The sequence below is a fragment of the Myotis nattereri genome (assembly GCF_964212035.1).
Source record: "Myotis nattereri genome assembly, chromosome: 1".
Lineage (NCBI taxonomy): Eukaryota > Metazoa > Chordata > Mammalia > Chiroptera > Vespertilionidae > Myotis > Myotis nattereri.
Genome location: NC_138075.1, coordinates 7,367,384 through 7,488,663, shown reverse-complemented (window position 1 = coordinate 7,488,663; position 121,280 = coordinate 7,367,384). Strand labels below are relative to the sequence as shown.

At 54.8% G+C, this 121,280-nt stretch overlaps 1 long non-coding RNA gene across 1 annotated transcript; it reads right to left on the bottom strand.

Moving 5' to 3' along the window:
* Positions 1–53,713: 53,713 nt before the first annotated feature.
* LOC308524592 lies at positions 53,714–111,968 on the bottom strand. Its single transcript, XR_013996416.1, has 3 exons — positions 111,883–111,968; positions 62,599–62,700; positions 53,714–53,795 (listed from the first exon to the last, which is right to left on the bottom strand). It is a non-coding gene; the product is annotated as an uncharacterized lncRNA (long non-coding RNA).
* Between the last annotated feature and the right edge of the window lie 9,312 nt (positions 111,969–121,280).

Genomic DNA, 121,280 nt, shown 5'->3' with positions numbered 1-121,280 from the left:
CAGCTGGGTGCGCCCTTCTTCGGCATGGCCCCAGGGAGACAGCGGGAGGGCTGTGTTGTAGAGAAGCGCACATACTGACTGGACGTCAGACTGCGGGGCCTGGGCAAGCTGCTGCCTCCTCGCCCAGCCTCAGAGCCCTGACCTACAAGACGGAAACAGTGTCAGGAGCCACCTCCTGGGTCACTGTGCCCACAGGAAGTGCCCAGGGGGAGCTGGCGGCCAGGGTGCCTGGAGGGGGATGAACGAGGGGGCAGGTCTTTCCCAAAGCCCCCCAGGGGGCACCGCCCTGGGCCCGCCTGAGAGTCCTCTCCCAGGCTAAGGTGCAGGGGTGCCGAGGAGGCCCAGGCAGGGCCCGAGAGCCTTGGGAAGGCTTCCCAGTGGACATGACCTTGGGGATGGGCCTTGGCGGTTACAAATGAGTTTGCCAAATGCAGGGGAGGGGGAGGCCTTCCCAGCAGCAAGACAATCTTGAGCCAGGAAGGCCAGGGTGCCAACGTGCCCGGCTATTTTGGGAGCCTTGTCAGAGACCCACAGAGCGAGGGGAGCAGCTGCCTCAGAGGCTGAAGGTCAGAGGGGTGCCCAGCCGGGGTCCCGAATGCCAGGCCCTGGGCAGCGTGGAGAGGCCCCTCGGACAGCCTCTGAGAAGGGGAAGGCCAAGGGCAGAGCTTTCAAAAGCTCCAGCGATGGCTCTGCAGCCATGGAGGAGGACAGGGTGTGGGGACAGCGGTGAGGCCCCCGCTAGGTCCAGCTGAGAGGTGGGGAGGGTGGAAATGGGTCTGGGCCTGGGAGCCAGGGGGCCTGGCGCTTGGAGGAGGGCTGGAGGCGGAGGCCCAGAGTTGGAAGGTGGGGAGCCTCCAGCCGCTAGCCCCCCACTTGCTCCCCCTTGCAGGGTGGGGCCCCTACACTAGGCAATGGCTCCGCTGCCCCGCCCCTCCCAGCTAATAAAGGGAGAAATAGGGCTGGAGAAGGTCTGCATTTTGCTGACGTTCGGGCATGGCTGGGGGCTGATCCAGGACGTGGCGAGGACCTGGAAGCTTCCAGAAGGCTTGACTCTCCTCCCTGCCCATCCAGCTGGTCACCGTGCCAACCCCTCGCGTCCCCCTGAAGGTCAGGACAAGGGCCCTGCCCCGCCACCGCCCCACTGGCGGCGAGCCCGCTGCGCCCCCTGCCGGCCTGGCGCGGAGGAGGCGGGGCCGGGGCCAGGCCTGGCACTGTTCTCCAGGACAGGCCCCTGCGTTCGGATGGCTAAAAAGAATGGTACGTGTGGCAAAGAGATAAGAGGGGAGGCGTTATTAATGAGAACAGGTGAGGGGGAGATATTCATGATCGTTTTCAGCCTAATGAACCCTGGCGAAGGCCCTCTCCCGGGTGATCAATCCCTCCACCCGTGTCCGCCCAGCCATGGAGCCACCGCGTGTCATAACTCATGTCGCCGGGATCACGCTGCTCAGCCCGCGCTTCCTCAATGCAGCCCGCCGGGGAGGACGGAGCGAGGCTGATAACACATTTTGGAAACACAGAATGTCATGCCTCATTGCACCAGCATTAAGACGACAATGCGCCAGGCTATTTCCTGCTGATGGCCCATCCCTACCGGCCTCGGCGGCGACAACGGAGGCCAGAGTGGAGCCCGAGAGCCCCGGGGCCACCCACCGTGGGATTGGAGGGTACGTGAGGCCCAGGACTTGTCAGGCCTGGCCAATGGCGACCTCAGGGTCGAGGGGGACATGGTGTCACCGATCCTGTGAGCAGGGGAAGGAGCCCCAGGGCCCCGTGGAGCTGTTCTCCCCCCACCAGGCCCCCATGGCGGCCACCGCGTCCAGTTACTGCTCCTGCTGCCCGTTCCCAGCAGCTCAGCCAGGTGGCTAGATGTGCTCACCCCTCCTGGGAGCCCGCACAGACAGCTGCGTGAGACAGAATCCAGACGGCAGGGCCTGCTCAATAAAACTTCCCATCACACTGCTGCAAAGTCCAGCCAAACGGCTCCCCTGGCGTCACGAGGCACAAGGGCTGGCCACCCTGGCTGGAGGGGCACAGGAGGGGCGCCCAGGCCGGTCCTGATGCACCCGGAATGTCCGGGAAGGGAAGAGAAGCCCACTGCCTGGTCCCCCCCACCCCACACTGGTCTGGCATCCCCCCTGTACTCCCCCCAGATGTGCAGGATTCTCCCACCTCTATCCAGCTCCCCAGTGTCCCAGATTTTTTACTTTCTTTGCACAAAAGTGAGCATATTTCCAGCATATTTCTGTTGCCAACATGCAAGGATTTGGGGTACACAAGGGTCATTTTATGCCCCCTGTGGCCCCCTTGACTAGCATGAGGAAAGAGACCGTTTCAGCCCTCCCAGCCCTGTGGCTCTCAGGCCCTCAGCAGCCGCCAGCAGGAGGGACAGACATTCCAGGAAGGAGCAGCTGGGAGGGGTAAGAGGCCCGGCAGGACCTCCTCCCAGCCTAGGGCAGGTGGAGCCACCCAGAGGCCTGGGCCAGTAACTGACGCCCGCTCTCACCTGGGAGGCTCTGGGCCAGGTGACCAGGTGAGGGCAGAGAAGGGGGATGAGCCTGGGCCCTGCCAGGGGCACTCAGCTGGGCCTCAGGCTGCTCAGTGTATGCAGGCACCTCCGCTCCCTCCGTTTGCCCCTCTGGACCAAAGCTCCCTGAGGGCTGGGAGGAGGAATCCAAACATCCCCTGCCTCCCTGTTGTACCTGCAACAAGACGAACCTTTGAGCAGGGGCCGGAGGGGTCCTGCAAGGACACTCATCTTGTATTGGGCTTTGACGCCTGACTCGGCTGTGCTAAATGAACGTAACTTGGAATCGTTTTTTCTTTCCAAAAGTAACACATGCTGTTTAAAAACAACGTTAGAAAAGGCTGAACGTTAAGAGCAGAAACAATCATGGTTCGTCTACATAGAAAACACTGACAAGACGCATTTCCTTCCAGTCTTTCTTCTGTGCATTGTTTCCTGGTTTGTTCTGGAAGCCAGAGCCCTGACTTCATCTGCAATCTGGTTTCCCATCCGCTCCCATACAGAAACGTTTCCTCCTGTTTGTGTACATTCGGCACACGGGAGTAGCCACAGCTACTCCCCTTCGTTCATTAAGTGGTTTGCACTGCAGTTGGAGGGTGGTTTTCATTCAGAACATTTAGGTTTGGCAATAGCACCGCTTCCAGGAGCAGCAGTTCTTCAGGTGTCATTGTGTCTAATGGTGTTCTCCTATTTCAGACGAATTGCTTTCAATCGTTTTCAAAAGCAGGATCTCTGTCTCTAAGATGACAGACTCCTTCAAAGGAAAAAATAAGGCGTTTGGGGCCTGGTACAAGTAGCACACATTTATTTCAGAAAACGTAGGAGATGGAGACACGTACAAAGAGGAAAACATAGGTCGCCAATAACCTGGTGACTGTGTGCGTGCGACTCAGATGGGAGTGTGTGCGCGCATGCGCGGACGCATTTAGGAAGAGAGAAGATTGTGTCCAAGGCCCGAGGGAAGGCTGGGGCTCTGGGCACCCAGGTCCCCGCCTGGACCCTGCCCTCCCTCTCTCCAGGCCCCAAGGCCTCTGCCTCTCCTCCAGCCTGCCGGTGCCTCTTGGTTTGGGGCGGCGGCTGGAGGGACCAACACCAGCCAGGAAAGCCTCGATCGACTGGGGAACTACAGGTGAACTCAGCTCGGCCGCCTCCGTGACTCCAACGCCCCCGGAGCGCCCGCCTCCCGGCTCTCCCCGTCCAGGGCTGGAAGCATCCTGGCCACTCTCCCCTCATAGCCCACACCCGAGCCAGCAGCAAGTCCTGTGGGTTTTATTTTCAAAATGTGTCCAGAACCAATCGCATTTTCCTTCTCTATGCCACCACCTGCCTGGCCCGCATCATGGTGACAAGCTCCCAGCTGCTCTTCCAGCTTCTCGCCTGCAGGGCAAGGCTGTGAGCGCCAGACCCCGTGCCTCATGACCAGGCCGTTCACCAGGGCCCGTAGGATCTGGCTCTTCCCCACCTGCCACCTGACAGCCCTTCTGCCACCCCTCCCTCCCCTCCGGCCACATCAGGCCCCTTGCATTGCGCGGGCACCTGGAGGGCCCCTGCCCCGGCTCTAGCACAGGCTGTGCCCGCTTCGGAGCATCCTTTGCCCAGCTCCCCACACAGCTCACACCTTCACCTCCTCTGGCTGCAAACCCACCTTCTCTGCGACCCATCACCTTCCCCACTTTGTTTGTCCCCAGGTACTTCTTTTTTTTTTTTTAATATATTTTATTGATTTTTTACAGAGAGGAAGGGAGAGAGATAGAGAGTTAGAAACATCGATGAGAGAGAAACATCGATCAGCTGCCTCCTGCACATCTCCTTCCTACTGGGGATGTGCCCGCAACCCAGGTACATGTCCTTGACCAGAATCGAACCTGGGACATTTCAGTCCGCAGGCCGACGCTCTATCCAAGGGCCAAACCGGTTTCGGCCCCAGGTACTTCTAGTTGATCAAATGATCGACTTCTTTAGCACTTGACTGCCAACCAGCCTCTTAGCTCATTAGATGCCCACAAGCACCCCATCAGCGGGCAGGGCAGGGGGTGGCTCCTGCTGCCCAGGAAGGAGAGAGGGACCTAATTTGTCAAGGTACCCACAGGTGCACGTCCATAGCTCTCTTGGTCCCCATCTGGCATCAGAGGAAAGAGATTCCCACCCTGATCTCCTTGTCTCCTGCCCCAGAACCCAGGATTCTGGAAGGCCAGCGCAGCCACACCTCCGTCAGCTCTGCAAATAGTGTTTCGAAGCTTCCTCCTCCCCTCTCCCCCGGGGAAGGGCCAAGGATGGTGTGGGCCCCTGAGCACCAGGGACTGACGGGAAGCTGGCAGACACTCGGGTGCCCTGGGGTCCCGTCTTGGCCCCTTTAAACAGACTCAACCCCCTGTGTGTGTCCTCACTGTGGTGCGGAACGCCCTGCCTCAGGCATCGGCTCAGACCAGACGCTGACGTTCCTCCACACCAGCCACTTCCGTCCGCGCTCATCTCCAGTCCCCCTCACGGTTTCGAGCTCCTCAGCCGGGGTCACTGCTCATTTGGATCCAGACTGGCTGAGCCTGAAGTGGCACCACCTGCCCTCCAGCTCACACACACCTGGGCTCCAGGTAGGATGTGTGCTTGGCAACCCTGCCCGCTTTGTCCCTTGGAACTGCACCTCAGAAGAGGGCCCCCCACTGCAGGGGGCACCCCATGGAGCAAGTGCCACAATGTTGGCATCAGCTGTCTGCTGGAATTCGTGTCTACCCTTCATCCTCCACCCCTTTCCTGATGGCACCCCCCACTTGCCACCCCTTCCCTGGTGGCATCCCCCACCCGCCACCCCTTCCCTGGTGGCATCCTCCACCCGCCACCCCTTCCCTGGTGGCATCCCCCACCCGCCACCCCTTCCCTGGTGGCATCTGGCTCTGGGAAATCATCGGATCTATCTCTTGGAGACGTGTACAAATTCCTTTCCCGCCGTCAACCCAGCACCAGACACACCCTGATGGTGGCGGCCCCCCAGGGCCACCGGCAGGGTCACCTAGTGCGCACGCGCTCACATCATACCAGGCAGCGTGCTGCGGGCTGTACCTGCACTGGAGCCTTTCATCTCTCAAATGCCCGGCGGTACACGTGTCCCATGACGAAAGGCTCAGAGTCACGGGCCTTGCCCCAGGGCACACGGCTGCCCAACGGAGAGCCAGGGCGGAAGCTGCAGCTACAGGGGAGTTCATCTGTCACTGGCCCCTTCCTTCACAGTCACCCTGCCCCAGGGGCCTGGTCTCCTGGGGTCTCAGGAGCAGCCGCTCTCCCCTCCCCGGCCTCACAGCCTGCTCCTCCACCCCGGCCCGCCCAGCGGTGACACCGAGAGAAATCAACCCAGAAATAGGCAGACAGGGTGCGAGCCTGGGCGCAGAGTTGGAGGGGCAGGGGTCGGCCGGGCTGGGAGAGCCGGTGTGAGTTCAAGTCCCCTGCTGGCTGGGCCTTGCGCTCTGGGCCCCGTCCCTCCTCTGCACACGCTAGCACACGATCTTCCTCACCCAGGCTTCAGAGAAAGTTTGGTGGACGGCAGGGCCCACCCTGCGGTGACTCATGGCAGTCAGAGACCAGATCCCTAAAGCTGGGACCACGAAAGTCCCGTCACGGCCAACACGGGCCCCCGGACAGACAGACGGCCTTTATCCAGCCTCCCCGACACCTGGTCCCGCCCGCCCACCAGCAGGAGATGGCCGGCGCCCGCACAGCGGTGCCCCTTGTTCCGGGCCCTGGCGGCCTCGGCCGTGTTGATCTTGGAGGCGGGCAGGCGCTCACGGGTTCCAGCCGAGGTGTTCCTCGGCCGCCTTATGGAAATTATTTTATGGTCCGTGTAGGTGTTGGGCAACTCCCATCCTGCAAACATTTCCAGGCTAAAAATACTGTGGCCAAGCTCCTCGGAGGGCTCTGGGGCCCAGGGTAACGGTGCGGTGCGAGCCTCAAGCCACAGACTCGGGCATTTTTCTATAGCTCCGCTCTGCCGAGGACCCGCCCTCACCCAGTGTTCCTCCCCCAACCCGTCTCCGGGGCTGGGAGCCGGCGGGGGGGGGGGGGGGCGGCAGACATAGCCCGCAGCCACTGGGGGGCCATATCTCAAAGACCCACAGCATCCATACCCCACCCACCTGCCCCCAGCCCTCCGTCACTTCTGCAAAAGAGCCTCAAAAGCCTATTTGGAAACTCAAAAGTCAAGAATTAGCCTCGAAACAGCACCACAGGTCCTGCCGGAAAAGTTAAACCTACAGTTACCATGTGATCCAGCAATTCCACTCTGGGTGTGGGCCCAAAAGAACTGAATTCTACACAATGGAATTCTACGCTGCGGTAAAAAAGAAGGAACTCTTACCATTTGCCACAGCGTGGATGGAACTGGAGAGCATCGTGCTAAGCGAAATAAGCCAGCCGGAGAAAGGTAAATATCACATGATCTCCCTCATTTGTGGAATAGAATGAACCACATAAACTGATGAACAAAATGAGAGCCAGAGGCAGAGAAGCATCGAACAGGCTGTACCACCTATGAGGGAAGGTGGCGGGTGAGGGGGTAAGAGATCAACCAAAGGACTTGTGTGCATACATATGAGCAAAACCAATGGACACAGACAGTAGGGGGTGAGGGCTTATGCTTGGGGGAGGGGTTGGGGAGGAGAGAGGTCAATGGGGGGGGGGAAGAGGAGACTCGTGTAATACTTTAAACAATAAAGAATTAAAAAAAAAAAAGAACTGAAAGCAGGGACTGAATAGATATGTGTACCCTTGTGCTCATAGTGGCATCATTCGCAAAAGCCAAAAGGTGAAAGCCCCCACATGACCATCAATGGGTGACGGACGGATGGACCGAGTGTGGTCTGTTCACACGGTGGAGCACTATTCAGCCTTAAAAAGGGAGGAGATCGCGTCTCGGCCTTTGGGCCAAGATGACGTGTAGAAAGGAAGGAGATGCTGACGCTTGCTACAACATGGATGAGCCCGAGGCGTTGCGTGAAATAAGCCAGTCCCAAAAGGACAAACACGTGATTCTACCTCTACAAGGGACCTAAGTCGTCTTGTGGGCATTGTGGCTCAGTGGGCGCTGGGCCGGCTGCTGTTGGGAAGGGGACAGGGTTCTGGAAGTGGCAGCAGCGGTGACGGCACAGCGGCACACAGGTGCTCGGTGCCCTGAACAGGACACGTGGAAACGGTGAGGTTGGGACATTTTATGTCATGTGTATTTTACTAGAATTTTTAAATCACTGAAAAATTTTAATTTCTTTCCTTCCTCTTCCCTGCTGTATCTTCTAGTGTCTGAGCTGTGAACGCAGAGGCTGTGGGACAGTGGTACCCAACCCAGGTGACGCTGTGCCCTCCAGGGGACACCTGGAGATGTCCTGGTTGTCATAACTGGGGGTGGGAGGGATGCCGCTGTCACCAGTGGGCGGAGGCCAGGGTTGCTGCTCGGCGCCCCCCACGCAGCGCAGCCCCCACAGCGAAGAGCGATCTGGCCCCAAACGTCGACAGAACCGAGGCTGGGAAACAGGCTGCGCTGGGGAGGGGCCACGCAGAGCTAAAAACAAGACATCAGAGCCGCAGCAACATCTCGATTATTTCCTCTTCTGTGTCCTGCTGGAGAAACAAAATATTTTCGAAGGAAAAACATTCTGTTCTCATTCCTGCGCCGGCTCAGCAGCCTGCCGTGGGGAGGGGGCATGCACGCTCCCGCTGGGCTCTGCTGGCCCGTACCCAGCGGGCTGGGAGCTCCATGGGCCAGTACCTGTCTGTCTGGGTTCATACTGCGGCCCCGTCCCAAAACACACCCAGGTAATGAACACTCAGAACCCCGTGATCCATGGAGACCCCGTGACCCATGGAGGGGAGCCCAGGAGGGACACCACATCCAGGTTCAGGGAGCACAGCTGCCCCCACCCCACCCCCAGCCCAAAGGCCATCAACAGCTTGGATGAGAGAAACAGGATTAGCAGTCTCTGCAGAGCACCCCCCGCCCCCAGGTCCTTCTCATCGTGTATACCAGTGTGAGGCTTTGTTTCTTACAACCACACCTTGTGTAAAGCAATTTGTGAGAACTTTGTGGACCCACTTAACTGAGAGGTCTGCGGACAGATGTGAGGGTGTCAGGCATGGCTGGATCCAGGAGCTCTCTCTATCTGACCACCTTTCCTTTCTGCTCAACCCTGCTCTCCCTTGGGCCCTGGATGGCCTCACTTCTTGAAGCACATGGCCACCTCTAGAATGTCCTGGAACAGAGACAGGGCAGCCCCCTCCCACTTATATTGTCGCCAGAGCTCATGACCCCCCAGGGCACGACAGCTCAGCTCTCTCCTGGAGCACACAGCCATCCCAACCTGGACTCTGATGGGCCCCCGGGTCACTGCTGTGGGATCCATGAGTGGCAGGGAGAGCTTCCCGAGAGAAAAGATGCTGGCAAACAAAGCCACACCATCCCGACCACCCTAGGGCCAGAGCTGGCTAGCTCAGCACAACGGGGTCCAGCATGAGGGTCTTTTTGTCCCAAATAGTGCTGTGGCTGTAACCATTGTCCGGCTCCAGGCCACGCCCTCTGGTATCTCACACGGCCGGGACCCTCTTCCTTCTGGCGGCTGGGATGCTTAGCACGCACCCCATGGCCTGAGCTGGCCTCGGGGTGCCGCTCGTGCTGCTCCCTCCGTCTGCTGTCTCCCCGCAGCCCAGCCTCCTCCTAAGGTAACTTGCGGTGCGGGCACCCCTTCACCAGCCACTTTAAGGCCGGTCTGGAGCAGAGTAAGAAGCAAGGCCATCAACAGTGACACTGGTGTGACAGCGGGATGTCCCCTCAACTCCTAGGGCGTCAGCACAGACGAAGGCCTGAACCCTCCTGACAGCCCGAGGGGTTCTTGCAGGCACCTGGGCTCAGGGCATTCATCGAGGGACCTTTTCCAGGGTCGAGGATGGGCCTGAAGGACAAGAGTCGCTCAAGGCAATGCTCAGACCCATAACCCATAAGCCACCCAGGCCACTTCGGGATCTGAGCAAATAATGAACGAAGAAACGTGGCCTCCGTTTCCCACTTCAAGTCGGCACAGAGTCTGATCGCTGGTCAGAGGCCCCCACTCAGAGCTTTTCCTGGCTCAAATCCGGGTCCTTCCACTCCAACCCTGGAACCTTAGGCAAGTGCACCCATTTCCTGTGGCTGTTGTAGCAACGCAGCACAGCTTGGTGGCTGAAACAACGGAAATGTATTCTTTCACCGTCTGGAGGCCAGAGGTCCACAGTCCAGGTGTCGGCAGAGCCTGGCTCCCTCCAAAGGCTTAGGACAGGGTCCTTCCTGGCTTCTCCCAGCTCCTGGTGACCCCAGGCATCCTTGGCTTGTGGCCACATCACTCCCATCCCTACCTCCTCTTCACATGACCTCCTCCTCTAGGAGTCATTGTAAGGACCCTTGTGAGAGACCACATGTGCAAAGGGACGATGGCCAGAGCATGAAAACAAAACTCGGACCCACGGCCTGACACCTGCCCAGGAGACCAGCCCCTTCCCTACAGTAACCAGCCTGGGGCGCCGCGCGGGAGTCGGACCTGCAGGCGGCCAGAGGGCTGTCCTAGGGATAATGCAGGAAGCGGACAATGACTCTGTAACAATTTACCCCAAATGGCCAGGACTTGACTAATGACTCACAGTGGCCTTAATTTTTGTCCCCACTTCCAACTTGGCACCAACCAGAGAAAGCACACTATGTCCCCTAGAGAACCGCACAGGACACCCGCTTCCTGTGAGCCGCCTCCCCTTCCTCAGGTCCAGGCCCCACCAGGCCACCCCCCATCGCCCCCTTTTTCCTCCCTGAAGCCCTCCATCTGCCTCCTGTGAGGCGCTGCCAGCGGAGGTGGCTGACACCCTGCTGGGCCAGCTCTGAATGCCTAGCCTTGGCCTTGGCTTTCTCATCCGGTGGGTCTCCGTTTATTTCCACACTGGCCCTTGGATTTGGGGCCCACTGGTGATCTCATCTCACGACACTTTTCCCAGATACGGTCACACTCCCGGGCTCTGGGGGTTAGGACACGGACACATCTTTGCCTCCGCTCCCTTGGCTGTAAGTGGGAGATGATCACAGGGCCCGCCCCGCTCGCTGCCATGACGGTCCCGTGACTGTCTCCATGGAAAGCCTGAGAATGGGACCTGGCCGGGGACAGAGCGCTCCACATGAGCCGTCATTATCCACAAAGTGGGGACACGCGCCTCCAGCAGGGAAGATAACAAAAAACAAATTAGAAGGCATGAGCTTTCTTTTGAGTGTGGAAATGCTCTAAAATTAGATTGTGGGGATGGCTGTGCAACTTTACAAATTTGCTAAACACTGTTGAATGAGACACTTAAAACGGGGCGATCGTTATGATATACAAATTCTGTCTCAACGAAGCTGTTAAAAATCAAAGTAGGCCGCCCGGGACTGAAATGGCTCTCGGCAGGACCCCAGGTCCTCTGAACCTCCAGAGCCCACGGGAAGAGGCACCGGCAGGGGCAGCTGGGGAGGAGGGAGGCCGTGAAATTTTGCCTTTCTAAGGGGCTGACTCACAAACCCAGCAACGCCGGTGCCATCTTGCTTCTCCGTGTTACCCGATCATGTGCTCGGAGGACGGAGGAATGGCTAGCTGGGCGCTTCTGTGGGACTGGGGGACCGGCGATAGGTGTCTGAGGATGAAGGTGTGATAGCTCCAACCGGAAGCCAGTCACCTTGTCATACCCTGAGGCCTGCACAGCTCACAATGCTTCTGAGAAATGAGCTTGTCATTTGGGGATCCAGTGTCTTTCGGTCTTGGGGTTCTCCCCCAAACCACTGGCTCCCACAATCTCCTCCATTCCTGCCAGCTGCCCTCATGCCAGCTCTGCCACTGAGCAGCTGTGCAGCCTCGGGCAGCTGCATAATCTGTGCCTCATTTTCCCCAAGTAGGAAATGGGAGTAATTGTTAACAGGCATCTGTCTGGAGCCCGAGGTGCTCCTTTTCCTGTTTCATGCCCTCCCCCGCCACCTCTGCAGGCCTCCACCTGCTCAGAGGAGGGGGACGCTCTGCCCATCGGGAAGGAGCGGAAGTGTCTCTGTCCCCATCACTGACTGTCTCCTGGACTCACACACTCCTTCCTGTGTGAGGGGCAGGCCTTCGCCCCTGGCGATGAGACACATACATGACACAGGAGCCCAAGACGGGATTTGGAGACCCTGCAAACATCCCTGGTTTATCTTTGAAAGTGCTCTGAGTCTGCAGTGGTGCTTCCACAGGGAACAGGATTGTGGTTGCAAACAGGGAATGGAGAGTGCACGTCTGAAAGCGGGAAAATTAGCATGCACGTGATGAGGACTTTGAGTCTCATGTGGCCCTGACGCCTTCTCCTCAGATGCCATACCTCTCCTGTCCCACGCAGGTAAGGCAAGACACTGAACCTCTTGGGAACTTGGTCTTCTCATCTGTGAAATGGGGGTGACAAGAAATAGGCCCCAAATAATTCAGTGGTTCTCAACCTTCCTAATGCCACGACCCTTTAATACAGTTCCTCATGTTGTGGTGACCCCCAACCATAAAATTATTTTCGTTGCTACTTCATAACTGCAATTTTGCTACTGTTATGAATCATAATGTAAATATCTGATATGCAGGATGTATTTTCAGGGGTCACGACCCACAGGTTGAGAACCGCTGCCAGACATATATCACTTCACAACAGCCAAAAGGTTGAAACAACCTAACTGTCCACCAACAGGTGAATGGATAAACAAATGTGGTCTATCTATGCAATGGAGTATTACTCAGGCATGAAAAGGAACAAAGTTCTGATACATGCTACCACATGGGTGGAACTTGAAAACATGCTGTTTCAAACATGCTGCCAAGGGCCCATCACAGACAGCACCTGACATTGGCCTGCACCAGAGTCTCTCCCAAGAGGCCCAGAATCAACACACCCAGTGGCCAGTTTCAACAACATTAGAGCAGGATCCAATAAGCTTCACAAGTGGCATAACCAAAGGAAGATATCAAACCCTCTGAGACAAATTCCACTTTGTGTAGTCAGCACCTGCACAGCAGCTCGCAAGCCCTGGAAAGCAATGAGCCTCACAGTCAGCAAACGTCAGATCCCATGTGTGAATAGGCCAATAGCAATCAAGACTCAATTACAACAGAAGGGACCACATAATCCACATAAGGGACATTCCTAGAGCACCCAGCTCAGGAGATCAAGGAGACTGCACCGCTGGACCCCACAGGACACCTACTACCTAAGGCCACCCCATGAAGACTTGGAGTCATAGCAAATCTATCTATTACATAGAAACAAACACAAAGAAGCAGCCAACACAGGAAGATAGAGAAACAGGCCCCAAATGAAAAAAACAAACAAACAAATACAACAAAACTGGAGAATTATCTTTAAAAAAGAGCTAAATGAAATGGAAGCAAACAATTTATCAAAGTATTGGTTCAATAGCATGAAAAAGGACATAAGAAAAAAAAACAACAGTCAGAAATGAAGACTACAATATCTGAAATGAAGAATAAACTGGAAGGAATAAACAGTAGGTTGGATGAAGTAGAGGATCAAATCAGCAATTTGGAAGACAAGGTAGAAAAAATGCCCAATCAGAGCAGGAAAATTCCCCAAAAGGATAGTTTAAGTGTCCTTTGGGACAATATGAAGTATATAGCATCCACATCATAGGGGTACCAGAAGGAGAAGAGAGGGAGAGAGAGAGAGAGAAAGAGAGAGGAGAGAGAGAAAGAGAGAGAGAGAGAGAGCAGGGGATCAATAGCCTATTTGAAGAAATAATGACCAAAATTTCCCAAACCTGGTGAAGGAAAATGACACACCAGTCCAGGAAGCACAGAGCACCCAAACAAGATAAACACAAAGAGACCCATACCAAGTCACATCATGATGAAAACGGCAAAGGTTAAAGATAAAGAGAAAAATCTTAAAAGCTGCAAGAGAAATATAGTGTTACCTACAAGGGAGCTCCCATAGACTGTCAGCTGATTTCTCAACAGAAACATTTTAGGCCAGAAGGAATTGGCATGAAATATTCAAAATGATGAAAAGCAAGCACCTACAACCAAGACTACTCTACTCAGCAAGGCTGTTACTTAAAATGGAAGGAGCTTCCCAGGCAAGAAAAAGCTAAGGGAGTTTGTTACTACCAAACCAGTATTACAAGAAATGTTAAAGAGCCTGAAAGAAGAAGAAAAAGAAGAAGAAGAAGAAGAAGAAGAAGAAGAAGAAGAAGAAGAAGAAGAAGAAGAATTAAAAGAATAAAATGACAATAAATATGTACCCACCAAAAATCACTTTAAATGTAAATGGCTTAATTGCTCCAACCAAAAGATATAGGGTAGCTGAATGGATAAGAAAACAAGACCCATGTATATGCTGCCTACAAAAGACCCACATCAGAAAAAAAGATACACATAGACTAAAAGTGAAGGGATGAGAAAAGATATTTCATGCAAATGGAAAGAAAAAAAAAGCTGGGGTAGCAATACTTATATCTGATAAAATAAGAAACTTTAAAACAAAGGCTATAGTAAGAGATAAAGGACACTACATAATGATAAAGGGAGCAATCTAAGAAGAGGATCTAACCCAGTGATGGCAAACCTATGACACGCGTGTCAGAGGTGACACGTGAACTCATTTTTTTGGTTGATTTTTCTTTGTTAAATGTCATTTAAATACATAAAATAAATATCAAAAATATAAGTCTTTGTTTTACTATGGTTGCAAAGATCAAAAAATTTCTATACATGACACGGCACCAGAGTTAAGTTAGGGTTTTTCAAAATGCTGACACGCCGAGCTCAAAAGGTTCGCCATCACTGATCTAACCCTTGTAAATATTTATGCACCTAAATATATAAAGCAAATCTTGATGGACATACAGGGAGAGACTGACAGTAGTACAGTAATAGTAGGGGATTTTAACACCCCATTGACATCAGTGGATAGATCTTCCAGACAGAAAATCAACAAGGTGGCCTTAAATGACACATTAGATCAGATGGATTTATGTCTTCAGAGCATAAATTAAACAGCAGAATATACCTTCCTTTTAAGTACACATGGAACATTTTCTAGGATTGACCACCTGTTAGGATACAGACAAGTCTCAGTAAATTTCAGAATGCTGAAATCATATCAAGCATCTTCTCTGACCATAATGGTATGAAATTAGAAATCAATCATAACAAAAAAACCCTGAAAAACACACACAAAGACATGGAGGCTAAGTAACATTTTACTAAACAATGAATGGGTTAACGATGAGACCAATACTTTGAAACAAATGAAAATAAGAACAATCCAAAATCTATGGGACACAGTAAAAGCAGTCCTAAGAGGGAAATATGTATATATATATATATTTATATATATATATACACACACACACACACACATACACACACAGTGGGGCCTTGACTTATGAGTGTCCCGACTAACGAGTTTTTCGAGATACAAGGAGTCTCTCTGCCGATTTTTTGCTTTGAGTTGCGAGCTAAAATTCGGGTTATGAGCCAGCTTCAGATACCCCACCGCTAGTTGTCACAGTGAACGCCACAACATCAGCCCAGCATCACGTGTCTCACTCGTTCACTTTTGATTTGACATACGAGTAATTTGAGTTATGAGCTAGCTCCGTTACGGAACAAATTAAACTTGTAAGTCAAGGCCCCATTATATATATATATATCCTATCTACACTAATAAAAGAGAAAAATGGTAATTGGCGTACGGCACTACCCTTTTCATTGGCTAATCAGGGCTATATGCAAATTAACTGCCAACTAAGATGGCAGTTAACTGCCAACAAAGATGGCGGCTAATTTGCATATGTAGGCACAATGCAGGGAGGCGAAAGGGAAAGCAGGAAGAAGCCCCCTGCCACTGACAGTGATCGGAAACCCAGGGGGGAGCTAAGAGGTGGGGGGCAGGGCAAAGGCGGCCCTGGGGCCGCCTTTGTCCTGCCCCCCAGCCATGATTGGAGAATCAGGCGCCTTTGCCGCCCTGGCCAGGGATAGCAGGAAGTAGGGGTGGAGCCAGCGATGGGAGCTGGGCACGGTCGAAGCTGGCAGTCCTGGGAGCTAGGGGTCCCTTGCCTGGGCCTAAAGCGGAGCCCATGATCGCGGGGCCGCTGTAGCTGCTGGTCCCCGCCGCCCGAGCCGGACGCCTCAGACAGAGGTGTCCTGCAGGGGCAGGGGCAGAGCCCGCACGATTGCGGTGCCCCCCACTGCCACTGCGGGATCCCCGCTGCCCGGGCCGGACGCCTTGGCCAGAGGCGTTAGGTCTGGGCAGGGGCGGAGCCTGCAACCGTGGGGAGCTAGGGGTCCCCTGCCCAGGCCTAATGTCTCGGCCAGAGGTGTTAGGCCTTGGCAGGGGCAGAGCAGGAGATCGCGGGGAGCTGGGAGTCCCCTGCCCAGGCCTAATGCCTCGGCCAGAGGCGTTAGGCCTGGACAGGGGCGGAGCCTGCAACCGCGGGGAGCTGGGGATCCTCTGCCCAGGCCTGACACCTCTGCCGGAGGCCTCAGGCCTGGTCAAGGGGCCGATCCGGTGATTGGTGATCGGAGGGTGATGAGAGTCAACTCCTCTGGCCGAGGCATCAGGCCTGGGCGGGGGGCTGGGGGTCCCCTGCCCAGGCCTGATGCCTGGGCCAGAGGCATCAGGCCTGGGTGGGGGGCGGAGCCGGGGATTGGAGGGATATGATGGTCCCCTTGCCCAGGCCTGAAGCCTGGGTCAGAGGCGTCAGGCTTGTGCGGGGGCTGGAGCAAGCAATCAGAGGGAGATGGAGGTCCCCTGCCCAGGCATGATTCCTGGGCCAGAGGCCTCAGGCCTGGGCAGGGGTCAGAGCCAGTGATGGGGGGAGATGGGGGTCCCCTGTCCAAGCCTGACACCTCTGGCGGAGGCGTCAGGCCTGGGCAAGGGGCAGATCAGGCGATCGGAGGGTGATGGGGGTCTACGCCTCTGGCCAAGGCATCAGGCCTGGGCAAGGGGCAGAGCCAGCAATCGGAGGGGTCTGGGGGTCCCCTGCCCAGGCCTGACGCCTGGGCCAGAGGCATCAGGCCTGGGCTGGGGGCAGAACCAGTGATGGGGGGAAATGAGGGTCCCCTGCCCAGGCCTGACACCTCTGTCAGAGGTGTCAGGCCTGGGCAAGGGGCCGATCCTGCGATTGGAGGGTGATGGGGGTCAATGCCTGAGGGCTCCCAGTATGTGAGAGGGGGCAGGCTGGGCTGAGGGACACCCCCCCACACACACCCAGTGCACGAATTTCGTGCACCGGGCCCCTAGTATATATTATATAGGCTATATATATATATAGGATATATATATATCCTATATAATACAAGCGTAATATACAAATCGACCGAATGGCCAAACAGCAGAACAACCATACTGGATACCATCCGGGACCATGCTATGACACCCACTGGTGCCAGGCCAGCCAAGGCACATGCAGTGCGATTGGTCCGGGCCCAGACATTGCCCCATGATCACCCTGCAGAGGGTGCTGCCCAGGTCCTGGGTGTGGGCGGGAAGCCGGTGCTGGCAGCTGGCATGAATCTCGTGCACTGGGCCTCTAATAAATAAATAAATAAATAAATATATATATATATATATATATATATATGTGTGTGTGTGTGTGTGTGTGTGTGTGTGTGTGTGTATGAAACTGATTTCAGAGAGGAAGGGAGAGGAAGAGAGATAGAACCATCAATGATGAGAGAGAATCATTGATTGGCTGCCTCCTGCACACCCCTACTGGGGATCAAACCCACAACCTGGGCATGTGCTCTGTCCAGGAATCGAACCCAGGACCCTTCAGTCCGCAGGCCAACTCTCTATCCACTGAGCAAAACTGCCTAGGGCCATGGTCAGCAAACCGCGGCTCGCGAGCCACATAAGGCTCTTTGGCCCCTTGAGTGTGTTTCTTCCACAAAACACCACGTGCGGGTGCGCACGTACAGTGCGATTGAAACTTTGTGGCCTATGCGTAGAAGTCGGTATTTTGTGGAAGAGCAGGTATTTTGTGGAAGAGCCACACTCAAGGGGCCAAAGAGCCGCATATGGCTCGCGAGCTGCAGTTTGCCGACCAAGGGCCTAGGGCAGCCGTTTGAAATGAATAAAACTGAAAAACAAAAAAAAGACCGTACCCTTTTATGTAATGATGTTTACTTTGAATTTATATTAGTTCACACAAACACTCCATCCATGCTTTTGTTCCGGCCCTCCGGTCCAGTTTAAGAACCCATTGTGGCCCTCGAGTCAAAAAGTTTGCCCACCCCTGGCCTAGGGCATAGGAGGGAAATTCATAGCATTACAGGCCTACCTTCAAGGAACAAGAAAAAAATCTCAAATAAATACTCTAACTTTCCACTTAAAGGAACTGGTAAAACAACAAACAAAGCCCAAAGTGAGTAGAAGGGAGGAAATAATAAAGATAAGAGCAGAAATAATCAAAATAGAATCTAAAAAAATACAAAAGATGAATGAAACCAAGAGCTGGTTTTGAAAAGATAAACAAGATTGACTAACCTTTAACTAGACTCATCAAGATAAAAAAAGAGAGGACCCAAATAAATAAAATCAGAAATGAAAGAGGAAAAGAAACAACTGACACCAAAGATATACAAACGATTGTAAGAAAATATGAACAACTATATGACAATAAATTAGATAATCTGGACAAAATGGATAAATTCCTAGAAACATACAATCTTCCAAAACTGAATCAGGAAGAATCAGAGAAACTGAATAGACAAATTACAACGAACGAAACTGAAGCAGTAATTTAAAACTTCCCAACAAACAAAGGTCCTAGACTGAAAGGCTTCAGAGGTGAATTTTACCAAACACTTGAAGAACTGACACCTCTCCTTCTCAAACTAGTCCAAAAATTCAAAATGAGGGAAGACTTTCAAGCTCATTTTACAAGACCAGCATTATCCTAATCCCAAAACCAGATAAAGACACTACAAAGAAAGAAAATTATAGGCCAATGTCCTTAATGAACATAGATGCTAAAATGCTTGACAGAATATTAGCAAACTGGATCCAGTACTACATTAAAGAGATCATATACCATGATCAAGTGGGATTTATCCCAGGGATGCAAGGCTGGTACAATATCTACAAATCAATAGACGTGATAAACCACATTAACAAAACGAAGGATAAAAACGACATGATCATATCAATAGATGCAGAAAAAGCATTTGATAAAATCCAGCACCTCTTCATGATAAAAACTCTCAGCAAAGTGGGAATAAAGAGGACATACCTCAACATAATAAAGACCATAAATGGCAAATCCACATCCAACATCACACTCAATGGACAAAACCTACAAGTGCTTCCCTTAAGATGAGAAACAAAACAGGATGCCCACTTTCATCACTCTTATTCAACACAGTCCTGGAAGTCCTAGGCACAGCAATGAGACGAGAAGAAGAAATAAGAGTCATCCAAATTGGAAAGGAAGAAGTAACACTGTCATTATTTGCAGGTGACATGAAACTGTATATAGAGAACCCTAAAGAGTCCAGCAAAAGACGACTAGAAATGATAAACGAATTCAGGAAAGTAACAGGATACAAAATAGATATCCAGAAATCAGTTGCATTTTTATATACCAACTAGAGGCCCAGTGCACGAAATTCGTGCACTCGGGGGTGCCGGGAGCCGGTCCATGCTTGCTGTTTCAAGGGACCTGGCATATATGGCATACTGTTCTTAATATGTTTGCTCACCTTCTTGGCACTATGTGTTTTAACCAAGGTCTCTGAGAAAGGTTGTTTCCCCAGGTAGGGATTTTCCCCTGAAGTTAGGGAGGGAATAAAACCTCTTAACTAAGTGCCAGGCGGGTAATTAATCACTTTAACTACGTACAATCATGCTTAAGCTACATAATCTTTACTCCCTGGAATGGAGATAAGAAACGCCCTAACCTTTGAAATAGAGATTGATAGGATTGGAATCAACTGGTATAAATACAGATGTAAGAAGACAGAACGAAGAGAGACAGAACCTAGGCACAGAACCTACACAGAATGTTCTCTAGAGACAGAAGAACTTCGCTGGAGAGAACATGGCAAAAGATCCTGGACTGAACCTGACTACAGAAATTGGCAAGAGAACCTGACTAGAACCTGGTGACTGAACCTGGCTGGAGAACCTGGACAGAACCTGGCTGGAGAACCTAGCGAGGGAACATGGCTACAGAACCTGGCTGGAGAACCTGGAGAACCTAGCAAGAGAACATGGACACAGAACCTGGCTGGAGATCCTAACCAGAACCTCTCTGGAGATCCTAACCAGAACTTCGCTGGAGACCCTGACAAGAAAACCCGGCTATGATGATCACCTGAACACTGCCTCTGTGTCATTCCTTCTTCGCCGACTCTGTCTACGCCTTTGGGAACCCCTGCACCTGCTGGGGTTGGACCCCGGCACAGGGGGAGGGGGTCTCTCAGCCCGGCCTGCACCCTCTTGCAGTCCAGGAGCCCTCGGGGATGTCTGACTGATGGCTTAGGCCCGCTCCCCAGGGAGAGGCTCCTGCCACCTCCGCTGTGCTCGCCAGCCATGAGCCTGGCTCAGGGCTTCTGGCTGAAAGATGCTGCCCCTGTGGGAGCACACTGACCAGTCTGCCCCTTGTGGTCAGTGCGCATAATAGCGACCGGTCATTCTGCCGTTTGGTCGATTTGCATGTTAGCCTTTTATTATATAGGATAATGAACTATCAGAAAGTGAAACTAGTCCTAGCCAGTTTGGCTCAGTGGATAGAGCATCAGTCTGCAGACTGAAGGTCCTGGGTTCAATTCCAGTCAACATGTCCAAGTTGTGGGCTCAATCCCCAGTAGGAGGCATGCGGGAGGCAGCTGATCAATGATTCTCTCTCATCACTGATGTTTCTATCTCTCTATCCCTCTCCCTTCCTCTCTGAAATCAATAAAAATACATTTTTTGAAAAAGAAAGGGAAACTAAGAAAACAACCCATTCACAATCGCTTCAAAAAGAATAAAATACCTGGGAATAAGTTTAACCGAGGATGTAAAAGACCTGTGCTCAGAAAATTATAAGACACTGAAGAAAGACATTAAAGAAGGAAGAAATAAGTGGGAGCATATACTATGTTCATGGGTAGGAAGAATTAACCTTGATAAAAACCCAAAGCAACCTATAGATCCAATGCAATTCCTATCAAGATTAACAATGGCATATTTCACAGAACTAGAACAAATATTCCTAAAATTTATGTGGCATAATAAAAGACTCAGAATAGCCTCGGCAATCTTGAGAACGAAGAACAAAGTTGGAGGAATCATGCTATCTGATATCAGACTATACTACTAGGTATAGTAATCAAAACAGCATGGTACTGGCATAAAAACAGTCACATAGATCAATGGAACAGAATAGAGAGCCCAGAAATAAACCCAGACCTTTATAGTCAATTAATATTTGATAAAGCAGTCAAAAACATCCAATGGGGTAAAGACAGTCTATTCAGTGAATGGTTTGGGGGAAATTGGACAGATATGTGCAAAAAAAAATTAAACTAGACCACCTTCTCACACCATACATAAGAATACACTCAAAATGGACTAAAGACTTAAATGTTACACTCAAAACCATAAGAATCCTATAAGAAAACATAAGCAGTAAAATCTTGGCCATTTCTTGTAGCAGTATTTTTTATGATATAGCTCCTTGGTCAAGGGAAACAAAAGAAAAAATAAACAAATGGGCCTACTTCAAATTAAAAAGTCTTTTGCACAGCAAAGGAAACCATCAACAAAATGAAAAGACAACCCACTGAATGGGAGAACATATTTGCCAATGATACAGCTTATAGGGGGTTAATATCCAAATTTATAAAGAAGTTATAAAACTCAACACCAAAAAAAACAAATAATCCAATGACCTCAGCGATCCCACTTCTGGGTATTTAGCCGAAGGAACCCGAAACACCAGTTCTAAAGAACATATGCACCCCTGTGTTCATGGCAGCGTTATTTACAATAGCCTAGATATGGAAACAGCCCAAGTGCCCATCCATAGATGAGTGGATGAAAAAGCTGTGGTACATTTACACAATGGAATACTACTTGGCCATAAAAAAGAAGGAAATCTTACTCTTTGTGACAGCATGGATGGACCTGGAGAGCATTATGCTAAGTGAAATAAGCCAGACAGAGAAAGACAAGTAGCATATGATTTCACTCATACGTGGACTCTAGTGAACAAAATGTACCAACAAGCAAAACAGAGACAGACTGACAGTTGTTGGAGTGGGGGGCTCAGAGGCTGGGTGGTGGGCACCAGAGGGATTGAGCAAAAAAGAGAGAGAAACTAAAAAGGAAAAGAAAACCCGCTTAGTGAAAGAAGCCAGGCACAAAAGAGCACATTTTATGATTGCGTTTCTATGAAATGTCCAGAACAGGCAACTCCACAGAGACGGTAAGTAGATGAGTGGTTGTCAGGGGGTAGGGAGTGCAGGGAGTAACTGTTTAATGGCTATTGGTTTTCCTCAGCGGGGCGGGGCGGGGGGGGGTATACAAATGTCTAGAAACTAGTAGAGATGATGTCGCACAACCCTGTGAATATGCTAAATGCCACTGAATAGTCCATTTAAAAATGAACTATAGCTCTTTTTTAAAAAATATATATTTTATTGATTTTTTACAGAGAGGAGAGGGATAGAGAGTTAGAAACATCGATGAGAGAGAAACATCGATCAGCTGCCTCCTGCACACTCCCCACTGGGGATGTGCCTGCAACCAAGGTTCATGCCCTTGACCGGAATCGAACCTGGGACCCTTGATTCCGTAGGCCGATGCTCTATCCACTGAGCCAAACCGGTTAGGGCATATAGCTCATTTTATGTGCATCTCACCTCAATGAAAGAAATCATGGCCCCTAGCGGACGGGATGCTGATGAGAAGTTCACCCCTGCATGGAGGCGCCTGGAACCAAGCGCAACCAACACGGTCCCGTGAGCCGCAGCCGCCTGAGGCTGAGTGCTCTTGGTTTCTGGTTAAAAATAGGGATTTCATCCTTGTGACGGGAACCCAACTACTCGGTGAAACCTGGGCGGTTTCTCCAACAAGACACTGCAAGAACCCAGCCCCTGGCAGCGACATTTACAAGCTGGTCATGCACCGTCGGCACCAGAGGGTGTTGCTGTGAACAGGAGCCAGCGCCAGGCCGGGATCAGTCCGGCGGAGCGCACAGGCCCAGCGCAACCTGGGCAGATCAGAGCGGCTGCCTGCAAGGCCCTTTCCGCCGTCTCCTGGGAAGATGGGGCAACGCGGGGATTTTCCGGGAAGCCCTGAGCGGCGGACGTGGCCGCATGTGTGAGGAAGGGGTGGCCGGGCGAGAAAGGTGCCCGCGCTGAACTCCGCCTGACTCTGACCCAGCGGGTCCAGGTGTGGCCTGGCTCCGGTGCCTCGGGCCTTTCTCGGAGTCTCTGGGTGTTGGGCTTCTGGCTGTGTTTATAAAGCCGTGTGGGCCTGAGAGATGCTGGATCGGCCTTTCAGTGGCGTGAGCTTCTGAGAGCATGTGGTGGTGCTGGACAGTGAGGAGATGGACTCCCCGCTGGCCTCGCTCCTCCGGGATCTGTCAGCGGCCACATGGCAGCCTCTGTTGGGAAGGGTGGGCAGGAGACCAGTTTTGTTGACAGTTTAGGTCAGTGGTTCTCAACCTTGGCTGCACATTAGAATCACCTGGGAATCTTTTTTAAAATCCTGATTTCTGGGCCTCATCCTCCGGAAATTCTGTATCTTCGTGATGGGGTGGGGCCACAACATTAGTGACAAAGAAACAGAATTTCCGGAGCATGAGGCCCAGAAATCAGGATTGTAGAAAGATTCCCAGGTGATTCTAATGTGCAGCCACGGTTGAGAACCACTGGTTTAGATCCTTCATCGAGCTCTCAACCTGGGCATGTGACTCAACTGGGAATCGAACCGTGACCTCCTGGTTCATAGGTCAAAGCTCAACCACTGAGCCATGCCAGTCGAGCATAGAACCCTCATCTTTTAGAAAAAAAAACCAAAAACAAAACAAAAAACAGAAAGAAATGGCAAGTAGGGTTGAAAGTCAAGGTTGGGGGTGGGAGGAGCAGGGCCGGGAAGGGCTCCCTGCCTTTCCGACTCAGGGTCGAGTGGCTATTTTTAGTCAGAGAGAGGGAGGGGAGATACTTTAGAACGAAGGTCAAAACACGGATACGATGAATGAATTCACCTTTCATCTTAGTGATAAAGAGCGGCTCACGCAGCCGGGGACGCGCCGGCCAGACTCTCAAGGCTGCGGAGTCCGGTCCAGCGGCTCCAGAGGGACCGCTGCCTCCGCCACACACTCATTCATGTGTTTGCATTTGGTCTGGAGAGGGGAGGTGTGGATGGGGACACACACGTCCAACCACAGTAGAAAGATCAAGTCTCAGAAGTTTTCAATCAAGTCAGCGACGTTCTCGCCGTTGTCCTGGCCACCTCCGGGCAGATGTGACTGAGCTGGGGGCAGACAGGCGGGGCCACCTGAGGCTGGCAGCCTGCTCTCCATCCCTTTTCATCCTGCAGGGGCTTCAGGCAGGTGGAGGAAGTGACCCCAGGGCAGCCAGATAGATGAGAAGCGGGCGAGAGAGATGAGACGTGGGAACACAGTCGGAGGCCAGTGAGCCAGGGCCGAACAGTGTCTGCCCCCCGCCCCCCCGGGGGGTTTGGCTCCGAGCCTCCCAGACAGAACAAAAGAGACGCATGTTGTTCCACACGCAGCTCAGCCCGTCCCCATCCTGCTCGCTGACAGGGCCACGGGGCCAGTCTCTGATCACAGCACCTGCTGCCTTTGGTGCTGTCTGTCGCCGCCTTCTCGCCGGCTGGGCGAGGGCAGGGGCCGTGTCTCAGTTCTCCCTGAGCAACCAGGGCCTGGGTGTTCAGTTAGGGTTTGATGAATGAATGAATGAATGAATGAATGAATGAATGAATGAATGAGAAGATGAACGAAAAAACAAACACCAGTGGCTAAGAGAACTGACTTCTCTCCATCCTCAGGCTGAGGGGCAAGCTGGGAAGAAGAAAGCCCCTTGCCCCCACCCAGGGCCACCTGCGCAGAGCTCAGCTCTGTCACCCACCCCTTGTCAGAGTGTGTGGGGACACCTCCAGCCTGTTTGTTCACTCATCAAAGCCACACACATCTGTAGGTCACCATCCCCCCGGGGTCTGAACCATTCACCGGCTGTGTGACCTGGGCCAGGTTACCAAACCTCTTGTGCCTTCATTTCCCCAGCGGTAAAATGGGGAGAATAGCAGTGCCTTCCTCAGAGGGACCCTGGGGGGATTCAGGGGATTAGAGACCAGTGAAGGCGCACATGGAAAGCATAAGGCTGGTGCTGGTTTTATTATTATTATTATTATTATTATTATTATTATTATTATGACTTTGAGCTGGGTGCACGGGGGAGGCAAAGAGACATAGGCCCTCCCTCCACAGGCTCCTAGAGCCCGTCCAAAGCCACGTTCCCATTCTTAGCCTCTCACTCCAGGCCCCGCTCCCAGTCACATGTATGTCTCTGGCCTCGTCTCCCGTCCGGGCCCTGGACCTGCTGTGTCTACACGCATGTCCGTGTGGGGCTGGTGGCAGCCGCTGACGGTGGGAGATCGCGGTCGCTGCTGCCCTCTGGATGCTGCATGTCCGGTACCCAGACACCCCTCCCTCCCGCCCCAGGAGGCTTCTCTGCCTGGATGCCCCTGTCCTGGGACCTCACAGCATGGCCACCAGGAGCGTGGACACTGAGGCAGCCTCCTTCTCCTGCCCTCCCCGTCCCGAGACCGCTCGGGGCCGTGTGTGTGTGCGTGCGTGTGTGCGTGTGCGTGCGTGTGTGCATGTGTGCGTGCGTGTGTGCGTGTGCATGTGCGTGTGTGCGTGTGTGTGCGTGTGTGTGTAGACAGGGCAGAATGGAGGCCCGAGAGGCGCAGGGCGGATGGTCTCCTGAGAGGCATTCAGAAGGGGCAGAGGAGGACACAGGGGTGGGAGGCGGGAGGAGGCGGAGAGGGCGCAGGGGCAGGTGGGGTGAGCGCCTCCCGCGGGCCCTGGCCCGAGCTCCACGAGGCACGCGCGCTGGGTAAATGTTTGTTAAGTGGATCGAGCTGAATTGTATCAACAGAGAGAGCAGGGCCCGCGGCCTGGAAGTTTCCATGCTTGCCGTGCTGGCTCATCTCGACGGGGCCCTGGAACACAGCAGTGGCACCCCACTGCCCCAAGGGCACCAGAACAGGCCACCTGCCCCACCAGGACGCCCGCTCCGCCCCACACGCTCATGCCAGACCTGCCCCTCCTCCCTGCACCAGAGACAGGCCTGAGGAGCAGCAGCAGCCCAGGACCCCGGGGGAGGGGAGCGGCCGGGAGGCACTCCCACCTGGGCCATGGGGTGGATGGGGGCTGATGCTGTTGGAGCAAGGTTGGGGGACAGGGAAAGGGAATGGTCAATGGAAAGTTCCAGAAGGGAAGCATGGGGCAGGGGCTGGTGCGGCCTGGGCATGGAGAGTGAAGAGTTGACTGAGCCAGTGTCCATTACGAGGGGCAGAGGCAGAGGCAGGGCAAGTCGGATGGGCCAGCGTCCAGTCACGTGGGAGAAGATGAACTGTCCTAATGCAGTGGTCGGCAAAATGCAGCTCAGCAAACCGCGGCTCGAGAGCCACATGCGGCTCTTTGGCCCCTTGAGTGTGGCTCTTCCACAAAAATACTGGCTCTTCCACAAAATACCGACTTCCGCGCATGGGCCATGAAGTTTCAATCACACTGTACGTGTGCGCCCGCACGTGGTATTTTGTGGAAGAGCCACACTCAAGGGGCCAAAGAGCCGCATGTGGCTCGCGAGCTTCGGTTTGCCGACCACGGGGCTAATGGAACAGGCATGACTGAGTGTCTCCAGATGCAGCGGAGAGGCTGACCCCATGATAAGGGCCGAAGGAGTGGAGGCAGCTCTCGGAGGGACGGACACTTCGTTCATTCACTCACTCACTCGGTCACTCACTGCCTACTTCCTGAGCGCCCACGTGTTCCAGGCAAGGTCTAGTGCAGCAGCCGTGCGACCACGCAGACACCCCTGGCCCAATCCCTTTTGTTCTGTGGGTCTTACACTTTGCCGGTGAAGACAGACAGCCAACAAGATAAACAAGCCAAGCTGTAGTTAGCGGAAGTGCCAGGGGGAGGCACAGTTTCGGACACGGTGGGGAGGGAAGCCGCAGGCCATCTGGGGACCAGCATGGAGGCAGGTGCAAAGGCTCTGGGGCACAGGTTGGCCTGGAGGGTGGTGGCTGCAGGGGAGTGTGGGAGGTGAAGAGCCTTTGGGCAGCTTTGGGCAGAGGAAAGGCCTGTGTGCTTTGCACATGCGTAGGGTTCCTCTGCTGCGGGGTTGAGATTGGGGAGGGGCAGGGCGGAAGCAGGGGGATAAGGTAGGAGATTCCACAGTCATCTGGGGGCTCTGGTGGGAGCTTGGGCCAGCCCAGCACAGCTGCTGCGGAGGTCCGGAGGCTGGAACCTGGCTGGCTTCAGAAAGCAGGCCCTGCAGGCCCCCCTGGTGGGCTGCATGTGGGTGTGAGAGGAAGAGAGGCATCCCAGAGGGCCCCCCACTTCTGGCCCGATGGCTGGAAAACCCGAGACAGTTCTGGCTGCACTTGGATGCGGCGGGTTTACGATGCCCATTTACGATGCCGTTCTGCATCCCGGTGGCGATGTTGAGTGGGCATTTAGAAAGCAGGGTCTGCGGTCCAGGGGGGAGGCCCTGGCTGCAGGTGGACCTTCAGGGAGCGAGTGGGGTTTATGGCTCCACGTGGGGCTCCGGGCAGGGCTGAGCAGCCCCGGTGTGATGAGTGTACCGGGGAGACAAAGGCATCAGGACACAATGGGGTCCAAGCTGCTGCAGAACATCCAGGCTGGACCCCTTGCCTCGCCGTCGGAACCAAACAGCCTCTGTTACCTTCCTGGTCACCGAGGGAGAGAGCCCCGTGAGAAGCATGATGATAGAGTTCAAAGAATTGATTGCTTCTTCTGGTGGAGTTATCGAAGTTAATGAATTCTAAGCAGATCTATTTTTGAAAGGATGCATTTGAGTCTATCCATATGGCGACCATCCTTCCCAAACCCGGGGCCAGGGACACTGCCTGACACACGGGCTGATGGATGGCCGGGGGATGCGACAGCATATCCGCAGTCCGGCTGTCTCGCCTCGGTCCCTCATTTATTCCCCCCGCACGCCGGCAGGATATTAAGAACTCACAGTCTCCTGTTATCTCCACGCGTGTCCGCACTTGTAATGGGTTGACTTCAGTAAACCTATTTGGAGGCTGTTATCTCTGGCTTGTGTTTCGGTGGCGAGGAGGGGGGGCTCTAGGAAAGTAATACAGTAGTTAGAGTGCGTTTTTCAATTTTCTGCCCATCATACTGTGCCGGAGAGAAAGCTTTGCGGGGAGGCGCGGCGGCTGCAGAGGCTGGCGTGGCGAGGAGGAGAGCCCGCCCGGGCCACGTGCCAGGCTCCGCGCCACCGCTCCATCATCATCCCAGTGAGCCCTAATGGAGCACTTAAAGGTGCCAGGCCCCGTGCCAAGCGTCTTCTACAAGCCACCTTGTCAAGACCTCCCCGATTCCCTGGGAAACAGGGGCCAGGGTTATCACCGCTTTGCAGGCGCAGCAGCCACATCCCAGAGAGGCAGAGCGGCTTGTCCAAGGACACACAGCGTGTGATAAAGAGGAGCCATCACAGCAGGCCTTTGTCCAGAGCTCGCTCTGTGCCCGTCCCAAGGGCGTGGCACGCCAATCCAACTTCTCAGCCTTGGGAGAAGTGGGTGCAAAGAACCAGGGGGTAATCGGCTACACCTGTGATTCCCACATGTAGGTGGGGAAACCGAGGCACAGAATGCCCCCCCCCCCCGGTGTTCCCACAGTCCTGCAGTGCATAATGGCATCGCTTGCAGCAGCCTGAGTTTGGGGTGTGGGAAGTCCCACTCTGGCCTTGACCGTCTCTGTGACTCCCTTCCACTCTCCCCTGGGGCTTCAGTCACCTGAGCAGCTGCCTAAGGGGAGTTTCAATGCTTTGCCCCAGGCAAGTGGGCAGCGTTTGCCCTGCCCAGGGCTGCCCCCATCTGTGCTACAGATGGACAGTACACTGGGAGAATGTGTCTGATGAAAAAGGAATGCATTTGGAAACAGCCTAAGTGCCCATCAGTAGATAAGTGGATAAAAATAACAAAAACGGTGGTACATCTACACAATGGAGTACTACACAGCAATGAAAAAGAAAGCACTCTTACCATTTGCAACAGCATGGATGGATCTGGAGAGCATTATGCTGAGCGAAATAAGCCAGTTGGAGAAAGGTAAGTATCTCGCTCATATGTGGAATCTAATGAACCAAATAAGCTGATGATCAAAAATAGACCCAGAGACATAGAAGCATGAACAGACTGTTGAACCTCAGAGGGAAGGCAGGGGAGTGTGGGTGGGAAGAGATCAACCAATGACCTTCTATGCATATGTGCATGACCCGGGGACACAGACAGCGGGGTGGTGAGGGCCTGGGAGTGGGGGTGGGAGCGGGCTGGGGGAGGCTAATGGGGGAAAAGGGAGGACCTATGTCATACTTTCAACAATAAAGATTTTTGAAAGAACAAGAGAGAGAGAGAGAGAGAGAGAGAGAGAGAGAGAGAGAGAGGAAGGAAGGAAGCTGGGGACTGGAGGTGGGTGTGGGCACTTTAAAGTGGGGGTCGGGGGCATGGAGCCCTGGGGATGAGCTGCTCCATCCAGACTCTCCCCTTTGAACGCGTTCCCTCACCTTCTCCTTGATTTATGTGAGTTCCACTGGGTCAGCTTCGGAGGCCCATCCACCCCCGGCCCAGGCCACCTTCTGCTCGCCACCTCCCCTCCCCAGGTGCCTCCTCCAGACCTGCCTGCCTCCTGCACTGTGTTCAGATCTGATCTCTCACTCCCCATCTCCCACAGACAAACATCAGCGTTATCCCAGCCCTCGCCCACCTCTCACTCAGGGTGGGCACCTCAGTTGGGATGGTTGACTGTGGCCAAGGGCCTGGTTGTGCATACAGCAGCTGTGTGACCTCTGATGAATTACCTAACCTCTCTGTGCATCTTGGTTACCTGTCTGTAAAATGGGGAGATGACCTTCATACAGTAGCCCCAATATTCGGGGGGGAAAGGCACCTCCTCTTTGCAGCCCCCATCCCCAGGACGGGTGACGTGTCAGGACCCTTCCTTGTTCTGCAGACTCACGGGCTGGGCCTGGGTGCATTTGTGCAATGGGTGCCTCCTCTGGGGACCTGTCCTCCCAGGTGCTGTCCCTGCTGTCCCGAGGGGGTTAGTGACCTGCTGAGGTCACGTGGCTGGTGAGAGCTAAGCCCAGACCCCCACAGTTCGAGCCGCGGCAGCTGCAGGTGCGTCGACAAAAGACGTTTTTATGATCATAAACAGAGCTGTATCAGAGTCGCCTTCTAGACAGAAGGAAAGGTCTAGAACAGGGAATAAAATATCCATCGCTTAGTTTTTAAGATTCACTGAACCTTCCCACTTGCAGCAGAAACAGCTTACTTTCAAATTAGTCAACCAGTGTGTGAGTCATTTCTTTGCAAGCTCCTGTGCGGGGAATACTAATGTGAGCTGCCCTGCGGCGGGGGGGGGGGGGGGGGGGGGGTGGTCCCGGCACAGGCGCCTACGGGGGCCCCGCAGGAGCGGGGCAGGGGGCACCTGCGCAGAGAGCACCCCCAGGGATGCAGCCCCACCCCCATGTGCCTTCGGGGCCTTAAGGAAGCAAATGCCTGCTTTTGTCACCCTCCCTGCGGGTGCCCAGCAGCCGCCAGCCTCAGCCTTGCTGCAGCAAGAGGGTAACGAATCCGGGAGGCAGGGGCTGAGGCGGCGCCCACATAAGTCATGCCCACGCTGATGGGAGGAGGCGAGGCCCGGAGCCAGGCTGCTGCACACTTACCCCAGAGACCTCGGATCTGCGGCAGAGGGGGTGGGGTGCCCAAATGACTCAGACGGAAGCCGGTGACAGCATGAGGGGCAGAGGGGAGAATGGCCTCGTGAGCTGCACCCTGTCCCACTCCATGGCCTGCAGAGGCACCTCTAAGCCTGCACATCCATCCACATGCTCATTCATTCGTTCGTTCATTCATTCATTTGTTCACTTGTCAGTCCTTCGTTACTGCTGCTCTGAACTGAACCCATTTAGACCCGGGTGAGGATAGGGAAGCAGAGAGTTCACCCCAACGTGGATGAGAAGTTCTCTGAGGAGGCAGGCAGGGAAGGCTTCCTGGAGGAGAGGACAGCAAGCTGAGCCTCAGGGGGTATCGAGGGAGCCGGGTGGTGGGGGTAGGGAGGGGGAACGAACAGGCCTGAATGTATAGGCAACGTGAGGCGTTGTTGGTACAGATGGAGGGGCAGGGCCAGGTCAAGAGCCCACGGACGGAGGCCTGGGGGCTGTCCCCCAAGGCTGCTGGGGCCCAGGAGCTGTGTGTAGGGCAGAAGCCTGGGCAGAGTGGAGGTCTAGGCAGCTTGCCCAGGTGTAGGCATAACCCGTGGACACAGACACTTGAAGCCCTGGGAGAGGAAGTGGCTTCAACAGGGGCCGTGGCTGCGGGGATGGCGAGGCTGAGGCGAGGCCTCCCTGGAGGCCCAGCTGCTGGTGTTGCTCGACTCAGAGGGGGAGGCCGGGGTGTTGCCAGGTGATGTCGGGGCTCCAGGCCTGGAGATGGGGCGATAGAGCAAAGGCTGCGGTTCCCGGGGATGTCTGGAGCTTGTTTCCGGGGGACCTGGCCACACCGAGGTCCCAGGACAGCCCCGGAAATCTCTCCCCGTGACGGGCACCTGCCCGAGAGAGACCCTTACCTCCTCACATTGATGAAGTGCTCAGGAGTGGCTGCTCCTGGCAGGCCCTGACTGATCCAGGTCTGAGTCCCCTCCTCCCCCGCTCCCCTCCCTGCTCAGCCGTCCTCAGAGGCACAGCTGCCACTGTCACCTCCCAGGGCTGGGGTCTCCACGCAGGGAGCCCCGGGAGCCCCCTGAGACCATGCTTGCAGCCCATCGGGTGCAGCTTCCCACCTGGGGCCCTGAAGACAGGGAGCTCCTTGCCTCCCCCCCCCCGCGCCCCCCCCCGCGCCCCCCCCCCCCCCCCGGCGCCTCATCCCAGCAGCCTCTCCAGAGGCCCCAGCAAAGGTCCTGGCTCCGCCAAAACCGGTTTGGCTCAGTGGATAGAGCGTCGGCCTGCGGACTGAAAGGTCCCAGGTTCGATTCCGGTCAAGGGCATGTACCTGGGTTGCAGGCATATCCCCAGTGGGAGATGTGCAGGAGGCAGTGATCGATGTTTCTCTCTCATCGATGTTTCTAACTCTCTATCCCTCTCCCTTCCTCTCTGTAAAAAATCAATAAAATATATTTAAAAAAAAAAAAAAAAAAAAAAAGGTCCTGGCTCCCTTGTGCTTCCAATGGCTAATCCATCTCTCTTAGGTCCTGCACGTCAGACCCAGAAGGGAGGCTCGAGAGAGAGCGCCCGCCTGAGCCCCCTGTGCTCCACGGCCCAGGGCGGTGACTGCTCCAAGGTGTCCAGGGAGAAGGGGAGGCCTGGGCCCCAGGACCAGGAGGAAGTAGCTGCCAGCTTGAGGCTCCTGCGTACCCCAAGAGGAACACCCCCCGCCTCCTGGAAGGAGCTTACAGACGTGGGGAGGAGGGAAGCTGTGGGGGAGGCAGGTGTCATTAGCGTGGGGGAGAGAGTGGGTGTCGTCAGTTGGGGGGGGGGTCCCAACACTCCAGAGTGGCACCCAGACCCCTCCAGCTGGCCAGCTCTTCCCTGTACTGTGGTTCCCTGCTCCTGCCACCACCCTCCTCCCCCCCACATGCCTGATGGGGCTGTGGCAACGAGGGGTGGGGGGGAGCGGAGGAGGGCAACAGGGTTTGGTCCCTCGAGGCTCTGGGAGGGTCCGGGAGGGAGCAGAGGATGCTGGCAGGAGTGGAAATTATGAGCCAACCCCGCAAGTCTGAGCACGGACTGCCTGCAGATTTCTTAGATATTTTCACCTTAAAAAAAATTTTTTTTTAAGAGCATTAAGCATGGAAGTCAATTTTGACAAGAGAAGCACCGCGTGACCCCGCACCCCAGCCACCGCCCGGCTCGCCGCCTCGGTGCCCACTGCGGCCCAGGCACAGCCACCTCTGGCCTCCGCTTTCTCGTCTCGTCATGTTTCATTAGCCGTCTCCGTCTTCTAATTGGAAAAAAGTGCGGGCACAGGCGTGCACACATGCATGCACACACATGCACACATGCATGCACACACGCACACACATGCACATGCACGCGCACACGCGCGCGCGCACAGGCCTAATCCCCGGGCTCCCGAGCTGGAGAGGGGCCGCTGCCATATTTCACCGACAGGCTGACTAACCCACTCATTCTCCGGAGACATCCTTTCTGTGGCAGGGTCACCGGGGGTGGCGTTTTCGCCAGGGGGCTCGGGCACCACCCTGCTCTGATTTCCCCTTCTCTGTGGGACCCTGGGATCAGCCCCTCCCTCCTGCTCCCCCTGGCTGCTGAGCCCCTGTCATTAGATGCAAAGGTTGAACCCCGCTTGGCAGCAGCCAGCGCTCAAGGCAGGGAGGCCTGCGTGCAAACACCTTGCTGTTTCTCCCGGGCGGTTCTCCTAGGAGCACAGCTCCAGGAACAGGGCGGCTCGGCTAAAGGACAGCCACACGCTCGTGCTCTTCCCATGAATTATCGGCTCCCTTTCAAGCGAGCTGTAGGGCTGTCGAGCCCCCCACCGCACTCATGATTTCAGCACAGCGGCTCCGGCTCCGGGGGCGTCATTAACAGTATCTATTCAGCTTATGCATTAGGTACAAAATGATCTGATGTGAATCTCAGTGCTATCACTTTCCCAGAAAATAGATTGCAGGGGTTTTTTTTTCTTTTCTCTCTGGTGCGGTATTTTCACAGCTATTTTGATTAGATAGAACCCTATGAAATTGCCTAGATTCTATCAGTTCTGCCCTCCCGACATGGCGATTTCATATGCTTCACCCCGGCACTGAAGATTTGAGTGGCAGGCTGCAACAGGCCATCAGGAGAGCAAAGACCAAATGGTCCTTTCTTCTTCCTCCCTGGCAAGACATGACATTCAATTTTAGGAAATTAATTCCATCCCTGACCTGCTTGTTCCCTACAGGCTTCTGTCAACGGAACAGGGAGCCGGGGGGGTCTCCGAGGCGTCTGCTATCGCAGGGGCCAAGAGGCTCAGTGAGGCCCATGCATCCCATAATTGTCTGTTCTCCCCAGCCTGGCGGCGGGGGCCTTGGGGGGTGGGGGGACAGGGCGGGTAGACACCGTCAGAGCTTCCTTCAGTTTTCCAGCTGCAAGGATGTCCCCGAGATCCCTACCTTCTTTTTTAAAATATATTTTTTTATTGATTTCAGAGAGGAAGAGAGAGATAGAAACATCCATGATGAGAGAGAATCATGGATGGACAGCCTCCTGCACGCCCCCCACTTTGGATTGAGCCCACAACCTTTCTCTCTGAAATCAATAAAAAAGAGGAAGGAAGAGGGAGAGAGATAGAAACATCAATGATGAGAGAGAATCATTGATGGGCTGCCTCCTGCATGCCCCCTACTGGGAATTGAGTCCGAAACCTGGGCATATGCGCTTGACCGGAATTGAACCTGGGACCTTTCAGTCTGTAGGATGGCGCTCTATCCGCTGAGCCAAACCGGCTAGGGCAGTAATATTATTTTATCTAATAAAAGAGTAATGTGCAAATTAACCATCACTCCGCGACAAAGATGGCGGCGCCCATAGCAGCCAGGGCAGGACGCTGGCAGCGTCACCCCAGCAACATGAGCCCAGTAGGCATTGCTGTGGCGACCCGGAGCAGGCAAGCGCCCAGCAGGGCCTGCTTGCCCATCGCCATGGTGTGGAGCAGGCAGGCCCCGCAGAGAGCAGAGAACCACGGGGAGCAGGCCTAAGCCGTCCGTAGGACATCCCCTGGGGGCTCCTGGATTGGAGAGGCTGCAGGTCGGGCTGAGGGACCTCCCTCCCACCCTCCCCCCTCCCCGTGCACGAATTTCGTGCACCAGGCCTCTAGTATTTAATAAACAAACAAATAAATAAATAAAATATGGATGTAGCTGGGAGCAGAGTTCAACCTCTCTCACACAGACCCCTGACTCTGATCTTGGAGAGAGGTGTCTGGAGGAGAAACTGAGGCACAGTGGGCAGCGAGATGCCGAGATAGGAGGAGAGGGCTCTGGTTCCCCCAGCTCCGTCCCTCGGGTAGCTGGCGCAGTCCCCAGGCCTATCTCTGAGGCCAGCAACAGGAAGGGCCTTTGCTGGGGACAGGACTCTCCAGGAGTCCAGGCAACCAGCAACACACTGAGACCTGCACAGGCCCCTCCCTCCGCAGTCCAGCCCTTGGACCCTTAACCAAGATTTGGGGGACACGGGCTTTCTGTCCTCCTCTCACAGAGCCGGAGTCCCCTTTTACAGATGGGGACACTGAGAGGCTGGCGGGCCCTCCTGGAGGCTGGGCCAGCACCCCCCTAGCCACTCCGGGGCACAGAGGGAGGACAAGGCTCCCAGCCTCTCGGTGTACTGAGCACGGGGACAGCTGCCAAGAGACTCAGGTAATTGATCGTTCCTCTGACCTCCGGCACTTTTAATGTGATTGATCACGCACTTAGAGAAGGGCCAGATCCACGCGCGCCAAGGGACGGGCCGTAAATCAGCACTCGGAGGAGGCCGCCCCAGCCAGGAATGCCACGTCTCCAGCAGAAATGCTGAGGAGGCCTCCCGGGGGCCCGTCCCCCCTGCAGGTGCGGGAGAACTCTGGGCGCGCTCCCACTCTGCAGGGGGTGGCGGCATTGCCCCCTCCATGGCCCCAGCGCTGATGGGGCTCGGGACTCAGAGTCCCTCACAGATCATCCCTGGCAGTGGATGAGGGGTGGTGGGGCGTGGGGGGGCGAGGGCAATTTCCAGCCTCAGGTGCTTCTCAGAGGCCAGGTTTGGGGATGGGGGCATCCTCTCCCTCCTCACACAGTGTTGCCACTGTGCCCTCACCCAGGACTTCGGCCCCAACCACCCACCCCAGGTGGCTAAATCTGCTGGGTGCCCTCCTCACCCTCCCTGGGCAGCCGGTTGCCTCCCTTTCACTGGGCGTTGGCACCCACTGCTCAGCTCCTGGCCTCTCTGGGCACCTCCTGGACTTACTTCCCAGGCCTGCCTCTTGCCCTTGGCCTGGCCTCCCAAGGAAGGGTCAGCCTGGATGCCCAGCTCTTCTTCCCGTGCCCCCTCCTCCGCCCTCTCCCAGCCTTGGCTTCTGGGATCAGGAGCCCATCCTGGGATCAGGGCCAAACCCCATGTATTGCCTCCTTCGCCCCCAGATAATCTCTAGTCTGGAAAGTTCTGCCTCAATGACGCCCCTTCCACCCACCCACTCCGGCACCCCCCTGGCATTCCCAATACCAGCCCCTGCCGCCCCAGCCTCTTCTTCAAGGAGCTGCCTGGGGCTCTCTGGCACAAGCCTACTTCCTCAGCACAGCCTCCGGGCCCGCCGGACCTGCCCTTTCCCTTGTTCCGAGGACAGCGAGGCAGACATGGAGCAAGTGTTTCTCCTCCGAGGTCCCCAGGCACAGCCTGTGACAACCGGAGGGGCCGGGACCTGTCTATACCTCTGTGTCTCTGACGGAGGACTGGGAAGGGTATGCTGGGCAGAAGGAACAGCATGTGCGAAGGCCTGCACTCAGCTAGAGAGAGAGGGCTGGGCAGCCGGGGGGCCCGGGCTGAGGGCCTCTGTGAGTCAGGGCAGCAGGGCAGCCTTTATCTGGAGGCTGCAGGGGACGTGGCCGAGTCTGACTCTGGAGGAAAGATGCCGAGTGGAGGCAGGAAGTGGCCCCTGGCCAAGACCGCCTGTGCCCGGTCTCAGTGCCTTCCGCTTTCCCCCAAGGCTCCTGGCCAAGGCTGTTCAGGCCACTGTGCACTTTTTTACAAGCCTGGAGGTTTGTAAAAATTATTAGTTGGTGGAAACGGGAGGGCTGCTGGCCAGCCCTCTGCGGTGGCGGTGGCTGCCCGCCCACAGGACGCCCGCACAGCCTCTGGCAGCAGCGGGGCGGGAGGGGGAGGGGAGCCTCGGGCTCTGGGATGGAGGCGGGGCCATAGCCTCACCCCCACCGAGTGCCCAGGACCACCGAGAGCCCCCGGATGGGGAACAGGCGGGTGCCAGTGCGGAAAGGAGACCACTCCAAAGCCGCAGGTCCCTTCCCGCAGATAAGCTGGCCTGGTTTGTGGACACGAGTTCGAATCCCAGGCCAGCGGGTGCCTAGCCACGTGGCTGGGGACAGTAAGTGAGACCCAACACCCAGCCACCCTGGGCTCTGAGCTGGGCCCTTCCATGAACTAAGTCACTTTGAACAGGCCCAGGAGGGTGGCGCCATCATCCCCTCCTGCATGGAGCCACCTCCCCGACAAGAGAAGGCAAGAGAAGGCGATGGTGGCACCCGCTGCCTCGAGTGGAGCACGAGAAGCGGCACAGGGAAGGGGCACGGCAGCTGGCGCACATTAGCCGCGCGGTGGACGTGCGCTATCTCTCCTTTCCCACCACAAACCCTCCTGGAGCCGGAGGCCCCTCCAGCTCGCCGGGGAGTTCCCTCAGCAGAAAGGAATGTGCAGCCACGGCAATCTCTGGACACACCCAGGGTTTGCAGAGCGAGCTGGACGGGTCAGCCGTGCAGGACCCCGGCCCCCAGGCCCCAGGCGCGGCTGATTTGCTGGAACAGCTCGCAGGACGTGGGGCCCTGGTCCCCTCCCTCTGTGCTCACCCCTCCACCCGTAATCACGACCATCTGAGGGCCCTGGGCCTCACCTTCTCTGGCTTAGCTGAGAGGTTCTCAGGGAGGGAGGGGGGAGGGAAGGGGGGATGGAGGCCCGTGTGCTCAGTGGACAGGCAGCGTCGGGAGGTCTGGCTCTCCTCCCAGCCCTGCCGTTGCTGCCTTGTGTAACTCTGAGCAGGGCCCGCCCCCTGGGCCTCACTTTCCCCAAGCCAATGTGCCATCCTCCTGCTTCAGCACCATCACCCCCGGAATGGCCAGCATCACCCTGTAGGACTCCCGTGTGCTGAGCTGTCAGAAAAAGACACTGGGGGCCGAGGTGTCAATTAACAGGAGCATGCTGCTCCTGGCTGGGGAGGTGAGAGTCTGAGACTGGGCTAAGCTGACGGCTGGTCCCTCCTCAGAGGAGGGCGTCGAAGTGCGTTGTGCAAGAAGCAGACCAAAGCAGCCGAGACTTAAAAGACCCGGGAGGTCAGGCTGCCACCTCCAGATGCCCTGGGCCCCAGAGCAGTTCTAGAAAGCTCGTGGCTAACAATGAGAACCCTCCGTAAAGGAACGGGCCTCCAGCGAGGTAGTGAGCTCTCTAGCCCTAGAGGCAAGCAAGGCTCTTTGCGAATCCTGGGGTTCTGTGTGCGCCCCTCCAGGCTGGAAGGAGCGGTCTGACCCTTTCACCTCGTGGCTCGTGAGGCCTGTGCTGTTCTTGGCAAAGGGGACATTCATGCTCCTGGCCATGGAAGTGCCTGGTACAGATACCTTGTTGGGCCACATGGCCGGCTCCAAACGCCACTTCCTTAGTCTCCGGCCTGAGAATGCAGGGGCCACACCAGGGGCTGTCAGAGTGAGCCCTCCCCACCTCCTTTTCTGGCACGGGTGTGGGCTTGCCCGCCTGTGGCTGCCACCTCCAGGAACCGTGGCTGGGCAGGAAAGGCCCACCTTCCCTGTACAGATGGGACACAGCACCCTACCGGGCCTACGTGGCGAGGCCTGGGCAGAGAGGACCAGAGCCCCGCGGGCCTGAGCCCCCAGCCCAGGGCCCCTGCTCCCCGGGCCCCGCCCCCGCCCAGCTGCCGGGGCCTAATCCAGGCCTGTGGGAAGGCGCCCAGGGCTGGCGTGGAGGCGGTGGGGACTGGAGGCCCCCGATGCCTCTGGGATGCCTTGATGCTACAGATGCGGCTCTGGGCGGGTTTGACAAACTTGCTAAATTGCAATTCTCCGTGGCTTAGAGATCTGGGACCCAGCCAGAACCTGCATTAAACTCAGCAGCTGCGGGCTCTGAGAGCCAAGGGGTGGAGAGCTGGCTGGGCAGGGGGCTCGGGGCCCGGGGGCCTCCGGACCCTCCACCCTGAGGCCCAGCAGCTGCGGGTTCTGAGAGCCAAGGGGTGGGGGCTTGGCTGGGCAGGGGGCTCGGGGCCCGGGGGCCTCCAGACCTCCACCCTGAGGCCCAACAACAGGGAGGTGCTGTTCTTCGGAGGTGCTGCCCAGAGCCACACGGGAGGGAGGGCCCCATAGACCCAGCCAAAGAAGGACTTCTTTCCAGAAAATAAACTTTCCCAGGATTCTGCAGACCAGAGTGGGGTGGGAGCAGTGTGTACTCACCCTGTGTGGGGAGCAGGCTAGAGTCACGTACGGTGCTGGGATTTGAACTGGCTCCCCCAGCAGGGGCTGCGCTACTCCCCGCCCCCCGCCACACACACACACACACACACACACACACACTCACACACACACACTCACACACACACACTCTGGGCCAGGCTGCCTACAAGCACATTCCTCAAAGCTGGACACAGACACCTCCTCGATGTTGCCTCGTGGGCCCAGTTCTAGGGTGAGGGGTTCCCTCAAATGGCAGGTCAAGAAGGGTTCTGAGCATGAGATTCTGGCTCCGAGAACACCCCGCTCAGGCTCTATGCCAGCCTGAAGGCACCCAAGATTCCCAAAGACCCGTAAACCCCAATTCCAGGCTGAGGGGCCAGACCCGGCTGACCTCAGGAGAGTTAATCCCCCTAAAAAAGAGGGTGGGTGAGGAAGTCCAGGTACGTGCTGGGCGCATAGTAGGCCTGCTGCAGGGGGAGGATTCTGGGCCGGGGTCTCTCCCCTAGCGAAGCAGCAGATGTCTCTGGCACAGGAGCCTTGAGCAGAATTCTGTGCTCCAGACAATAAATTTCCACACACGTACACAGAGAGCCGCGTCTCCGCTTCCGGCTGCCTCGTCTCCTGGAATAGCTGCCTTTTAATTACATGGAAAGGTCACCAGAAAAAAAGGAAAGAAATGAAAAGCCAGTGTCACTAGAAACTTCTTCTCTATGCCTAGAACTTTACAACAAAGCAGCCGACAGCCAAGGGGAGGGCAGAGGCGGGTGCCCCACTGGGCAGGGGGGCAGGTGCCCATGCCTCCTAGTCTCCACTCCAAAGATGGGTTGGCAGGTCTTGGAGACTGTGAAGCCCTCCTCCAACCATTGAGTGCCACTGCAGGCAGGCAGTGGGCTGGGCACTGGAGACAGTGAACAAAACAGCTCTAATCCATGGACTTACAGTCCAGTGGTGATGGTGATGGTGGTGGTGGTGGTATGTGTGTGTGTGACCCACATGAATCAATAAATCACACGGATTTGTCATCTCCATCGTGGTGAGTGCTGCAGGCCTGGAGTAGGAAAGCTGTTCAATCAGAAAAACCAAGGAGGGCTTCCTGAAGGAAGCGGCACTGGAGTTTCAAGGTCGAGTGGGCAGGAACAATGGAGAGGAAGAAGTCTTTATCCTCTGAAGCATGAGCAGGGCACAGTGAGAAGCTCCCTAGAAGGACAAACCATGTTCCCTACCAGCTGAGCTGGCTGCTCACCTCCTCCTCCACAGCCCTGCCTCTCCACTTTTGCATATGCTGTTCCCCCTCCCAGAATGCCCTTCCAGACAGAGCCTTCACAGACCTTGGGTCTTTCCCTGCCTTTCTAAGCCACAGAGAACCACGGTTGGAAGGGGGCTTCCGCCTCCAGGGGCTCCACCTATCCCCTTAGATCAGTGGTTCTCAACCTTCTGGCCCTTTACATATAGTTCCTCATGTTGTGGTGACCCCCAACCATAAAATTATTTTCGTTGCTACTTCATAACTGTCATGTTGCTGCTGTTATGCATCATCATGTAAATATCTGATATGCAGGATGGTCTTAGGCAACCCCTGTGAAAGGGTCGTTCAACCGCCAAAGGGGTCACGACCCACAGGTTGAGAACCGCTGCCTTAGAAGCCAGGGACCCTCAACTTTTCCTAGAGTCACCAGTGGCATCTCTTCATGCTAGGACTCTGCATGCTGGGGTAAGGGGAGGCAGGTCCCCCCATCCCCTTCATGTCCCTACCATCGAGCTCACGTGCCCGAGGGCCTCTTAAAGTGTGGGTGGCGCACATGGTCACGTGGTCGATCTCACTAGGTTTGGGGAGAGGCATCTCCAACGATTTTGAGCGAGTAGAATCGCGTCCTTTCTCTGGGAGTTGGATTTACTGGTCAAATTGACAACATTTATATGATCAGTTCAGCCCCCGACCCGAGACGAGCGGCTTACCTAAGAACCCATATTAAATACATCGAGTGCTCTTCACTGTGTAGAAACAGGAACGCAATGCAAACACACACAGACAGGACCGTGGGAGAGGACCCCCAGCAAACACCCACTGTGCTACCTGCCTCCAGGCGGGGGACCTGGGGTTTTCATTTTCTTCTTTGTACGCGTATATTTCTGCCAATTCCACAGTGAACGGATTTCTTTTATGATCAGAAAAAAAAGATAACACTTTTAATAAAAGGATGATGCCTCGATCTGATGGATGGTGGCTTCGAATTTTAAGCAGCCGCCCTGTCCCCTCCTCTTCCCTCTCCGAGAGGGGCTGTTTTCCCGGCCGCCCCGGTTCCAGGCAGGAGCTGTTGCTGCTCACAGCTGCCCACACCCGGGCTGCGCATCTGGTCTCCTGCTCTGTTCACTTAACATTAACGATAAGCATCTCTTTCCACCAAGACTTCATAATTATGGTGGTTAAGGGCCGCGGCATCTTCCTGCAGGCGGCCTGGATTCTCGCTGGAAATTCGGGGCGGGGAGCGGCAGCCTGCCGAGCTATTAGGGGGCAGTGATTGATGGTTCACTCAGCCTGGCCAGCGCGCAGCACACCCCGGGAGAGCGTGTCGGCCTTATTAATCTGCGGTACCTGTCTGGCCTGGGAGAGGACTGTGTCCTTGTGCCGGGGAAACAGCCCAGATCTGGCCTTCCTGCCGCCCCTGCAGCCCCCAGCCCCCAGCCCCCAGCCCCAGCCGCTGGCGCCCAGGCCTGCTTTCTGCCCGGCATTCAAAGTCCTCTGGGCCTGATCTGCCCCATGTCTCAGGTAGGCCTCTTGTTTACCCCCCTGGCCTCATGGGATACCCTCCTGTCAGGACCCTCAGACCCCCACACAGAGAGGGCCAGTGCCTATCTGATCAGCCTCTTATTCATTCACTCCCCTGCGAAGCCAAGCCGACGGCAGGCTATGCCTTATGCAATGCCCCCCCCCGCCCCCCCAAAAAAGAGGAGGGGCCGACTAGCAAGTTTCTCTTCTTTCCCCAGACCTCTCCTCTCACTGTTCCCCATCTTGGGATACGGCACCAGCAATCATCGGGCTGAGCCGGGTGACCCCCCGCACCCCCATGTTGTGGCCATGAGCCCGCAGTCCTCGGTCCCTCCACCTGCAGCCGCGGCTCCCTGCCCCCCGGCTCCCCCCTCTCTGCACCGGGGGAAGCACATTAAAATGCCAATGTCATCGTGCCCCACTTAAAAGTAAGTGGCTTACATTGCCCTTGGGACAAAGTCCAAGCCCCTCGCCTCCAGTCTCCAGCGCAGAAGCCCAGCCGCCCCAGTTTCTCCCTCCCCGCCGACCTCTGCCAGGCCAAGCTCACTCCTGCGAGTCTCCGTTGAGACATCCCTTCTTTCCTCCAGGAAATCTGCCCCTCCTGCCTCCCCCAAGGAGCCCCTCCTCTGGTCACTGTTCCTTCCTCATCAAAGTGCGAGCATCCGCCTGTCAATTTCACCATCTGTCCCCACCAGACCAGCAGCTCCTTAAGGGTCAGTTACCTCTACCATCCAACACCCAGGCAAGACCTGGCAGGCACTGGTGGGTCCCCAGGCAACACTGGAGGAGAAAATGGGGACAGAGGAAGGAGAGGAGGAAAGGGAAGAAGGAGGGAGGGAGGGAGGGAGGGAGGGAGGGAGGGAGGGAGGGAGGGAAGGAGGGAAGGAGGGAAGGAGGAAGGGAGGGAGGGAGGGAGGGAGGGAGGGAGGAAGGAAGGAAGGAAGGAAGGAAGGAAGGAAGGAAGGAAGGAAGGGGAATGGAATGAGTGATACACTGGCTTGACTGGCACCGGCTCATAAGAACTAAATATTAAATTTTCAAGAGATTTTGTGAGTTGGCTGTTGAGCATGGGGCAGCTTGAAACTGGTCATCGTCAGAGTATTTACACCAGGGAAATTGGCAAATGCTACAAATCAGGTTTTTATTCCCCAGAGAACTGGTCGCCACCAACTGAATTCCTAATGCTGCCCACATGCACCCCGGTTTCAACGAAGAATGATGGGCTCACAGGATGGGAGAGGATGTTGAGGTCCATCTCGTTGGGCTCCCACACACTCATGCACCTCACTCAGCCACTCAACAAGCAGCACTTCCCACGCCGGCTCCCGCTGGGCTCAAGCGCTGGCGGTCTGAGGGGCGTGCTGCACGTCCTATGACCGCAGGGTAAAACGCTCTGACCAAGGATGGCCAGCATCAGGGGTGGGGGCCGGAGGAGGGAGTGGTCGCTTCTAGGCCGCTTCCCGAGGACCCCGAGGAGGAGACCCTGCAATGCTGTTAACGCAACTCAAGTGACTTGACTTTGAGACTGTGCTCTGATTTCCTTGGGGCCAGCCCGTGGACTGACAAATTAGGAATGAGCTGGGAGACGCGTTACATACAGCCAACCCAGCTGACATGGGCTTCAACCAACAGCGCTCTTTTCTCACTTAGCAAGAAGCCTGGAGGGAGGCGGTGCTGTGGCTAGTGGAGGGGACCGCGGGCTCCTTCTGTCCCCTGCCCCATCGCTCTCAGTTACCAACCCGAGCCCGCAGGAGGGAGAGGGGAGGGCAGCCTGTCTTGCCACCTGTAATTAGGGGTCTTCGGGGGGGGCCGAGCTGCTTCTGAGCCCCGGCTCAGCCCTGGGCCAACCACAAAGTGTTCGTGTGAGCTGAGCACACAGCTCAGTTATCTGTGGAGCCGGGAGGGCTGGCAGGGCGGCCAAGGCGTCTGGCCCTGAGGAGCGAGATAATGCGCATCCTCATCCGTCTGCGCCTAACGACCAGCATCCTCGCTGCCCGAGCTGCTCGCTGGCAGCTAGCCGGAAGCCTGCAGAAGCCATTAACATTTTCAGTTCTTTCAGAGAGCACATTTACCACCGGATGAGGGATGTCCACTCCAGATGGGGCGGCCCGGGCCCCGGCGTCATCCCTGGGGCTCTGTTTGGGTTCCATGGCCTCAGAGAGGCTGTCACCATGATTGCGCTCTCATTTTTGCTCTCTCGGGTCACCATCTACGCGTCTCGCTTTCCCCAAAGCACCCTGGCCTGCCCACCTCCGTGGAAGGAGCTGCCTGCTGCCATGTTTATTCTGTCTTCCCTTCCAGAACAGAAGCTCCAGGAGAGCAAAAGTCTCGCTTCTCTTGTACGTCACTGTCACTCACTCCTGTGCCTACAGCGGCTCTCAGCACACAGTAGGGCCTCAAGAAATACTTGTCAAATGAGTAAGGGGGATCAAAGCATCATGTTCTTGTCTAGCCCCTCCATTTTCTGGGCAAGACAACGGCAGCGCGGAGCGGGGCCGGGACTCACGGCAGGGCCCCCACCGTTTCCATTTCCCCAGCTGGAGCTCAGGCCCCCGGAGGATCAGCCTGGCGGTTCTGAAATAATAGAGGGAAAAGTTACAGCTCTCCTATTCCTCGAGAAAAATTAATTCCACCGCCACGGCATTTGTCCCCAAAGCTCCGGAATCTGGGGATCAAATCATGGCCCTGTCGCTGCCGCTGCCAGGCTTCGATGTTTCAAAGGCGGACGCTCAGGTAAAATATTGCCATCTCGGTGGCCTGGCGCGCAGCAGCGCCCGAGTAATCTCGCTCGACACAATACAAATGTGATACCATGTCGCCCATCCGGGTTTTAAATGAGAAAGTTGGAAAAACAAAGTGCAGAGCGGGGACGCGGGCCTGATTACAGCGAGCTCCAAGTAATTGCCTTGCCCAGCAAGGCAGGCCCGCCGCCGCCGCCGCCGTGGCCGCCCCACCCCCCATCCATCATCCCATCACTCGGACTTTGAATATTAAGTAAAGTTTTATTTATGGCGCTTCTTGCAGGCTTATGACTCTCCAGCGAGGCAGGGATAATAACACACCCTCTCACACAAAAGTTCGGCTATAAAAAAATAATTAAGGGAAATTTCCCCTGCAGTACCGGCGGCCGGGAAGCCAGTCCTCCTGCAAACACTGTGCGCGCGGCCTGCTAATGAGAGCAAATTGCTCCTGGGCGGGCAAGGGCAAGGGCGGCGCACTGAGCCACACAGTCCGCCCGCTCCTCCCCGTCCTGCCACCAGAGAAGGTAGGACCCGGGAGGAGAGAGGGGGCCCGGCTGGCCCCCTCGGAGAGGCACAGGGGTCCTGCCTGCCTCCGCCCCCTTCCTTCCCGTGAGCGAGCCTCGGGGATGGAAAGTGAAAACTGGCGCTTGTAACAGATGGCAAGAGACTCGAATGCTGCTCGTTGGCAAATGCCAGCCTGTGCGATCGGCCCCGATGTGCCCGGGGAAGGAAACTGAGCCTGGGGCAGGTTGGTTGCAAGGACCCCAGAAACAAGATCAGGATGCCAGGTGGCAGAAGTGGGGTGTGGAACAGTGTTTCAGATAGAGGGAACAGCATAGGCAAAGTTCCTGAGCCTGGAATGAATATTTCCCCCCAGTTGTTCCTCTTTCACTGTATACCAAGCAGCATTCAACATCCAGTTTTTACAAGAGTATGCAGTGCGTGCGTGTGCGTGTGCGCGCGCGCGCGTGCGTGCGTGTGCGTGTGCGTGCGCGTGTGCGCGCGTGTGTGTGTGTGTGTGAGTGAGACGCAGCAGTAAACACACAGACAATGCTATCAGCCAGCTCTCCTGAATCTTAGCTCTGACCAGGCTCCAAAGCCCGCACAGTAGGCCTCCCACGTCAAGGCTGCATTCTCAGCGTTCCAGGGCTCACATGCAGCCTCCTCGCTGTGGAATGCTGTTTTCCACCTTATCTGACCATCAGACTCCTCTTCACCCATCAGAATCCAGCTCCCCCGGCACCTTCTCTGGGCAGCCTCCTTTCAATGCCCCGGCCCAAGTACTCCCCCCTCCATCTGCTCGGTCTAGGTGAGGTATGTATGGCTTCCTCCCCCAGGGCTGCAGGGTGAACCCGAGTCTGTCAGGTAGGAAAGAGGATGAAGCAGGGAGGTGGCTTGTGTCAAGGCCAGGACGCATCCGCCAGAAGCCCCCCCGTCTTCCTCCCTGGGGGACCTGGCACCCAGCAGGCAGAAGTCACTGTTGCTAGGGACGGGCGAGCTGTGCGAGCGAAAACCCGGGAAGACACGTTGCCCCCCACACTTTGCTTTTTATCTCGGACCCCCTGCTGGAAAGATGCTCTGTCACATGGGACTTTGCAACAGGCCTGGGCCTCCTTAAAGAAAAGCCATTAAAACAGACGCTGCGGCGAAGGCCTGAGCCGGCCGTGTGGCCCATGACGTATGGCCAGTTTATAGACTGAAATTCCAGGAAGCCGGCGCAGACGGAAGCTTGAGTGGAATGACAAGCAGGCTGGGCCAGCGGTCCCATATGTGATAACCTGGTCATCTCCCCCTCCTCACCTCAGGCCTGAGCCAACGGCAGGCCCCCCAGCAAAGCCCCTCCTCACCTGGCCACTGCGTCCCCCTGACTCAGGAGGGGAGGGGGACTCGCCCCTTGGAGCCCCTGCACGGGCCCTGCATTGCCCTGCCCCCTGCCCGGCCAAGGGTGCCTCCCTGACAGAGGCCTCGGGGTCAGGGGAAAGAATTCACATACGTGCACGTCGCCAGCATACAGGCAGCCTTCTGGAAAAGTTCTCAGCCTGCGCTGGGGACCCCACCCACCCCCAGAATCCTGAGGGAGGGGCCCCGGGGGCACAAGGCCTCCCCAGACACTTCTCCCAGGTTCTCTCCAGAGCAATCTGGGTTCCCACGGGTGCAGCTGGGAACGGGGCTGGGTTCCCACGGCCGCACCTGGAAACGGAGCCCGAGGCTCCCACACAGACAGGCCCCTGGGGCTGGGGTCTCTGAGGATCTGAGGAAAGACCTGACCCCACAGGGCAGGACTCGAGCCCCACCCACCACCAGCCCGATGTGACTTGGTCCCCAGTGTCGGGGAGGCACCTCCAGGGTCAGGCACGATAGTGCTGGGGCTCATCTGGGGGCCTCTGCTCGGGGCTGAGACAATTCCAGCTGCCGCCAGCCCCTCGGAGGGGCGGACACCCCAAGCCCAGGATGTGCCGGGGGCAGGACACCGGGGGGACGGGCGTCACGACTCAAACCGGCCAAGCTGCCGTGGGAGCCACGTTTCCAGCTGGGCTGCACCTCCGCCTGTGCTGGGGGCGGGGAAGGGGCTTCCCTGAGGCCCAGTCCAGGCCACACTGCCCAGTGGCAGCTGGCCACCTCCCTCCCGGGCCTGGACAGCACTGTCCCACTCCGCTCGGCTCCGGACACAGGGCGGGCCCCTTCCTCCCGGCATGGCCTGCGTGTGAGGGAGAGAGCCAGAGGGTGTGTGATAGGAGTGTGCATGTGCGTGTGCATGTGAGTGTGAGGGTTTGGGGTGCTCCCGTCCCAGCAGGGCAGTGGCCTGTGGGGTCACCCCCTCCAAAGCTTGATTCTAGCAGTTTCCCTGGTGGCCACTGTCACCCCCACGCCTGCTCTGGCTTAGCCCGTCTCCCTGGCAAGTCCACCCCTGTGCCGAGCAGTGCTGTCCGTCCGTGAGGCCCGGGCCCCTGCCCCCTAGCCCTGGCCCAGGCCAGCAGCTCACTCAGCCCCGGGGTGAGCCCCCCCGGCTCCCCCCACTGTGGATGAGGCCCAGGTGTAGACACAACTGGCCGGGTGGTCAGAGCAGGCCAACCCGGCCATGGGAAGATCCGGCCATGGCACTTGGGGCTCCGTGGGCCAAGCCCCGTCTGTGAGCGCCAGCCACCTGGCACCACCTGGCACTGCCACGGGAACGTTCCTATGAGATGAGACCAGGCATTGCGGCGTGGGGGACAGGAGGGCACTAATCCCCGTGTCCACCCGGCCAGGGCCCATTTGGTCTTTTGGCGAGGAGCGTGGGTACGCTTCCTGCCTCCGGGCATCCCCCGGTCCATCTGTGCCCGTGGCGAATCGATGCTCCTCGGGGAAGGCCTGGGGAATCGGTCCCGGGCCAGGGCGCCTCCTGGACCGGGAGTGGGTGACTGGGAATAGACACTGCAGGCAGGGTGCCCTGTCACCCCTTCTGGACAACCAGGTGGCCATCTGTGTCTGGCCCAGGCTGCAGAGGGTCAACCCCACCCTCCCCACTGCCCGCGTGGGCCAGGCTCACCCCCTTCGGCTGTGGTCTCCCACCTACGGTGACAGCCTGAGTCTGGCCACGTCAATCCTTTCGCTCTAAAGCATGATTCTTCAAACCTGCTCCCACACACTGGCCCCCAAACACAAGACAAACATAAATGGTCCCGGGGGGCTGGGGCTGCTGGGGTGACCGGGTGATGTGGGGCCCTGGGTGGGTGCTGGGGCAGGGCTCCTGCCATCGTCCTTGGGTGAGTCACTGCATCTCTCTGAGCCTCAGAGAGGAAGGGAGAGGGAGAAAGAGAGAGAAACATCAATGATGAGAGAGTATAATTCATTGACTGCCTCCTGCACGCCCCCTACTGGGGATCAAGCCCGAAACCCGAGCATGTGCCCTGACCAGGAATTGAACCTTGACCTCCTAGTTCAGTGATGGCGAACCTTTTGAGCTCGGCGTGTCAGCATTTTGTAAAACCCTAACTTAACTCTGGTGCCGTGTCACATATAGAAATTTTTTGGTATTTGCAACCATAGTAAAACAAAGACTTATATCTTTGATATTTTTTTTATATTTAAATGCCATTTAACAAAGAAAAATCAACCAAAAACTGAGTTCACGTGTCACCTCTGACACAGGTGTCATAGGGTCGCCATCACTGTCCTAGTTCATAGGTTGACACTTAACCACTGAGCCACACCGGCAGGGCTAGCCTCAGTTTTTTCATCTGAGAAATGGGAATGACATTTTGCTCCTGGTAAAGGTGACATCCTGTGTCCTTGGCCTCCCTGGGCTCGATTTTCTCATCTGTAAAATGGAAAGGAACCCCCCCCCCCCGCCCCCGCCAAATCTGGTGCTGTGCTGTTCAAATGTGATGGTGGTCACTACCCATGTAGGCTGCTGGAGAGGGGCCAGGAATGAGGGAGAGGCAGGCAGGGGTGGGTGAGGAGGTGGGCTTGGGGGTTGTGAGCGCAACCTCAGCACCTCCCACCAGCCCCCCGTCCCCATCGTCCCCTCACACCCCTCGAGACCCAGCTCGGACTGTCTGCTGGAAGTCTCTAATTACTGCCCTAAATCCTCTCCTAGTCTCATAAGGAGAGGCTCAGCCCGAGAAGGAGTTCAGCTTCATAGACTCAAGGCCAGGGTGTTGATGGGGGCCATTCTGACCTTGAGCTCTTTTTCTGCATCAATAACATAAGGAGGACGCCAGCCTGTCTGACCCCAGAATCCATCACTCTGCAATGCCCGCCTGGGTGGCTGCTGCCCTTCACCCCTGCAGCCAGTGCTGTTTAGATAATGAGACCAACATCAAGAGAGAGGAAGGCCCAGGCTTCTCTGTGGCGGGCTGTGGTGGGCAGCTGCTGGGGCAGAGAGCGTTCCTCCCCAGCCCCGGCCTCCTTGTGCAGTGGAAGTCCCTGGGGCCCCCAGGAGGAGGTAGGGGCAGGGCTGGAGAGTGGAGAGTGGAGAGTGCCCCCCCCCCGCCCCCTCCCCCTCCAGCCAGGCTGATTTTATCTTGCTTCTTCCTCCCTCCACCGGCTTTGCCCGCCTTGATGCAAGGAAGTGCTTGTGACTAAGGCACAAATATTTACAGTCATTTATAAGATGGATGGTCCGCACCCGTTGCTCCCAGTGTTCCCAGGCATGAGAATGGCCTGGGCAGTTTCTCCCAGACACAGGGTCCTTCCTGCCTCTTCTGAGCCAGAATTCCGAGGGTGGGGGCGGGGGCGGGGGGATGGGGCGAAGCTGGGGACTGGAAAATTTTCAAGTTTCCCAGGTGATTCTTCTACAGCCAGTGGGATGACCCATGAGCCTACACTCCCCCAGAAACACCCGGGGGAAGGTAACAGAGAAACCACGGGCGTTAGATTCAGCGTCCTGGAGAAGCCCTGGCTGCCCCACGGGCTTCCTCTCTGGGTGCCCTCGCCACCTCTCCAGGCACCCCTGCCACCTCTCTGGGCGCCCTCGCCACCTCTCTGGGCTTGGTCCCTCCACCTTCAAGAGTCAGCGGGTAGCGTCGGTCTGTGATGGAACCTCTTTCCTGATGGGTAAACGGAGCCTCCCAGAGCTGAACCCTGGCCGAGTTGAAACTCTGCTCCCCAGACTCTGACGCTGGACAGGTCTAGACCAGGGGACCCCTGTACCTCACCACCTGCCAGCCCTCCCGCCTCCCTCCCCTTCCTCCCACCAGCAGCTGTTCAAGCTCCTCCATGTGCCAGGCATTGTCCTCGGTGCCAGGGGGCATGAAGACGGATTGGACACGGCCTGCCAGGGGAGACAGATGCCGAAGCAAATGCGCGCCGGACAGGGGGGCATGAGTCAGAACCGAAGTGAATTCAGGAGGTGACTCAGAAGATAAGGCCACACAGGGGCGAGGGCACAGCTCGGGGGTGGGGGCCAGGGGTGCCACAGGGGAGGCCGCGAGGCTTGCTTCCCGCAGCCCCCACACCGCCGAGCTGCTCAAAGCCCAGAGGGTCCGCCTGCTCCCTGCTCATCTCCGTTTGCTGAAACCCGTCACCTCCTGACTCCAGCGGCCACATCTGTTTATGCGCTCATTGGAATCTGTGCTGACAATATATTTGTTTAATTTCCAGCAAGAGGGGGAATATTTGTCAGGGTCAGGAATACATCTTGCATAAAACATTTTGATTAAACTCTGTTGGCCAGAGATTCACTTTCCCCTTCGTACTTAGAGAAGCCTGTTGTTCCCTAATTGCAGTCGCTGCCTCGCCAACACGTTCGCCATTTACCGTTCATTTTCTGCCAGATGTTGCTGGATGTACATTCCTCCCCAGAAGGGAACCTGGGGTGTTTTGGGGAAGGTGTGAAGTCGTGGGGGCCACGGGAGACCGCTGCTCGCTTGGCTGGAGGAGAGCCAGCATCCTGCAGGGAGGCCGGGAAGGCGTCCTGCTTGCGGCGTCCTGGAGGGAGTAATTAAAACATGGGCCTGGCAGTGTCTCAGCTCCCTCGGTCGCCTGATAGGTGTGGAGGCCCCACTTGGAGCCGGCCACGGCGTGCCTGCCAGCGGAGCCTGAGATGCTGAGGCTATTGTTGCTGGCCTGCTGAGGGCTGAGGCTGTCCTTGGCCTTGACGGAGGGGCCCTCAGAGGGGCACGTCCAGGAGAGCGCAGCAGACCTCACTCGGCCCTGGGTGGGGCAGAGAAATCACCGGGCAGGCACAGCGAGGCGCTGTCTGCCTCCTGAGAGGGTTTCGGGTGGGAACAGGCTTTGCCCTATCCTGAGTGAAATGGAGGTTGGGGGGTGGGCGGGTCCCTGAATTGAAAAAAAGGAAGAGCAGAGAGCCACCTCTTATGCCACACCTACTGGGTGCCAGCCTCTCACACACTTCATCTCCTTGACTCCTCATCGCAGTCCTTATGCCCATTTTTCAGATGTGGAAACTGAGGCTCAGAGAAGTGAAGTGGCTTATCTGGAGTCACACAGCCAGAAAGTGGAGGTGCAAGGGCCTGGGCCCACAACCCAGGCTGTGTACACGGAGCCTGGCTCAAGGCAGACCGCAAAGCAGAGAAGGCGGCTCACCAGCGACCTCCGTGTGTGCTCCTGTGCCCACCGCAGGGCTGCAGAGGCAGGCTTGGCTCACTAGCAGCAGGCGAGAGGCCCGGGCCCTGCCCCAGTCCCTGTCCCTGTTCACACAGGCATTGCTCATCAGTCCCGTCCTCCCGCACTGAGTGGGGACGCTGCCTCAGAGCCTCCTCCACGCCAGCCCCCAGGCAGCCGGCACCAACCCGCAGGGCTGGCCGATGAGAGGGACCGGTCGCCACCCCAGGCTAGTGCTTACATCTTACGTTTCCAGGCTCTCGCCGCACGGTCCAAGCCAGTAGCCACGAGCAACATGTGGCTACTGAGCGTGTAAAAGGCAGAGAATGTGCAACGCGACGCCGCATTCCAAAGACCAAAAAAATGTGAAATATCTCATTCATCACGCTCCTGTTAATTACATGTCAGAATGATACTATTTTGGATACACTGAGTGAAAGAAAATGTATCAGTAAGATTAATTTCACCTTTCCTTTCTACTTTTCTAAAGGGTGGCTCCCATTGTTTCTGCCGTATCACGCGGCCCTGGCCCTGGGCTCGGGCTGCTGTGCAGGGCGCCCCCGGTGGCTGGGACGCATAAATTCACCCGCCAGGGACCTGGGTTACCAGCTGGGACCAGGGCAAGCCACTTAGGGGCTCTGCACTCCAGCCCCCCGCCCCCTTTGAAATGGTAATAATAACAATTATTATCTGGTGGAGCTGGGGCTGAGGGAGCCATGTCAAGTATGTGGAACCGCGCCTGGCCCTGCAGGACGTGCTCAGCAAGGGTTCGCTGTGTTTTTCACATCGTTTCGCCTGGGAGGTGGAGCTGGGGCCCCTCACTTCCCTGCTGGGCCTCCCGACCTTGGCCTCCCTCCAGAGCAGCCTCCCCTCTGCCGGCGAGGGGAGGGGGGACCGCCACGCTGGCCCCCAGCGGGAAGGGGGAGCAGCTTCCTGCCGTGTCACCTCCATAAGGCTCCCCTGCTAGGCCCCAAGTCCTCGCTGGTGCCACTTCCTGTGTCACACCAACAAACCTCCCTGCGACCCCTCCGTTGGGTTCCTGCCTGCCGGGGCCCTGAGCTGGCAACCCCCAGCCCCAGCTCTAATCTCTGCCGGCCTCAGAGCACCGCCCCCCCCCCCCCCCAACGCTTCCGCAGTTCTCACCACACAGTGGGTGACACTATCGCTGGCCTATCGCTGGCTCAGGGAAGCTCCTTAGCTCACTGCCACTTCCCAAGGAGCCCTGGGCTTCGTGAAAAACAATAGCAGCCGTGCCTGTACTGATATCAAGCAAGCGTGGCTCGTTTGGAAGCGAAATGAAGAAAATACAGGAGAGAGAAAAAAAACACACACACACAACAAAAACACAAAAGGGGGAAAACGTCTCCCGTACTCCCACCAGCGACAGACAGCCTTTGTTCGTCGCCTCCTGGTTCTCTTCTGGGTCAGCGGCTCCCAATAGAAACAGACGTCGAGCCGCAGAGGAGAACCACGTGGGTTCCTTTTAAGCCTTCCAGTGGACGCATTCAAAGAAGTAAAACGAGCGGGTGAAATTAATTTTAACAATATATTTTATTTGACCCAAAGTATCCAAAACACTGTCACCTCCATGTGTGATCGATATAAAAAAAAAAAATACTAATGAGGTCGTTTCCCTGCTCCCGCCGCGGCTCTGAGCCTGTACCGTCCAGCGTCCAGCGCGCTCCCACTGGGACCAACCACATTCCAAGTGCCCCACAGCCCCCCCGGGTCTGGGCTGCTGTCTTGGACGGCACGGTCAGGGTGCTTGGGAAAGCACGTGGGCCTGGACGGGTCTGGCAGCGTCAGACTGGCATGGCCCGTGGAGTTCGGGCCCCTGCTGGCCCTCACTTGACCCTGAGCAGCCTTGCAACCACAGAACGGCCTCCTCTCTCGGGGCGGCTGCTCCAGGCGCCCTGCACGGAACGGCACACCCTTTCATTCCAGGAATGCCAGGAGCAAGCGAGGAGGACAGAGGAAAGGGCAGATGTCTCCCTTGTGCTCGGAGCCCACGATGGGGCACCAGGCCTGCAGCGCCCTCCACGGTTAAGCGCCCAGGACGCCTGGGCCATCGCGCGGGCACTGCCGCTGCCGCAGCCCGCACTTCCTCGAGTTCCCTGCGCTCCGCACTCGAGGCAGAAGCTCCCAGACGCCGAGCGCTTCAGCCTTGACGCCCTGCCAACTTGGGCGCCGCGCGCAGGGCTCCCCGCACTTTCTGAACCAGGAGGCTCCCGGGATAAAAGGCTGTAAAAGATAAAAATAGCCCCGAGGAGGGGACCGCTTCAGCTGGCCCGGCTTGCAGAGTCCCCGTTTCCTCGCTGCCGTGAATAATTCATCCCGTTAAGCACGGCTGTTAAGTTAGAAACATCATTATTGCATTTTCTTTGATGAGGCCCTTAAAAAAAATCATAAACACCCAGCGCAGGAGGAGGCGGCTGCAGAGCAGCGTTGAAAGCTGCTTGCGCAGGCAGAAGTGGCGCCCGTGATCCGGCCTCGCTGGGGCCGGCGTGCTCCCAAGTCCACAGAGCGGAGCTGCCTTTGGTTCCCGCCCCGGCTCACACGGGACTGTGACCTTGTTTCTTTGGAAGGGTTTGCTGAGGTGGCCCTGGGAAGAGAAACAGCCTGGACTCGAGGCTGGCACCCAGACCACCGGCTCTGCCTCCACCGCCGGCGCCCTGGGCCAGGGCACCTCCCCTCCCCCGGCCTCTTGTCCTCGATTTCCTCACGAAGCCGAGTCCCAGGAACCACCCTGGAGTGGTGCCGACTTGCAGAAGCCGAAGGCTGTCCGTGGGGACCTGGGGTTATGAATAATGATGTGAACAACAGCAACCACCACCCCGCCGTTCACTAAGAGCTTTAGGGGCATCGTCTCACCTCATCTGTGCAACTCCATAAGGAGGGCCTCTGAGTATACCCACTTGACAGACGAGGAAACAGGCATGGGGGACGGGGCCCTCCTTTGTAGGGCCATCTGCCCTGAACTGTCCTTCTCAGGAGGCACCCTCGATGGAGAGGCCACTCCACTCTGACCCCTGACCATCCCCAGCAGAATCCCAGCTGGAGCCTGGAGCTTACAGGTCTGCAAGGAGGTCTCTGAGCTGGTGACAGCCGGCTAAGTGACATCCTGAAACCAGCCATTTCCTACACAGCCAGGCAGCGTGTCTCCCCCCGCCACCCCAACCCAGGCTGCTGGGCTCCTGCTCACATAGCAGAGTCGGGAGCGGGAGGACTGGAGGGTGGCCGCACGGTATGGGCACCTGGCCCAGCATTCCAGCAATTTCTTATTCAGAAGCCCAAGATGTCGACTAGATTTCAAGGGGGCTGCCTGGTGGAAGAGGGTGTGATGGGCCGAGAGACCCCTGGCGCAGCCCCCGGGCACCCTGGAGACCTCTGTTCTGGGCAACTCCACCCACTGACTGGGTGGTGAACTGAGTTTTGAGCACAGGATGCACGTGACCCCCCCCCCCGCACACCTCCCTCCCCCCGTGAAGAGGCCCCCCCCCCCGTGCCACCCTGCCCCGGTGCCCCCGCAGCCCTCAGGCCCCCGAGTTCAGCAAGCCTGGATTTCGGGGAGCGGACGCTGAGGCAGGACGTGAACTAGGTCACGTTCCCAGGCCCATCCCTTGGCCACGTTGTCCATCTTGGACTCCTCAGCCGAGGGGCCCCTGCCCCTCCGTCCTCGCTGACAGCTGATGGGTTCCAGATTTGCTGATTTACTTTCGCAGGAAAGTGGAGCCCGGAGCTTGGGTTTGGCTCCCCGCATGGAAAATCCACCCTGCCGCTTGGCGGGCGGCGCGCTGACCTCAGGAGCCTCCCTTCAGGAGAGGAGAGCCAGGGAGGGGGTCGGCCCCGCTGGAAGGGGACGGAGCGGGCTTGGCAGGACCCGTGGTGAAGTGGTCAGCATGGCAGATGCCCCCAGCTGTGGGCCAGGCCTGCCCGGCGGTGGGCCCGGGCCCAGCTCAGGCTGGTGGGAAGGGGATTAGAGATGATTTTTCCTGGCCTCGCAGAAGCCCACAGCCGCGATGAGCTCACCTCTGTCCCCCGCCAAGAGGGGAGCAGAGGGGCCGCCTGTCTGCTTACGTGGAGCCTGGGGCCCGCTACTGGGGCCCGAGGTGGAAGGATCCCTGTCTCGGTCACACTCCCTCCATCCCCGCCCTCTGAGCCCCCTGCTTTCTTCTGAAGGGGGCTCAGGCCCTCCTGCCTTGGGTCTGGGGTACTGATGCACCCATAGCCCAGCGCCCAAGCTCTCCAGGGGCGCCTGTGGCTCCAGAAGGCCTCCCCCACCCTGGCCTCGCTGTGGGGGCAGAGCAGGTCTGCGGCCCCATCTGCCAGGTGGGAGAACGGAAGGGTGACATCGAGGGCCCCTCGACGGGCAAGTGTAACTGAGCTTAGGGGACCCTGCCCTGCGCCCTCTCACCCCTGCGGAGAGCTGCGTGGCGCCCAGGCCCAGGAAGGGGTGTACAGGCTGGCTGGCGTGCAGGGCTCCAGAAGCCTGGAGGGGAGGGAGATTGAGGCAGCCCCTGCTCCTTGGCCGCAGCCCAAGAACCATGACCTTCTGCTGCAACTGCTGGGGCGGGGGCTGCAGGAAGGAGGGGCGAGGGGGGTGGATTGGGGCGGGAGGGTGGTCAGAGCAGGGAGAGAGGAGAACTGAGAAGAGATGAGGAGGGAGGGGAGGAAGGAGAGGAGGGGAGGTGGGAGAGGAGGGAGGGGACCCCTGGAAGCCTCGAGGGGTCAGAGCAGGGGCTGGCAGTTTGGAACCAGCTTAGCGCCTCCGTCCTCTTCCCTGTGACCCCGCGGCCTCCTCTGGCTTTGGCCCGCAGCCTCTGCTCCCCTTTACCTGAGCCTCATCTCAAATGGAACCTGTCGCCCCAGCAAGGCCCTCCAATGGCTTCCCTCTGTCTTTGGCCCCAGCTCCTCCCGCCAGGGCCAGCGTGATGGGACCCCCCGGCCCTCCTGCTCCTTCCCAACACTCCCCCCGGCCACGCGGGTCCCTGGCAGCACCACTGGGACCCGGAGACCCCGAGTGCTGGGGGCTCCCCACTGCCTCCAAGCCTTTGCGGGACTGCGTTCTCCTTCTAGAAGGTTCCTTCTACTGCTGGGTTACAAGACCTCTCAGTGGCCCAGCCGGGCTCCTCTCCATCCCTCGCTGGTCCGAGCAGCCCCTCCTCTGCCTTGTCCAGGCCCCACCCTGACCTAGACTTTAGTGTGTCACAAGTCAGCCTGTGCAGAAGCCAGGGGGCTTCTTGAGGCCACGACACCCCCAATTACTCCCCTTGAGCTTCTTCGGGCCCAGCACAGGACAGAGCTCAGGGCATGTTTGTTGAACGAATAAAAGACCTAGAACAGAGGCCTTAGCCTTTTGTACTCAGAGCAAAAGCAATACCTCCTCCAGGGGACCCTTTGCCTCAAATGCCATCATCGCTGTCCTCTCACACGCCCTCACCTCCCAGGGTCCCCAAGGGATCCCCCTCACCCCAAGCAAAGGGAATCCCAAAGCCAGCCAGGGGCTCAACATATCCTTGGCTTCCAACCCTTCGCCGCCTCCATGGCTCCTGCCCGGGGCCAGGGCGCCCACCTGGGTGCCCTCCTCTGGCACAGGGCCCGGCCGAGCGGGCACCTCCACCACCTCGTCCTCTCCCTGGGGGGCTTCAGAGCCGCCTCCCGTCCGTCACCTCCCTTGATCCTCAGCCTGGAGCCGCCTTCCCTCACCTCCCGGCAGGGAGCCCCGGGGTCCGGGCTTCTGGTAGCACCTACTTCTCAGGATGGCTCCCAAAGTGTTTCCGAGTAGGTTCTGTTTTTCCAAGAAAAACGGTATCCCGCTCCCCCGGGCCTTCCTCCCCATCTCGGTGGCGCAAACGAGGCATTGCCGGAGGATAATTTAGGACACAGCGCTCCTAGGACCCATGTCGCCTCTCTCCTTGAGGCGGCCCTTCACGGCCATTCCCTTCCAGGGACCTCCATGTCGCAGAATCCCATTATCTGCCCGGGGGCGCCGTGCCTCCGGAGCCGGGAGGGAGGCAGTTTCCTGACAGTGAGCAGAGGGGATGTGCCGATGGCTGTCTCGTCCCCCCAATGCCGCCCACCTGTCCCCGAGAAAGAGGGGCCCTGCCTCCCTCCGGCTCCCGCTCTGGCAGGGGCGCTGCAGCCACACAGGCGGAACCATTCCGAAACCCTCATCCGACTCTGGGTTCCTTCCAGTGGCGAGGAGACGCACTCCCGGGAAGCGGGGCCTGGCGGGGGGGGGGGGGGGGGGGGGGCTGCTTTGCCCGGAGGAGCACTGGACAAGGGGTCGCGGGCCTGGACTGGGGTCCGAGCCTGGTCCCAGCGGTGCTCGCAGGCCAGACTGGCCCCGGGGCATTTGTTGGGAATATTTCTCAATATTCACCCTTGACCTGCCCTTGGGGCTCCTCTATGCTGTGTCCATGGAGACGGCACCACCCCAGCCGCCATGCCTCTCGCTGTGTGGCCTTGGGCCGGCCCCCTCTGTCCACCGGCCTTCCCTTCTCACCTCGCTTCCCAGTGGGATTGTGAGGGCTGCGTTGTGCACAGAATCATGCCCTGCGTCGCAATGGGGGTGTCACCGCTCCCAGAGGCAATGGGGGTGTCACTGTTTGCCCTGTCGGCGGCTTGCATTCCCGTGAGAACGCCCTGAGATGGGCAGTCTCCCCACGTCACCAACAAGCAGCCAGAGACGTCGGCACCCAACGGCGACAAGGGCGCGGGTGCTGCCTTCCTGGCGACGGAGCCACCACAGACCCCCAAGTCCGTTCCCATGGGCAGCCCCTCTCCTCCAAGACCCCGTCTCCTCTCACTGCCTCCAAACTGGGGAACTCACTCCTGAGCTGGCTGCTCAGATACACTCATTTGTTGTTGTGGGTTTTTTGCTTTTTGTTTTTCTTTTAAAATATATTTTTATTGATTTCAGAGAGGAAGGGAGAGGGAGAGAGAGATAAAACATCAATGATGAGAGAGAATCATTGATCGGCTGCCTCCTGCACACCCCCTACTGGGGATCAAGCCTGCAGCCTGGGCACGTGCCCTTGACTGGAATCGAACCTGGGGCCCTTCCGTCTGCAGGCCGATGCTCTAGCCACTGAGCCAAACCGGCGAGGGCTACCCACTCGTTTTTAATCCTCCCAGCAGCCTCCCCACTGCCCCATTTCACAGATGAGGAAGTGGAGGGTCAGGGAGGCGAAGCCCCCTTTCCCCAGGTCACCCGGCAGGTGAGGACTTTGTCCAGCTGTGAGCTTGTTCCCAGCGACACGGCACACACCTCCCCTCTCTCCATCTCACCGTGTCTGACTAAAGGCCGCCCTCGATCCTGGTCCCGTCCTTCCTTACTCTGCCCCGAGCTCCACGCAGCGCCAGCCGGGGGAGACCTGCCGGCAGCCAGGGGGCTTGCGCCTGGGAGGCCGAAGACAGCTGGGCAGGTGAGGACCATCCTCTGAACTCCCAGACGTTGTGAGCCACCAGCGTCATGTCCGCCATCTCTCTCTCTCTCACCTGCACCCTCAGGGTGGCCCCTGCCCCAGAGCACGGGCAGCGGGCCAGGTGCCACACCGAGGTGGTCTACAGCTTCTCCCCGCACCGTGCCCCCTCTCTAAGAGGAGACGTGTGCCCAGCAACCTGGCACTAAGGTGAGCGCGGGGCGATCCGGGGCCCTCCTGGAGGAGGAGGGCTCCAGGAGCGCTGGGCTGCGGCCGTCACTCCCACCCCCAAAAGGTCACCGTCCCTTGGGGTCGATATACTTCAATTGAGGAGGCAACATATGTGCATTTCTTAAAACTAAAAAGGCAGGGAGCCCTGGGCAGTTCATGGCTCATTTCTCCCGTCTCCTCCGGCTCTAATTAAGCCTGAGATTCGGGGTGTTTCTGCCTGCTCAGCTCCAGCCCAGCACAATATTTCACCCCACAGTTAAACGAGGACAAATAAAGGCGCCCTAGACTCCTGTGAGGCCCACACGGTGCTCTGAGCACCCCAGTCGCCCTGCCGTGTGGCTCACGCAGCCGGGGCCTCGGCTGGGACAGAGCAGGGCCTCTGGGTGGGGCTGCCCCCGGATTGCGGGGCCCCTCTCAGGGCCTCAGTGTCCCCATCTGTCACACGAGGGAGCAGACCAGGCCCCCTCGGTTCCGCACGGTCCGCTTCAGCCTTCATATCCTGACTCCTGAGTCTGACCGGCGGAGGCAGGCCCAGGAACCTGTACTCCCCTAGGCACCCGGGGCCCCTCAATTTGTAGGAGGCTGTCTGCCCCGAGACCTAGGCGGGAGGGCTGGTCTCAGGATGGTCTTAGGGTCCCTCTCCCTGCTGAACCTGACCCTCAGGCCCCAGCTTCACAGCCCCTGGAGGGAGACCAGCCCCGGTGGAGCCCTGGGCAGCAGTGCTGAGATGCCCTCGAGCCACCAGGGGGCAGAGGCACCCAGGCGAGGCACGGGCCTTCCGCTCCAGGGAGCTGGCTGGACACCACCGGACGCGTCCACAGAGGGGACCAGGCGGTGGGCAGGGGCCACCAGACCGCCCCCTGCAGCCTGGATGGCCCTCAGGCCTCTGTCCCAGACTCTGGCGGAGAGTTTGTTAAAACTCAGCCAGACCCCTTGCCTGGGAACCCCACTGAGGGCCCCAGGATGGGGGGCTTCACACCAGCACCCCCGCCCTCCACTTCTGATGTGTGTGAAGTTCAACCCCCACTGGTCCTAATCTAGTCCTCCCTGCCCCACTTCACCAGTGGGGAAACTGAGGCTCAGAGAGGGCAGGGGCTTGAGCCAAGACCCTCCCCCGCAGCGACATTCCCGGCACCGGGCGGCTGGGCTTTCTGTTGTGGTGGGAAGTGCTTCTGAGAATTTCTTAATTCCTTTTCGCGAAAAGACAGGTTGTGCTTTATGCAGAAATCGTTATTCAAAAATTACAGACTCCGGTTGTTTCTATGGAAACATTTTTCACCTTATGCAAATGAAGCAAGAGGCATGATAACAACGCCCTCCCTTCCTGGCCCCCCCTTATTTCTTTTTGGAACCTTGAAAAACAGCCGCAGAAAGTTTAGTCCTGGGCAGGGCGGCTCGGCTTCATTAACACGGGGCCTTGGCCCCCCGACCCCCACCCAGAGCCCCCAGCCCGTCACTCAGAGGACCTGCCCCATTTCCTCCCGCGCTGATCATTAGTGGGCGACAGTGACAGTGAGTGGCGAGTGACAAAGGTCGCTCTACAGTGTCCCTCCCACACTTTGAAGGGACCCACACTGCCCACCAGACACAAAACACAGCCAGGAGGCACCCCCTCTCTTGTTGTCTCCCACCCCCACCTCCTATAAGCACCTCTTTCTCAGTATTCCTTTGAGGGGCTCTCTCTCTGCACCCCCTCCTCCAGGAAGGAGAGTGGTTGGGGGGTCCCGGAGGTCAGGGATGGGGGTGTCGGGCACATCTTTCCTCCAGTGTTGATTTCAGCCCCAGCGCTGATGCCTCCCACTGTGTGGCCTTGGGTGAGTTTCTCTCCCTCTCTGAGCCTTCATCTCCATTCCCCCACCCCCACCCCACTTAGAATGGGGGTGATAGCCCCCACCTTGCAAGGTTGAGCTGAGGGTGCAATGACAGGTACTTAGCACACAGTGGGGCTCCATCCACAGGAACCCCCAAGCTGCTCTGTGGGAAGGGTGGCAAGGGGAACCCTGAGGGGAGTGCTGTATGAGACCTGGACAGCCCCGGAAGCTCCCTTTCCCACAAGAATCCCCCCAGCGCTTCTGGCCGAGGTGGCCACCAGGAGGCAGTGTTTCACAGAGCAAGGGCACCGAGCTTGGAGCTGGGGAAACCTGGGTTCGAGTTCTGGCTCAGAAGTGTCCTCACTGCATGATCTGAGATCATTTCTCCCTGGGCCTCAGTTTCTCCATCCATCAGGACCCCATCATCTTCCTGTGCACCCACAGGGCTGTGTTCGGCGATGACTGAAGGCCATGGGAGGTCGGCGGGTGAGGGTCTCTGATATGAAGGACCTGGAGGCCAGACATGCCTACCCACCCTGGGTCCTCTATGGCTGTGACCCAGCCCAGCGAGCTCTGGCTTCGGGGCCCCTCAGGACACCCTGCTCTCTTCTTCTGCTGGCTTTCCCCTGACCCCCCCCCACCTGACCAGGTGAGATGGGACCTCTACAGCACATGCCAAATGCTGTTCTGTGTGGTCCAAGTATATCACTCGTTTAAGTACATAAGTAGGTAAGCCCACTGTGTGGTGACTGATATTCTCCCAGAAAGTGGAGGCACAGAGAGGCTAAGCAACTTGCTCAAGGTCACACAGCTGGGAAGTGGGAGACTGGATTAAAAGCAATTCGAATCCACAGGCCAAACTGGACGGCTGTGCTGTCCTGATCCTGTTTGCATTTGGGAGCTGTATCCGTTTCCTGGGGTTGCCATAGCAAAATACCACAAACCGAGGGGCTTAAACAGCAAACGTGCATTCTCTCTCAGTTCTGGTGGCTGGAAGTTCGAGATCAAGGTGGGCGTGGGGTTGGTTCCCTCTGAGGCTGAGAGAGAATCTGGCCACACTCCTCAGCCTGTGGACAGTTGTCCTCATGTTCACGTGGCGCCCTCTATGTGTCTGTACCCAAATTTCCACTTTTTTTTTTTATTGCTTAATGTATTAAGTATTACAAAGGGTATTACATATGTGTCCTTTTTTTATTCCCCCCCGACCCTTGACAATCCCCTGGCCAAATTTCCACTTCTTATAAGGACACGGCACCTTGACTACAGCCCACTAGTGACTTCATCTGCCTTATCGCCTTTGTAAAGACTGTCTCCAAATAAGATCACAGTCTGAGCTGTGGGGTGCTAGTGCACCAATGTATGAATTGGGGGGGGGGGCGTGGGGAGGGGACACAGTTCCACCCAAACAGGAGCTAAGAGACTATCTACGGCACAAGACACAGAAATTCAAGCGTGGACCAGGACAGTGAAGAGACCTTCTCCTCTCAGAATGGGACCTTAATCCCCAGAGCGGAAGCAATGAGCCCGAGGGACCCCATTTTCTAAAGAAGCCCCCCCGAACCCACCTCGAGGACTTACCTTGGAGGACAGAGCCACTTTCCTCGGCCTTCCACGGAGCCTGCGCAGTCCGCACCCAGCAAAAACGCTCTCCACCCCACTGAGCCCAGCTCCGGACGCCAGCTAGAAGAGCATCATTCAAAGTCATAAAAGAAAGCCAAGAGGAAGTATGAAAAACCATCATGGGGGAACAAAACTGGGCACAGGGGCAAAGCTATAACCGAGCAAATACATCCGTGTCCTTTTTTTAAAGATTTCTAAAAACTGATTTTTAGAGAGAGAGGAAGAGAGAGGGGGAGAGAGAGAGAGACATGCACAACATCGATAGGCTGCTTCCTGTATGCCCCCTACCGAGGATGGAGCCCACAACCTGGGCATGTGCCCTGACCGGGAATCAAACCAGCAACCTTTCGGAGCACGGGATGATGCCCAACCAACTGAGCCACAACAGCCAGGGCGCACGTGCCAGTTTTCTGAGAGGGCCTTGTCAGATTGTGTCCCTGCCAAGTACGAATGCCTGGCTCTCGGCTCCAAATCCATCCTTTATTGCTGGCTTCTTGTGAACAAAGATGAGCCCCAAGAAAACGAGCAAGTCTCCCCTTGGCTGGCTGGCTCCTCGCTGAGCTTTGCGGGGGCTGGGGGGGGGGTTCTGGAGAGACAGTGGGGGAGGAAGGGGTTTCCTTCGTGCCCCCCCCCCCCCCACAGCTCCCCAGCTTCTCAGGCACCAGATACCAGGCAAGTGCCCACAGTCCTACTGGGCAGCCAAACACTTCCTCCAGCGCGCACCCCCCAGCAATACCAGATCTCCGTCCGCCCAGGGTGGGGTGTCCACTTGGGGGCTTGGTCTCAGCCCCAAGGGCAGTGGCTGCTCCTCACATTCACAGTCCTGCGATCTGCAGCGTTCTCCTCACTTCTTACCAGGGGACCCTTCATATCCAACCTCCTGTCCTAGGCCACAGTCCTGCACAGACTTCCCCTGTTCACGCCACTGCCGCGCCTGTCTCCGGATTGGACGCCGACTGATACAAAATGGGCACCAGGAGTGGTCCCGGGTGGCAGGCGGGATTTGGGGGTGGACTTGGCCATGCCTCTGGGCTCCCTGCCGGTGGGAAGTGGGCGTGAGGAACCCAGATATGGCAGCAATAGCATCCCAGCCGCTCCAACGGCCACCCGTGGTGGACTGCCCCGCGGTGGGGCTGAACTGGACGTGACGCAGTCCGGGGTTTGGGCAAGCCCGGGTCCTTCTGCACGGACCCCGAGCACCTACAAAGAGATGAGGACAAGCGCAGATGTGAAGCTCCGCTCGCCAGCGAGCCCCGAGACAGCTCTGAAAGGAGCTAATTCCTTTTCGCTGCAAGGCTGATATTGCTGAAAATCAAATACCAGATTTAATTATGCGGGTCGCCATAATACAACAATTGAATTCACAATCTCCACGCGCTTCTCAGGAGCACGTTAAAGGCATCGATCGGCAAAGACGAGGATCCTGAGGCTTGGAATGGGACCCTCCCCCCCCCAGACGGTCAACCTTGAGCCCCCACATCGCGCTGAGCCTCCCAGACGGGGCCGCTCTCCTTCTTGTGCCTGAAGAGTCTGCCTCAAGCCCTGTGCACACTCCCCTGGGGCCCCGGAAGGGGTGCCTGTTCTCCTCGAGACCCAGCCCAGCCCCTCCCTGCCGCCCCCCGACACGCCAGGTGGCCAGGTGCACACTCTGACCGTGGGAAGTCTATCGGCCAAAAGAACGGCCAGGCAGACACCCAGGCCCGTGTGGGGGCGGCTGCGGGGTGTCAGACCGGGAGGGAGGGAGGTGGCATTAGATCAGACCCAATCTGATGGGCAGAGCTGCACTCACTAGAGATTCTGGATTTCATGTCTTAGCTTGTGTAAGGCTGTGTTCATTATAGAACCAATTATCACAAATTTAGACTCAAAGTAACACCTTTTTATTATTTCAGTTTCAATGGGTCGGTCTTCTGGACGTGGTTCGGCTGGGTCCACAGCTTCACGTGTTCTCACAGGCAATGTCGAGGTGCCGGCCAGCCCTGGGGTCCCATGGGAGGCGGACGGGGAAGAGCCCGCTCCGGAGCTCACGGGGCGGCTGGCGGAAGTCAGTTCCCTGGAGGCTGTGGGTCCGAGGGCCTCAGGGACTCGCCGGCTGCTGGCTGGGGGCTGGAGGCTGAGCTCATGGCCCTCCTGAACAGTCACTCTATCAAAGCCTCACGCTAAGGCGGCAACAGAGTCTGTGAGCGAGACGGAAGTCCCGGTCTTGTGTAACCCAATCACAGAAGTGCCATCCCGTTGGCTTTGTCCTATGCTGCTGGCGGGGAGAATGCCATTGGTCCGTCCTGCACCCGAGGCGAGGAATTACATGAAGGTGTGAGCGTCATCAGCCGGGTCACGGGGACCAGCCCTGGAGCCTGCTCACCACCAGCCGGAAGCAGTCTGACAGCTGCCCCACAGTTAGGGGCGGGGGCGGCCAGGGCGCCCGGGCATGGGGAGGAGCGGGAGTGCCAAGGCTGACGAGGGGGGGCCGGGGAGGCTGGGTCCAGCGTGAAACCTGCGCCCCCAGCCCTCGATGGTGTTCTCCGAGGAGGCCCGGCGCTCTCCCTTCCCCGGGGAATCTAGACTCCCATTGGAGCACAGAGCACCTGCTCTGGGGCACCTCTGTGGCCGCTCTGACTTGGAGGCCGGGCATGAGCATGCCAGGTTTCACTGGGAGGGGATTTTACCACCGGGCCACACAGGAACCCCTGAACCGACCTGAAAAAAATGACTCCTCCGGATAGAGTGGCGGATCCTGGTTGCAGGGGGAATCGGGCTGCTGGGACCCAGTGGGGACAAGCAGCACTAGAGCTGGAGTCCAGAGGGTTCGCTAACGCACCCTTGGTCTGTTCGTGCCCAGTAATAATGGCTGATGGAAAACTATACCAACCAAAGAACTGAAGGGCGATTGAAGACTCAGAGCCTTCAGGAAGGCAAGCTGGAGTCACCCCACGGATTCAAGACCCGCGGGGGTCCTGGCTGAGGGACGGGAAGCAGGGCAGCGAGCTGGAGAAGGAAGCCGCGGAGGGCAGTGACGGCCCAGGACGGAATGACAGGCCGTGTTCTGCAGTAGCTCAGCCTGTTTGCATCTGTTACGATTGCGTGCTTGTTTACACAGTGGGGCCTGGACTTACGAGTGTCCCGACTAACGAGTTTTTTGAGATACCAGCTGTCTCTGCGGATTTTTTGCATTGAGTTGATAGAGTAATTTGAGTTAACGAGCTCCTTAACAAGCTCCTTAATGAGCTCGGTCTCAGAACGAATTAAACTCGTAAGTCAAGGCCCCATTGTATATGCGAGCTGTTTTCTCCTTCTCTCTCCTTCCCATCTTTATTTTAGATACAAGTTGGTGGACGTTCGCTTTACAGTGTAGCCGGCAGGTAAGACAATTCTCCGTGGGCTGCTCTGAGTTTGAGGAGCAGTTCACACCGTCAGCGACCGCCGCGAGGACTGTTGGCGCCACGTGTACCCTGATTTCCAGGGAGCGGGTAGGGAGCTTTGTCGCTTGTAAGGTATATGGCTGGATCTTGTTAGGTGGAAAGATAACGCCGTGCTACTATTAAATCGGAGCTGAAGTGTGCAGCTGGGAGCTGAGCCCCAGAGGGGTGGAATGTGCCGGCTACCAGCTGATTGTCCCTCAGCTGCACATGTGCCCGTCATTGCCCGCTGCAGGATCACTGAGCGGGGCCCTTCAGGCATCCTTTCCTGTGCCTCCTGGCACCATGCCGAGCTTGGCCAGCAGGGGCGCTGGAGAGGCAGTGCGGGAGGAAGGGGCTTCCTTCCTGGTTTTTTGCATGGGCTGGAGAGCACCAGGCTCCTTGCACTGTGGCTTCTCCTCAGTCCAGCTCCTAGAGAGCGGTGGCCAGCAGCACCCCGGGGTCAGCAGCTTCCCTTGGCTCTCTGTGGTTTTGCAGCCGATGGCCTCCAGCAAGACATCTCTCCGTCAAAGCCTCCTCTGCCACCCTAACGTTCCGCTGCTGCAGCCTTATAGCCACATTCACTGGCCCCAGCCATGCCCTCTCGGAGAAGGTCTGGCCCTCGGCCCTGGGCCAGGGGCGGGGGGAGGGAGTCTTCCTTGGATGCTCCTAGGGTAGTGGCTGCTCCCTCATCTCCTATCCTTTATCTTGAAAGTTCTCTTCATTTCTTACCACCCAGCCTCTCCCTACTCCAAGCCCTGGTTGGCATCAATCTTTCTAGTAAACGTTGCTTGTTCAAAGTACTACGTGAGTTCTGTCCCCTGACCGGAGTCTCTCGCTCACACTGGTGCACTAGTCCTTGTTGAGAGGCTGCTGCAGGCCAGCGTGCACCCCCAGAGCAGCCAATAAATAACAACAACAACAACAAAAAATGAGCCATGGTCTCTGCCCCAGGGAGCTCACACCCTCGGGGCAGACAGACACTCCCCAGGTCCAGGTGCAGATGCATGAGGGCCCAGCAGAGCAGTCAGTGCTGGGAGGCAGGTTCAAAGGCTGATTTCACACTCGGAGGAGGACCAGGGCCTTGGCTGGGAGAGGGGAGTGCCCGCTGGGGGTGTTGGGGGGGGGGGGACCTCCGCGAGGAGAGGATGTTTGTTCTGAGACTGAGAAGCTCCAGGAGAGATGGGGGCAGGGAGAGGTCATTCCAGGTGCAGAAGTGGCCGCTGCAAAGGCCCTGGGGTGAGCATCGATTTGGCATTTTTGTGCAATAGAAAGAGGACCAGGTGGTGCAAGACAAGAGGAGGAAGTGGCGGGAGGTCTGAGCAGAGGCAGGGGCAGAGGTGTGTGACCCTGCGGGCTGGCGGGATGTTATTTGAAGTCAGTAGATGCCCTGGAGGGTTTTTATCAAAGGCATGAAAAGGTTACCTCTGGGGGAACGGAGGAATGGAGGGGGCTCAGGGAGAAACGGAGGGGGTACAGGGAGGAGCGGAGGGGGCGCAGGGCAGTTTTCCTCTCTATTTAACATGGTGTCGCACCCCTTTCTTGTACCATCATCGTTGTCATTAACCTTATCAGCTGCTGCCTGTTTTATTCCTGCAGCCAGGATCTCCATTGCCTTCCCAGAAAGCCTCTCAGACCCTCCCAGGCACGGTTCCCTGGTTCCTCGGGTGCTCGCCCTCCGCTCACAGTGCAGACCTCTGTGCCCTGCTCAGGCCTCTGCCCCTCCACCGCCCCCACTGGGATACTGCCCTCTCCAGGAGGACCACAGCATCTGGCCCAGCTAAGGTTGAAAAGATGGAGGACAGCTGACCTGTGCCCTGTACTGGGAAGATACTCAGAGATGTTTAATCACAGTAGCAGAAATAAAACCCAGGGAGTGAGGCCAGGCAGGAACTGCTCCCGACTCCATATTACAGAACAAGACCAAGGCCCAGAGAGGTCAAGACATTTGCTCTGGGTCACACAGCATATGGGTGGTTCACACTCCAGGTCCCATGCCATACTGCCCGGCCTCTCTGCACCCGCTGTAGGGGGTCAGGGGCCAGGGCCAGGGGAAGGGAATATAGCTCCTCTGCTGGGGAAGCTGGGGAAACTGAGGCCCAAGACCTAGATCACCCGGTAAAGGGGAGCGTGTGCCCCTCACACTCAAGTTGGCGTGACCAGGAGTGACCGAGAGCTTGGCTGGACTGCCGGGGACGGGGAGCCAAGCTCTCTCGGGTCAACAGGGAGCAGAGCGGGAGAAATCATTGCAGGCGGATGAATTATTCACGGCAGCATCGACCTCCTCAGGCCTGGACAGCGAGAGCTCGCCGCACAGCCCCGCGTATCTTATTACCCGCGTGGAGTGGCCTCTTTTTCTCTGTCTCAGAAGAAAGCGATCCAACATCATCAAATATTAATGTGGGGCGCTGACACGGTGACACTCGCACGCGGGTTGGGGCTCTGCGCTGCCCCCGAGGTCAGGGGTGACGCCGACCCGGGACCCAGGGACACCGCTGGGGCGGGCCAGGTGGGCACGCCTCCCCTCCGGGGCCTGACACGGCCCCCACCTGTGGCGGCCTCCCCTCCCCCTAATCTCGGGCGCCCTGGAAATGCTATGCTTCGTTTTCCTAACATGGAGGGTCACGCTGATGCGTTCTGCACACTGTTCTCATCGCCGGTGACGGGGGGTCCGGGAGCAGGGGGTGTCTGTGCCCTGGCCTGCCTGGGGCTAAGGACGAGGAGGCGCCTTGGGGACCGGTTAGTGTCCTGTGGCTGCCATCACAGGTGACCACAATGGGGAGGCTTAAAACAACAGGGACTTCATCTCTCACAACCGTTCAGGCCCGGAGGCCGGGTCCAGGTGTCCTGAGGCCGCTCCCTCTGCGGGTCTGGGGAGATACCTTCCCCGCCTCTGGGAGCCCCTTCTCTTCGGGACACCAGCCGCTGGATTTAGGGCCACTGTGCTCCAGGATGGCCTCAGCGTCCCCTCATCACATCTGCATGACCCTCAAACCGAGACCCTATGTCCAGTGTGTGAAGGGCACTTTCTGAGGTTCTAGAGCAGTGGTGCTCAACCTGCTGGCCCTTTAATTACAGTTCCTCATGTTGTGACCCAACCACAAAATTATTTTCGTTGCTACTTCATAACTGTAATGTTGCTACTGTTATGAATCGTCATGTAAATACCTGATATGCAGGATGGTCTTAGGCGACTCCTGTGAAAGGATCGTTCGACCGCCAAAGGGGTCGCGACCCATAGGTTGAGAACCGCTGAGCTAGATGGACCTCATTTGAGGGGACACTGCTCACCCCCCTGGCCCTCAGGGGAACGACCACACCTACCTGGTCTCTGACTTGGAGGTCACGCAGGTGTCCTGACCGCAGCTCCCCCGGTTTCTCTCACGGGCGGCCCACACCCCTCCCCGGGGTCGGCCGGCCTCCGGGATGCAGGCAGGTCAGAGGGCTGCCCAAGGCGCTTCTTCCAGGTGCATCTGACCCCCACACACTGCTCAGAGGGACCAAGGGGTACCCGGGCCCTGCCAGGGAGTGGGAGCCCTCTACTCTCAGGTGGGGAGCGGCCGGTGCTGCCGCCGCCCCTCCCACATCCCCGGGCCTCGCCGTCTGAGCACCTGACCTAACATCCCAACTGCCCGCACCTGGGGCCCTGCACCTGCAGCTCCTCCGCCATCAGAGCCCACCCAGCTCAGCGCGGTCCTGCGGGTCAGCCTCAGCCAGCAACGCCAGCTCCCTCGCCCTGGAGTGATGGGCTCGGCTGCTCGGTCCACTCTGTACCCCAGGGACACCCACGGACGAGGCTCCAGACCCCCCCTTCCCGGAGTGACTCCCCTAGAAAGGCTCCCTGTGCTGCCCCCAGCCCAGCACCGCACTCATCCTCACGAATCAGCGAGTCGGCGCGTGGCCACAGCCTTGTGGGCGCTGCTGCTGCAGACACCACACCGACAGGACACGGGTCTGACAGCTTCCCCCGCCAGCGTGGCCGGGTCCCCTCCTGGAGGCCCTCCACGCCTGCTCCCGCCTGCCTGCTGGATCGCATCTCCTCCTCGCCCATCAGTGGCTCCCGTCGTCGAGATTCAGAGTCTGGGGCGAAGCCGGCCAGCGCCCTCAGCCAGGCGCCCACCTGCTCCCGAGTCCTCACGGCAGCGGGTGGTGAACGGGGGGAGCCCCAGGGCCGGGCAGGCGGCCACCTCGGGGTCCTCCCCGCAGTCCACAGTCCGGCGTGAGCCATGCTCTGACTTTACCGTTTGCTTAACATTCATTCCGTTCATCAACAGAAGTTGGCTGCGTGCCTTCGTGGGACCAGAGTCCTGCTGACACTGAGCGCAGACAGGGATGGAGACGGCCATCACGCGGGCACCGATGCCACTGGGCTGAGCGCCGGAGAAGGCACACGAGTGGGTAGGTCCACACCCGGCTTCTTACCGGGGAAGCCCCTGCAGGCTCTCGGGGGCAGAAGCCTCTAGACCAGTGGTTCCCAACCTTTCTTTGGCCACGCCCCACCTAAGCATCTCTACAATCCCGATGCCCCCCAGTGACATAGAATTCTTATTCTTTAAAAAGTGAACTTCTATTCACGTAGAGCAGTGATGGCGAACCTATGACACGCGTGTCAGAGGTGACACGCGAACTCATTTTTTTGGTTGATTTTTCTTTGTTAAATGGCATTTAAATATATAAAATAAATATCAAAAATATAAGTTTGTGTTTTACTACGGTTGCAAATATCAAAAAATGTCTATATGTGACACGGCACCAGAGTTAAGTGAGGGTTTTTCAAAATGCTGACACGCCGAGCTCAGAAGGTTCGCCGTCACTGACGTAGAGGAAACCTAAAAGGCCATGAACTTGGTCTAAACAAGCTTTCAAAGAACATGGCATCCATGAAAGAGAAAAATAAAAGAACGAAAGGACAGTTGAAGTACTGAGGAAGAAATCACTAAGAAATTGTTAAAAAATAATAACATGAAGTGGTATGAAAAAATAGCGAAGTTTCAAGACATAAAATAGAGAACTGTAACGCATAAATCTGTCACAATATATATTCATAGACTGTATCTGAGGCCCCTAGAACCATAAGAAATGCAAAAAATTCACTGTGAATAGTCTCGAATTGCCCCCCTTAAAAATCAAATTGCCCCCCTGCGGGCCATGCCCCACGTTGGGCTCCACTGGTCTAGAAGGAGGGTGACCAGGCTCGAGCTCAAAAGGGGAGGGAGCCTTTCCGTTTGCGCTCTGCACGTTGGCGAAGTCCAGGCAGTGCCCTTCGGGGGCACCCAGAGGTGCTTGCTGAGGTGCACCGTGCTGGCTCTGCCCGAGGCCCCAGGGATGTGCAGGGACACCCAGGTTCTGCCTTCAGAGGCTGACGCCATTATAAGAAGACCATCATTTCTGAAATGTCTCCTGATGCCTTTCCCCCCTCCTTCCTCTCTGACCTGCCCCTTCTGCCCTTTGGCTTCGCCTTGAGGATTGTGGCTTCGCCTTGAGGATTGTGGCTTTGGGAGGGGTGGCAACCACGGAGACCGGGAACTTCCCACCTGATGGGAAGAGGGAGCTGGAAGCCAGGGGGAAGGGGGGCGGCAATGAAGGTCCCTGGAGCCCCCAGAGAATTCCAGGAACATGGCAGAGCCGGGCAAAGCGCCATGGAGCCACACGGGTGAGGCCTACACAGGGAAATGTCTCGGGTAAACCCCTGACTACTGCCCCTCACCACTCGGCCCACCGACACTTGGCCACCCCATCCCCCACCCAGCGGCCAGGTGAGCTATTGAAGAGCGAGCCCCAGCCTTCAAATCTCCAGCCTGACACTTGGAAGTTGCCACTTAGTTCTAACAACTAATAAGAAACGGAGCACGCGGGAAAATCAATAACTCTGCTCAGATCCACGAGGAAAGTAAGGTCGCTGTGCACTCCGCCCCCCTCAAAATTGGAGACACTGACAGGTGCATAGGGAGAACCGAACTTCACAGGAGCGGGGACCTGCCGGGAAACCTGACCTGTAACTGACGAATTGCTGGTGGCTGGGAGTGGACGGGTCTGAGAGTTAAAGCCCCAGGGGCGCAGGCAGTCCCAGAGGCTCTCACACCCCCGTGGGGCTTACCTGCAGGGTTCAGTCTATTCCTGACAAGCGAATATTGGAGTAAAATCCCTCAACCCCGCCCAGTGCTTCCGGGGTGGAGGGAAAAGGGCCATCTGGAAATACATTCTGTTCTTCCCAGCAAGTCCTGCTCTCAGGGGAAGCTAGTTAACCAGCACCTAACTGCCCAGGGCAAAGGGAAATGCCCACCTCACCATCCTGCCCACTCTCACCGTCCTGGCCCACTTAAGGGGGAAGGCCCGATAGACATTGTGAAGTTCAACAGGCACAGGCTCACGGGACGACTGAGACCTTCTCGTGGGGCCATAGGACCCCTTCCCGCCGGGGACGTCCCTGCCACAGCACTGACGGCCTACTGACAGCAGTTCCTCATGCCCGCGACCGAGAAAAAATGGCAGGGAATACTAAAAGGCAAATAACACAGTTTGAAGAGACGACGCAAACATCAGAACCAGACTCGGCTACGGCAGGGATGTTGGCATTATCGGACCAGGAATGTAAAACGGCCGTGATCAATATGCTGAGGCTTTCATGGACGACATAGACAGCATGCAGGAGCAGATGGGAATCGCAAGCGGGGAGACAGCAATCCTGAGACAGGACCAAAGAGAAACGCTGGAGATCAAACACCATAGCAGATGAAGACAGCCTCTGATGGGCTTTTTAGTAGACTGGACACGGCTGAGGAGAGAAACTTGGAGCTTGAAAATATATATATATATATATATATATACTCTGAGTGGCCAGATTATTATGACCACCTGACGTTTGTAGGCAAATTAGCTGAAGGCCTGTTCAAACACCTTTGCTGGCTGCAGTTACCAAGATAAAACGTCTCCAATTCGCACAGGAACACAAGGATTGGACAGTCGAGCATTGGAAAAAAGTCATGTGGTCCGATGAATCATGTTTCCAGTTGCATCATGCAGATGGCAGAGTGAGACTTTGGTGGAAACAGCATGAAAGCATGCACTCCACATGCATGAGTACAACCCTTCAAGCTGGTGGGGGCAGTGTTATGGTTTGGGGCATGTTTTCCTGGCATGATTTGGGCCCTTTAATTCGTGTGGAACAACATCTGAATAGCACAACATACCTAAGTATCGTTGCTGATCAGGTTCATCCTATCATGCCGATGGCGTATCCCAATGGAGATGGCTTCTTCCAACAAGACAATGCACCATGCCACGGTGCTCGTATTGTGCAGGAGTGGTTTCAAGAACGAGGGAGACCTTACCTTGCTTAGGTGGCCCCCACAATCACCAGATCTCAATCCAATTGAGCATTTGTGGGATGAAGTTAAAAGAGCCATCAGGCAGCTGGTTTCACAACCATCAAATCTCACAGAACTGGACAGTGCTATTCATCAGGCATGGTGTCAGATTCCTCGCATCACCTTTCAGCATCTCGTGGAGTCAATGTCAAAAAGAATCACCGCAGTATTGAAGGAAAAAGGTGGCCCAACGAAGTACTGATGGGGTGGTCATAATAATCTGGCCACTCAGTGTGTGTGTGTGTGTGTGTGTGTGTGTGTGTGTGTGTGTGTGTGTATATAGAGAGAGAGAGAGAGGGAGAGAGAATCTCAAACCCCAAAGGGAACCAGGGGCGAAAGGAACAGTGTCTAAGAACTGTAGGACAGCCCTAACTGGTGTCGCTCAGTGGATAGAGCGTCAGCCTGCGGACTGAAAGGTCCCAGGTTCGATTCTGGCCAAGGGTATGTACCTTGGTTGCAGGCACATCTCCAATAGGGGGTGTACTGGAGGTAGCTGATCAATGTTTCTCTCTCATCTATGTTTCTAACTCCCTTCCTCTCTGTAAAAAAAAAAATCAATAAAATATATTTTTTTAAAAAGAACTGCAGGACAATGGCAACTATGGAGCTTACATTAATGAGAACACCAGAAGGAGAAGAGAGAAAGTGGCAGAAAAAATACTTGAAACAATAATGACTAAATTTCCCCCAAATTAATGTCAGACACCAAACCACAGCTCTAGGAAGCTCAGAGAACAACAAGCAGGACAAATATATATAAAAAAAACACACTTAGACCCTGACTGGGAGGCTCAGTTGGTTGAAGTGTTGTCCTGTACACCAAAAAGGTTGCAGTTAGATTCCCGGTCAGGGCATATACCTAGGTTTCAGGTTCCATCCTCAGTCGGAGAGTGTAGGGGAGGCAACTGATCAATGTTTCTCTCCCTATCTCCCCCTTCCTCTCTCTCTAAAAATCAATAAAAATATGTGCTCAGGTGAGGATAAAACACATTTAGGCATTTCATTTTCAAATATACAAAATCAAAGATAAAGAGCACCCAATATAGGAGCACCTAAACATATATATATATATAACTTGCAGAGGACTTTAATGAGAGATTGACGACAATACAGTCATAGTAGGGGATTTTTACACCCCACTGACTTCCCTGGATAGGTCTTCCAGACAAAAACTTAACAAGGAAACAGTGACTCTAAAGGACACACTGGATTAGATGGATTTAATTGACATTTAGAGAACATTTCACCCCAAAGCTGCAGAATATACATTCTTCTCAAGTGCACATGAGTCATTCACAAAGATAGACCACATGTTAGGACACAAAACAAGTCTCTATAAATTCAAGAAGATTTAAATCGTATCAAGCATCTTCTCTGATCACAATGGAATGAAATTAGAAATCAACTAAAGTAAAAACACTCAAAAACATTCAAACACATGGAGGCTGAATAGCATGTTATAAAACAATGAATGGGTTATCAATGAGAGCAAGAAAGAAATCTAAAACTTCCTGGAAACAAATGAAAATGAACATACAACAATCCAAAATCTCTGGGACACAGCAAAAGCAGTCCTGAGAGGGAAGTTCATAGCACTACAGGCCTATCTCAAAAGAAAAATTAATAATAAACTATTTAACCCTACATCTTAAAGAATTAGAAAGAGACCAACAAGAAAAGCCCAGAATAAGTAGAAAGGAATAATAAAGATTAGAGCAGAAATAAGTGATATAGAGACTAAAAAAGAAACTATAAACTATAAAAAAGATCAATGAGCCCTAGCTGGTTTGGCTTAGTGAATAGAGCATTGGCCTGCAGACTGAAGGGTCCAGGGTTCGATTACAGTCAAGGGCACATGCACGGGTTATGGGCTTGAACCAGCAGGGGGCGTGCAAGTGGCAGCTGATCAATGATTCTCTCTCATTAATGTTTCTATCTCTCTCTCCCTTTCCCTTATTCTCTGAAATCAATAAAAAATATATATACATTTTAAAATCAAAAAACAAAAGATCAATGAAACTAAGAGCTAGTTCTTTGAAGATAGGCAAGATTGATGAACAGTTAGCCAGACTAATCAATAAACAAACAGGATCCAAATAAAATCAGAAACGAAAGCAGAGAAGTAACAACTGACACTATAGAAATACGAAGGATTGTAAGAAAATACTATGAACAACTATATGCCAACAAACTGGATAATGTGGGTGAAATGGATTAATTCCTAGAAAAGTACAACCCTCAAAACTCAATCAGGAAGAATCAGAAAACCTGAATAGGCCAGAGTAAGTAGAAGTAATAAGGCAGTAATAATAATAATAATAATAATAATAAACTCCCAGCAAACAAAAGCCTGGGTCTGGATGGCTTCACAGGGAGTTTTACCAAACATTCAAAGAAGAACTAACACCCATACTCCTCAAAATATTCCAAAAATTCCAAGAGAAAGGAACACTTCCAAGCTCTCTTCATGAGACCAGCATAATCCTAATTCCAAAACCTGATAAAGACACTACAAAGAAAGAGAATTACAAGCCAATGTCCCTGATGAACATAGATGCTAAAATCCTCAACAAAATATTAGCAAATCAGATCCAGCAATATATTAAAAAGATCATCGCCCTGACTGGTTTGGCTCAGTGGATAGAGCGTCGGCCTGCGGACTGAAGGGCCCCAGGTTCGATTCCGGTCCAGGGCATGTACCTTGGTTGCGGGCACATACCCAGTGGGGGGTGTGTAGGAGGCAGCTGATCGATGTTTCTCTCTCATCGATGTTTCTGACTCTCTATCCCTCTCCCTTCCTCTCTGTAAAAAATCCATAATATATATTTTAAAAAAATAAATAAAAAGATCATACACCATGACCAAGTGGGATTTATTCCAGGGATGCAAGGCTGGTATAATATTCACAAATCAATAAATGCAATAGATCACATAAACAAATTGAGAGACAAAAATCACATGATCATATCAATAGATGCAGAAAAAGCATTCGACAAAATCCAGCACCCACCTTTGATAAAAACTCTCAGCCAAGTGGAAAAGAGAGAGCATGTCTCAACATGATAAAGACCATATATGACAAACTGCAGTGAACATCATACTCAATGGGCAAAAAAATAAGTGTTTCCCCTAAGAACAGGAACAAGACAGGGATGTCCGCTTTCACCACTCTTATTCAGCACAGTACTGAAAGTCCTAGTCACAGCAATCAGACAAGAAGAAAAAATAAAAGGAATCCAAGTCAGAAAGGAGGAAGTAAAACTCTCATTAGTCACAGATGACATGATACTGTACATAGAAAACCCTAAAGACTCCACCAAAAAACTACTAGATTTAATTAATGAATTTGGTAATGTAACAGGATACAAAATCAACACCCAATAATTGATGGCTTTTTTATATGCCAATAATGAATTATCAGAAAGAGAAACTAAATAAACAATCCCATTTACCATTGCAACAACAACAACAAAATAAGATACTTAGGAATAAACTTAACCATGGAGGTAAAAGACTTGTACTCAGAAAACTACAGAACGTTGAAAAAAGAGATGGTGGAAGATATAAACAAGTGGAAGACTATACCATATTCATGGATTGGTAGAATTAACATCATCAAAATGTCCATACTATCCAAGGCAATCTACAGATTCAATGCAATCCCCATTAAAATACCAACAGCATATTGCACAGATCTAGAACAAATACTCCAAAAATTTATATGGAACCAAAAAAGACCCCGAATATCTGCAGTAATCTTGAGAAAGAAGAACAAAGTTGGAGGAATCACAATACCAGATATCAAGATATACTACAAAGCCACCATAATCAAAACAGCCTGGTACTGGCACAAGAACAGGCATATGGATCAATGGAACCCATAAATCGACCCAAGCCATTATATTCAATTAATATTTGACAAAGGAGGCAAGAACATACAATGGAGTCAAGCCAGTCTATTCAATAAATGGTGTAAGGAAGACTGGACAGATACATGCAAAAAAATGAAACTAGACCATCAACTTACACCCTACACAAGAATAAACTCAAAATGGATAAAAGACTTAAATGTAAGTCATGAAGCCATAAAAATCCTAGAAGAAACCATAGGCAGCAAAATCTCAGACATCTCTCATAGCAATATGTTTACAGATACATTTCTGAGGGCAAAGGAAACTAAGGAGAAAATAAACAAATGGGACTACATCAAAATAAAAAGCTTCTGCACAGCAAACAAACAAACAAACAAAACACACACACACATAAAACCTATCATCAAAACGAAAAGGGAGCTCACTCTCTGGGAGGACATATTTGGCAATGATACATCTGATGAAGGATTAATATCCAAAATATACTGTATAAGGAACTCATGCAACTTAAAAGGAAGACAAACAATCCAATTAAAAAATGGGCAAAGGACTTATATAGGACTTATATACTTCTCCAAAGTGTACCTACAGATGGTCAAGAGACATATGAAAAAAATGCTCAAAGTCACTTATCATCAGAGAGATGCAAATTAAAATGACAATGCAGTATCACCTCACACCTGTCAGAATGCTACCATCAACAAATCAATGAATGACAAGTGCTGGCAAGGATATGAAGAAAAGGGAACCCTCATACATTGCTGGTGGGAATGCAGACTGGTGCAGCTATTATGGAAAATATTTTGGGGTTTCCTCAAAAAGTTAAATATGCTACTGCCATTTGACCCAGCGATCCCTTTTTAGGAATATATCCTAAGAGATCCAAAATGCCAATCAAAAAGAATGATGCACCCCTATTTTCATAGCAGCACAATTTACAATAGCTAAGATCTGGAAACAGTCTAAGTGCCCCTCAGTAGATGAGTGGATAAAAAAAGCTGTGGCCAACATGGCTCAGTGCTTGAGCCTCGATCTATGAACCAGGAGGTCCCAGTCAGGCACATGCCAGGGTTGCGGGCTCAATCCCCATTGTGTGTGTGGCGGGGGAGTGTGCAGGAGGCAGTTGATCAATGATTCTCTCTCCTCACTGATGTTTCTATCTCCCTCTCCCTTCCCCTCTGAAATAAAAAATAAATAATTTTTAAAAAGCTGTGGTACATTTATACCATGGAATACAAGCAGCAGTAAAAAAGAAGGATCTTGGAGAGACATGGAGAGTCTTATGCAAAGTGAAATAAGTCATTCAGAGAAAGACAAGTATATGATCTCACTCATATGTGGAATCTAATGAACAAAATAAATTGATGAACAAAATAGATCCAGAGACACAGAAGCATAGAACAGACTGTGGAATCTCAGAGGGAAGGCAAGGGGCGGGTGGATAGGTGGGAAGTGATCAACCAAAGAACTTGTATGCATATATACATAACCCATGGACACAGACAGTAGGGTGGGTTTGGACACAGCCAGCCTAGAGGGGTAAATGGGGAGGAACCAAGATGGTAGTATAGGTAAAGGCCTATACTTTCCGCCTACCACAATCACATCAAAATTATAACTAAAATACAGAACAACCATCATCCAAAGCTGGCTGAGTAGTCCTACAATTAGAGAAATAAAGAAGAGAGCACACTGAGACTGGTAGGAGGTGTGGAGGCGCAAAACGGGCTGGTCTGGCATGCACGTGGGCCGCTTTTTTAATCAGGAGGGAGATTGTCTCTGTAGAGGCCGCTGATGAGGAGCAAGGGATCCCTGCCCCACACCCGAAGCCCAGCCCAGGGTTGCAGAGCTGGGAAAAGAAGTCCCTACGGGCAGTAAGAACTACAGGCTGTAAAAACCAGTGCGGATTGGGCCTCAGTGACACAGAGGCTGCTGGAGATGCAGCTATTCCTCTTGAAAGGCTGGCACCATGAACTGAACGTACAAAGTCCCACATCCTCTGAACTCTAGTGCCAGGGTGAGGATCTGAGGGACACAGTCACATATGAGGAGGAACCAGATTGTTTGGCATCGGGGCAGGAACTCAGGGCAGCTTCCTCCAGATGGAGGTGCTCGCAGGGGTCATTGTTCCTATGCTGGGACCTTCCCAGTGGCAGGGCTGACTAGCAGCCATTTCTGTTTGCTCCACCCTGGTGATTCCCTAAGACCCCACCTCATCCAATTTACAACCCCACCCAAGCTGTGTACAATGGCTTTTGCATATGAATGGCCTGTCCTTGCTCAGGCTAAAATCTGTCAAACAAGCTACAGCTGGGTCTTGGAGCCCCAAACCTATCAATAAAAGGCCCAAGACCCAGCACCAGCACCAGCCTGCCTTACTTCACAGCTGGGCCTCACTTGGGCACTTCCAAACCCCATACAAAGAGGAGGAATTGGCAGATATCTCTGTAGCTTCTGTTAGGTGGCCCCAGGCAGTGACTGACTTTGCGCCTTCCTGGAGACCCAAGAGCCAGTGTACCCAGTGGTCAGTTTCAGACCACACCAGATTACAACCATATCCATAAGCATCACACTCAAGGGGCAGACTCAGTGAGCACCAAAGCCCCACTGAAGCAAGTCCTGTGCCAGAGGGGTGTCTCCTGCACAGCAGCTCTCCCACTGTAGTCATAGCTGGTCCTCACAGCCAATTGGCCTGGATGTCAATTCCTCCCAGTGACACCAACAGCAATCAAGTCTCAACTACAACAAGACTGTGCTCACAGCCCACAAAGGGGTGCACCTAGAGTGTCTACCTCAGGTGACTGGGGGGGCTGAGCCACTGGGTCCTATAGAACACCTACTACACAAGGCCACTCTATCAACTCAAGGAGACTTAGCAGCTCTACCCAATACATAGACATAAACACAGGGAAGCAGCCAAAATGCAGAGACAAAGAAACATGTCACAAATGAAAGAAATGCAAGAAAGCAAGCTACTGAATATAGAGTTCAAAACCATGGTTATAAGGTTACTCAAGAATCTTCTAGAAACTTCCAAGGGACTTAGTGAGACTTTGAAGGAAATTAGTGAGAATGCGAAAAAAGTGGAAAAGGACCACTGAAAAATTAAGCATCACTGACTGAAATGAAGAATAATATACAGGGATTCAACAGTAGAGTTGAGGATTCTGAGAATCAAATCAATGATTTGAAATATGAGGAAGCAAGAAACACTCAACCAGGAGAACAAAAAGAAATGAGTCCAAAAATATGAAGATAGTGTAAGGAGCTTCTGGGACAACTTCAAGCGCACCAACATTCGCATTATGGGGGTGCTAGAAGAAGAGAGAGAGCAAGATATTGAAAACCTAGTTGAAGAAATAAGGACAGAAAACCTCCCCTACCTGGTGAAAGAAATAGACTTACAAGTGCCAAAGCTCAGAGAGTCCCAAACAAGAGGAACCTAAAGAGGACCACACCAAGACACATCATAATTAAAATGCCAAGGGCTAAAAACAAAGAGAGAATCTTAAAAGCAGCAAGAGAAAAGCAGTTAGTTACCTACAAGGGAGTGCCCATATGACTATCAGCTGATTTCTCAACAGAAACTATGCAGATCAGAAGGGAGTGGCAAGAAATATTCAAAGTGATGAATAGCAAGGACCTACAACCAAGATTACTCTAGCCAGCGAAGTTATCATTTTGAATTGAAGGTCAGATAAAGAGCTTCACAGACAGGAAAAAGGTAAAGGAGTTCATCACCACAAAATCAATATTATATGAAATGTTGAAGGGTATTCTTGAAGAAGAAAAAGAAGAAGATAAAAAATATGAACAACAAAATAGCAACAAATACATATCTATCAACAATTGAATCTAAAAATCAAATGAATAAAAATCTGATGAACAGAATAAACTGGTGAATAAAATAGAATCAGGGGCATGAAAATGGAACAGACTGATGATTCTCAGAGGGAAGGGGGTGGGGGTGGGAAGAGATTAAACATAGATCTTATATGCATATATGCATTGCCTATGGACACAGACAATAGGGTGGCAAAGGCCTGGGGTGGGGCAGGAACCAGGTGGTGGGGACAAAGGGGGAAAAAGGAGGAACATCTGTAATACTCTCAATAATAAAGATTTTTTTAAAAATGATAAAGAAAACACCATGGAAGAAGCCAGAGGAAAGAAAGCACATTATCTTTAGAAAAGCGAACATAATCATTACATCCAGCTTCTCGGAAGCCATGCAAACAGAAAAACAGTGGGGTGAGATGTGAACGTGCTGAGAGAAAACCCCCATAAATCTAGAATTCTGTACCCTGTGAACCTATTCTTCAAAAGTGAAGGAGAAATATGGACTTTCTCCGACAAACAGAAATTGAGGGAATGGGTTGCTAGTAGACCCAACTTCAAGAAATGTTAAAAGAAAGTCTTTAGAGAGAAGGAAAATAATATAGGTCAGAAACATAGGGCAACCTAAAGTGAGAAAGAATGGGTGAAGGTAAAATAAAACCTTTTGTTTTTCTTATTCTTATTTGATCTATTTTTAATTATAGATAATAATTCAAAATAATAATACCAACAATGTATCTGATCATGTATGCTAATGTATATACGTTATGTATGTGCGTTATATATGTATATGTCCGCTTCTATGTAAGCAAAATGAATGACAGCAATAATGCAAAAGATCAGAGGAAGGAATTTGGATCATTTTGTTATTATAAGGTACTTGCACTACCTATGAAGTGGTATAAATGTTATTTGAAAGCAGACTTGGATTCACTATAAATGTAGATTGCAAACCGTAGGGCAACCACTAAAAAATAAATATAGCTGATCTGCTAAAAAGGGGGGAAAAACTGAATTGTATAAAATGCTCAGTTAAAAACCACAAAAGACAATATATGCAACAACATGGATAGACTTTGAGGGCATTATGCTGAGTGAAATAAGTCAGACAGAGAAGGACATGTACTATATGACCTCACTTATATGTGGATCTTAAAAAGCTCAAATCATAGAAGCAGAGTTAAACTGTAATTGTCAGGGGCTGTGGTGTGAAGGAAATGGGGAAATGTTTGTCAAAGAGGATATACTTTCAGGTATAAGATGAATACGTTCTGACGGTCCAACTGTCCAACCTGGTGACTGTAGTCAACAGTACTGTATTGTATACTTGAAAGTCGCTGCAATAGTAAATCTTAGAAGTTCTCACCACACACACAGGTAACTGTGGGAGGTGATGGATGTGTTAACTAACTTTATAGTGGTAATCAGGTCACAATATATCAAATCATCATGTTGTATCCCTTAAATTTATATGATTTTATTTGCTAGTTTTAACTGAGTAAGGCTGGGGGAGAAGAGAACAGTTACTTTACTACATAAATCACCAAATATCAAGTACTTAACAGTTGTTCCTAGTAATAAAAAAAAATCCCACAAAAGACAGAAAAAGAGTGGAAGACAAAAATAGAAACAAAGAACAATCACAACAAGTATAAAATAGTAACAAGCCCTAACCGGTGTGACTCAGTGGATAGAGCGTCAGCCTGCGGACTGAAAGGTCCCAGGTTCGATTCCAGTCAAGGGCATGTACCTTGGTTGCGGGCACATCCCCAGTGGGAGGTGTGCAGAAGGCAGCTGATCGATGTTTCTCTCCCACCGATGTTTCTTAACTCTCTATCCTTCTCCCTTCCTCTCTGTAAAAAATCAATAAAACATATTTAAAAATAAAATAAAATAGTAACAAATGTGGTCAATATTAATCCAACTAATATTAACACCAGTAATCACTTTGAACCCAGCTGGCATAGTTGAGCATCGACTTATGAACCAGGAGGTCATGGTTCGATTCCCGGTCAGGGCACATGCCAGGGTTGTGGGCTCCATCCCCAGTTGGGAGCATGCAGGAGGCTGCTGATCAATGATTCTCTCTCATCATTGATGTTTCCATCTCTCTCTTCCTCTCCCTTCCTCTGTGAAATCAATAAAAATATATTTTAAAAAAATAATCACTTTGAATGTCATGAGTCTAAATCCACCAATTAAAAGACAGAGATTGGTAGAGTGGATCAAAACACAAGGGCCAACTATATGCTGTCTAAAAGAAACCACTTTAAATAGAATGGCACAAAAGTAACTGGATGGAGAAAAATAGACTAACCCAAAAAAAGCGGGAGTAGCTGTTAATTCCTGACAAAGCAGATTTCAAAGGAAAGGATGTTATCAGGGATAAAGAAGGGCATTTCATAACAATAAAGGAATCAATTCTCCAAGAAAACAAAACAATCCTTCACGTGTTTGCGCCTAACAACAGAGGCAAAACTAATAGAACTTTAAAGAGAAATAGATTCACCCACTAGCATAGCTGAAGCCTTCAACACCCCTCGATCAGAAATGGACAGATCCAGAAGGCAGCAAATCAGCAAGGACGTAGGTCAATCGCCGGATAAAACTGACACCCTGTAGACTACTCAATCCAACAACAGCAGATTACACACTATTCTCAAGCTCACATGGAACATTCACCAAGGTAGACCCACATGCTGGGCAGAAGACATACCTTAATATATTTTAAAGAATAGAATGGCCCTAGCTGGTTTGGCTCAGTGGATAGAGCGTCAGCCTATGGACTGAAAAGTCCTGGGTTTGATTCCAGTCAAGGGCACATGCCTGGGTTGTGGGTTCAGTCCCACAACCAATCAATGGTTCTCTCTCATCATTGATGCTTCTATCTCTCTCGCTCCCTCTCCCTTTCTCTCTGAAATCAATATAAATATATTTTTTTAAAAAAAGAATAGAATCATGTAATGTCTGCTCTCAAACCACAATCAATTTTAAAAAAAAGAATACTAGGGAATCCCGAAACACTTGGAGAGTAAACAACACACTTTTAAGTAACACATGGGTCAAAAGAGAAATTTACAAATACTTTGCACTAAGTAAGTGAGAAGGAATACATAAACTTAGCAAAATTTGTGCGATACAGCAAAAGCAGTACTCGGAGGGAAACGTATAGCATCAAGGGCACATATTAGAGAAGAGGGAAGATCTGAAATCAATTACCTGGTGATAAATGGAGCTGGATGAAGGCTTGATTGGGGGTGGTAAACACGCAATACAGAACTGTGTTGTAGAACTGTGCACCTGAAATCTGTATAATTTTGTTAACCAGTGTCACCCCAATAAATTCTATTTTAAAAAATAATAAAATAATTAAAATGGTCTAAACTTCCACCTTAGAAAACTAGCCAAAGAGAAGATCAAAGGAAATCTAAAGGAAGCAGAAGAAAAGAAATAATAACTATAGCAGAAATCAAGGGATTGAAACCAGGAAACCAATAGAGAAAATCAGCAAAATCAAAAGCTGATTCTTTGGAAAGATTCATCAAATCAATAAGCCTCTAGCAGTCTAAGGAAAAAGAGAGGACTCAATTTACTAATATTAGAAGGAAAGAGGGGACATCACTACAGTTCCCTTGGACATAATAAAGGAATTCTCTGAACAGCTCCATACCCACAAATTTGATATCTTATATGAAATGGACCACCTCCTTGAAAGACACAATCTCACAAAACTCACAAAAGAAGCAGCAGACAGTCTTAAAAGGCCTGTCTCTATTAAAGAAATTAAATCAATACTTACTAACCTTCCAAAAAAGAAAGCACCACACCCAAATTCTACCAAACATCTAAGGAAGAAATTATACCACGTCTCTGAAGCCTCTTTCAGGGAATACTTCTAACTCCAAAGCCAGACAAACACATTACAAGAAAAGAAAACCATAGGCCAATAGCTCACATGGACATAGATGCGAAAGTCTTCCACAACATTGCAGCAAATCAAACCCAACAATGGATAAAAAGAATAATAAACCACAACCAAGCGGGATTTATTCCAGGTATGCAAAGCGTGTTCAACATTTGGAAATCAATTAATGCAACTCATCGCATCAGCGGGCTTTACATAATCATGATCATAGCAATAGATGCCGAAAAGGTATTTGGCAAAAATCCCAAATCCACTCATGATAAAAACTCTCAGTAAATTAAAAAGAGATGGAAACTTTCTCAACTTGCTAAAAATCATCTGCAAAAAAAACTACCGCTAACATCACCCTGAATGGTGAGAAACTATAAGCTTTCCCAATAAGATAAAAGACAAGGCACGGAGGTTCCTTCTCAGCACCCTTTTCCAACCTCAATCTGGAAATTCTAGCTAATGCAAGAAGAAAAGAAAGTGAAATAAAAGGTATACTGATTGGGAAAGAAGAAATAATTGTCTTTTTCACAGATGAAATGATTGTCCATGTAAAGGATCCAAAAGAACTGACAAAAAAAAACAAAACCACCTCCTAGAACTAATAAGCATTTATTTCAAGGTTAATATACAAAAATCAATTGCTCTTTTATATACCAGTAGGAGGAGGCTAGTCAGAGCAGGGCAGGGCCAGCATTAGGGTAGAGACCGTGGCTGAGGCTGCGGCCCAGCAGGCAGAGAGGTGTGCCCAGGGCACGGTGCAGGTTCGAGGAAACAGGTGAGAAGAGGGGTGCCCTGCCTCCCGTCAGGCTCAGGGAGGCGGGCCTGGGGGGCGGTGTGTGGGCCCAGCCTGGGGAGGGCAGGTCCGGTTAGCACAGGGGAGTTGGATATCAGGCAGCAGGCCCCCAAACACAGCAGACACACACCCGCTGGGCCTGGACTTGTCCATCCACAGGCTGCTCTGGCCCAGGCTCCTGGGAACCCTCCGGGTCGGGCAGTGGACTTCTGCAGCCTCGGTCCCTGGTGCTGCTCCTCGCGCTGGGCAGCACGAGAAGATGGAAGTGGCCAGGGCGGGCAGTCAGGGATGAGGACGCTTAAGGTGCTTCACAAGAAGCCTCAGGAAACCCAGCCTAGACTTTGAGTCCTGCCGCTGGCCACACCCCCACCCCTCCTCTCGTCTGCCCAGTGGGGCATGTGCCAGGCAGAGGGCATGCTTGTCCCATACCCGCTGGCAGCCGCCCCCCTCATACGGGCTGCGGTCAGTCCTCTTTGGGCCTGGAGCCTGTGGAGCCCCAAGGCCTTCGACATAGACCCCCACTCAAGGAAACCAAGGGTCCCGGGTGGGTGGCGTGCCTGTCCCATGGCGGGGACGTGGTGGCTGCACATATGGGCTTCCCGGTTGGACGCAGTGGGTTTCAAGCTAACCCCTGCCTCGGTCTTCTCACCTGTGACCTGGGGGTAAGCATACCTTCCTCTTAGGCAACAGGAAGGGCTGGCTGTTCTCTACCTGCTGTCCCCAAACATTTACTGAGCACCTACTGTGTGCCAAATGCTGTCCCAGAAGCAGGGGACACATCCGTGAACAAAACAGAAGGGAAAAACCTACCCTCATGAATTTGCATTCTAGTCGGGGAGGTAGAGAATAAACCATAAACCAAAAAGCATTAAAATGCCAGGTGGTGGTAAATGCTTTGAAGAGAGACACATCGGCGGAGAGCGGGTGGGCGGGGTGGGCATCGCCAATCTGTATCCCATACAAGTTTTCAGGACAGGCCTTGCTGGGCACGTGGAGTTTAAGGAGAGGCCTGAAGGAAGAGAGACAGCGAGCCATGTGACTATCTCAGGAAAGAGTCTTAAGACAGACGGATCTGCCCGTGCAAAGGTCCTGAGGCAGGAGCACGATTGCGTGTAGAGAAAGAGCCAGGTGGTGAGGACCGTGGGACAGAGCAGGTGCAGGGACACGTGTGCAGATGAGAGGAACAGCAGGGCGGGATCACACGGGGCCCACAGAACACAGGAAGGCCTTGAGGGGTGGCCGCACTTCGGGGTTTTTAGCAGACCTACTGCAGAAAAGACTGCGGGGACAACGGCAGGAGCAGGAGGCTGGAAGGAATAGTGCAGTGGTCCAAGGGAGAGGTGACAGTGGCGGGGACAGGGTGGCTATCTAGGAGTGAGGGAAAGGCAGCTGGATTCTAGATATAGTCTAAAACTCTGTGGTCTCATATGGTAGCCTCTAGCCCTGGTGGCTGTTTGGGTTTAAATTAATTAAAATTAAACGAAAAAGAAGTCAGTTCCTTGATCGCACTGGCTACACATCACATGTTCCATAGCCATGCCCGAGAGCACAGACGAGATGGTGTCCTTCCTCGTGCCAGTTCTACTGGACAGCACTGCTCGAGAGACACGTAGCGCCCACCAGAGCGGCTGATGGCCTGGCTGTGGGACGGGAGAGGCCGCGAGGAGTCAGGAATGACCCAGGGTTGCTACGGCGTCCAGCACCATGACTTTTGTGGCTTTATTACCGTTCGCTCATCCTGTGTATGTTTGCTTGGGTGCCTCAGTAGACCCTTTCCTTTCTCTGTAGCCTCCGGGTCCCAGAGGTCTTCCCGCAAACACTCGGCAGGGGAAGCCACAGCCCCCGACCCCACCCATTGCCCCCTCTGAAGGCAGCGGGGTGTCCAGCCATCTACCGACCCCTGAGAACTCGCGCTAGGCCGGGAGCCGGCGCCAGGCCACCTCCCCTCTCCGGGCCTCAGTTTCCCCACGGTGGGATGATTGGCTCATCTCATTCTGGTTCCAGGGCTCATTGGGGACACACCCAGTGGGGGGCACGCTGGCGGGCGGCGGTCTCGGGTGTGCGCAGGCAGGGCAGTGATGGCATGGGGCCACTTCCGGGGAGAATGCCGCAGGGCCCGGCTGAATCATCGGGAGCCGCAGAAGCCAAGAGGCCAATTGCGGCCTTTCACAGGCGTGATCCGCAAAGTACAGCCTCCGCCACTCAGGATCCCGCAGAACAGGATCCCGCTCTGCGAGACAAATGGCTCTCCCGTGCCTCGGACTCTTCCCCGCACAGCCTGCCCGCTTCCTGACGCCTGGACAAAGGGGACGGTGGAGGAGGGGTCTCTGCGGCAGACACCTGGGGCCATCACCAAGGTTTCCGTGCTGGGGCGGGGCCAGTGACCCCAGAGCCTGCTGCTCCGCGAAAGGGGGGCCATCGCTGCTGGAATGGGGGCTGTCTGGGAGGAAAGGCCGAGTGGCCCACACCTGGCCCTCGCCACCAGGCTTCAGGGACCCGTAGGCACCTTTCCCCCCAAATGACATTGAAACCTTCTCTCACAGATCGCCTTGCCCATCCCAACTGCCTTGTCTGAGCGTAGCCGCGTGGACGGGCGGGGAGGGGACAGCCAGGGGCTCAGAGACCATCTGTTTACAGAACAGCAGGTGTGAGAGGCCGAGTCTCCCCCCCACAAGAATATTTTCCCATTGATTTTTAGAGAGTGGTAGAGAGAGTGATAGAGAGAAACATCGATGTGAGAGAAACACACCAATTGGTTGCCTCCTGCCTGAGCCCCGACCAGGGCCTGGGCCGGGGAGGAGCCTGCATCCAAGGTACATGCCCTTGACTGGAATCGAACCTGGGACCATTTGGTCCACAGGCCGATGTTCTACCCACTGAGCCAAACAGGCTAGGGCACATGAGGCGTTTTATAGACAAAAAAGCACCGGGGTTTGGAGGCACCTCTGCCCCTTGTTGACCCTCGGTCAGCAAGAAGGACACACCCCACGTTTATAAACCATGTTCCGGTCGGACGCTGGGGCTCTGCCCGCCGGACCGAGCACATGGCCGTGAAAGTGGAAGCAGGTTGCTGTGTTTCCTGATGCACAGAGGAAGGCTAAGCGAGAGTTTCCGCGACATAACCCAGCCCCTCCGTAATCGTTTGTTCTTTGGCCTCCAACACCTGCTGTTCCTGGCAGCAGCTTCAGAAGGTGCCCAGGGAAACAAAGGGCAGCCTGTCTGCTTGTTATGGAGTCTGGGACGGCCCGAAGGGTGCTGGTCCCCGGCTGCCAGCAGAGGCGACGGGCGCTTTGTCTCTGGCCGCTTGGGGCTCTGCCGGTGGAGACCAGACAGTCCTCTGCAGTCTGGAGCGCGTTCCTGGGACGGAATGAGGCGTAGCCATAGTTCATGGTGGGCTCCTGGGGTGTTTGCCCGTAGCCATAGTTCACGGTGGGCTCCTGGGGTGTTTGCCCGTAGCCATAGTTCACGGTGGGCCCCTGGGACGTTTGCCCGTAGCCATAGTTCACGGTGGGCTCCTGGGGTGTTTGCCCGTAGCCATAGTTCACGGTGGGCTCCTGGCGTGTTTGCCCGTAGCCATAGTTCACGGTGGGCTCCTGGCGTGTTTGCCCGTAGCCATAGTTCACGGTGGGCTCCTGGGGCGTTTGCCCGTAGCCATAGTTCACGGTGGGCTCCTGGGGCGTTTGCCCGTAGCCATAGTTCACGGTGGGCTCCTGGGACGTTTGCCCGTAGCCATAGTTCACGGTGGGCTCCTGGGGAGGGGGCGGGACAAGACGCGGGTGCCTTTCATTTTCTGTAATTGCTGGGTCTCCGTGTGGGGTCTCCCTTGTCCTGGGGCATGACACACGGCCAAGGCCTCGGAGTGGGGACTGGGCCGGCCGGCTCCTCTGGCCGCCTCCTTGCTCATCACCTCGGCCCCGCACCGCGGCCCAACCAGCCCCAGACGCATCCGCGAGAGCCCTCTCATTAAGTCAGTCCTGCGATCAGCTGTCCTGAACTCTGACCCCCCCCCCCCCCCCGCAGGGGGCGCAGCCCTGCGCTCTCCAGAAGGCCTTTGGCCAAAAGCAATACAAACAGGCCCTGCCATCCAACCTTTCCCACCTGGGCAGCCGCATCGCGGGCTCCAGGCGCCCGTCAGCCAGCCGTCAATGCCGACCCGCACAGCGGCCCGAGGACCCCCGGCCACGGGTGATCGATCCCGCAGGCCCCGCACCCGCCGCCCTCGGCCGCACATCAGTCTCTGGTTGGTTTTTCTCGATCAAAGTCAACGCCGAGTTGGAAATGTACAAGAATCCTCCAAAGACACGCCTCTGCCCTTGATGTGGTTCGGCCTGGCGGCGGGTCGGGCAGGGAAGGGGCAGAGGTCAGCGGGCAGGGAGGTCTCAGAGGAAGAAGGGCCCTAGGATACATGTCTGGTTATCAGGACGGGTTGTTAACGAGCCCCAGTGTGCACGCTCTATGCCAGAGCTCCACCCAAGTCCCTCCTTTCACGCACTCCTCACTGGCAAGAAAGGGAACATCACGCCCGACAATGCCCCTGGGTCTTCACGTGAGGACACAACCCCTTCCTCACCCGGCCCGTGCGAGAGTCCTGGTGCCCGGCAAAGGCTCGGTAAGTGCTGGCTCGGTGTTCATAGCAGTCTCAGCATCGCTGTGGTCGGGAAGCCTGCCGGACACCCGGCCATCTTTGTGGCCTCCCAGGCCCCTCCTGGTCCTTGGGCCCTGGGCGGCTGTGCCAGCTCCTCTGGGCTTGGCCGAATAAAGGCAGGTAGGGAAGGGGGTGCTGTGGGGGAGGATGGCGAAAAGCTGTGGTTATCGGGCGCTTGCAGGCTCAGCAGGAGAGAAAGTGCACCCCAGCCCACCTCGCCATTCCCCACACGGAAGGGGCTGGGAGAGGGAGGGAGGGAGGGAGGAAGGGAGGAAAGGAGGGAGGGAAGATGCCTGGACCTTCCTTCCCTTGCTGGCCCTTCAGAATCCCAGGACTCTTAAAGTGAAGACCCACCTCTGAGGCCCCACCTGGACTGGTCCTTGTACCCCCTGGTCTCCACAGCGCCCCCCACATTTCCTGTGCTCTAGCCACCCTGGCTTTCCACCGAGCTCTTTTCTGACTCAGGGTGTTCGCAAGAGCTGTTCCCTGTCTGGAATGCTGTTCCCTCTGGCCCTTGCCTGGCTAATTCTGACTCCTACTTTGGGTTCTTGCTTAAATGTCTACATGCCTAAGTCACCTGATCTAGGCCTCCCCTGCCCCCACATCCCCCAAGTCCAAATGAAATCCTCACTGTAGGCTTTCTGAGGGCATAGCCAGGGCCCCCCGGAAGCCTGCTGGGAGGTCCCCCAATCCCCTTTAGGTCCATACAGGGCGGGCCTGGTGGCGGTGACTGGCTTGAGGGCACCGTCTCGCAGGGAGATGGGCCTGGGCCGGGTTGGGACGGCGGGACCTGCTGTATCGGCCTTTCCATCATTGCTGTGGCCCCAGCAACCTGATCAGACTCCTGGCAGCCAACCCCCTGCCAGGCAAAGGGCAAAGTTTTACTAATGAGGATCCTTTTTATGCTCTCAGGCTGTGCAACTCTTGTCTGAGCTAATTAATTTCCAGGTTCCACATGAGCGCAGGAGCTGAAAAATTAGCACTTGCAAAAAGCCAGTCCCAGCCGCTCCCTTGCATTGCAAGGGGCCTGGAAGCCCGGAGGCGCGGCGGGCTCCTGGCACGGCGCACCAGCACGGGCTGCTTCCTCTGCACCCTCTCTGGGCTCCGGGCGGCAGGGAGGGTGGGTGTGAGGCCACAGGCACCCCGAGTCCAGCCCAGGGCGCGGACCCCTGAGGTCATGGGGTCCTTCGTCAGGCCCTGGCAATGACCTATCTTATGCTGGACCCGCCCCTCTGCCTGCTGTGAGTACTAGACGGAGGGCTCCCTAGGGGCAGGGGCCAGGTCAGACCCATGCGTGGGTCCCCAAGGGCACCCAAAATAGTCTTGTTAATGGGTCTCTCCTGCCTCCTCTTTGCAAACCTTGGACAAAGCTCAGAGACTCACTGGGCCGCCGTGAGCACTGTGACAGGAGCCTGGTCTCACTGTAAAGTAAAGATGGTGGCCCATCGCCAGGCCGTCAGTCCAGACCTGGTCCTCGGTGACCATGACTGTGGTGACAGGGGCTGTCCACTCATCTGTGGTGGTACTGAGGGTCTGGACACAGTCCCGTGCCCTCCTGAAGGGCTGGCACGTCCAAGGAAAGCTGGAGGGACGTTCTCTGTTGAGCAAATCCAGTGTGTACCCGAGAGCCAGACTGGACGTGGTATACGCGGGAAGCTTGCAAAGCATTGGGACTTGGGGGCTGAGGGGCGGGGCTTGAATCCCAGAAGCCCTTTCTCACTGCAGCATCCCTAACCGCCCCTCCGTGAGACAAGGCGAGTCCCAAAGCATTTGGCCAAACCTGCCAGGCCCGATGTCTTTTCTTTCTACATCTTTTTCTTTTAATTACGTGTATTGGGGTAATGTTGGTTAATAACATATCAGTTTCAGGGGCACAGCTTTATAATTCCTTGTCGGTATGCTCCTGTGTGCTCGCCGCCCGCAGTCTCATGTCCTTCCATCACCAGGGATTCGCCCTGCACTTTTCCATCCTCTCTGGCAACCACCCTACTGCTGTCTGTGTCTATGAGTTTTTGCTTGTTTGTTCACTGGTTGTTTTCAGTTTTACAACCACGTATGAATGAAATCATAGGGCCCTTACCCTTTCCGGTCTGACTTACTTCACTTGGCAGGATATTCTCAAGGTCCAGCCGTGTTGTCACAAACGGCATTTCATCCTTTTTTATGGCTGAGTAGCGTTCCATTGTGCGTATGTCCCATGTCTTCCTCATCCAGCCATCCAACCACGGGCACTTGGATTGCTCCCATATCTCGGCTCTTGTGAATAATGCTGCAGTGAACGTGGGGGGGTGGGGGGAGTGCAGATGTCTTTCAGAATTCAGAACGCCTCAGATTTCAGAAAGGCCACTGGGTACATACACCTGGGGCAGCCCCCCCCCCCCCCCCCAAGACTGTCAGTGTCTCCACAGCGAAAGGTGCGCATATTCACCCGACGTGATCGGTCATGTCCACGACAGCCTCCTGTGGATCTGGGTCAGGGGGTGGGTGGGCTGCCAGGAGTCGGGGAGGGCTGCCACCCTCAGGCTGCGGTGGCTTAAAGGGATCCAGGGGGAGACGGAGGCGGGGACAGAATTTGGGAGCCTGCACTGGCCCTCGGAGTCCAGTTATCCTTGGAAGTCACCGGCCCTCAGAACTCAGGTTCGTTTTCACAGAGGTTATAGGAGCCAAACATCATAGCGAGTGTCCTTCCGGAAGGACAGAGGAGACGCGACTGTCCCATTACCCTCGCCCCAGGGCAGGGGAAGCCCCGTCAGATCCACAGAGTGGAGCCACAGTGCCCTGGAGTAACCGAGCCCCCCCTCCAGGCCCCAGGATCCTCGGGGTGGGGGGTGGGGGGTTGGGGGGAAGGCAGAAGGCTGCCTCCTGTTTCAGAAGGGCAGATGCACCCACCAAAGCCTGAGAGTCATTACAAAGGAAAGTCCATTAGAGAGGATTATAGGCAGGATCCACACGGCTCATCCGCGCCCCATTCAGGGCCCGGAGCCCGTTTCCAAGTCTGCGCCTCCTTTGGAGGAGCGAGGGGTGGGGCCCCCGCCTCTGAATAAGGCCTCATTCATGCCCCCGCCCCCGGAGCCTGGCCCCTGGATCGGGCACGTGCCGAGCTGGTGGGGCACAAGCGGGCACACATATTCCACTCCTCTCGTCGGCACAGCCGAGCCCTTGTCTGCCTCCTGGGCAGCGTTGTTCTAGGAAGCCGGCCCAGACCAGCAGGGCATGCCAAAAGCCCACCTCCCTGAGGGGCCTTTGTTTTAGCTCAAAAACTACTAATTCTGCTCCACAGATGAGTGAGATCATGTGACACTTCTCCTTCTCTGACTGACTTATGTCGCTTAGCATCATGCGCAACGTAAACTGAGGAACAAAAACAGATCCGGAGACAGAGAAGCATGGATCAGACCGTCACACCTCAGAGAGCAGGCAGGGGAGGGTGGGGGGAGGGGGAGAGATCAACCAAAGGGCTTGTCTGCATGCATATAGGCCTAACCAATGAACGCAGACACCCCGGGGGGGTGGGGGGGGGTAAGGACACATATGTAATACCTTAATCAATAAAGAAAATAAAAAATTAAATTAAATTTAAAAAAACAACAACTACTAATTCTGGTTCCACCCCAGGGACCAACACCTTTAAGGCTCCTGTCTGATTTATAAGGAGTATTCATTTAGGAAGTTTAACGGCTGGGGGAACCCAGTCCACACCCAAAGGGGCTCCCCGAAGCTGCCTCCACACTCCCACCAGAGGACCTGCCCAGGCCAGCCTGCCTCCTTGCCAAATTACAGACTCCGGCCCCCCAGGGTGGCCAGCCTCCCCTTCCGGTTTTCCTAGAGCTCAGAGTCCCAACCAACCGGCAAGGGGACCCTGCGTACGACCCCCCCCCCCCCCCCGCCGCCGCCCCCCGCGGCCTCTCTGAAGTCACCCCAGGAGACAGACCAAAAGCCGTGCTTCTTCCAAGCTACACCCCACACTCTGTTCCCTCACCCCGACCCCCTGGGACAGCACCCCAACGCAGAGTAGCTGGTGGGCAGCTGCCCAGACTGTTTTCTAGGGCAGGAAGCACCTCCCTCCACCTCTCTTTTCCCGCTAATTGCACAGGAGTAACGTCTCACAGCGGGTGGACGACCCCCATCACCTGCTCCTTCTCAACATGCTGCCCCCAGAGTGACAGCGGCGTGTTTAACAACCGTCCCGCACGGGCACCGGCCAGGAAGGAGGGTCGCCGTGAGGTCAGGGGACAGTGCACGGACCACTCGCACTTCTGATACCAACACGTATGGGGGTTCCCAGAACACCCTCTGTTTCAACAATGTGCTAGAAGGACTCAGAAACCCTGGGCCAGATTAGTGCGACGCAGACAACCTATTGCCCCAAATAGCCACTGCCCATTCCCCAGAAGACCAGCGGGATAGCTGGTTGCCGAAGCCCAGCCAGGTTACCACCGACCCGCCTGCTCCGCCCCACCGCACGGGGCGAGGCCCTTCCCAGAGCTCCGGTGCCTGCTCCTCGGGGTGCCTGCCTCCTGCAGAACCTAGAAAGGCCAGGGCCACGTTCGCCTCCACCCCACCCCCCGCCCCACCGAAGCCATTGGCAATGACTCGAGCACACCTGTATGTCCCACACCTGGCCCGGTGACTCCCACAGTAATACAGTGGGCCACATTCCGGGGGAACTTTGATAGGGTCCCCGCACCCACAGTGTCAGGATGTGCAGCCTGGGGTTTAGGAGTAAGTCTCCTGATACCAAGGAACATAAGGGGGGCTTCTGAGGGCTTAGCAGGGGCCCCCCACTCCTCTCAGCCAATGACTGTCCCCACATTTCAACCCCGCCCCCCAGACCCCTGTTCTACCCATGCACAAGTCGCCTGGGCCCTGCCCCAGGCTGGGCTCCAGAGTGGAAACCGATGGGGCAGATGTGGTCCCTGGCGGAGCTCCAGGAGGCCCATCTCCTGCCCCATTGGTCGCTCTGACACGCCAGTCAACCGGTCCTGCGTGTCTGGGGACCCACTCCCAGTTTCCGGGCCCCGGGAGGTTGTGAAGGACAGGGCTGGGGGTGGGAATCATGGCCTGATTGTGACTAAGCAGACAGAAGGTGCCCACAGAGGATACCTTAGGCTCCCCCATCGTCCCACCCCTCCCCTGTGCTGGCAGGATCAAAGGAAATTCTGGGTGAGGCCTCCCAGACAGAGGGCAGCAGCGCTTTCTGAATAACCTCAGGCATCCTTCTCCCACAGTGGACCTGGCTGGTGGACCTGCCCGCTTCTCCTCATCTGCCCTGCAGAGGTGTTGGCATGGATGGCAGCCCGCCGGCCCTGCCCTGGCTGACTGGGGAGGAGTCTGCACTTTGAATCAGGCAGGCTGTCCCAGGGGTGGGGTGGGGAAGGCATGTCTGCTGGCTGTCAGGAAAGGGGGGCTCTCTGAGGCTGGCAGAGCTGAGGCGCCGATGGCCTGGGCAGAGTGGGGAGGTGAGCGCACAGGTGGCCCTGGATGGAGGCTCAGGTCAGGGGGTTTGGGGAAGCACTTTAGAGGACCCTGGCGCCACTGCCCCCGCCCTGTAGCAGGAGCACAAAGAAGGGGTGCAGGGCCTTAGGAGTCCCTCTAAAACCGCCAGCATCTTTCTTCTCCAGCTCCCCTGGCCCCTCCCACGAGTAGCAGGCCCCTGCCACCCACCCATTCTGACGCAGGATTCCGATCACTCTTGGTGCCAGTACCCCCTCCGCATTGTGGCTCCAGGATGAGCTTTCCATCTGAGGCCCGACCAAGTCCCACGACCCCATCTCAAGGCTCTCACTGGGCCCCCTACCCCTACAGCACACAGGGCAAATTTGGGTCTCCCATGACCCTCTCCCAGGTCCACCGGCTCCTGCAGCCTCACCATATTCCTGCCCAAGTCTCCCACCCCCCAAGGGCACCAGCTGGCTAAGCCCGCCCTGCCCCAGTCTGTCACACTGCCACACCTCTGCACACGTTCCTCCTTGTGCCCGAGAGGCCTGCCTCTGTCCCCTTTCAGCCTCGCTCAGAGTCTCGGGCCTTATCAACCCCCTGCCCTGTCCTAAAAGGCAGTGATGGGGGCTGTCCTCTGCCCAGGTCACCCCTCCACTCACACTTGTTTCTACGATTGTCCCCTCCCCAACCACTGTGTTCTCAGTCCCTTCTGCCGGGGCTGGCACCCGGAGCTGCTCAGTAAATATTAAACGAAGGAATTAATGAATGAGGCCCTAATGAACAGCTGAAAATGGGCTGCTCCTCCCAGGACCTGACCCACTTTCTGAGCCCTCGCCAGCTGCTCCGGGAAGCAGCATCGATTCTTCTGACGCGGGAGGTGCTATCGCATCAGTGAGCCACCCACTGCGCCCAGCTCCAGCCCCCCGTGGAGTGGGATCTGAACGGGGCAGGAGCCACCCAGCAGGATGGGCTGGGTCCACAGGACAGAGGTCTGAGCACCACACCGAGGGAGATCCCCTAAGGCTTGGGGTCAGGCTGCCACTCCGGGTGCCCAGCCCCCCAACTCCTTGCCAGGCTGAACTCACGGTCGCTGAGCCCGTGGAGCCCCCGTCTCCTCACCTGTGGAATGGGGTGGCGTTGCTCATGCGCAGGAACCGGAGCAGGGGCTGGCACACTTTCCCTCTAAAGAGCCAGATAGTAAATATTTTAGGCTTTGTGGGCCGGACGCTCCGCCGCTGTGCCACAGAGGCAGCCACAGACAAGATGTAAATAAATCCGCGTGGCCACGTTCCAGCAGACGCTATTTATGGGCCCTGGAGTTTAATTTCATATCATTTCACATGCCATGAAATAGTCTTCTTTCTGTTTTCCCCCCAAGTCATTTAAAAACGTAAAAACGACTCTTCGTTAGCAGGGTGGACAGAAACAAGGGGTGGGCCGGGCGCGGCCCCCTGGCCCAGCGGGCTCTCCCTGACCCAGATTCCAGACGCGCTCCCCGCGCCTTCTTCCTGGCATGACTCTGAGTTTCTGGGTGTTTGCTTCCAAAAGGAGGCACTTGGAGATTCGACATCAAAATCATTCTTTTGTTGAGTCACTTACTCAACACATGATACTTGTTAAGCAGCTAATAAACTTCAGGGCCATCCATAGATGGAGCTGGTTGCTGGAATGGTAGTAGGCTCCCCATCCCTAGGGACGTGCAAGCAACGTGGAATGACCGGGGTAGGGAGACTGTACAGAGGATGTAGGCATCGTGCAGGGAGTGCAAGGGGGAGTCCATCGAGCCCCCTGTAGGCCACTTCATAGACTGTGTGCCGGCCTACGGCCTCAGCAGGACTTGGGGGACTGGGCCTCATCTTCTCCCCCCACCCCAGATCCCACCCCCAGGCCCTGGGCCCAGCACAGGGAACACTAGCCCAGGGGTCGAATAAAAAGTCGAGGCCCAATGTGCCTGGCAGCACATGGCCCTGGGACTCTGGGAGGGGCTCCGCCCCAGGTGTTGCTGTCTGGATTTGGGCCCCCAGAGCCAACCCTGAGACAAGGCTGTGCACCTGGCTTACTTGGCAGGTGATTCCAGGAAGCATGTGTGTTGTCACTGTGTTCCCTGGGGTGCCCGAGCCTCTGGCCAACTGAGCCTTAATTTTCCATTATGGAACTGCCCCAGCCCCCCAACCACTCTGAAAGTGGCCATGGTTGGCTCAAGCCAATCAGCATGTCCCACCCCCTGGCTATAGTGATTGATCAGGAACGGATATGTGACCTAATTCTATTCAATAAGAGAAGGAAGTTCAGGATGTGTTCAGTGCTATTAAAAATGACTCTCTCTGCCCCAGGAGAGGGTAGTGAGAGGCGTAAGCATGTGAGTTGCACTAGAGCGGACATTTCCATACCAAGAGGGGAGTGGCTGGGGCTGCTGGGGACTCCATTTGGAGCCCGAGGATGAAACCAAGTAGAGCAATAGAGTACAGCTGGTGTGATAGTGCTTTGGACTGCTGGATCAAGCCTTACCTGAAACCGCTAAGCTCTTCAGTTACATAAGCCAATAACTTCACTTCATGTTGAAGCCACCAGGAGTTGGTTTTATTTGTTGTTGTTGTTGTTTTGTCCTTTGCACCCTAAGGAGTCCTGTAACAAACAGAGCGACTCTCCTGGTTGTGTGAGGCCCAAGGGCAGGGCCCCAAAATATGGGATTTAGTGACTGCACATGCAGAGCAAGGACCCTCAGGCAGGCCAGTGGGCAGCAGAGGAGGCGGGAAGCTCGGCCGGCCTTCTGCTCCTCGCTACAGCGAAGCCACTTGGCTCAGCTACTGTGAAGCCTTGAGGACATCACCAAGACACTGCGAATGACTGCCCTGGTGCCTGGACAGGAGCCTGGAGGGGTAGCGACCGTCCCCAGAGGCAAGGCGAGGGCAGGGAGGAAGGGCAGGACCCACACACATGGCCCCACGTGGCTGGCACGCCGCTTGGCAGACCCACCCGATAAAGGACACTGGGGCTCCTTCCTTCCCTGCCGATAATCTCAGAAGCGGAGAAAGCCTCCAGCAACAAGGCCCCCGACCACCCCCTTGCAAAGCCTGAGACCTGGGGAGCGCCCCCCGACCCCCGCCAGGAAGCCCAGGGCTGGGGAAGGAGAGAAGAGTGTGGGAGGCAGACGGAGGCTGGGGTTCGCTCCAGCTTAGAAATCAACTTCGCTTAACATAGTTCACACATCTTGCCTCCCGAGATGCTGGCAAGGAGGGCGGTGTGAGAACCACGGCAGTTTTCTCTGGGTAACAGTTGTCATGAAACGGCAGCCCCGGCGCATTCAGCGTCTGACCCACGAGAGTCGTGGCCCAGACAGGCCGGAGCTGGCTGCCCGGGACGCAGACGGTGCCCATGGAGGTCAGAGCCCAGCTCTCGAGGTGTCATCTGCGCAGCGTGTGGGTCCCATGGTGGCCCCCAGGCCCTGGACAAGGCCAAACAGAATGCAAGCTCAGGCCCAGCCCCAGAGGGCAGGGCCCCTCCACTGCCCGGTGCCTGGAGCCGGGTGCCAGTCATCCAGGCCACGGAGGATGGAGGGGTTGACAGCTATCAAAGGAGGAGGCATCCCCAGGGTGGGCATGGGCAGTCCTTGTAATAACCTCTCAGCCGTAAATATCGGAGCATTTCACAAAGGGGTGAGCCTACGGCTGGAGGCAGGGCGACCTGCCCAGTGTCACTCAGACACACTGAACCGGGGTGCAACGTGAACCCTGGTCTTTCCTCCCTCAGTGTGCACCCTGCTCCCCAAACCTGCTCCTGTCTGCACTGTTTGCCCCCCTCCCCCTTCCCCCACTGCCATCACCGCAGCCCCTCCTCAGAGTCATCCTCTGCTGAAACTCAGCCCCCCAAGGGTGGCGGGACCCCAACATCTGGAAGGGGCAGCCAGACATGGAGGAAGGCCTGGATGGGGACCAGGGGGCGGAGACCAGGAGACTGACGGGAGCCAGGGGGCCTACTGGGCAGAGAGCAGCCAGGGGTTCCTGCCGCCATGCGTGTGTCGGGACCTGAGAGTTACACGTTGGGCCCCCTGGGACCATCTTTTAAAGCCCCAACTGTAAGGCAGGACCCCCACTTACATTGGGTTATTGGGTTTCTTGATTGTGTCCTTCCTACCCCTGTGCTTGCGTACACACACACACACACACTCACAGGGCTCTTGCCTGCAAAGATGCTCAGGGGAAAGAGGCAGAGAGCAAACCTCCCTGACCTCCTGACCCCATCTTCCCCACCCTCCCCTGCCCCCTGCAGGGTCCCTGGGAGCTCTCTGCCCACAGCAGGCCTTGCCCAGGAGCTGCTGGGAGGCAAGGTGGCCCTGGGCCTGGTGGCAGGGAGAGGAGTGTTGGAGGGCATGGGGCGCCCGCAGAGCCACCATCTGTTCCTCGGAGTGGAGCGTGAGCTGGCAGCAAGGACGACACAACACGAGGGCTGCTGGCCTGGCAGGGCCACCCCACCCCACAAGGGCAGAAGCAGGGCCACACCCGAGACCAGAGCAGGGCCACGCTGGGCCCTGGGCCTGCGGACGGGCGCAGGGCGGGAGCAGGGCAGTTCCTCGTGCGTCTCCTTTCATTTCTGAAAAGGACAGAAAACAAAGAGCGCACAGCTGTGCTCCGCCGTCCAGAAGTGACAATCACCACACTTTGTTCCAATCGTCTCGACTCTTCCTCTCTTTTAATGTGAAGTATAGAAACATTAGCGATAATATTGATGTCCTCGGCATGCCTGGGGCGGGCTGGGGACCATCAGGACCCGTGTGTGTCTGGCTGTCCACACCCCTCACCTTGCAGGGAGGGAGCCCCGCACTTCTGGCCCCGGGGACGCCGCCTGGAGTCCTCTGGTCCTTGTGACCTTCGCGTGAGGGCCACCGGCCTGCTGCCACAGGGTGTGAGTGCCTCAAGCTCTAGGAGGGCGTGCGCCTAGGGCCTGGGCGCAGGCCAGGTTGTTCCGATGCCTTGCGGCATCCCCGGGACTCAGGCCTTCTGTCCACCTGCCCTCCCAGCCTCGGTGTCGGCCGGGCTCCCAGTGCCCCAGGGTGGCCTTTGGTTCCCAGCAACACACACACATCTTCAGGGAGAAGCGCCGACTTCGCTGTCCCCAGCACTTTCCTAGCCTCCTGGGCCAGCCAGGGCCTCGGGCACGCCCTCCTGAGCCGCGCTGCCACCCCCGGCTTGGTGACCACATGCAGGAAACCAGGTGCCCAGAGCGAACGGGTTCTGTTAGCAACAAGGAAAGGCAGGCAAAGGGATGAGGGGAAGGTATTGGGTAGACAACCCCCAAACAGTGTCGGCCACCCTTGCCCGTGGCCAAAGGTAAGTGGGAGGCAAAGTGGGGGTGCAGTCAGTCATCATTGACAAAGCCACGCCCTGGCACTGCCCGCATCGCCTGCACCGCCTCTGCTCCCTGCCTACGCCACCAAACCGCCAAACTGCCACCGATACACCTTCCGCACGACACCAAGCTGCACAGCTCACGCCCTGGACCACCCCACCACGCGCTCCCACACCTGTGCTATTGGCACCCTGCAAGGTGAGTGGGCTCAGGGTTGGGGGCCACGGCTGGGGTGGGATCTGAGGAGCACGGGCAAGGTCAGGGCAGAGCCTGGAGCAAAGACTGCCCATGGACCAGCTTAGGGGCCCGGGGGAGCCAAGGCCAGAGCCAGATGAAATGACCAGTGGACGAGGCAACACAGCACCATCATCCCACTGTGGGTCCACGGCCTGGGCGCTCTGTGGACATCCGGGAGGGAAATTAGGGTGCTCTGGGATGAGGGGCTGTATCGTTAGAATTAGGTTGGGCTGCAAAGCGGAAGTCACAGAATCACACAGGATTAACTCACTGGGATTTATTTTCTCAAATAAAAGCAACTGAAGAGTCGGCCGCGCGGAGCAGGTGAGTCTGCTTCCCAAAGCCCTCGGATCTGAGCTCTCCCCCTCCAGCTCTCTTCACCCGCCCCAAGCGCGGAGCCTCTATCCCAGCGGTTCTCAACCTTGGCTGCACATTAGAATCACCCGGGAATCTTTTTAAAACCCTGATTTCTGGGCCTCATCCTCCGGGAATTCTGTTTCTTTGTGATGGGGTGGGGCCACAACATTAGGAACAGAGAAACAGGATTTCCAGAGGATGAGGCCCAGAAATCAGGATTTTAAAGAGGTTCCCAGGTGATTCTAATGTGCAGCCACGGTTGAGAACCACTGCTCTATCCTGTAAGTCACCGCCTGGCCTAAGAGAGCCTCTGGAACCCCGGCCATTAGGCCTTAATTCCTAATAACAGGAACGAGGAAAGGGGGGGTGCAAAGGGAGGCTTCGCCCAGCTGTCTCCCTTCTGAGAAGTCGTGCTAAGCATTTCCACTTCCAGCCAAAACAGAGTAACAGGGATCAGATTTACCCTCCCATCTTCAACCACACACACACACACACGCACACACACACACACACGCACATATGCACATGCACGCGCGCGCGCACGCACATGCACACTCTCACACACACATGCACACACGCGCACGCACACACACACACGCACAAAACTATGGTTTTCAGACACTGGATAAAAGGCAGCCAGGACAGTAAGTCCTGAGAAAAGGCCATCAGATGAGGTGAGCCCTACAACTGCCCCTGGAGAGCATTTCCAGGCTCCATCGGCGAGAAGGGAACCCAAATACAGCCCAACAGGCTCTCTGAGTTGTGGCCCGGAATTCAGCGTCCCAAACATCTGTAATTCTGGGTGCTGCACGCGTCACAGAGAGAAGCACTTCAGGAATCCGCAGCGGGCCCTCCTCCTCCCCGAAGCTGCGTGCTCATCAGGGCCGGAATGTGCGGGAACTGCCAAGGCCAGAGAAGCAGGCAGAGAGGGGCGCCGGGCGCCTGGAGTCCTAGAGGCATGAGATTAGTGCCAAGTCCTTGCTGAGGAGAGTTCTCAGGAGGGTATTACCTCCACTGTGAGGTCAGATTTGCCCGACACCACAGGCTGAAAGTGAGCTTTGAAAGGATCCGACGGTCTCCAAGAGCCGCATCCCAGAACAAAGCGGAAAATACAGGGTGTCCCCCCAAAATGTGTACCCGCTCTAACAGCTGACAGCTCAATTTTGAAAATGAAATGCTTTTTAATAAACACAGCCTTTATCATTATTCAAAGTGTCTGTATACATTTTGGGGGGGGACATCCTACATTTAAAGGAATATGAAAAACTTTAGCACCTAACAAAGTGACATTGCAATGCTTGGCATTCAATTAAAAACATTACCAGGAATGAAAAGGAGGTAAATGTGACCCATATAATAAGAAGAAAAATAAGTCAATAGAAACAGATCCAAAAATGGCCAGATGATAAAATGAGGAACATGGGTAGTAAAACAGATATATGTCCAAGATGATAGAGGAAATGATGAACAGAAAGAAGAGACAAATAGAATATATTTTTAAAGACCCAAATTGAACCTCTGAGGTTAAAAAATACAATGCATGAGATGAAAAAAAAGCACTAGATGAAATTTGACAGCAGATTAAACACTTCAAATGGGAAGTTTAGTGAACTTGAAGGCAATGGCAAATAGAAACTATTCCAAATAAAACACAGAGAGAGGAACATGACTGGAGGGAAAATGAACAGAGTATCACTGAGCTGTGGTTCAACAGCAAGTGGCTAACACAGGTGTATCTGAGTCTGGGGTTTGGCAGAGGGGAGGGAACAGAAAAACTATCCAAAGGAATAATGACCAAAATTTTTCCAAATTTGGTGAAAACTATAAATCTACAGATCCAAGAATCTCAATGAACTTCCAGCAGTGGGTGGAGGGGAACTGGGAAGAAAACCACAGCAGGCCCTATTATAATCCAGTTGCTAAAAACCCACAAAAGCAGCTTAAAAAGTAAAAATGTACAGAGAAACAAACATAAGAATGACGGCAGGCTTCTTGTTGGAAACAATCCAACGCAAAAGGAAAATGGAGCAACAGCTTTATTGAAAGAAACAAAAGTCCATCTAAAATTTAATACCCAGTGAAAATAATTTTTTAACATGGAGGTAAAATAAAAATTGTGTATCTTCAAAATTGGAGGAGCTTGACGCTGGCTAGATAGTTCTGTTGGTTAGAGCATTGTCCTGATATGCCAAAGTTGCAAGTTCGATCCCTGGTCAGGGCACATAGAAGAATCAACCAATGAATGCATAAATAAGTGGAACAACAAGTCAATGTTCCTTTCTTTCTCTCTCTCTCTCTCTCTCAAATAAATAAAAAATAATTGGAGGGAAATCATCAGCAAACCCACTCAAAATGTTAAAAGGAGTACTCCCAGCAGAATCCTCCTATCTAATAAAAGAGAAACATGATAATTAGCGTACATCCGCTACCCTTCCCATTGGCTAATCAGGGTGATATGCAAATTAACTGCCAGCCAAGATGGCGGCCGGCAGCCAGGCAGCTTGAAACTAACATGAGGCTTGCTTGCTTCAGTGACAGAGGAAACCAATGTTCCCCGCCTGCCTTGCCGGCCTCTGAGCCTGCAGTTTAAAACATTGTAACAAATATAGAAGCTAAACAAAACCCCAGAAATCTGCTTTCAGCGAGCCGGGATCTCAGAGCTGGAGTTATACATTGTTTCGATTATAGAACCGAAACAAACCAGATAGCTGCTTTCACGAGCGGAGGCCTAAGAGCTGGAGCCTCAAAGCTAAAGCTGGCCCAGAATAAAAAAAAAAAGAAAAAAAGGAGCGGTTGGGAGCTTCCGTCACCCGCCAGCCCGAAAACAGCCCTCAGCCCCTCACCCAGACTGGCCAGGCACCCCAGTGGGGACTCCCACCCTGAAGGGTGTGTGACCAGCTGCAAACAGCCCTCAGCCCCTCACCCAGGCTGGCCAGGCACCCCAGTGGGGACCCCCACCCTGATCCAGGACACCCTTCAGGGCAAACCAGCCGGCCCCCACCCGTGCACCAGGCCTCTATCCTATATAGTAAAAGGGTAATATGCCTCCCAGCACTGGGATCAGCGGAGCCGAGAGGCCTCCCGGCACCGGGATCAGCATGACAGGGGGCAGCGCCCAAACCCCCTGATCACCCTGCGGCTCTGTGTGTGACAGGGGGTGGGCCACAACCTCCCTATCTGCCCTGCTCTGTTCATGACAGGGGAAGGCGCCCCAACCCCCTGATCAGCCCTGCTCTGTGCCTGATAGGGGGGAGCTCCCCAACCCCCTGATCGCCCTGCGGCTCTGTGTGTGACAGGGTGTGGCGCCCCAACCCCCCCCCCCCCCCGACGGGCCCTGCTCTGTGTGTGACAGGGTAGAGCCATAACCTCCCATCGGCCCTGCCCTGAGTGTGACAGGGTGCGGCACCCCAACCCCCTGATCCGCCCTGCTCTGTGCCTGATAGGGGGGAGCTCCCCAACCCCCTGATCGCCCTGCGGCTCTGTGTGTGACAGGGTGTGGCGCCCCAACCCCCCCACCCCCCACGGGCCCTGCTCTGTGTGTGACAGGGTAGAGCCATAACCTCCCATCGGCCCTGCCCTGAGTGTGACAGGGTGCGGCACCCCAACCCCCTGATCCGCCCTGCTCTGTGTGTGACAGGGGGCGGTGCTCCAACTCCCCTATCAGCCCTGCTCTGTGCGTGACAGGGGTAGCTCCCCAACCCCCTGATCAACCCTGCTCTGTGTGTGACAGGGTACGGAGCCCCAACCCCCCTGATGGGCCCTGCTCTGTGAGTGACAGGGGGCAGCGCCCCAACCCCCTGATTGGCCCTGCTCTGTGCGTGACAGGGGGTGGCGCCGCAACCTCCCCACAGACCCTGCCTTGAGTGTGACAGGGGCCGGTGCCCCAACCCCCCAATCAGCCCTACCCTGAGCGTGACTGAGGGTGGCATCGCAACCTCCCGATCCGCCCTGCTCTGTGCATGACAGGGGTGGCACCCCAACTCCCCAATCGGCCCTGCTCTGAGCCCGACCAGGGGCTGCATCTCGGGATTGGGCCTGCCCTCTGCCACCTGGGAGCAGGCCTAAGCCAGCAGGTCGTTATCTCCCGAGGGGTCCCAGACTGTGAGAGGGCACAGGCTGGGCTGAGGGATCCCCCCTTCCCCCCGAGTGCACAAATTTTTGTGCACCGGGCCTCTAGTCTATATATATAAAAGCTTAATATGCGAATTGTCCCCTTGGGAGTTTGACCGGGAAACTGGGAGTTCGATTGCTTGGTATGACGTGCGCTAACAAAGGAAGGCCCTGGCAGCCGGGGGCGGTATGGAAAGAAGGAAGGCCCTGGACCACAGCCAGCAGCCAGGAAAGGGAGGCCCTGGCCAGCAGCCAGAAGGCCCCCAATCAGCCCTGATCGCTGGCCAGGCCTAGGGTCTCTACCCATGCACGAATTTCATGCACCGGGCCTCTAGTGAAAATTATAACAGGAGAACTCTGAATCTACACAAAGGAATGAATGAAGAGCAGCAGAAATGGCTACTGTGTGGGTAAATACAGGGTGGGGCAAAAGTAGGTTTACAGTTGTTTGTATGGAAAATAATACAATAATCAATAAATAATAATACAAGAATAAACTCTGTGTTTCTTGTCTTAGTACATTTTCTTACTCATTTTCCTCATTTTATCATTTGTGTTTCGTGTACTTAAACTGTAAACCTACTTTTGTCCCGCCTGTAAAAAAAAAGGCCTTTTTTTTTCTTGTTGTTAAAAATCTATTTACAAGAAACTTTACTGTTTAAAGGAAAAATAATAACAATGTATTGTGAAGCTTATAACACATGTAGAATTAAAGTGCACAACAGCCAAAACCAGTTTGGCTCAGTGGATAGAGCGTCAGCCTGCGGACTGAAGGGTCCTAGGTTCGATTCCCGTCAAGGGCATGTACCTGGGTTGTGGGCACATCCCCAGTGGGAGATGTGCAGGAGGCAGCTGATCGATGTTTCTCTCTCATCGATGTTTCTAACTCTCTATCACTCTACCTTCCTCTCTGTAAAAAATCAATAAAATGTATATTTTAAAAAATAAATAAATAAATAAAGTGCACAACAAAATAGTCTGAAGTCTAGAGCAGGGGAAATGGAAGTATGTTGGAATAAGGATCTTATGTAACTCATGAAGTAATATAATATTATTTGAAGGTAGAGTCTAAGATGTATACTGTAAACTCTAAACCACTAAACAACAACACATACACAACCAAAGAAGTATCACTGATAAACCAATAAAAGGATAAAATAAAATAAGAAATATTACTCAATTCATCAAAAAAGAAGGCAGGAAAAGAGGAAGAAGGGAACTAAGAACAGATGGGTCACATAGAAAATAAGTATTAAGGTAATGGATTTTTTTTATTTATTTAATTTAATCCTCACCTGAGGATATTTTTTCCATTGATTTTTAGAGAGAGTGGACAGGAGGGAGAAAGACAGAGAGAAACATCGATGTGAGAGAAACACATCAATTGGCTGCCTCCTGCACGGGCCCTGACCAGAGCCCCGGCTAGGGTGGAGCCTGCAACCAAGGTACATGCCCTTGACCGGAATTGAACCCAAGACCCTTCGTCCTCAGGCTGACACTCTACCCACTGAGCCAAACCAGCTAGAGCTAAGGTAATAGATTTAAATCCAACTATAATAATAATCTAATAAATATAAATTGTCTAAACTCACCAATTTAAAAAAAGGAGATTATCAGATAAGATGGAAAAGCAAGACCCAATTATACCGTGTCTACAAGAAACCCCACCATTTGTGTTAAGGTACAGATAGATTAACAGTAAAAATGTAGAAAAATATGTTATTTTTAAAATGTTTTTTATTGATTTTTAGCGCAGGGGGGGAGGGGCGGGGAGAGGAGGAGGAGGAAAAGAGAGCAACATCTATGAGAGAGAAATGGCTGCCTCCTGTACGCCCCCTACTAAAGATTGAGCCAGCAACCTGGGCATGTACCCTGACCAGTAATCAAACCAGCAGGGGACAACGCTCAATCCACTGAGTCACAGTGGCCAGGGCAAGATATGCTATATTAACACTAACCAAAAGCGAGCTGGAGCACCTATGCTACCATCAAACAAAGTAGATTAAGAGAAAATATTACCAGGAATAAAGAAGGTAGTTTTACCATGAGAAAGAGTTAATTAAATCCCTCAAAAGTTTATAACAATCTTAACTATGTATACATCTAACAACAGAGCTTCAAAGTGCATGATTCAAAACGGGTAGCCCTGCAAAAGGAAATAAGCAGCTCCCTCCACAGTTATAATTGGAGATGTCAACACCGCTCTCTTAATTATTGATAGAAGCAGGCAGGAAATCAGTGAGGATATAGAAAATCTGAGCGACACTATAAATGACCTTGACATTTACAGAACATGCTATTCAACAACAGAATACACATTCTTATTAAGTTCACACAAAACATTTACGTTTTGAACAATCAACAAGTCTCAATAACATTTCAAAGACTGAAATCCTACAATATATATTCTCCTATCACAATGGGATTAAATTAGAAGTCAATAACAGAAAGATGCCTAGAAAAATCACCAAATATCTGGACATTAAACAGCACACTCCCCAATAAACCATGGATCAAAGAAGAAATCACAATGGAAATTAGAACATATTTTAAGCTGGAAACTGTGAAAACACATCACATAAAAATGTGTGGGATGTAGCTAAAGCAATGGTTAGAGGGAACTTTTGACACTAAGTGCTTATATTATAAAAGAAGAAAGGTTTGGAATTAATGACCTTGGTTTTTACCTAATAAATGAGAGGGGGGAAAACACACAAAAGTAAGCAGAAGAAAGAAAAAATAAAAAGAGAAATCAATGAACTAGCAAACATTAAAACAATAGAAGAATCAATGAAAGCAAAGCTGGTTTTTTAAGTCAATAAAATTGGCAAACCTCTCTTAGATTGATCAGGAAAAAAGAGAGAGAACATAGGGTACCAATATCAGGGATGAGAGAGGGGACATCACTATGGATACTACATAAGGGTAAAAGGATAGGAAATGAACATTTTGAATAACTTTATGCCAACAAATTTGACAAATTAGGTGAATTGGACAAATTTGACAAATTAGGTGATTATATTCTTTAAAGGATACAATCTACTAAAGCTCTCTCAAGAATAAATAGATATCTGGATAGGCTCGTGTCTATTAAATAAATAATATTAGCAGTTAAAAATCTCCATCCATAGAGACCAAGATGGCGGCGTAGGCAAACACCTGTATTCACAGCCTCCCACAACCACATCAAAATTACAACTAAAATACAGAGTAACCATCACCCAGAACCCCCGGGAAGCTGGCTGAATGGAAGTCCTAAAACTAGAGAAGTAAAGAAGAAAGCACACAGAGACTGCTAGGAGGTGCGGAGGCACGGAACGGGCTGGCCCAGCACCCACGTGGGCTGCTTTTTTTTCTTTTTTTTTTTTCTTTTTTTTTTAAAATATATTTTATTGATTTTTTACAGAGAGGAAAGGAGAGGGATAGAGAGTTAGAAACACCGATGAGAAAGAAACATCGATCAGCTGCCTCCTGCACACCTCCTGCTTGGGATGTGCCCACAACCCAGGTACATGCCCTTGACTGGAATCGAACCTGGGACCCTTCAGTCCGCAGGCCGACGCTCTATCCGCTGAGCCAAACCGGTCAGGGCTATGGGCTGCTTTTTTAATCGGGAGGGAGATCGTCTCTACTGAGGCAACCCGGAGGAGCAAGGGATACAAGCGCCACACCAGACCCCCAGCCCAGGGTCCCAGAGCTGGGAAAGGAAGTCCCTATGGGCAGTAAGAATTACAGGCTATAAAAGCCAGTGCGGATTGGGGCTCAGTGACACAGAGGCTGCTGGAGACCCAGCTATTCCTCTTAAAAGGCTGGCACACAAACTGAACTTGCCAGATCCCACTTCCTCTGAGCACTAGTTCCAGGGCAAGGCTCTAGGGGACACAGACACATAAGAAGATGAACCAGATTGTTTGGCATTGGGGCAGGAACTCAGGGATGGCTTCCTCTCCAATGTAGATGCTTCAGAGGTCATTGTTCCAATGCTGGGACCTTCCTGGGGGCAGGGCTGACCGGCAGCCATTTCTGTTTGCTCCACCCCGGTGATTCCCTGAGACCCGCCTCATCCAATTTGCAGCCCCACCAAACCTGTGTGTGGCAGACTTTGCATATGAATGGCCTGTCCTTGCTCAGGCTAAAATCTGTCAAACAAGCTACAGCTGGGTCTGGGAGCCCCAAACCTATCAATAAAAGGCCCAAGACCTGGCAACAGCACCACCCTGCCTTGCTTCACGGGTGGGCCTTATCTTGGCACTTCCAATCCCAATACAAAGAGGAGGAATCTGCAGATCTCTCTGTAGCTGGCCCCAGGCAGTGGCTGACTTTACTCCTCCATGGAGACCCAAGAGCCAGTATACCTAGTGGTCAGTGTCAGACCATACCAGATTACAACTCTCCATATCCATAAGCATCATACTCAAGGGGAAGACTCAGTGAGCACCAAAGCCCCACTGAAGCAAGTCCTGCTGCATAGGGGTGTCTCCTGCACAGCAGCTCTCCCACTGTAGTCATCATAGCTGTCCTCACAGCCAATTGGCCTGGATGTCAATTCCTCCCAGTGACACCAACAGCAATCAAGTCTCAACTACAACAAGACTGTGCACACAGCCCAAAAAAGGGATGCACCTAGAGTGTCCACCTCAGGTGATTGGAGAGGTTGAGCCACAGGGCCCTATAAAATATCTACTACACAAGGCCACTCTACCAACTCAAGGAGAGATAGCAGCTCTACCCAATACATAGAAATAAACACAGGGAAGCAGCCAAAATGCAGAGACAAAGAAACATGTCACAAATGAAATATATAGTTCAAAACCACGGTTATAAGGTTACTCAAGAATCTTCTAGAAACCTTCAAGGGACTTAGTGAGACTTTGAAGGATCTTAGTGAGAATGCCCAAAAAATGGAAAAGGACCAATCAGAAATTAAGCATACAATGACTGAAATAAAGAATAATATACAGCAATTTAACAGATTTGAAATATGAGAAAGCAAGAAACACCCAACCAGGAGAACAAAAAGAAATAAGAGTCCAAAAATATGAAGATAATGTAAGGAGCTTCTGGGACATGGAAATGGAACAGACAGGAAGGAGGGGTGGGGGGGGGCAGAAAGAGATTAAACAATGATCTTATAGGCATATATGCATTACCTAATGACACAGACAATAGGGTGGCAAAGGCCTGGGGTGGGGTGGGACCCAGGTGGAGGGGGACTATGGGGTAGGGGTTGGGGGGGAATAGGGACATCTGTTTTAATCTCAAAAATAAAGATTAAAAAAAATAATAAAAAAATATTTTTTAAAAAAAAGGAAGCTAAATAAATAAATAAATAAATAACCCCCTTCCAAAAATAAAAAATAAAATAAAAACCTCCTTCCACAAAGAAAATTACAGACCCAGATGACTTTTCTGACCAATAGTACAAAACACTCAAGGAAGGAAGAAATATTACCTGTTCTAAAGGAACCCTTTCAAAATATAGAAGCAGGAAGAAGCGGCCGAGTCATCTTTGGAGGCCAGTGTTAGCTCATTAGACAACAACATTACAGGGGGAGAAATATGCAGAGCAATACTCCTCATGTACACAATACTCCTCAAGACGCAAAAGTCCTTAACAAAGTATTTGCAACTTGAAGCTAATGCAACGTAAAAAGAATCCAACACAATGTAAAAAGAATGACATGATGTCAAAATGGGGTTTATCCTAGCGATGTGAGATAGGTTTAACATTTGAAAATCAATCAGTGTGATTCAGCATGCTCACAGACTAAAAGAGAAAAAACATATAATTATCTTAACAGATGTAAAAAATTTTGACAAAATTCGATGCTAATTCTAATAAGAGACTGTAAACTAGGAGCAGAAAGGAAGTTTCTCAACTTGATAAAGGGCGTCGAAGCAAAACGTAACAGCTTCATAGTAACTTACATTTGACAGTGAAGGGCTCACTGCTCGCCTCCTGAGAAGAAAACAGGGTCCAAATGTCCGTTCTCCTCACTTCCATTCAACCCCGCAATGGAGGTCGTCGATGGTGCAATAAGGCAAGAGAACAAAACAAAATGAAAGTCATCCCTGTTGGAAGCAAAAAGTAAAACTGTCCTTGCGCGCAGATGCCATGCTCATCTGAGGTAGAAGCACCTAATGCATTTACCAGGATGCTAGTAGGACTGACATGCGAGATGAGCAAGGCTGCCAGGTTTAAAGCCAATAGTGTTTCTCCATACTAGCGACACACAATGGGGTAGGAAAGCTTTCTTAGCACAATAAACACAAAGTACAAAATTAAAAAAATGGGTCAAGTGGACTTTATTAAAATTAAAACTTTTATCTTAAAAAAAAACACACATTTAAGAAAGGCAAAAAGCAAGCAAAGACTGGGAAAGAATATCTGTAAAACAGGTACCTGGCCAAGAACTTACGTTCAGAATATATAGAGAACGCTGACAGCTGAATCATAAACAACACAGACAAGCCCACTAAGAAACAGGGTAAAGACTGAGCAGACACTTCACTAAGGTAGATTCTTAACACTGTCAGTCATTAGGAAAGTGAGAATCTATACTAATAAAAGGGTAATATGCTAATTAGACCAGATAGACCGGACGTCCTTCTGGACAAAGCCACGGTGGCAGGGACTGAGGCAGAGCAGTTAGGGGCTATCGGGCCAGCAGGGGAGAGTGGTTAGGGGCAACAGCAGGCAGGCAGAGGGGTTAGGGGAGATCAGGCAGGCAGGCAGAGGGAGTTAGGGGCAATCAGGCAGACAGGCAGGTGAGCAGTTAGGAGCCAGCAGTCCCGGATTATGAGAGGAATGTCTGACTGCCATCCCCCGAGGGGTCCTGGATTGGAGAGGGTGCAGGCTGGGCTGAGGGATCCCCCCCCCATACACGAATTTCATGCACTGGGCCTCTAGTTAAAGCTATAATGAGATATAACCACACACCAGTCACGCGTGGCTAAAATGAAAAAGACTGGCCATACCAAATGTTGGCAAGGATGTAGAGCGACTGGAGCTCATGCTCCACTACAGGGAACGGAAAATGGCACTGTCACTTTGAAAACGGCTGGACAACTTCTTAACAAGCTCAAGATACACCCACCATGCGATCAAGCCATTCTACCCAAGAGAAACGGAAGCAATATGCCTGCACAAAAACTTGGATGCAAATCTTCACGGCAGCTTTGCTTACATATCCAAACAGTGGAAAATCGCAAATGTCCATTCATGGGTGAATGGATAAATGAACTAAAGATATTCAAACAGTGGAATATAACTCAACAATAAAGTAATGAGCTATTATACACACAGCATGGGTGAACCTCAACATCATTATGCTCAGTGGAAGGAGCCAGTAACACCCCCACCCACACAAAAGGAGAGAGAGTACATACTATATGATTCCGCTTATGTAAAACTCTGGGAAATGCAAGCTACGCTCTATGGCGGAAAGCAGATGGGCGGTTGCCTGGGGACGGGCGTGAAGTGAGGGATGGCTTGCAAAGAGGCATAAGGGAACTTTTGCAGTTGATAGAAATATCTGCTACGTTGATTGTGGTGACGGTTTCACAAGTGTACATATATAGGTTGAAACTTAATCAAAATTGTGCACTTTAAATATGACAGTCTAGCCCTGGCCGGAGTGGCTCAGTTGGTTAGAGCGTTGTCCTGTGCACGGAAGGGTGGAGGGTTTGATTCCCAGTCAGGGCACATACCCAGGTTGCAGGTTCGGTCCTGGTTGGGGTGCCTATGAGAGGCAACTGATCTGTGTTTCTCTCACATTGAAGTTTCTCTCTCTCTCTCTCTCTCTCTCTCTCTCTCAAATCAGTAAACATATCCTTGGGTGAGGAAAAAAAATATGACAGTTTATTGTAAGTCGATGATGCCTTACAATAAACAACAACAAAATGTCCCTTTCAATTTCTTCCATACAGTTCCCTAGGTCTAAGCCACCTGACCAGTCCTGGCCGCAAGGGTGGCTGGGAAATGTAGTCCTTCAGCTGGCCCACAAGAGCAATCTCACAGCCCCTGGGGACTGAGTACAGGGCCATGGTGGGGTGACCAGAGTCCGGGAGGCCCTGACCAGCCTGCCCTCCTGCTCAGCAAGGACCAGAATTCAAATATGCTCTTTGCTTTCCCAGCTCCTTGCTTCCCAAGACCCAATTCCCGGAAGTAGCCCAAATCCCACGGAGCCTCTTGGCATGCCAGGGGCTGTGCCAGGGCCTCTACAGACTTTGTCTCTGATCTTCACAACGTCTTGCAGACCAGGGGTCATCGTGCCATCTTACAGATGTAGAAATGGAGCCTCTGCAGGGCCACAAACAGCTTCTCCGGGGTGAGGGTGAGGGTGAGGCCAGCTGACACCTGGAGTGCCTCCAGAGCCCGCCCTCTCTCTGCCCCAGTGTGCTGTTTGGCCAGGGAGAGGCAGGCAATGGCGGGAGGGGGGGGGGGGCGGGGGGGGGGGAATGCACAAGTGGAAAACTGTGGGGATGCCCTAGAGGGAAGGGGAGGAAGGAATGGTGGGTGTGGGGGGGGGGGGGCACCCAGCCCGAGGCATCCTCTCCTTTGGCTCAGCACTGCCAGATGAGCACCCGAGGATTTGGCACTCAGCCTCCCAGCAGCTTGGCTAGAAGCCGTCCCTGACCTCAGGCTCTGCCTCGTGTCCTGTGCTCACCTCCTAGACCTCTTAGAGGGCTGGGTTCCATCTCCCTGCCCTGGTGCCCTGGTGCCCAGGCTCCTGCACACCCTCCTCCTAACCTGCTTGGAGTCCTGCCCAAGTGCATCTGGCTTGAGTGCCCAGGCTCTCCGGGCACCTGCCTGCTCAGCTTCACATCACACTGGGGTTCAGTCCTCCAGTGTTTCCATGGGCACTCATTCATTCATTCATTCATTCATTCAGCTATTCAATGCCTGCCCCTTACTGGAACTGCTTCAGCTGTGGGTATCAGGCCTTTGTGAGTTTTGGGGAAGGACCTGGAACCAAGGCCAGCCCTGCCTGCAGGGCCCACTGTGTGGCAGAGATGGAAATCCCTGGGCAATGACACCCACTGAGGTCAGGGCAAAGCTTCGGGAAACACAGAGAAACAGAGGAGCTAGGGATCAGGGAGGACTTTCTGGAGGAGGGGGCACCTCCATGGAGACTAGAAGGCCCTTCGGAATGCACAAGATGTATCCCAAGGGAGCAAGAAAGATGACTCCATGCTGAGGAACAGCATGTGCAGGTGTCCCCTGGGGATCCTTCCATTTAGCTGTCTCCCTGGAGTGAGACAGGCAGGCTGCCTGGGGTCTAGCTCAGTGGAGACACTTAGAGGAAGCAGCCCCTCGCTTTGCCTCCCGGCGAGGGCCGGGCTGATGACCAGGAGACGGGAAGGTGCTTTCCAAACACGGCGTGCTGGGCGGGCCTTAGCCCTGTTCTTCCAGGGAAACCCAGGACAAGTTGCAGCTCAGAATTTTCTGGGCGACTGTCCAACCACGGAGACTTCTTGGGAGAAAGGGAGGGAATTTCTCACCACCTGAGGTGTGCAAGCAGGTGCTAGGCACCCCTTTCCTGTGATGCGTGGATTAGGCTATAAACCATGCCAGGCCCAGCAGTGCGGGTGGGGGTGGGGAGACCAGCCCAGGTGGGATGGCCAGCCTGGGGCAATCTGGGGAGGCTTCCAGAAGGAGGCAACTTTGGGAGCTGAGAGGAGGAGTCCTCCAGGTGGACATTCCAGGATGAGGGGTGAGGGGTGTGGAGGGATCAAACCTCTGAGATACCCCACCATCTCCAGAGCTCACATTCCAAGAAGCCTGTCCGATCCCGGCGCGAGGGAGGCAGCAGGGAAGGAAGGCCGGGATCTGCCATCAGGACCAACAGACTCTGGGACCCAGGGGAAGGGAGGGGCTGCACACCTGCGCCTGGTGTAGGAGGTCTACAGGGACCTCACTCTCAGTGACCCTCACCTGCGGGCCTCCCTCGTCCACTCAGCCACCAGGACCAGAAGCTGGGCATCACCCCACACTCCTCAAGCCCTCCCTTCCCCCCCTTACTCACCCATTCATTTGTTCATTCTTGTCCCCGTCCCCTGCTGATCTAGGACTGTGCACTCCAGCTAGGGACATCAATGCACACATAAACAAATAAATCAGACAACATCAGGGAATACGCACAGCCATGAAGAAATTAACCTGGGGAATGCGGTTGAGAGGAAGGGGGTGGGGATTGTGGCCGGGATGGTCAACAGAGGCCCAAGTGCGGGTAGGAGGCCTGGGGACAAGGCCGACACACGCCCAGGGCCTGGTCTCCAAGCTCTGCCACTTTCATTCTTTCTTTCCACCCTCAGTTGAAACCTCACCTCCTCCAGGAAGCCTGTCCGGATACCGTTGGCATTCCAGGCTCCGGCTGTACTAGCTGCAGAGGCCCTTCCGGACCAGCCCATCTTGCCAGGATCTTCAGGTTGCACCATCTGGACCGTCTTCTCAGAGACCCCTGGAGGTGAGTCCTGTGGAGGTGAGCCTTGAATGGGGGTGACTGCCTGGCCAGGTTGACCCAGGTCTTAAAATCCCAGCTTAGCCCTATTTGCAAAGTGGCCATAGACAAGGGACTGTGCCTCTCTGAGCCTCAGTTTCCCCATCTGCCAAGGAGGCTAGTGCCACCTCCCCCACAGCCAGTGCAGGCTGTCTTCCCGTCTTCCCAGCACCAGCGAGCTGGGGGCCGGGGAAGCGAGGGCTTGCAGGGTGGTGAGGAGTTGGCGCTCCCCTGGGGCCTTCCCAGGCAGGCCAAGCTCAAGTGTGCAAGCTGCCTGAGCTGAGGCATAGGCCGCCACCACCACTCTACCCTCCTCCGCCTGCCCGGCCATCTGCAGCGTTGGCAGCAGCAGAGTCAGGGGGGATGGCAAACATTCTGGCACCATCTGAGCAGGACCGGTGTCTGGGGAGAAAGTGTGGGCAGAGCCTCACATGTACACTCTGTCCACATCCCACCACTACTCTTGTCCCCTCGGAGGGCAGGGAGGTGAGACCTGGCAGGTGGGGGGTAGGCAGGCCCTCTGGGACTCTCACTGCAACTTATGGGCTGCCCCCCATCCTCCATGTGGCCTGAATGGTGTCAGAACCCCAGAGGGCAGGATCAGAGGGCAGAGTCTGGGGAAACCAAAGCCCCCAGCCCACGGTGAGCCTGCAGGGGCCCTGCAGGAGGCATGTGGACAGCCCTTCTCCCCGACCTGAGCTGTCATCTCCCACGTGTCCTAAACGTAGGTGGCCCCATGCACCTGGAGGGAGAGGGTGGCCTCTGATATTTACCCTGGCCCCCAGGGAACTGAGAACCCTCCCTGCACCCCTTTTCCATGTGTTACTCAATGTGGGGCCTGAGGGGGAGAAGAGAGAGGACTTTGCCTGACACCAGAGAGCTCCAGTCACTGCTAACTCTTTTCCTGTCTCCTCCTTATTGGTTTTCTCACCTCCCTCGCTATCAACGCCTTTCCCAGCACCGTCCTGTGCCCGAATGTAGCAGCCTACTCCCCTCATTAAATGAGAATGAGTAGAAACTGCAAAGATTCAACATGCAAAATGTAAGCTGGATGGTGGTGACGGCTGCACGGCAACGAATGTGTTTATTACCACTGAACTGTAACGTAAGCGGTTCAAATGGTCAATTTTATGTTTTACCACAATAAAAGAATTTAAACGTACAAAGCGTGCATCGGCAGCATGCTTTCACCTGCCAGGGGCTTGGAAGCCAGGCAAACACGTGCGAACTATGAGCCACTGGGGCCGGAGGGAGGACAGGAGTCAAGTCTGTGCCTTGCGGCCTCTCCAACGCACAGATCCTCGCTGGTCCCTGGCCCTTTCTGCTGGGCTCCTGTGCTGGCTGCTCTTGTGCTGCCCGGGCTGGCGGGCTGGCCCGGCTGCCCCACAAGCTCTGATGCCCTAGGAACCGAGGCTGGTTCTTCAGGAGGCTCCAGCCTGTCCTGGGCCACCAGAGTCACTCTGCCCACTGCCTCTTCACCCTGCATCCTTCCTCGGGGGCTCTGCTGGGGAAGGAAGGGGGTGACCCTCCCGACCTCACCTCTCCTTTCTGAGCTGCTCTGGGAGGAAGACCCACCTGTCAGTTGACCACCCTGGTCCAGATGCACTAGGTCAGGGAGAGAGGGAAGCCCCGTCAGGCACCTGTGGTGATGGAGGGAGCCACCGACTGGGGGTGGGGCAGCGCAAAGCGTGGAGAGGGGTAGTTTGGCTGGGCCAAGCTCTTTGGGCCAAGGTTTCTGCCTCCGTAACGTGAGTTTTGGGAGGGCAGGAACTTGGCTTCTTTCACTGCCATATCCCCAGGACTTGGAGCAGAAGTGTCCAGTAAATGCTGAGGGGATGGATGGATGGATGGATGGATAGATGGATAGGTTGGTGGATGGATGGATGGGTGCATGGATGGATAGACTGGCAGATGGATGGATGGGTGGATGGATTGGTTGGGCAGGTCCAGACTAAGAACCTCCAGCTTTACCCATTCACTCCTTCACTCAAAGTCCCCTCGTGCATTCATTCCTCATTCATTCATTCCTCAGGCCTGCACTCATTCATTCATGCGCTCTGCCATTCATGCTCACACGGTTCATTCATTCCCTGCCCCGCCGCCATTCCACGGCTCCAGCGCCCACTGGGCACCCCGTGCACGGGTCAGGCCCCGCGCCCCCCAAGGGTGTCCCGGTGGGACGCTGCTGCGGGGGGAGCCGCGGAATCAGCCGCGGCTGCGCGGGGCCGGGGCTGGCGGGGAGCCGGGCTGGGGGCGGGGGGCGGGCGCTCCCTGCGGGAAGCCGGGCGGGGCAGGGGAGCCCCGGCCGCGCCGGCTGCGGGCGCGCTCGGCCTCGGCAGGGAGGGCGGCGGCCGGGAGCGGCGGCGGCCGCGGCCCCGGGGCCATGTGGACGGGCGGCCGGCGGCCGGGCCGCCTGCGCCGGGCGGTGAGTACCTGCGAGCCGGGAGGGCGCGGCACGGCGCCGGCGCGTTGGCGGGGCGGGGCTACCCACGCCGCGGGGCGGGCTCTGCACGGCGACCCAGGCGCGGGGCCCGGGGCGCCCGGCCAGCCTCCCGCGCCTCCCCGCCCTCCCCGCGGCGCCCCCTCCCGTGTCGGTGCGCCTGGGCCCCGCCGGGCACGCTCCGCGGCCCGGGAGCAGCGGCCCGCGCGCGGGGAGGCCGGGATCGAGGGGCGGGGCCCGCACGGGGCCTCCGCGCGCCGTCCTGCCCCGGAGGGGCCCGTCTCCGCGCCGGGGTCCCATTGGCGGGGTCCTCGGCCCCCACCGCGCGTCTCCGCGGCGGGAGGGAGGGAGGGAGGGTGGGAGCGGGGCCAGGATGAGGCCTGGGAATCCAGGGCCCGCCGCTGCCTGGCGCAGGTAGCCCGGGGACAGGTAGGCCTCTGCCTGCCCTGCCCTGGGAGGAGCGGGCCCGGCCGGCTCTGTGGGGCCCGCGCTCCCCGGGGAGGCTGAGGAGCCCGGAGGGGGCTGGACCAAGGGCTGGTTCATGTTGCCTTTGCAGCGAGTGGGAGCGCCGGCCCCACACACCCTCCTTCTCATGCACCACCTGCCAGGCAGGTGCTACCATCTCCTCCGTCACAAGAGAGGAAACTGCGGCTCAGGGAGGCGAGGGCTGGCCCAGGGCCGCTCAGCTCGGGTACTCACCCTGCCAGCACTTGGATGGGCATGTCTGCCCCAGGGTTTCCGCCTCCTGACAGTTTTAGTGGCATTTCCTTCCTTGCCTGGGCCCCACCCCTTCAGGGGCAGTGTGGGTGACATCCCGGAGGCTCCTGAGCCAGCAGGACAGGAGCAGAGTCTGCACCCAGAGCGAGTGGAGTGACGACGAGGAGCACCTGGCAGTGTGGAGCCCTGGGTGGCCCAGGTTGGCCCACCTGCAGGCCAGGGGTCGAGGCCTCGGGCCACTGGGCAGGCAGGGTCTCCACTGGCCTGGCTCCTTCTTGGTCCAATGGCTCCCCTAGATCCCTGGGGGCCACGGACAGGCCCGTTCCCTTCCCTGGGTCCCAGTCTGCCTTCCACCCACACAGCAGAGGCCCTTTCCACTCCCGGGGCCAGCGAGGGCTGCGGGAGAAAGCCCCCCATAACTGCGGTGTGCGGCACTGCCGGCTGGGGCAAGTGGCTGATGGAGGCGGCTCTGCCTGGCATCTGTGCTGCGCAGGGCGGGAGGCGGTGGCGGGGGCCCTGGCAGCGTCCCGAAAACCTTTAATTTCCCCGACGCTCACTGTAATCAGGGTGGCACAGGAAAGCGAGCAGGGTGGCAGATGCGGCGTCTTCCAGGCTGCTCAGCACGCGTCCGCCGGGTGAGGAGGACCCTCCCTGAGCTATTACTCTTCGATTCCCGCACCCTGTGTTCCTCTGATCATCAGAGCCTGGAGCTGCGCGCACCTGAGACTGAGTGGAAAAGCCGAGGGTTGCCTGGAGTCTCGGCTACCTGGGATGGGCTTCCCAGGGGCTGGTGCGGGGAGTGGGACATCTCCAGGTCAGGGAGGGAAAGGGAGCCAGACAGTCTGGAATAGGAGCCCATCTACTCTCAAAGCCTCTTGGGCCAGGGTCGGACCCACAATAGCTGCCATTTATTGAGCATCTACTATGGGCCTGGTCTAGTATAACCATTGTCCCACGTCATCTCCATGGCACCGCTTGGAAGTAGCTCCTCTCTTCCTATAGGCCAGCGGTGCTCAACCGCTGTGGGTCGCGACCCCTTTGGGGGTCGAACGACCCTTTCACAGGGGTCGCCTAAGACCGTCGGAAAACACATATACAATTACATATGGTTTTTGTGATTCATCACTATGCTTTAATTATGTTCAATTTGTAACAATGAAAATGCATCCTGCATATCAGATATTTACATTACGGTTCATAACAGTAGCAAAATTACAGTTATGAAGTAGCAACGAGAATAATTTTATGGTTGGGGGTCACCACAGCATGAGGAACTGTATTAAAGGGTCGCGGCATGAGGAAGGTTGAGAACCACTGCTATAGGCCCTTAAGGACATGAAGAATGAATGAAGGAATTGAGGAATGAATGGATGAATGAATGATGGGAGGGAAAGGCCTGGGGGTGATGGGAAGAATGCAGGGACCAGAAGAGGCTCAGTCCTGCTGGAGTGCGGAGGTCAAGGGCAAGGCCAAGAGGTAGGGAAAGGTGGTTTCTCCCCTCGAATCAGGTGAAGACCCCTAGGACAAAACCAGGAGTAACCCCGAGGCTTCTTGTGTTGTCTAGAATTGCCCGGCTCCTCCTGCCCCAGAACTGGTCTCTAGCCTGGTGGAGGGGCGTGGATGGGAGGCTGCAATCTTGGATTCCAGTTCTTCCTCTGCCACTGATT